This window comes from Diplotaxodon limnothrissa, linkage group LG10, assembly GCF_057381915.1.
Source record: "Diplotaxodon limnothrissa isolate DT_005_m linkage group LG10, D_limnothrissa_male_GT1.1, whole genome shotgun sequence".
Taxonomy (NCBI): domain Eukaryota; kingdom Metazoa; phylum Chordata; class Actinopteri; order Cichliformes; family Cichlidae; genus Diplotaxodon; species Diplotaxodon limnothrissa.
The window spans coordinates 24,436,155-24,580,333 of NC_140605.1; the positions used below are offsets into that span (position 1 = coordinate 24,436,155).

Below are 144,179 nucleotides of genomic sequence, written 5' to 3' on the forward strand. Positions count from 1 at the left end.
TTGACTATTCAAGAATATGAACTGTATTGATAGCTGGCATGAAACAATACAATAAAGTACACTAAGATCTGCACAGACTCAGAATGGAACACTAGAGGGACATTATACATGGAGAATTATGGACGCTAATTACTATTTCCATATAATTTTAAAAGCTATTATGGTGCAGCAGGCTCAGCTGGACTATAAAGAGACTTTCACCTGGGGCACCTGGTGGAAACAGTTCTGGTGCCAAGAAGTGGTTACAACTTCTTGTCAACACAGTATGAACACTGACTCCATGGTGGCAACTATAGGGAAATGAGCAATATGAGGCAATTTCAAAGTGATGGTCTATACAGTAAGAGAAGATCAGCATTGGGTGATTTTTAATAGCTGAGCGGGGGGGGGGGGGGGGGGGGGACTGAATGGGAAATCTGATTTTTCTCAATGTGGAATTTCACTAGAGAAGTATTAATGACTAAGGATTCGTGGAAAAAAACCGAGGGAAACCTCAGCCCCCACTACAGCAGCCCACGAAACGTGCCTCTCTCAAGGCGCACGCGGGTGGCCAGCTCTTGAACAGGAGGTCAGCCGCTCATCAGTGTAAGCAGCCCAGTAGCAGCAACCCCCCCCGCCGCCAAAATATCTGTGTTTCGTCGGCTCTGTCGTCTGTCCTGTTGTCCTCCAGAAGCACAGCGCAGGATTTCGCATTGTCGGCACATCCCGCAAGTCACGTCTTCCCGTGTGGTACCATTTGTTTCCCGTGGCAGATGTCCCGGTGCGTCGTCGTCCGAACACGGGACTACAAGTGATGCTTTGAGCAGCACTGTTGCTCTTCACCTCTCTGCAGCAAAGCGGACTAGAAATGGTCCTATGCTCAACTAAGGTAGGTAGGTGCCCACGGCTGTCCTGCATGGAAGCGTGGGGATACTTTATATTCAGCGCATGCTTTCCTATTTGATCAGATAAGGGCTCCCGGCACAATGTCCTCTGCGGGGTGCTCAGCACTGCGGCTTCCCGCACTACTTTTTTGAATATTTCATATTTACCCAAGAGGGACATTCACCTTCGCGGTGGTGACCTTATCACGCAGTCTCAGGATGACATTCATTAACGGGCTTCCCCAAAGGACTGCATGCAGGCAGTTTACCTACATATCACATTTTAGACCCTCGTTCTTCCTGAAGATACTGACAGGCACTAAAGCGTGACATTAAAGGATTTAATGGAAAACCACTGAAATATGATACGATGTGTTAGGAAATTATCATGCCATTTAATCACTTCAAGTCACTTCTTTGCAACTCATAATTGCATTGTGCATAACTGTTCTGTAAAAACTGAATTTTTCTTTTCTTTTCTTTCTGGAAAAAAAAAATAGAGAAACTTTTGAAATCTCCTGTCCTAAAAAGGCATCTGAATGGCTTCCATTCACAGTACATAACACCACCCTAAATCAAGCCTGCAGCTTTTTTGCTCTTAATGGAAAAAACCTTACCATTCATCACACTTGCACTGTTCTGTGGGATGTGCTTATGATTAAAATATATAAATTCAATTATTGATAAATGATGGGAAAAGTAAAGGAGGAAGGAATGAAGGGGTAGGAAGTGGAAAAGAGATCTGGATATGTAAGAAATGCAAATAGCAGTTATTTTTTTTACCTCTTTCACTAACTAAGTAAATTTCCTAATCAAGCCTCAGTGAGTTGTTTATGTACTGCTGCTATTAAAGTTTGTTTATTGGTATCTTTAAAGTCTGCTGCCTCTTCCCCCTCTTCCTCTCTGTCCCGCCTTCTCTCACTCCGATGGCGGTGTCATGTTTGCCTGCCTTCCTGCACAGGTTAGACTCTCAGTCATCAGAGGGTCAGAGGCAGAGGCACATCACCCACCCGCCTCCTGGCTTGGACGAGCTGCCCGTCTGCCTGCAGTCGCCTGAACAGCAGCGAAGACAGACAGGGAACGTACGCTGTAGTTGTGCTGCCTGTGTGTGTGTGTCTGTGTGTTTATGTGTGCGTGTCAGCACTTCAGTGCCTTTAGTGTTTTCCCCAAGTCCTTCACTCTCTGTGGGCGCGTGTATGGATCCAGTGATGTGTGGTTGTGTCGAGGTGGGCAGTTAAGAGGAAGACGGGACCTATTCAAGTCAGCAAAACGCAATCGAGCACGTGAGGCTGTCTGTGTGTATGTGTGTGTGTTTGGGGCCAGTTGTTGACCAGGCTATGAGTGAGTCTCAGAGGGAGAGCTGTTCGGTGCTGAGTTGAGTTGAGCACAACAGGAAAAATCCACAAGAGAAGCAACCATGGGGCTTGGCCAGTCCAGCAAGGCTCCAGTCACAGAAGACACAGATGAGGGTGAGTATTAAACCTTTAAAATAGTTCTTGTTTCACTTCTTTTCTACTTTTAGTGTCTTTACTTTGAGATTAACATCTAAACGAAACCAAAGACAGCAAAGGATGGGAGCAGGATTCACCACCACTGAGTGATTGGCTTAACCCGTCTTTTCTTCAGCTTTTTTTGATGTGCAAAGATGTTTCCATCCTCTTTCCAAGATTAAGAGCACTTACAGTTAATGCATAGAAGTGTAACATGCTGATTAGGTCTGCAGCCACTCCTCATCAGTAAGGAAAAAGAGGAATACCTCTTGATATACAACTGTTTAGCTTTAATATGACCACAACAGTGTATATATTTTTTGCAAATATTCTTATAGTTAGGCGTACAGGAGAGAAAAACAAAAGCTGTTTACTGAATGCCAAAGACATTCATCAAAACTCATCTGTTTTTTTCTTTAATTCTTTATTTAAGAAATATTTCTAAATTGAGCTCTATTATATCCTATACCGAACTGGAGATTGTTATTCATGCTTTTATCTCTTCACGACTGGACTATTGCAATTCCCTGTTTACTTGTTTAAATAAAGGTTCTTTGGAGCGTCTGCAGATCGTTCAGAATGCTGCAGCAAGACTTTTGACGAAAGCTTCTAAATTTTCACATATAACACCGTTGCTCATGCAGTTACATTGGCTTCCTGTTGAATTTAGAGTCCAGTTTAAGATTTTGGTTTTAACTTTCAAGGCTCTTCAACAACAAGCACCACCATATATTATTGAACTTTTACAGCCCTATGCCCCTAGTAGGTCTCTGAGGTCGAGTAGTCAGGGCCTACTTGTCATTCAGTATACGAGACTGAAAACTAGGGGTGATAGAGCTTTTGCTACTGTGGCCGCCAGACTGTGGAATTCCCTTCCTCAGGACTTACGATCCGCTGATTTATTGATTACTTTTAAAAAACAGCTAAAAACACATCTTTTTAAAACTGCCTTTTGCTAACTTTGTTTGTATTTTGTCTTTTTAATCTGTTATATCTTGTAAAGCACTTTGTGATCTCTATCTAGAAATGTGCTATATAAATAAAATTTTACTTACTTACTTACTTACTTTACATCTATCATTATTGATCACCCAAGTCTTGCATGGTTAGGAATTGTTTTTCTTTTTCAGGCTGATTGCAGTCAAGGGAGCCTTTGATAGGACTAGTACTTTAACTCGGAAGCTCCTGGTTTGAATAAATTTTCTTTTTCTTTGTGTCCTGAGTAGATAATAGTCTGTGATGTTATTGATCTGAGTCAGTCTCGGAAATTAATTCCACTCTGGCGGAACCCCAAGGCCTTCAAAAAAGTCTGTGTTACATGAGTCAGTAATTTAGTCAGAAGTGGAGTGGTTTTTCCAGGTTTTCTTACCTTCTTCTCTATATCCAGTATATCAGGTGATGTGATATATTTGTGTCTTTTTATAAAGTTGCAGACTAAGGCTGCATTTAGCCAAAGGTTTAAGCCAGGGCAGGATGCTACTCTACTCTCCTAATTATCATTAGAATTTTAGAAACATAGCTATTATGCGACCAACCAGAGTCCGATTTTTCACTCTGGCCCACACTCTCTAATGAAATCTGTTGTTTTCTCTTTTTCAATCGAGGCAACCTTTATCAAAGATCAAGTAATTATTCATGGTTAACCCTGATGCTTAGTCATCTCGTGTGCTATTCTGGAAATGTCATTCATATCGGAGCTCCTCTGAACTCTCGAGTTAATGCCATAGTGTACCTTCTTTGACACTTCTCTTTCTCACAAATAAAGCGTGGGTTATGAAGCGCCTTGAGGCGACTTTTGTTGTGATTTGGCGCTATATAAATAAAATTGAATTGAATTGAATTGATTTCACTGAGAGAGGGTGAATATAAAACACATTGTTGAGAAACATTGTTTTGATTTTTTTTAATAGCCCTGCATCCTCGAAAAAAAGTCATCCTGTCACTGATGAAAGTCCCGTGAGCGACAGGAAGAGATAGGTGTCCCTTACTTTACTTTTGTATCCCCTCATTGCTCTATACTGTCTAGATTACCTAAGATACCTGAAACCCAGTGTAATTAGGGGAACAAGGGGGATACTAAAGAAGGCGAGGAAAGATTATTGGAGAGACAGAAAAGTGAGAGACTGCTCCACATACAATGGTACAAGTTGGGTTTTTTTGGGTTTTTTTTTTGCATGGCTTAAAGGTAGGGCAAGCACGACTTCCAAAATTATTCAACCTCCTAACCTGCCAAGAATCTCCACTTCTAATCTTTTCTTTTGACAATTGTTGGTGGTCCGCATGTTAATAATGTGCTCGCTGCTTTGAGTAGCAATAAAGATGCAAATTGAAGTATCGCTTCATGCTTCAGAAGCGTCAAAGGTCACTGTGAGGTGATACCAGTCGCAAACCAGTTTGTTTGTAAAGTCAACATTTATAAATGGTCATATTTCAAAATCTTAGACTATCATTGTGTGTCAGATAAAAAAATAATGTGTTGATTCTCTATACATTACACCTGTATATAAAGAGATAAATGATTTCTCGTTTATTCTGTTGTTAGCCATAAGGGAGCTAACAGTAGTTTGGAGCTTCTAACACTGCCAACAAATATCAGGCCCAAGGCTTCCTGTTGTGTCTGTTGCCACTGTTTGCACATGTAGCTAATTTACATTTAAAAACCTATTAAAAAACTAAATAGTTGCTAGATAACAGCCGATCGTTTCAAAAGTGCACTTAAATAGATGCAATCTGTTGTTTGCTCTCAGTTCATGCAGCTGAAGCCTGGTCAAACATGATTGGTCAGTGCAGCCCAGACTGCAAACGGAAACCAGAAACCTTCTTCTTATCTACAGGTTATTTATACTCACATGCAGAGATTTATGGAGATTAGTAACTGACACAAATGAATGTGAGATTGCGCGCTTAAGCTAAATACGCAGCTATGCAAATATAGATATATTTCAGTTTGTGCCATTTTCATGTGCATCCCCTTTCTTTTTCCACACTCAACCGCAAATGCATTTAAAGCAATAGTAAGAAAACGTAGAAAAAAATAGACATAAACTAAACACAAACATTTTTTAAATGTATTTGTTGCTCATTGATAAATCCGACCCTGTAATCAATTTATCTGTGGAATAATCTGTTTTCTGGGCTGGCGTCAGTGCATATTTTCTAGCTTACACTCAACCCATATTAGGTGATTTACACAGAGGTGTGTGCATGAAGGTGAACTCTGTCAAGACACGTTTATCTCCCCTGGGGAATGATGGGTGTGCTTCATGTGTCCCTTATGACACGTGCACGTGCTACCTTGTGCAATAGTATATTGATGAGTCCTGTTTACACCTTCCCGTACTTTAGTGAGATTAGAGCAGACTGACCAGCTGATTCTGTTTCAGTTGTCAGAGCAACTGTTCTAGAAAAGGATGATATTTGAAATGTTCCCAGCCTGGGCACACTCGGACCGAGTAAGAAAGAGTACGTACCAGTCATGCTGAGAGTGTGAGAGACTGTGCGAGGCTCAAACTGACCAAGCGTGATTATTTCAATCCAAACTGATAAGCACATGTCAGTCAGATTCAAATTGACTAGCAGATGAGTGCCAGAGTCAGTCACATGACTTCCTCAGCTAGTTTAAGTCATGGAAACGCTGTCAATTTGCCAATTCCACTCATATGCAGACTTGAATCATTACATGCTCTGTTACTCATGTGTCCATCACATTAAACCATTCAAAGCACTGCTAGTAAATTATGAGTCTCCACCTTGCTCTCACAGCCTCTCTTTCTGTGTCTGCCTTTGTCTCTATCGCTCAATCTCTTGCTCTCTCTGTAGTCTGTCTGCTTCCAACCACGATCACAGCTGTCTTTATAAAAAAATAAATAAAAAAATAAACAAAAAGCATAAGCTCAGCAGAAAAAAATGACTATGTTTACTAAAAGTGTGGCTCTATATGATGAGTTCATGCAAGTGCATCAGTATATTGGCTGCTACAAGCATGCATGTGCATCACAAAGCAGACCTCATATGGAATAGGTTGTGTAAACACTCCAGTGCCGATAGTGTGAGACGAGGATGTGCCAGATATACGTGACTAACAGAGCATAACATTAACTGTCACATCCAATACATCTAGTGACTGCAGGCTGAGTGAGTGCGTGTACGCACGGTACACTGCTGCAAAAGAGGCAGGTAATGTTTTAGGTCAGCGCTATATGTCAAAAAGCAAGCGTGTTTTTGATAATGATTGTGAATGCAGCCGATAATTCACGTGCGCGTGCCTCTTCCCTCTGTCTGTGTGTGACCACGCTCGCGCACAGACAGATGAGTGGAAAGAGTGGGCAGCAGCTGTTCCATCCTCGGGGAAACAGCGGAGAGGGAAAACCTTCTGTCCTGGTTGTCATGACAGCAAGAAACAAACATCCCCATCCGGTTCCAATTGGCGATAAATGTTGCTGATAAATGGATACTGAGATATGGAGTTAAGCTGCGGTTCAGGTTGCGTCTGTCTTTGTGTGTGGGTGAGACACAGGGAGCGAGGGAAGGACGCAAAAGCTGGCAGCAAAGAAGCAGAGCTACTGAAATGCTTAGGTTGTCTGAAATGGGTGTTTAGGAACAGACATCATATCAGACATCTTTGTGGCTGAAGGTTATTTCATTTCTCTGTCACATTAGAAACCTGCGACTTCTGGTTGCCCGGGAGACCTCCATCTGTTTCAGCATGACTGGTGCATTGTTCTAAAATGAGCTTAAAGCAAACCTCACAGTGAACCTACTGTAACTGGTGTGACACATGCAGGTTTTTGCATTTATAATACATCAGTGACCTAGTTTTAAAGGATGCACACTTGTAATTTCACTTCCTAAAGGTTTGTATCTGCCCCTAAGTTATTTGCAAGTAGTTCACTTTTAGTCCTCCAGGAGCAAATTCATGAAGCTTTCTCAAGCACAGTTCTTATCATGTTTACTAGCCCACCTATCATGAAAACAACAAAACAGAAATGCTTTAGAAATCTGCCAAAAACAAGCTTTGAATTTTTTTTTATAAAACAACAAATTTGGAAAATTCTGGATAACTACAAATATATTTTAGTATTAAAAATAACATTTTAATTTAAGAGTGTTCGCATACTTGTGGCTTAACCTTTACAGAAAAATAAAAAAAGTTATTTTGGTAATTGTCAATACTGTAAATTTAGGGTATAAACCTTACAGGTTGTGATCCAATGACTTTCATGAACACAGCTCTGTAACCGAGGATACAATGTCATGCCACGGACTCACTTTGATAGTGAATGAGTAAAAACAACACAGGTGTCTAACTCAGGTGTCTTAGCTGAAGAATTACTGGGGTGATTTAAAGAAATCCCCTGTCACAAATCTATAACACCATCTTGTTACAGTTACATACATAATATTTTAGGTCTTAATTTCTGTTTTAGTTTTGTGTTGATTCTAAGAAACTGTTTTTTTTCTCCTTGTTTATGCCAACAGTTAATTTCGACCATTTCCAGATCTTAAGGGCAATAGGAAAAGGGAGCTTCGGAAAGGTAAGTTTCTTTTCATAAGAAATTAGATGGAATATAAACCCAGATTAGCTGGAAACAACAGTAAAACACACACACACACACACACACACACACACACACACACACACACACACACACACACACACACACACACACACACACACACACACACACACCTTGTTCTGGAGTTGCACTATCTGTCTTTGTTTTGTTTTCTAGCAATTTTTGCACACTTGCACTTTATGTTGTCCTGTGTTGATTGTCTGTTATATGTACCGCCATGGTCTTGGAGGAGCGTCTCGCTTCACTGTGCACTGTACCACTGCACATGGTTGAAATGACAATAAAGCCACTTGACTTGACTTGACTCAACTTGACAATGCACACTTCCAGAAGACTGGTGTTGCTTAAGATGTCGCCCAGCCAATAATTTGAGAGAAAACTGCAACAACAAATATATAATGGAACTATAAAACTATCAATTTTATGGTTGGATTATTGAAATGTAAAAAATCAGTCACAAAATGAAAAAAAAAAATAGTTATTACATATAAAACTAAGTCTGTGTTTGTTGTGACAGCATGCAGGCAAACCTCTCAGGTTGTTCCTAAGTTCCATGTAATCCTAGAGCTGCAGCCACTGATTAATGTCATGGCTTATTAATTTGCTAATTTTCTACATTATTCACTGTGAAATTAATGGCCATTTTAATTCCCTAAAGCCAAAGTAGATGGATGTTTTTTGACCAATAGTCCATCCAGTTTACCGTCAGATTATCTGATAGAATCTGCACAATGTAGAGGCTGAAATGAGGAAAATTTGATGTTTTGCTTACAAACTGATAATAAAACTAATAATGAATTCTCAGTATGGTCCCCATTTTTCTTTCAGCAAATCAACCACTTGTTTGAGTTCTGCACAGAGCACAGCATGTTGTCGTAAATAAAACCACACCCCGAGACGTGGTAAAAGTTTTAACAGCAGCACCATGTTAAGCCAAGTGCTGCATAGTAATTCACATCAGCACCTACAGTACATGTAAGCACATATAGAGATGCAGGCACTCCCATGCACATGCAATAACCTTCACACACAACAGAGACCCGCACAATATCGACACTGTGTCCAGTGACAGATAAGCAGTCTAATCACAGTAGATGGCAAGCTGTTCAATGGGAGGAGTGATGTGATCAGGGTTTGGCTGATTAACTGTGCCAGCTGGTCCGCAGATCACTCTCTTAGCAGCAATCACTGGCTTATTGACGCTTGTAGCTCAGACAAACATGACAACAAAAAAGTGTAGTGTTATTACAACTCTACATGTTAATAAAAATGCATGTGTTTCCCTGTTTGAGTCGTCATATACCGTCTGTATGCATTTGATACACAACAGCAGCTTTTCACATCGTAATGGGTTGTTATATTCCGCTGTTTCTTTTTGCTGGATCATATAATTAATGCTATTTATTTGAGAAAACTGACTGCATTCCCCACTGACACACACTAGCAATTCTAATGAGTGCTAACCTGATGTTCCCCATCTCTAAAATGCTAAATATGCTGGTGTGAAAAGTTAAACATCTTAAGAGGGGATTAAATTCTTGATCACTGGCTTAAAGACAAATCTTTTCCTCCCCAACTTTCCATCCAACCTTTTTTGGTAGACTGTGTTTCTGGTTATTGCAGAAGTGTTTCAAATGGTCCACCTCTTCCTTTGTTGGTGGAAAAAAAGTTTTTAGATAAGTATGGATGAATGATGGAAACATAAGTCATACTGTAAATTTGTTAGTCTGAGTATTTTTAAAAACAGAATGCTGTTTTTTGATTCATATCACAAATAATGAATTAATAATCAACAGGAATTTACCTTACGCCATGTTGTCACATGTGATCTTGTCACTTAAGGTCTGCATTGTGCAGAAGAAAGATACCAAGAAGATGTATGCCATGAAGTACATGAACAAGTTAAAATGCGTGGAGCGGAACGAAGTGAGGAACGTCCTCAAAGAACTCCAGATCATGCAGAACCTTGAACATCCTTTCCTGGTCAACTTTTGGTAAGTCATCATGCTGTAATAAGTGCAGTTGTGGTCAGAAGTTTGCATGCACTCATTATGGGCAATGTCATTGTAATAAGCATGCATCAGCATACATCCTTAATGACTTTGAACAATAAGAATTGGGCGCACAAGTTTAAATTCATTTTGGATTTTCTCTAAGTCACATCGATACACTTTACTTTTATTACGTGATGCTTAAGGTTCTGCAGTGTCTTTTAACTTGTCAGGGCCGATTACAACTGGTAGTTGCTCTTTGCTAGCATAAAAAGGATTTGTTTGACAGCACTCATTGGATTGACCAATGCACAGAACAATGACAATATCCAAGGAACTCAGTGAAGATTTATCTATATTTTATATTTAATCAAGTTGGGAAGGTATTTTAACTGGAGCTTTTTCCAAATGAGTGCCGATTCCAAGACTGAGCGCAGATGGGTGTTTCAACAGGACAATGATCTCAAATACACAAGTGGATAAAGCATTCTTATATTAAGCTTACAGACTTTTTCCAAAGCTCCGACCTGAACCCTGTTGAAAATTTGGGAATTATACTTAAAGCTGAGTCCATGCCAGGAACCTGAGCAGTTTAAATGCTGAAAGAATAGTGGTCAAATATCCAGGCAGAGTTCTGCCAGACACTTGTTGAAGGCTACCAAAACATCTAGTCAGGATGCAAGATTCTAAAGGTGATCTAACCAAATAAGAGTGGAGGTGCGTGTATATATTTTGAGCCTGTATACATACTTTTGATCCAATGTGGATAAGAAAAATGATTTCAAACTCGTGCATCCAATTCGTCCTGCTTAAAGTCGGTAAAGATGCATGCTGTACAATCATTCCACCCTGGTAGAAGAACATTTCAAAGGCATCATTAAAAACCCCAAATTACCATGACATTCATGCCCATGATTAGTGGATATAAACTTCTGTAAACAACTGTATTTAGATGTTTGGTTGGGTCTTTCTTTCATTCTGTATGTGTGTCTGATAGATTCATGAATGCATGAATGAATCTTCCCAGGGTCATTTCTGTCAGAGATTTTGGGGACAGAAATGTGTTGTTTTTTTTTTTTTAATTCTGGCTCAGAGTGTATTGAATTTAGCACTAAGTGACTTTAGCAGAATACTGCTGAATTCATTAAATATGTACACAAAAGGCTGCTGTGAAATTATGAATGCTTTCCATTTCAGCAGCTGATCTCAAAGGCTTGTGTTTCACACTGGTTATTGCCATCAGCTATAAATGCCCCGTCGTTGGTTTAGTAATGCATTCCTTCTCACTTATTTATTTTATATGGTGACTGGATCCTATCAAATCAGTAAATGCGCAGACCCAATGAAAGAGTGTGATCAATTAAACAAAACAACAAAAACAAACCCTTTTTACACAGTCTTGGAGTGAGCCTGCAGATTCATCCAGAAAGCTGTTGACCACTGAAGAACAGCAAATGTATCTCCTCTCTTGGCAGCTTCCCACTTGCCTCACCGCATCTCGGTTTGAGGAAATCTTTTACTCGACAACTGTACAAGCTCATTCAAACTGGGAATGCTAATCTAGGATGACTCATCAGGTACCTTTAACCAGCCATTCGTCATAATATTGAGCACCAAGAATCGTACTGAAGATGCCTGATAAGTATAGCTTGTTAAGTTTTCTTCTGAAAGGCGTCATTAATTCTTGATAAGCACTCCCACACTGCAACGTTTGAAAGGAAGCCACCCTGGTCTTCTGTCAAGCTGAGAGGCAGAAAGATGTCTTTCCAAAGACGAAGAAAAACAGCAACAACACACACAGTCTGTTTTTTAAAGATTGAAAGATAGTTGTTTGTTCAGTTCTGTTACAATGATAGTGATGATTATTATTATTATCATTTCCTCTTACATATTTTTTTGATTTTAAGGTATGTCCTTCTGAACACTTGTGAGGTATCAGGTATTTTGTTTTCTACTCTTTATCCATTGTGTCACTTTTATATAATTGATTGCTAGTTTGGCAATATTAATGCTTAATTTTTAATTACCTATATGATGGAAATAAAACCTACTTTGGTGAGAATGAATAACAAGTCATTTAAGCACATTTTTTCAAAAAAGGAGAGGAGGAGAGGATAGATGGACACATGAAAACAGAAAAAGAAAAGAAGACACAGGCAGAGTGCAGTGCAGTCTGTGCAGTGTACGGACTCATCAGACAAACAATACCAGTGCTTGCTTTCTTGCTTGATTGCATGCTGTGTTGGATGAAAAAAAAAAAGGAAGTTAATGCTGTTGGCAGTGTAAGCCCCTCAGGGTGGGGGTGATATCCTCTAGAGATGTGCTTGGGTCAGCGCTATGCCCACTCTCTTTCTCTCCCTCTCTCCCTCCCTCTCTCTCTCTCTCTTTCATGTTGAGTTGGCATAAGTTATGATTGTCCTGAGGTAAGTGCTCAAGGTCAGAGAGAGGGAGAGATTACCTGCAAGCGTATGAACTGCACTGAGCCAGTTAGATGCAGAAAGCTGCCTCCTGGCTGTCCTCTCCTCTTCCTCTTTTCAGTCACCTCTTACGTGTCTTCTCTCACCTCTCCTATTTCACTCCCTCACCACCTGCTATACTTCCTTTTTGCTCCTCTTGCTGCCACTGCACTTGCGACTGGGCATTGCCTCAGAATGTCTGGAAACTGGGCAGCCAAACAGCAATGCATTTGAGAGACAGGAGTGAAAACAAAGCTATTTATGCCATGTTATGCATTTAAAATGTAAAAAGTATTGGTTTTGATCGCACCACAAACAGTAAAGCAGCCAGTTGGGCATGAAAGTCATACATTGTGGTGTCAACCACTCGTTGGCATTACAATCCTTTGACTAAAAGGGAAGGGATACTGTACAGTCATGCTGCGAGGAACACAGAGAGGCTGCAAGTTTCAGCTTTTAGGCTTGCTGCCTGTTTAACTGTGGATTTAGCATTCGATTTGTTTGTTGACGAGGGTATAACACAGAGGAAGAACTTTTTTCAAAGAGCTTGTTTGTTGCTTAGTGTATTGGAAATGTTGAGCACTGGTTGCGCACTCGTTTTGTTTGTGAGCAACACTAGCCTCAAGCAGAGAAAGTCAGTCATGCAGTAATTTTGACTGTTGTGGGCTTACTTTAGTACTTCAGAAGTCTCCATAATGACATCTAGGGCTGATCCAATATCCCCGCAATAATACTGGTATCATTTTTTACAAATTTAATAAAAACGTCATATCGCTGTATCATTGCTATAGCAATGCTAATTCGCACAACAATGAGACCAGCCCAGGCATGTCTGAGAGCCAGAGCGGCCTCTGATGGCAGTTTAGTTGCTAAGAAGGGAGCTACTTCAATAACCTCCAGCAAACCACATTATGCTGCAAAATATGCAAGAAAATTGTTCCAGCTACAGGTGCAAACAACAAACTTATTTCACCACTTGAGGCAAGAACACACACTAATGAGTACAGTCAGCCTACGAAGGAGGAGATACTAGCACTAGTTATACTCCATATGACAGAAAGGGCAAACAGTAGGTGGAAAATACTGCTGTGGTTACGTGGTGGAAAAACAAGGCTTCAGGCAGCTGGTTAAAAAGCTCAAACTAAAATGTAACATCCCAGGCATAGATAATATTTTTCAGTTTTATTAAATGACAATATCGTGCAGACTCCTGAAGAGTTACAAGGTTAGGCTACTGTACTTTAGATATTGAAGTGTTTGTCGGTGATGTTACAATTCCTTAAAATTTCCAGGGAAACAGGCTAGGCCTTAGGCTGTGTCACTGGAGATAATGTTGTTGTTTCTCCTGCTGGCACCTCGTTTCAATTACGAACTGTGTCATCAGTGACAGAAGCTCATGGGAAAGAAGAAAGGAAAATGCTCTTCATTTACTTACACTTACACCTGTAAGTTGCCTGCATCAATAAAATGTTATTACAAATTTAATACCTTGATATAAAGTTTGACCTCTAATTGACATTGCTAAATTCTGGAACCAATACCTTCATGATATAACATGCCAATTATAAAAAAAATAGTTGTATAACAGTCAAAGGCAGAAAGAAAGAAGCACATTAGCAAAAGTCTGAGACATTGTGAAGTAAAAGCTTCATTTGCTTTAGGGAGTCCCTCTTTTGCATTATGTAATCTTACTAATGCACTAGATTTCTATGCAGAAAAAGGCATCATTCATCATTTCTCATTCATGTGCATCTTTGTTCTCAGAAGCCACGATGTCCTCCCACACACACACAGAAAAAGGCAAAAAAGAGGACTATTCATCTAAGAATCCTTATATAAAAGGTTCCGCAAACCAGACACATTGTATTCTGCAGAACTACAGTCTGCTTAGAAACAGGATGCATTTTAGAAGATTGGCACAACCAAAGAAAAGCCCAGCTCCAGACTTGAATATCACGATTACTGTAACGAGGCCTTCTTGAACGTCAGGTACAAACAGTATCCTTGTGTATCTGCGAAATTTGTGTGTGAAATCCTCAATTTACTTTTAACACTGCAGCCATCGCTGAATGCTTGAAGGCAACATGTCAGCACGTCAATTATTTGGTCTTCAGTCAAGGTGACCTGAATCAGAAAATATGATAATCAAACACGGTTGCTGATTCCCTGAAGACTCAAGCACACAAGTAGGAAAACCTGCTGATAAAAAAATGCAAAAAAAGTTAGTTGATTAATATTTTTATCATTTGCTAAATTATTGAAGTAGTATTTCTTATTGCTTGTTTAAGTGTAATAGTTTATATATTTGAGGGCAAGAATTTAGCAATGCACTTCTTTTTTTAGACGCAGACTGATGGAAGCTGTCAGTCACAGGGAGGTGTTGGAAGATTGGGTGGGAGGAAGGTCGGAGGGCTGTCGGCATCGATCCGGCATGTCTCAGTCTGAGCGGTTGACTCTCTCTGCCCATTTCAAACAAGGTGTGGTGGTCAGATTAGGCGTGTGTGCATCTGTATAGTATTTATGTCTGATCACTATAATTGCATTACTCTGTGGTGAACAACAAAGTCCTGATTAGGCATTTTATCACTGAGATTCACTGGTGTGGTTGTTATGCTGCGGGCATTCAATAGATAAATGTTAATGAGCAAAAATCACTCAGCAGTTTAGAGGGAGTTTTAGTTCATTAACTTCACAAAAGGTGTATGGAAGATGGATTACTGCAAAGACCAAAAGTCTGTCGTAAGTGCTTCAATATTAAATTTAGTGTTAGAAATACAAGTGAGGCAGTGGCTATATTATTTTCCTTTTATTATTTAAGTATGTACTAGATGAGAGTTTCATTCAATACCGTATAGAAATTCAATTCAGTTTTATTTATATGGCTCTGATTCAACACAAAGTCATCTCAGGGCGCTTTATATTGTGATGAAAATATAAGGCCTTTGGAAACTGCAGCATATTCAGTATTATTTCATTAACTGTGTAGCCTTACATGTCATAACTGTTACCTTTGACAGAGGGAAAAGGGAGTCTTTTTGTAAGGACACGTTACCATTAGGTTGTGAGCCCCTGTGGTTTCTTCCATTACTAAAATGGCCCGGGGTGTCTTTGCTTCTAAAAGCTCCATGGCGGATGCTCTCCCATCGGACCGGCTGCCTGAAAGCCACCAAAGGGTCACATTGAAATGCATGTGTGGCACAGTAGAGCTAGGTACAGAAAGAAAGAATATTATGGAGGTGGGAGCGGTTAAAAGACAAGCTGAGGAAACAGAAAGAGCTAGCGCGCCACAGAGACACCAGGCTCGATGCCAGGAAAGCGAATGAAAAGTTTTTCACAGTTTCAACGTAATGCACAGGTGCTAATCTGCAGCCTGATGACTCTTGGCTTCTGTCAGCCCACAACTGTGGTTGAAGCATCAACAGCGTTATTTGCTTGTGGATGTCTGTTCTTTCTGCAGGTGCAACGGCAAATGGAGACGGGACTCCCATTACTGGCTGATTATTTTCCATTTCATTCTTCATGCCATTATGTTGTTTATGTCATCCATTATTAACAAGTTTTGTGAAACTTTATCTGTCTAGCTGCTATTAATCTAGGATACAACAAAAAATGTGTTCAGAAAAGAAAAAGCAAACAACTACAGCTGTGATTGGACTACCACTTTTAAAAACAAGGTTATTTAGAAAGGGGGGTTCTCTAAGTTGCTAGGGTTGTTTTCGTTTACATACAGTGATCAGCGCAATGCACAGTTTTAATATGAGACAGCGTCAGTGGTAACTCAGGTAGCTTCTGTGACCCAGACTCTACCTGTGGCAAACAACATAATCAGTGCCATTTCTAATTCATTTTGACAGCAGTGGCAGCAGGTCACTAAAGACTTCATTCATATTCAACTGCCTTCCAAGTACCAGCTCCCCATGGTCAGAGAGCGACTGAGAGGGAGAGCACATTCACAAGCACCGTTTCTTTCTTTCTTTTTTGAAGAGAGTGCTGAAATAGCTGAATTATAGAGCTGTATTAATACTAAGTCAGTCGCCTCCAGATCAATGTTGATTATTATCAACTATCATTAAAAAACAAAATACTTAATGCACTCTAATCGCAGCGCAAAAACCACAACCATAAAAACAGATAGGTCTGTGTGAGTGTACGATGGTTTGTCTCTTTTATGTGGAAGTCTTTGGCAAGTCAGTCACTCCTCCATTTCCACCCCACCCCCCCATCCCCACCCCCCATTTATGGCTAAGCCCTTTCAGTTTTTACCACCTTGTCTCTTTGACGGAAATCCTAGTGGGACAGGAAAACATGGAAACCTCAGCCAAGCGTGAGAGTTGGTTTTCTACTCGATTAAACTGGTTTCACGGACGGCTCTAGAGTGATATCGATTAACTTGATGGCCTCGCTGCCCTGAAGCCAACACAAAGTTGTGAACTCATCAAGTAGTTGAACAAGTAATACATTGAACTTTCATATTAACGTATGTGTTATTACAATACATCGTTATACTGACCATTGATAATCTACCAACCAACTGAACCCATCCCTCAAAAAACTCTTGTATTTCTTTTTTCCTTTAACAAATGACAGGAACATTTAAATCCTGTAATGCAGGTAAAGTGAGAGCGCCATCCACAGTTTGATTTTGAAACATTTAAAAAAAAATTGTGCTCACACACTGCTTTATTAGATACACCTTAGTCCTTCTGTTACCTGCTTTAATTCTTCATGGCCTCGATTCTGGAAGGTGCCGGTAACATTGCTGCAGATTTTTAGCTGCACATCCATGATGCAAATCTCCTGCTCTACCACATCCCAAAGGTTCTCTGCTGGGTTGAGATCTGGTGACTGATGCCGTATGAGTACAGTGAACTCATTGTAATGTTCAATATCCAGTTTGAGATGATTTGAGCTTTGAAACATGGTGCATTGTACTGCTAGACGCAACAGAAGATTAGCACACTGTGGTCATAAATGGAGGCACATGTTCACCAACAATATTCAGGTAGGCTGTGGTGTTTAAATGATGCTCAGTTGGTAGTAAGGGGGCTAAGCATTTATCCCCCACACCATAACCCCAATGCCAACATCCTGAATACAAGATACAAGGCAGCATGGATCAATGCTCTCATTTTGTTTTTATGCCAAATTCTGACACTGCTGTTCAAATGTTGAAGCAGAAACTAAGAATGACCAGAATATGCAACAATCTAATTTTCAGTTGTCCAGTTTTCCTTTGACGAGTAGTTATTTGAGTTATTGTTGCCTTCCTATCACCTCACTGCAATCTCATCCAGAGATCTATGCTCATTGGATATTTTCTCTTTTTTGGACCATTCTCTGTAAAACCCACAGATGGTTTTTCATGAAAATTCCAGTAGATCAGCAATTTCTGAAATACTCAGACTGGCCCATCTGGCACCAGCAGCCATGCCACATTCAAAGTTGCTTAAGTCACCTTTCTTCCCCATTCGCATGTTTGCTTTGAACTTTTGCAGGTGATCTTGACCATATCTGCATGCCTAAATGCATATGGTATCTGGCATGTAATTGGTAATTAATGAACTATTTGGATGTATAATGAATTAAATGCAAAGAATAGGAATGTCCAATATTTGTGACCCTTTTTTCTCATATTTGTATTTTAGCCTATTAAAATATACCTAAATCGACACAAACAGAAATCCATAAGATTGGCTCATGATATCTCTAGTATACATGACATAAAATAAATAATTATTAAATAGTTAGTAGTAATGAATAAATTAGCAAGAAGCACATTTAATTCAGATGTAAAGATCAATTCCCCTGTCTTAAAAAAAGTTGCTGAACTCAGCACATTAGAAGAAATCATCTCTTTGTATACATATTAAACAAGTAACTCCTTTTCTTGTTTTGTGGCCAAGAAAAATGAGCAATTAATGTCCCGTTTGTGTCTCCTAAATACTTGTGACAGAGTCCTGTTGTATTCTTTACCTCCTTAAATTGGCTCAGTTAGAGGTATTTACACTCCATGTGTGTGTGACAGAAAGAGAAAAACACTAAGGTAGAATAAGAGAGAAGGGATGAGAGAAACAGGAGACCGCAAGAGAGCAAATGAGAAGCAAAGACAGTCAATCAAACGATTAGTAGATGGAGTAAAAATAGAGTCCATCCGACAATCACTAAAAGTTATCTGGCGCACACTTTAAACAAAAAAAGGCCTATTTTTCCTATCTTGGTTTGGAGTCTTTGGCAAGATTTTCAGATTTTCAGTCATCAGTATTTCACACATTTTCAGCATCGCATTTAAAAATTTGCATACTTGTTCCTGCTATTTAACTCCTTACAGTTTATTTTTCTATAATTCTTCTGTAATTGAAGTACGCAGTAACAGGATAGCACCTAGACTGGCATATCCAAATGTGTGGTTCATTAGTTCTTCACATATCTTTGTAAACAGAACTAGAGCAATATAATTAGCTAGAACATTTTTACTCTCCCTGAACACAGTTGGAGTTGTGTCATCCGAAAAAACTACAAATCCTGCATCAAAGTCAAGCAATGCAGAGAGTGTGGTGTTAATATGATGCGGGTTTGATGTGTGTCTCTTCCTTCTGTGCCAGACTTAAGCGTCATATCGTTTTCCAACTCACTCTTCCTTTCTTTCATCTTTATGCACACACACAAGCATACATGCCAAACCACTCTGTCACTCTAGTTATATCTGCTGAAACTTTTCTTTTCCAGAATAAAATCTTGGTAGACTCCTGTTAAAGGTCCTCTTTTCTGAATACATTTTTATTCTCATTGTCCCAGCACAGCTTTTGTACAATGCGTCATTATTCATTATGACCAGTTTTATTCTTCATCGCAACCTGAACTCTGTTAGACAAGCTTCTCTGTAATTTCTTTAAGACATCGTTCTTTAGAGTTTTTGAAGGACTTTCAAAGTACTTCTTTGACGTTTGGGTGCCTTTTGTTCTATTCTGTGCCGAGATGACCCCCCACATTATTGAAGTCCAGGCTCTAGGGAGACCAATCCATGACTGATTGCGTTCCATTGTGTGTTTTTCCATCCAGCTATGCTTTTACTACATTGGCAATTTGTTTGACATCGTTGTTATGCTGAAAAATGAAGCTGTTAACAAAGAGATACTTTCCAGATGACATTATTGTTGGATTAAAATCTGATGCGTTTCTGCCTTCGTAGTTCCATCAGTCTTAAAACTATGACAGAGCATCCACTGTGTTTTACAGATGGCTTTAAACACTTGCTGTTGTACCTCTTGCCAATTTCAAATATGGGTTTTTCACTCCATAAGAACTGTTGCACTGATTTTCACTAAAATTCTTCTGTAATATGATGTGTGTCAGCCTTTCCTACATCTACACACACTGAGACTTTCTGATGAGGCTTTTATTTTCTTATTCATAAGGACATGACTTCCAGATTCTGTTAATCTGCTGTAGATTTGTTTTGGCTTGACACATTTTTAAGGATATCTTGCACACCATACTGAGATATGACAGGTTTTTGGCATAGATCTCTTTTGGAATCACCTCGTTGGTGCAAAAATAACATATTTTGCCTGATTCAATGTAGTTGACTTTTGGGTAAATAGGATATCCTAAAGAGAGTCAGAAATAGGATTATCTTTAGGATAAATATTTATTGTTGCATATAAATATATGCATCTCCAGGATGTCCATGCCACAGATAGTATTTCCAAACTCGGAGGCTGCGGCAATCAGATGTTGAGTGGTCTCAGCATTATCTGAGCCGTAGTAGACAGTTTGGAGTCAGCTTAATCAATCTCCATCCATCCAGTTTAGAAAAGCTTCACCTTCAGGGTGTTCACCAATACAGCCAAAAAAAGACATCCTTGGTCATTACACTTTGACTTTTAGCCAAGATGATCCTTTTCTGCCGGCAATAACAGAAATACTCTTTTCAAAGATGCAACAATTTCAGCTGTAGGCTGTTTGCATCCGATTAAATCCACATTTCAATCGAGTGTAGCAGCAGATCTGATATTTTATGCAAGATATGAACGTGGAAATGTAGGACACTGTGTTGCCAACTGTATGCAGAACAAAACCCTAGGCGAGCTTTGGAAAAAAAAGCAGGCATCTGCGATTTTTTTATACAATTTTTGCATAAATTAGTCGTGGGTGAGAAACTAATTAAGTCATTGTTTAAATGGAGTGAACAAAAAGTGCATCCCCGGTGAGAAGCTCAGCATGTAAAATCAATTATTTGTGCAACAGCTACTCAAAGTGCAACGCAGCGGACTTCTCGCTGAGACAGGCTGGCTGTGCATGCTGGAGCTTCAGGGATGAGCAGACTGATGACCGCAGTCACACTCAGCGCATACTTCACAGATTAACACCAATACAGGACTATATATAGGCAAATATTAACTACCGTGTACTGTAAAAACTGTAAAAACTATGCAAAATTGAGCCCACGGAAAATTTAAGAGGAAACAAGAATAGTTAGCAAGCTATTCATGATACAATGTCATGTGGAGACAACTAAAAAGGCACATTTTTTATCCTTGCCATACAAGTGTAAGGATGATAGTGGCTCACATTATATTTTTAAATCGAGTGATGATGTACTTAAGTATATCTCAGGTGTATTTATATGTAATTTGAAGGCTTTGTGCAGCACTTTGGTCTTTATAAACGGAAGAAGATGGATGGATGGAATGATAGTTATTAAGACTGACTGACAGGTTATTATGATTAATAATTATGACCCAAACAAATAAGGTTGTAAAAGTAGACATTGTCCAATGTCTATTTTCTGTAAACTGTCATCTTAGAGGAGAATTTTGCATTTCAGCCTGGATTTTCCCATTGTTATTGTCATGGTTGGCTGTGTGGCAGGCAGGCAAGCAGGAGTGGTGGATCCAAAATGCAGGACTCAGACACAGAAGTTCAACTTAAAGCGCAGCTTTATTGCTGGGAAAACCTCTTACTAAACTAAACTCACCAAAGGACAAACAAAAACGCTGGTGGACAAAACACTGAAGCAGAAATACTGAACTGGAGCTAGAGCTGGAAACAAAACACTGGTAACACAGAGGCAAAACACACACAGCTTGTTGAGGGTACGACGCAACACTGACTCAGAGAAACACAGGGACTAAATACACTGGGAAGTAACGAGGAGAATGAGACACAGAAGGAGGGCACAGCTGGGGGAAATTAGAACTGACGAGACAAGCAAAGCAGGACACATTCACATAAGACACGGACCTACAAAGTAAAACAGGAAGGATCACACAGAGACGCGAACTTGACACAGTGGAGACAGCAACTAAGAAACTCAGAGACATAAACCATAAGGCAGAGGACTCTAAGAACCGAGAGACACAGAGGGGAACTCAAACATGCAGACACAGACTTACACAGAACAGAGGGGACATAGAGAAACATGAAGGGCAAGAGATCGAAACTAGAAACCATAGAAACTCACACCAAGTACAATAATACAAAAATCACAATGAACTAAAACGCTGGGTCAGGAGACCCAGGACCCTGACAGTTATGGCTTTTCAGTCAATCCAATAAACCCCATTCATGTAACATTTGTGCAACATAACATTTTCCTAAACATACCTGTACCCATGGAGCCACATGGATGGGGGAAACACCTGGAATTCTTCTTTAAGCTGTACAAAAGTGCTCAACCAAGAGTGTTGTTTTAGCTGTCTCACATGCCTCCTGTGTAGTCACTTCTGTGGGATTTTCTCATTTCTCTGAGCCTTAAAAGTGTCATAACGACCTAGACCAAAGCATTCAGTTTACAGTAAGATTAGGGAACTGATCAGGGAACCATCCCAAACATCACCTGAGAGCAGTGAAAAGGGGAAAAGGCAAGAGAGAGGAAGGGAGAGAACAAAAACCCCCAACCCTGACAGAAGGTTAATGAACTTTGCCACAGGCGTCACGTAGACAGCATTTTCTGCAATGTGAAAGACTGTGATGAGTGTTTTTCTTTAGGCCTGGACTTAGAGGAGCACCTGTCCTCTGAGAGTATGCAAGGCTTCCGAGGTTGTTTTTAATAGAGATCATGTTGTTAAAACCCCGAAAGGTTTTGCTGAACTCTTTGTTCTTGTCAATCTTTTTATACTAAGGTGTTACACACTATCTTAAAAAGGTTGATTTGCCTGAGGTGCACAAACCTGGCATGAGTTCAATTTGCGCTTGTTATCTTATTTTTTTGCTGATGGGTTTATCACCCCTTGATTCCCTAGTTCTTTTCCCTCCTCCTCTTACATGTCTCCTCAGTTTTTATTTCTTTCTCCAGTTTTCTTTGCCATTTCCCTGACTCTTTGTTACCATGTCACTCTTCTTTGTGACTTATCTTTCTTTATAGGTATTCCTTCCAAGATGAGGAGGACATGTTTATGGTGGTGGATCTGCTTCTGGGCGGAGACCTGCGCTACCACCTCCAGCAGAATGTGCACTTCTCAGAGAGCACTGTCAAACTCTACATCTGTGAATTGGCTCTGGCTCTGGGATATCTCCGCACCAAGCGCATCATACACAGGTAAGAGGTGTTTCTATAAACTGACATTTTTATAACTCAATATATAGTTTTTTGTAATTACCTTTAATGATACAGTTAAGGGTTTGTTGCCCTCTGTCTCTTTAAAAATAACAGGACGGAAATAGTCTTCAGCACGCGTCCTCCTTATGCTTCCTGCCTCATTTTTCACCAGAGCTTGGGCATTGCGCACTCCTCTTTTCTCCTTGGCTGTTTTCATCCACATAGTTTTCTAATACTGCTCCACCACAGGGCAAGGTCAAGATGTCTTGACATTAAGGTCATCCCTGACACAACAGTTTACCCTCTGCCAGAGACTACGGCCATTATCAAATGCGCCAGTTCCATCTACAGTGGGGCAAAAAAGTATTTAGTCAGCCACCGATTGTGCAAGTTCCCCCACCTAAAATGATGACAGAGGTCAGTAATTTGCACCAGAGGTACACTTCAACTGTGAGAGACAGAATGTGAAAAAAAAATCCATGAATCCACATGGTAGGATTTGTAAAGAATTTATTCGTAAATCAGGGTGGAAAATAAGTATTTGGTCAATAACAAAAATACAACTCAATACTTACATAACCTTTGTTGGCAATAACAGAGGTCAAACGTTTACTATAGGTCTTTACCAGGTTTGCACACACAGTAGCTGGTATTTTGGCCCATTCCTCCATGCAGATCTTCTCGAGAGCAGTGATGTTTTGGGGCTGTCGCCGAGCAACACGGACTTTCAACTCCCGCCACAGATTTTCTATGGGGTTGAGGTCTGGAGACTTGCTAGGCCACTCCAGGACTTTCAAATGCTTCTTACGGAGCCACTCCTTTGTTGCCCGGGCGGTGTGTTTTGGATCATTGTCACGTTGGAAGACCCAGCCTCGTTTCATCTTCAAAGTTCTCACTGATGGAAGGAGGTTTTGGCTCAAAATCTCACGATACATGGCCCCATTCATTCTGTCCTTAACACGGATCAGTCGTCCTGTCCCCTTGGCAGAAAAACAGCCCCATAGCATGATGTTTCCACCCCCATGCTTCACAGTACGTATGGTGTTCTTGGGATGCAACTCAGTATTCTTCTTCCTCCAAACACGACGAGTTGAGTTTATACCAAAAAGTTCTACTTTGGTTTCATCTGACCACATGACATTCTCCCAATCCTCTGCTGTATCATCCATGTGCTCTCTGGCAAACTTCAGACGGGCCTGGACATGCACTGGCTTCAGCAGCGGAACACGTCTGGCACTGCGGGATTTGATTCCCTGCCGTTGTAGTGTGTTACTGATGGTGACCTTTGTTACTTTGGTCCCAGCTCTCTGCAGGTCATTCACCAGGTCCCCCCGTGTGGTTCTGGGATCTTTGCTCACCGTTCTCATGATCATTTTGACCCCACGGGATGAGATCTTGTGTGGAGCCCCAGATCGAGGGAGATTATCAGTGGTCTTGTATGTCTTCTATTTTCTGATGATTGCTCCCACAGTTGATTTTTTTCACACCAAGCTGCTTGCCTATTGTAGATTCACTCTTCCCAGTCTGGTGCAGGTCTACAATACTTTTCCTGGTGTCCTTCGAAAGCTCTTTGGTCTTGGCCATGGCGGAGTTTGGAGTCTGACTGTTTGAGGCTGTGGACAGGTGTCTTTTGTACAGATGATGAGTTCAAACAGGTGCCATTCATACAGGTAACGAGTGGGGGACAGAAAAGCTTCTTACAGAAGACGTTACAGGTCTGTGAGAGCCAGAGCTTTTCCTTGTTTGAGGTGACCAAATACTTATTTTCCACCCTGATTTACGAATAAATTCTTTACAAATCCTACCATGTGAATTCATGGATTTTTTTTTCACATTCTGTCTCTCACAGTTGAAGTGTACCTCTGGTGCAAATTACTGACCTCTGTCATCATTTTAAGTGGGGGAACTTGCACAATCGGTGGCTGACTAAATACTTTTTTGCCCCACTGTATGTTGCTGTGTTGATGCCTTACTTAATTTTCAAAATGCAAGTCAAGTGCTTTTCAGGCAGAAATATCTGCTGTTATGGCAAAACCACAACTCAGAGAGCCAATAAAAGTGTGCCTACTGCCAAATGTTATTATTTTAAGTTGCTGAATAACTCAAAGTGCATGAGATGTTCCATTATTGGCTAACGTTTGCTGCCAAAATACATTAAGTACATTGAGTGTGCAAAATGTTAAAAAAAAACTGCCTTACTCGTGACATAGTAACAGACAACAATACAGCAACCCTGTATCATACAAAGAACTCTCTTCATTTACCCGGTTTATGCTTTACAGGATAGTTTTTGTACATTTTATGAATTAGCAGTCCATGAAAATTAGCTATTAATAATGATGTTCACTGAAGCAATGTAATGTCTGTATTCAGAACACCACTTACTGGGAATCCACATTACCTGAGTTAATTCCCACTGACTCAGGCCTCTGTTTAGTGTTTCTGTCCTGAGAACAAGCTGTCTTCCAAAGCGGACCTTAAGGAAGGCAGCCAGACCCACTGTCTACACCAGATTGATGGAAAAATTTCCCATATAAAAACGGTTTTGATGATGGCTCAGCAGAATAAATCATCTTTTACCATTTTTCATTCATTGATTTTAGAGGGCACGACAGGTTTTAGATTGCGTGTCGATGGGCACACTTGATGAAATCCAGACACTACTGACTGACAGCAAAAACAGTTGATAAAATGCTTTCTGTGTATATTGGTCTTTAAAATTACTCCTCCACTCTGATGTCTGAGCAAAGACACAAACATAGGAAAAAGACCTTCTCAGATCATGACTAATAGGAAACATCACTGTAACAGAGAACACTAATTTATCAACACCCCCAGATAACAAATTACACCATTTAACGTTAAGCAGGCTACTTGCTCTTGTCCACGCTCTTAAACCTCCACAGGAAAGAGAGGAGGAGAAATAAGTGGGACGGATTAATAATTTGCTTATTCATTCAGCCCATTGAGGGTATGAATATTTAAATTATGTTTTCTATTTCAGTCCTGGAGAGGACAGACTTGCCAGTTGATGCGCAGGTGTTGGGGGCGTTTGTTTAGATGGAATCAACATCTTTTCAATCTGCATTCATTAGCTTCAAATAGGAAGAGGAGCTGAAAGTAACTCTCGGCTCATCTGTATGGAAATTGAATATATAATTTCCTCACTCAGACGTGGACGCGCTGACTTGGGTTCGCCGAGCGAATGCGTTTCAGTGGACGTTTGTGTGTGTATGCACCTGTCTATATGGGTATAAATACGAGACATACAGATTCTCTTTCCGTTGGTCTTTAATGATTTTGATGATAATTAGGGGAGCAGTGATGATAATGACATTAATCACATGCAACACGATCACATGTTAATTATGTCATTTACAAGTTTGATCATGCCAGAGGTAAAATACGCATGGCATTAGCTTCTTCCATATGATGGCTGGATATCAGCATACGGTACTGATGCTTCTACACACACGTGTGTATTTATATCGTTGTGGGGACATCTCATTGACATAATGCTTTCCCTGGCCGCTTACCCTAACCCTAACCATCAAAAATGAATGCCTAACCCTGATCCTTACCCTAAACCTAACCATAACCTAATTGTAACCCTGACACTAAAACCACATTTTGAGTCTCAAAAATGCCTTCAAACTCGTGGGGTCCCCATGAGGGCTGTTTGTCCCCACAAGTATAGTAAACTACCAATTTTTGGTCCCCAGGAAGATGTTAATACCCGTGCACACACACACACACACACATACATACACAAACCCCTTTACTATTACATATATTATTTAAGTTATTAGTTGGTAGAACATTAAAATTTCTCGGATTGTGTCTAGTTTGAGTTTGTGTTGCAGCTCGTATGAGCAAATATATTGTATGTTGTTATAATGTTGCTGGAACGACACAATTCTACTACAACAGCAAAAAGCACTGGACACCAAGCAGAGCTCTTTGTTTGATCTCGTGCACGAGGGAGAGAACTGTGACGAGCGCCGTTCCTTCCGCTCGAACCCCAGTCACTCTCGTCTGTTCCCTCGTAACACTGCTGTAAACAAAGAGTACCTTGTCTGTGTGTATGTATAGATGTGTGTGTGTGTGTGGTCAAGATGTGACCCTGTGAAGACTCCCCAAAGCTGGTGCTAGGAGTCCAGCGGTCCACCTAAACAAAGGGCTCTTATACTTAAATAGATACAGAGTAGGTGTCCTCCTATACCATAAATCAGTAAGAGAAGGTACGACCTCTCTCATGACCTTAAGATATGTCTGTATGCCAGAGTGCTCTGGGAGGCACACAGAGTCTTTGCAGACTGCTAAGGATCAGACCTCTATCTTTATGCAATCAATTATAAAAATCTAAGCATATATGAGAATATATTTCTAAGCATAAATGACAATCCAACAATATAAACCTAACATATTTATGTTTGTTTTTTGAATCCGCAGCCAGTCAGATGCTTTCCAGATTGTAATGCATGGTGGATGAAAATCTGACAGTACTTTTATGTATTCATAATTCCATCCATTTTGAAAAGATCTCCAACACTACATGCTGAAAGACAGAGCCAACACCGTTTTACTGTTCCACTCGCTGTTAGATTTCTCTCCTGACCTCCTCTGTTATTATTACACTAATAATAATCACTAGTGAACGAAAATTTTCTAATTTGGATTCATGACTCCATATGATCTTCAGTCCAGTTCCTGTGCAATTTGGCATACCTCAGTCTTTACTTCCTCTTTCCCTTCCTCAAAAATGGCTTCTTGACAGCCGCCCTTCCACTGACAGCGTTTCTGATGAACCTTTGATGAACCGTACATGGATAAAGAGCCAATGCATCTCTCAGGTCCCGTGTCAGATCTCTGCTGTGATATTTTACTGCTTTTTTCTTAAGATCTACCATAAATAGGCCTGGCAATTTGCCTTCCACTTGTTTTCTTACATTTTTTGAGGACAAACCGCACACACTGTTTATGATGCTAGCTCCTCGGGGATCACTTTGTTACAAAAATACAATGTGATCCCTGTAAAACGATGTTATCTTGGGCATTTTTCAAACTCAACTAAAGAAATGAGAAGAAATTATATGGGTTTTTTTTTTACATCAGGCTACTAGAAATGAAGATACCATTTAAAATGAATTATTTGCTAAGATGTCTGCTATGTGTAAACACAACACTGGTTCATCCATTGAGTTTGGACCTTTTTTTATGCTTGAATGATTCATAGGTCAGTGTTAAGTGGCTTAACAAGCAACAAAAAAAATCCCCTCGCTTTGAAAGACCTTCATAACTAGAGAACTATTGATCAAGAATTACAAGAAATTACAAGAAAGTCTGATTCCTTAGAAGCTGAATAATGACATTATATTGATAACTAGATAATGGGAGGTGGCTCGAGGCTTTTGCATAGTGTATGTAGGTTTTGGTGTGGTTTGAGATCAGGGTAAATGTCTTTTATGCAGTTATGTCCCAGTTATATTCTGGGTACCATAATAACGAGACAACAATGGCAACATCAGCAGACATATCTATGTAATTTTCAATAATGAGTCCTTGCACGGTATAGTTTGCTGCTATATGGAAACATGAACGGTCCCATGGGAACATTCAATCTTAGCAACAGTCTTTCAGCTCATCCTGTAAGGAGGGAAATTAGTTCAGTGTCATCAAGGGACAATAGAGCAACCTCTGAGCATGAAACACAAAGTGGAAATATGTTTAATGGAAAATAATATTACCTTAAAATAGACTTTGTAAGTTTGGTATTGCATATGCTATTACAGTACAGAGGTACAGGTGTTGAACAGGTTTTTAAACATGGAGCCATAAAACAGATTTGTACAATAAAATGAAGATGACACAGCTTATTCAAGTATGAGTGCTTTAAATTTCATTTGTCAGATATACCAATTCTACATTCTAGATGGTCAGATCTTGCACTACTACATCACATCCTTTAGACATTAAACTGAAGCGGGAACTGTACCCAACTACCTGATACCTTTTACTTCTACCTTTTACTCCTTTATTTTGTTTTTAGTTCAGTATCACATAAAGCAGTTAAGGGTATTTTTGCAGTTAAACAACAAAAACTCTCTACACACCTAGGCTTGTTGGAATATGTGTGTATCCATACTATGACTAGTTCAAAAGCACATATATAGTATATACATAGTGCTTAACGTGTTTATTAAGTCACCTGTCATAAAAACAAGCAAGCAAAAATATTTTTGAAATATGTCCAAAAAATTATTTAAAGCAAAACCTTATTCAATTTAAATTTTTATGCCATACTTTTTGCATTTTAATTAAAAAACTAAATAATGGGATTTACTAGTCTATAGGCTTTATGGGCCATTAATATTTCTCATTTTCTGGTTCTCCTATATCTTGTAAACCTAATTCTGCATTGCTTACTGTTTAACATAAATCTCTGTGGGAAGTCTGAATTATTTACATTAGACTGAGTCTCAATTATATGACATCTTCAGAGACTTGACAAATCCTTCCAAACAAGTGGAAAGATAAATGGCAAGAATGCGGTGGGGGACGTGTGTGTATTTGTTTGTCCGTGTGTGTGTGTGTGTGTGTGTTCTGTGGTTGTTTACCTCATCCCATCCTCTTTGACGTCAACAACAATTATCTGTGCATCCTCGGGTGCATTTCAGTGTTTCTTGGAATCCTCATAATGGAAAAACTTACATGTTGTCAACCAGTCTGTGCTCTTAACGAGTCAATATGTTGCAGTCAGGAAACAGACTGCCCATTAAAGTCGTTAAAGGATTAATCGTTTGGCTTTTTTAAAAATGCCTTTTAGGACTCCCCTGAGTTAAGTTTTTAAAGTGCATTTATTGGGGTTTTAGCCTTTATTGTGTTAGGATAGTGGAGAGAAGACAGGAAAGCCCACAAGGGAAAGCATGCAGGCCAGATTCAAACCAGGCCTCTGCTTTAACACTATGGGTCACCTACTCAACTCAGTAAGTTAAACCCGAGCTACATGCAAGTTTAGTAAATAGTTACTTGACATTCAAATGAGGCATTAAGTTCAAAGGTTCTTCAGATGCTCCTTTATTTTGAAAGGGTCCCCACATGAGGCAGAACCACATGTTTGATTTGACAGAGATTTGGGATCGGCACTAGGCTTACACTAGCTTGTGACCCCTTGAAGCTGGGTTTGTGTCTCATCTCAGTCTCAACTGGGGGACTTTTTGTGTGTTAACCACTACAGCGTGGAGCCACAGCTGTGCCAAAGTTGCTGAAAATTACAAGCAGTGCATGAAAACAAGCACTTATATGGTAGAACTTTAATAATATGCTATAGCACTGATTGCTGCTGCAGTGCATGCAATTATGGATTCTTTTATTAAAGTTGTCTTCATTTGCTATCTGCACTGCTTTTTTAATGTACTGAGAGATAGCAATGTGACGAACTCTGACTGAGTGAGACTGGTAGTGCAGTACATTCATCTTAAGCAACTGTAGTTGATGTTCTCTTTTCCATTTCCATCATCTTACAGCGTCCGAATGTTGAAGCTTCACAAGGACACTGTTCACTTTTCTATTAAGCTTACTACAAAACTCTGTCTGTCACACCTAATCACATCTCCTCATTTCAAGGCAAAAGTCTAAATTGCATATACTTGCATCATCAGATAGGCGTGGAGCTTTTGATCAGATTGCCTAATGGCAGCCAGACTGATATAGAATGTGATGATTTATTAGCTAAGCTTGAGCCAGAACCCCACCAGGGTACCAGCTAGCTGCATTTTGAGTTTGCTGCTCACCACAATGGCAACGAGGTGCTGGACAGTGGCTTTGACAATGCGCGGTTTATTAAAGGATGAACAGGAGGGTTTGTATTCAGGCCAGCATGCGTTTGCTGCTATGCCAATTGGCCAGGATGGCAGCAGAGGTTCATGGACTCAGTTAAAGGGGTATATTTGAGTGATTTTTGGGCTGTAGTCAGTTGGTCACCACCACATTTTTTTTCATCAGCCACTTCAGTTGCCCATTGTGTCCTCATGATAGCTACAGTGCACTAGAGTGCTGGGGGGATTCTAATTGTTTTGGAGAAAGATCCAAACTACAATATTGGTACATTTCGTTTGACCAAGTCACTTTTTAACTTGCAATAAGATTAACATTTTATGACATGAAACATTTTTGCTCCTTCTAATCCGGGAGGAGCACCTTTCTTTCAGACAATCTGTGCAAGGGGAAGGAGCATCTCTCACTTGCTGTGCAGCACGCTGGAGGATTGTGCTTAGTGAAAATGGTGGAAACAACTAAATTTTCAAAAGTGTGGCTATACTTAAATATAATCAATGCTGACATTACAACAAGAAATCTGCACGTACATTACATCCTGCAATGCATGTATGGAAAAATTCATACAGGTATGTACCTTGGCTCCATCTGATGCTTTCATGGATATGCCTGGTAAAGCTGTAAGGACCATTAATATACAGATGATTTCTGTCATTCATATAGATAACTTTAAAGTTAACAATACAGTGCTCTAAGACTAATAATACAAAGTAACCAGTAATACAAAGTCTAATTGCTTTAATATAAACAATTTCTTATTAAAAGGCCTTGACAAATATTAAATTGGTCTTACATTGTTATTATGTTGTATTGTTTCCTGTGGGATAGACCTTTGTTCTTGTCCAAAAAGTATTTTAAAAAGCTTCAAACTAAACTAGAGATGCAATGATCAACCAGACAGGAATTGATATTGGCAGATTTTTAAGCATTCTTGGCCCTGACCCGCTGGTTAGCCTCATGTATAACCAGTTGCTAGCTGATCGCTTTCATGCATGCACAACATCCACACAGTACTGCCGTTAAGTAGACACAAACACACACACTTGTAGCCACATGCTATGTTGTTAGCGTGAAAGCTCTTCCCTCTGAGTTAAGATGAACACCACAAACGAGATTGTAAGAACAAACTTAATCAAATACTTAAATTGCTTTCATTCAGCTGAACACAAACATTTGAAAGAAGCCAACAAAGGTTAAGTGGCTAAAACTATCCAGAACTTAGAGTCAGCCACCAGCCAGCAGCCTCAGAAACAGCCTCAGTATGAGCATAAGCATAGGTAACTATCAGACCAAGTGACATGAAACATCTTCTGGACCTAAAAACTAAGTCAAAAGAGTCAAAAGATGCTGAAAAAACTGACAGATCCCATTGTTTGCTGTTGCCTCTGTGTGGAAACTAACCAGTCTATTTATTGACATTACTATTTCTTATTAAATGAACTGAAGCATACTGAGACCCAGCTGTTGCAGCAGCAACCCTATTTCAGCTAAAGAGGCTCTGCCTTTGCAAGCTCTGATCTCTTCCCCTCATCTCCTCTTTGAGCCTCTCTCTCACATGTATACACACATGCAGTACACTCTACCTTTCCCTCATAATCTCTTTCATTATTGCTGCCTTTTTTCACCTCTTGTGCCATTTCCTCTTCCAACTTCCTACTGTATTTCTTATCCATGCTCTACTCTTGTACATCCTCGTTCTTTGTTTCTTCTTGTGGATGGTCTCTTTCTTTCTCAGAGGGAGTGGCACAAACATAGCTGTGCTTCAAATAATTTATTTGCTCTTTCCGCCCTCTTCTCCTCAAGAGACCTTTTGCTAAGCTGCCGAAAGGGAATATGATCTTAATTCACCTATCTGCTTAAGTGAAGGTGAAAGGAAGTGGGTCTTCTTGTGCTCTAAAAAAAGGATAAAACATAGTAAATTGTATGTATGGTTGCAGACAAAGTCATTACTCTTACTCTCCATCAGCTGTTTGAGATGGGGAGCATTTGTCAGGTCTTCAAGTGAAGTATCCTTTATTCATGGAGCGTGTTAATGTTTTATTTCCCAGCAGATGAAGAAAAAGAAAAAAAAAACAGGAGGGAGGGAAGAGAGGGAGAGGAAAATTATATGCTCATATTTCATAAATGGAGATTAAAGTGCCAGCTGGTACTAGCTTTCCTGATTTCCACCAAAAAAAAAAACAACAACCCAAAAACAATAACAACAAAATAAAAAACGGTGAATTGAGCGTTATCTTTTTCGAAAATCTCCTTCAGCTCAGCCTCAGCTCACAGTAACAGATTAAAGGATGGGAGGAGGTTTGTGCTGTGAACACGATAAACTGTTTACAAGCAAGTCTGTTCCAAAAAGATCACTAATTGGCTGTTTGTGTATTTAATTCACAAGTGTTCTGTAGAATTAAAAAAAAAATAGAAGGAGGAAGGAGAAAGCAGCACATTCAGGAAATCTGAGGCAGACTGAGAGACAAGAAGAAGGTGATGAAAGACAAAGAAAAGAGGCAGAGAGAGAGAAAAAGATGACATTATTTTTCTTTTGCAACAATCTCTGAATGTTTCTGACTCTGTGAATTATTCATCACCAGTAATTGTGATGTGAGTTTTTAGCGCTGACTGGCTGCTTCTCGTGTCTGCTCGCCGCTCTCCCAGAGTCCGGGAACTCGTCATGGCCAACTTTGTTAACCGGGTAACAGTCGGCATTTATTGTTGAATAAAGAATGAACGTCTCTCTTCTCAACTGTTGGTGCACGCCAAATATTGTTTACACATGTGGATAAACTAGAGCACAGACACACACACACACGCACAAACAAACAAAACAAACAACCTTTATTTATAGAGCACATTAAAAGCCTAGGCATACCAAAGTGCTTTACAGAAAAACAATAAAATAATACAGTTAAGAGCATTAATATCAAATATAATAAGAACAGCAGACAATGTTCACAGTAGAAAGCCACTAATAAAATGGACTGCAGCACATAGATTATAGCAGACCCAGTGCCGCATGATAGAGAACACCAAGAATGAAGGAATAGTAAAAAGTTAATGCAATAGGTCGCAGTTAACAGTCAGCATTTAACGGGTAGAAAAGGCAAGTTCAAAAAGATAAGTTTTAAGGCGTGCTTTAAAGGAAAAAATAGAATCAGACTCCCGAATGCCAATCGGGAGGCTGTTCCATAACTCAGGTGCAGCAAAGGCAAACGATCGATCGCCTCTAGATCGATCGCCTCTAGACACCTGTCTCTTTCTCGCACTTGTCAGAGCTGCTTGCCGTTAACATGAAGACGAAAGGGTGGATGAGAGATGCAGCAGTTTGTTGGATTGGAGCAGTTAGTCTCTGTGGATCAAGTTGGGCTTTCAATTCACGTTCAAAGGCAGCGGCTGTCTGACTCGCTCTTCAGTTGCTGGTGGGCGTGGGTGCTGAGAACTGAGGGATTCTGACACTGTGTGAATCTGTGGTCGCGTGCATATTTCTGCACACAAACTGTGCATATCTGTGTTCATGTGTGTATTGCTTGTTGGGAGAGTGTGGGATGTAGCTGAGCTGAGGGGTTTCTGGGGCTTCCAGAGCTCCTCCACTCTCCTTTGTGACAGAGGGGGAGCGGCACGAGCTCATACAGCTCCCTGCTTTTATTCCAGAGGGGAGAAGCTACTAAAGCGGCCGAGCCATGAAAGAGCCTGTTATTAAACTGCCAGCAGAAAACTAGTACCGCCAATTTCACTGTAGAAGCTATGAATCGCTTTCTTTTTAACGTGGAAAACAGCAAGATTTAAAGGTTTCATAGCAACAAATTTTGCATTTTGTTCAAAGATTTAACAAAAAACTAAAAGGAAAAGTCATGATGCCAGGGCTGGGTGTGTAGTGATTTTAAGGTTTTGCCCCTTAACCCTTTAAGACCTACCATAGAACCAAGTTCGCCAGAGCTTATATTATATTTTTACATGCTGTGGAGCCATTTTTGGGAGCATTTCAAGTTGCTATACATCAATACAACCATTATAGCCCAAACTTTAATAATATGTCTGCATTAGGTGCATAGTAATTACATAAATTGCAAAAAAGTGCAATAAACTACAAAAAAATTGAAAATCGTTTTTGTTTTTTTAACATATATTTCTAGTTAGAGAAATTTAAGAGGCTTATCCCTCAAAACTGTAAATACAAAAAAGTTACACAAACTAGTTTCCCACCACAGGAAATTTATTTTGAGTGTCTTCATAGTTTTATTTTTGAAATACACCAATTTTTATATACTGCAGGAAAAACGAAAATAAATATTATAGTGCAAATTTGCAAAATAACAGCATATGCATCAAAATAAACTATTTCCAGCAGTGCAATATGAGTCTTAAGCATCCCAGAAACGACACAGAAAGTCATAAAGTCAAACATAACTTTTTAAAACACATAACAAGTAAAACACAAGCTCATAAGGCCCCGATCGTAAAAAACTACATTTCCGCAAAATGACGTCACTTCCGGTTTCGGGCAGGTCATGCGGTCATGTGATAGTTCGCGCTGATGGACGTAGGAAGTGTTACAAACAGCTGATGGATCGGCGAAGCGTGTTTCTGGAATATCATGTTTTTGTTGCTGCAAGTGATTTTTATGCAGTTTTTGCAAAGCTATATGTGGAAGGAAACTGTGACCTAGGACAAGCTGATGGCATAAGATGTAAGTACAACTCCTCCAGTTTCATATGCAAAAAAAATTATTGCGCTAGCTTACTTGGTTGCAGAGCTACCGGGATTTAAAAATAGTTACGCAAAACAGAGCGTGCCCGCTCCGATCGGCTGTAAAGGGTTAAAATAGTGATTTTCATTATTTCACGTTAAATGGACTAACCGACTGTTAAATAATCAAGAAGATAATGGTCAAGTTAAATTGTAATAATGTATTTGCTATGTGGCTTTAAATGTTTGATTTGGCTTCATTCTTTAGATCTTCCTGCAAATTAACAATACAATAAATACAACAATGAAGTCATAGTCACAGGATGTGCGTGTGGGCTAATTTTAGACCGACTGCTTAGTGTTTTTGTCATCGCATGTGGCAGATTGTTTGCCACTTTTACCGCAACATGTCAGAACAAGTCTGGCTTTCTTCCCCTAAAATCCCCCCAGGAGCCCTTACTGCTTCACAGTTCACATGTAAGCAGGTGTGCTTCTGTCTTGTTGGTTTCGGCATGTGTATTATTACATGTGCTTTTTTAATGGTCTGACCTGTGTGTGGGTGTGAGTGTGCGCACAAGCCTCTGTTCTCAGGTGTGTTGGCCTGGTCGAGTATCAGCGTGGTGTCGTATGACCGGGTACAGGGCTCAGTTACTCCTATGCCTCTCATAGCATGCTGTAATGAGGCCATTAGATCCTGCTAATAGCTTGTAGGGTCAGTCAACTGAGAGAAAAGCTAAGGGGATCAGCTTTCCCTGGCCCTTCATCAAATTCCTCACTCAAAGGAGCCCAAAATTTTGGTCACTTTTTCTGTTTCACACTTTATCCCTTTAATCCTACTTGTTTAATTTGCTCTTTGTTCCTTTCTTACTTCATTTTCCCCTAGCTTCCTATATTTCTTCCTATTTCTTATTCATACCACACTCTCTCATTCGTCCTTTGCTTCATTTTCTCTGTTTATCCATACAGAATATCAATGATCTATGCATTCTGTGTTTTCTTAAATCGCCACTGTTCCTGCTGTTTCTCCAGATTTAATACTCTAGCTCTTTAATTGCATGCCTCATTTTTTTTTTTTAGCTTTTATGACTTAAACACTCTTTTAGTGTGGCTATTAGACCTCAAACTATTTCTTCAAATTTAGCACTTTTATCCCCTATATTTAAATTTGTATACAGGACTTTAGATATAAACTTAATATCTCTGTGCAGAGCGTCACAGCTGTCAAACTATATGTAAACTGTCATGATACATGCTTTACTTTTTACTTTGGCTGAGAGAATTTATTTAAAAAACATCTTGTTCATATAAGCAACAATTCTGCAGTACTCCAGCAGTGACAAACAATGGCTGATGATTACAAGTTTTTATCTCACAGTTTAGTGGTTGTCAGTGCAAGAACGAAATATATTAGTTTTTTCCCCCCCTGCAATTTCCATTATAGAAAGGAAAGGAAACAACTATAGCTCTTTCATCCCTTTTGCTGTGGATTAAGGTGTAACTTAACCAAGCAGTCCAGTCGTCACACAGTCCTGGTGTGGCTAAGGCTAAAACAGACACATGTGTTTTTTAGCACTAATAGGTGCTGCATTGCAGTTATCCTGGCTAATGCACACCTGACAAACAGCTAGCTGAAATGACCGGGTGAGATGTCTCATGTCCTCTGCAATGAAATTGGATTTTAGGCCATAGTGACCAGATACCTCACATCCAGATCACTGGAAACAAAATAATGGGAATTATTTTTCAAAATCCCAAGAATACTCAATGGGCTTCCACTACTCCAACTGTGATTATGTGGTCATAAAAACAAGGTAAACGGCAGAGTAAACATTCTCTGATTTAGTGCTGAGTCAAGGAAAAAAAAACCTGTGAATACTAACACTGCTTTTTCCCCTAGACAACATTAGTGCAGAGCCGTCTGACCTCCTTTTGATTATGTGTGATTGAATTTATGTCAGCTGCTGTGAAAGAAAACTAGCATTTAATTCATGGGTCTTTCAACTGAATGCAAATTAGAATTGGTCAATGGGTTTTTTAATCCCTAGGTTTATAAAAATATTGGCACTTCTTTTGCAAAAGCACTTTTATAAAGGGTTCAGCCCAACCAGTGTGTGGGACAATTCATTCTTTTGTTATATTTTAAACAAGAATATGTTATGTTATTAGCTTAGTTCCCTTTAGCTTGTCTAAAACTGTGACTTGAAGGTGAGTTGAAGAGTTTTAAGTAATCAGCAGAAATCCCTGTAATTGCAACTGTAGCTGGATGGATGGGTGGATTCTATGGATCATGTGAGTTTTTGAAAATACAATGGGAATATTTTCAAGTCAAAACTTGCTGTTTGCTTGCTCATTTATGTCGACTGCCAAAAGACAAAGTCATTCGTGGTCATCATGGTCATCACCTCTATCTCAGCAGCTCGGCTTTTACCATGCACCAACTCCTAATGAGACTTGCCGCTTTGCTTTATCTCTTAAGCCAGGTGTGTCGGCCCCTGCTGCTTCCTGTGGCATCACAATGACAGCTTGGACTTTAGCAGTAAAAGATGCTCCCTTGTTCTCACTTGCAGTGTGCTTTTTTAGCGGCGACACATGCCCCTCCTCTCCCCCTCAGTGCCAGCCTTTGAGGCAAATGTCAGCTAATTAAGGGTTACACGGTCGACCTTTCTTACCCCCGCCTGGGCCTGTGCCACTCGATCTGCCAGAGAGCCAAGTCTAATGCTACAGGTTCTCCTTGTCTCCAAGAGTGTTCAACACACACAGACACAAATGCACACAAAGCCACACAGAGAGCCCAGGTCAGTGTGGCCTTTGATATGCTAAGTCCTGCTGTGCTCCTATATGCAAAAGACATAATTAGATGAGACACTAGGGATGGGTATCGAAAACCGGTTCTTGTTGAGAACCGGTTCCCACTGTTTCAATTCCTTGGAATTGTTTGCCATTTTTGCAAACGATTCCCTTATCGATTCCAGTTGCCCCGAATGACGTCACCACGTTGCGGAGCGTCATTTACCTGGCAGGAAACACGGCGCGTAAGCGGCTCAAACGCTCAAAAGTTTACGAGAACGGATGACAACAGGGCAACTTGCAATACTTGCATAGTAGATACTTAATTTAAGGGAGGAAACACTACGAATATGCAAAAGCATTTGTTCACAAAACACGTGATAACCTTAAATGAATGTCATGTTTTTAATTCCGCTCCGGACTCGTGAATCTCAACGCAGCAGCAGCGGTAACGTTTGCACGTCCTCTCCCGTTAATGCGGCAGGTAAATCATCAACTAACAGTGCATATTATGTTAGCGCGATCTGCCTTATTACAAAACCTGCCAGTCTGGCTCAGATGCTGGCAGTTCTCGCTGCAGTCTACCGGTAGCGTCTCCTTTCAGGCCAGGATAGACGAATGTCACCGAGCAGTGACTAAGTTTGTGGTAAAAGGCTTGACCCATTTGCCACAGCAGATGCCCCCAATTTTAGGTAAGTGAATGTGTTTAATTGTAGGCAGGGACATTACTGGATATTCTTGTGTAATTGCTACAGAATAATTTATGTTATGCTTTGTTATTGCTACAGAAGAATATTTATTTTATTATTTTACATTTACAATTTTTTTTCCTGGGGACCCGGTGACACCCCATTGAAGAGCTGTAGGCTGTGGATCTCTTAAGATCTCACTGTTGGGTTTGTAAGGCCATGTTACTCCTAAATTTCTATCTTGTTCAAAGAGAAGATATAAAACAAAGTTCTAAGCTAATCGACCTTAGTGTTCTCCTTTTTTAAAAAGAATCGATAAGAGAATCGATAAAGAATCGAATCGTTAAACAGAATCGAAAATGGAATCGGAATCGTGAAAATCTTATCAATACCCATCCCTATGAGACACCCACTAAAAGTGAGGATGCGCAACCCAATATGTGTAAGGTATTATTCAAACACTGATAAAACTTCATTTAGCATGGACTACTACTATACTGTTTCTGTCTCACATTATGAAATAAACCCATAGCCTGATTACAGATCACATTTTTACATGAAAAACACTCAGGTCAATTGATTGTGTTATCATGATCCGATTTAATGCAAACACAATATGCTCCTCTTAGATGTCTTCATTCAGTAAAGTTGATGTCAGAACGAATGCTGCTAGATCATCAAGCAACAGTGGAACATTTGAGGAGGGCTCTGAATATTGAATATCATTGCTCCAGTTCAAAGCATTTTAGAGCAGTGGTGATATGTTCCAGAGACAAGAGAACAGAGTGAAGTTGAGAACACAATGTACCCTTCCAGTCTTTGAATCCAGTCTGCAGCCACACCGACACATCAGTCTCACACAGGGAGGATGGTAATTAGCAGAATATGACACTGTGCGCCACTTTTAAGTTTGTGCTTTTGTGTGTGCCTGAAGAGTTTTAGGTTTCAGTGTGTTTGCTAGAAGGCACCAAGGTGAAAAGGTGAAATGCAAAGAAGTGTGTAAGCACATAGGATATTAGGAGTAGTCCCAGTGGAGCAGACAGAGTCATGGTATGGAAAAGACAGATGACGGTGTCAAATACAGATAAATGAAAACAAGGAAAACTGGAGAATAACGATGCTTTGAACTTTAAAAATGGCCAGGAGGGAAATCATTGGACACTGAACTGTTCTTTGAAGTTGCTGATTGTCATCAGGGATCTTGGTATTGTTGCAGATGCTTTTGTCACTATAACAGTTTGGGAATCAGCAGTCAGTGTTTCTCTGTTCAAATTAATTTTCACCCTGACAGTTAACTTCCTGTAGTTCTATGGATTCTTTTTTTTTTTAGTACACGTTACCGGTACTGAGTCCTCTTGTTTTCAATGAAGAGGAGAAAAGAACACACTATATTAAAAACATAAAACTAAAAATAGGAACAAAATCTCCTAGCAAAAATAATCTGTGTGATAAATGAATATTTTTTTCCAGTTAAAAAATAAAATAATAAGATAAATAAAATGTAACGAAATTGAAACTTTCACTGGAAGCAGATTCTTTCTTTCTTTTTATGTGCTTTATTTTATTTTTTGCTCATTAAATAATCTTTTAAATGCTTTGAATACCTCATAAGAGTAGAACAGGGCTATTTATATTTAAATTACAATTTAGATCTAATTCCACAAACATACATTGCTTCAGCAGGACAGTGAGGTGTTACTGTGGTGCTTCTTGATGATAAACATCCACCAGCCACTGTTGATTACACTTGTTAAGCTGCTTATTAACACAAATGTCTCATCGCTTGGCAGCAATTAAGTTTATCTGGGCATATAGAAATGTTTAAGACGACCTGCTGAGGTTCAAAGCGGGCTTCAGAATCGGGAAGAAAGGTGATTTAAGTGACTTTGAACACGGCATGTTTGTTTGTATTAGACAGGTTGGTGTTTTCCCACACAACCTTCTATAGTGTGTACAGAGAATATCTGAAAAAGAGAAAATATCCAGCGAGCCACAGTTCTCTGACTGAAAATGCCTTGTTGATTCCAGAAGTCAGAGGAGATTGGCTAGACTGCTTCAAGCTAACAGGCAGGCTCAAATAGCCACTTGTTAAACCAAGGTATGAAGAATCTGTGAGCACACAGGTCAAACCTTGTAGCAGTTGGACAAGAGCACACTGAGCGTCAGCCTGTCAACTAAGAAAATAATTCTGAGGCCACAGTTCACATAGGATCACCAGAATTGGACAATAGGTGATTGGAAAAACGGTGAGGAGTCTCGTGATCAGATCTCAGTTCAGTATGCCATCTTGGATGGGAGGTTTGCCTCATGGATGGCAAATTTGCAGCAACTCCATAGTCCAGTACTAATCAGCTATAAAGTGCCTAGTAAGTGCACGTTGGGTTAAAAAACATATAAAAATGTCGCCCCCCCCCCCCCCCCCCCCCCCCCCCCCCCAAAAAAAAATAAAAATAAAAATAAACGTGGTAGAAAATAGGAGAAAAACAAGGACATGGTGCGGAGAAGCTGTGACTTTTGAAAGGGTCTCGGCCCACACCTGCCACTCTTCTCAGGTTTCAGGTTTCTGCTCCCACAGTTTAACCTGACGCCCCCGTTCTCTCATAAATGGTTAAGATTCATTTGTGTTCATCACACAGCGAATGTAAGAGATCACCATTTTAAAGTTTCCTTATTAAATATTGTTTTTTGCTTAAGTGAAATGATTCAAAAGAACTGCATGCCAGTCAGCTGTACATTCACCTCCTTTTTTAAGCAGATATAAGGCCTTTTTAGGATAAAGAAGAGAAGAATTAAGTAATTAATATGAGTAATCTCAGCTCCTTGGCAGAGATGACAGTGCCACCTACAGAAACTCAAACGTCACCAGCAGCAAATAAGACATCAGAGTACCACCCACGCTGTTTTATTCACAGGTGAACTGTGGGAATTGCTATGCACACCAGAGCCTTGTGCGCTTATCACAGTGGATGACGCAACACACCAACGTTTCAGATTTCACAGATTACTACTTTAAAGAAGACCTTATCACACAATTCCCCTGATTGCACTAAAATGACAACAGCTTCAAAGTTATAGCCTTAGTTGGATAAAATGTTTAATGTGAATGTGAAAGCGTTCTTATAATTGTGATTTTGATGCATTTGAAACTTGTAAGCTTTCATTCTCCTGATTGGATCTCGAGCATCATAGTCATTTTCTAAGGTGTCTGTTCAACAAGTAATCAGTACTTTGATCCACTGTTTATTTAAGAAACACTGTTTTTTTTTAAATCATTTTGTTTATTTTGGGGTTTGCAAATCCCAATCATGCTTCTTCTACAAATTGTGCTGCATATCTGCACAATCACTTTGTGATTTACAAACACAAATCTGATTCCGATTTGTGATATCCGAAGATTAATTTTACTGTATTCTCTGTGTCCCTTTTCAGAGACATCAAACCTGACAACATACTACTAGATGAACATGGTAAGATGCCCTGTTTCTTTATATTTTTTTATTAATTAATTAATTTCAGTGTCAGTGAATGAAATTTCCATCAAAAAGACTCACCGTTAAAAATTCAACACTTCAACTGCATCTAACTAAGAATTTCACCCAACTTCTAACCTCTGGGTTGCACAATTGCACAGATCAAAGTAGCTGCAATGCACAGAGACAGCTTTCACATTTACTGACTAGATAGGTCTTGCAACACAAAGCAGCACAAAGCGGGAAAATGCCTCTTACCAGAGAAGGCCTGCACAAGTGAAATCTTATGTTTTGTCCAAACTGTCAGTTTGAGTTGGCTGAAGCTGTGTGACATTTAAGCAAAGCTTTTTTTCTTTCTCTCTGAACCATGGGATGAAATAAAATGGAGCGATGTAACGGGGAGTGGAAAACAAGGTTATATTCATCATGTCTTCTCCATGTGCGAAAAGAGAAACTTAGAATTCTTGTGTGTGTGTCAGAAGGATGGAATTATCGATAGAGTTTCATAACGGGTTTTAGTGTCAGCTCTCGATTCAGTAAGTAGACGATGTTTTATTATTCTGTATTCTTCACTGTGAAGAAAAGAATGGGAATTGTTCTTATGTAAGCACGGCAAAAATAGGCTTGAATTCCAAATTTTGTTATACGAGGGAAGACTCAGTCATGACACTATGACACACAGTCGCTTAAAGTTCAGGGATTTAATCTAGAAGCATAAGTAGATAGCTGCGAAAGAGTCTGGAGACAACATTTCAAATGCAGCATCGTCCAGGTGGATGTTATTGTGAGGTATATTCTTGACAAATGGGTTGCATAGTTGTGGATTGTGAGAACAGGTCCTACTAAAGGATATCAGGCTCTGGTGCCAACTTAGTGGATTTTTTCATCTGACACTTTGGTCAGATAATTCACCTGCTGGAGGCCAGTTTGTTGGGCTCTGGTAGTGCTCCTCCTGTTCCTCGTACAAAAAAGCAGATTCTGATCCTGCTGCTGGGTTGATGGTAAATGGCCTGTATTTGTATAGCGCTTTACTAGTCCCTAAGGACCCCAAAGCACTTTACACATTCAGTCATCAACCCATTCACACACAGGTGATGGCAAGCTACCACAGCCGCCCTGGGGCACACTGACGGAGGCGAGGCTGCCGGACATTGGCGCCACCGGGCCCTCTGACTACCACCAGCAGGCAACGGGTGAAGTGTCTTGCCCAAGAACACAATGACCGAGACTGTCGGAGCCAAGACTCGAACCGGCAACCTTCCAATTACAAGACAAACTGCCAACTCTCGAGCCACGATCACACGATGGCCTTTTGTGGCCCTGTCCAGCTCTCTATGTTTGAAAGCACCCATCTTTATATCTTCACCACTTTTTAAACTGTCCTTAGAGACACAACAAACCTTCTTGTGAAGAATGTGATGGGTGTGCAATTTTGAAAGATTTGGACTATCTGTGCAACCTGAACGGGCTACAGGTACCACTCGTACACAAGTAAAAACATGGCATTATTAACAAAAAACGATCTTATTTATGCATTGATTATATTTTTATTATTATATCATATTTATTTGCACTTGTCTTTTAAGGTCATGCTAGTTTGTTTGTCATATTCCTGTTTTCTCTGTTTCACCGTGTTACAGGACTGCAAATGCATCAATTGCTCTGCAGTAGGTTTTAAATCTAACTTAACAGGGACACGACTTTAAGGTGTTTTTGTTGGTTATTATAGCAAAGGCTGTCTAGCAGTGCACTGCTGATATTTAAATCAGTGCATAACTAATTCACTAACTAGACTGGAGAATTATTTCCTTTGTTTTAAAAAGCCGCCTCACATCAAAGTGTCCGTTTTGTTCATATACTGCAGTGTAGTGCACACATGCACAGACACACACCCCTAAACTCCTTAGATATCAGAGGGCATGGGGCAGCTGCTCAAGAGAGCCAAGGGGATATGTGGGATGGCAGCCCTGCTGTCACAACAGGCAGACAAAGAAAGACAGACAGAGAAAGAGCGTGAGGCGAGGATACGACACAAAGGAGGAAAGTGATGAACACACATTTCTGAAAAGATTTATCAAAGGAGAAAAAATGCAACAGACAGACAGAGATGCATAAGGAAAGAACAGAGATAAAAGCGAAAAGCAGAGAGAAAGAGCATTTGAGGGAGGGGGGGGAGGCAGCATTGACAGCTCCTGCCTAATTTCCACAGGACAACAGACGTTCACTTGTGGTTCCTGCCTGTAAGTGTGTGTGTCCTTTAAAACTCACTAAGCACTTCTCTCCTCGTCATGCATTCTGCCCACACTCTTGTTTTTTTTCCCTGCATAGACCTTTAGTTTACCTCTTCACTGAAGTCTAAAACAGCATGAGGTGTCAGAGGGGGGTAGCAAGCTGTTTGCTTCTGCATTTTGAAAGCTGGAATTGACCTGTGCTCCTGTATCCCTCTGGGAGCTGCTTCATATAGAGAAAAACAATTTACTCGTGCACATGTGACGTTGCTTTGTTAAACAGCATAGCGCTTAGGATGCTGAGTGAAGCTCCAGGAGGGCCAGGTCTATTTTATCCTCTGTGAGATTATATGCACCTTTCCTACGAAAACGAACACACAGCACATTAAAAGAATATTGTGATTGAAACCACGGGTCTCTTCTCCACGACTTAACAAACACTGATAATTGCATCTGCATACGTATGGCACGTCAGCTCACATCTGACTCATAAAAGGTAGCATGCGATCGTTCTGTTTTAGAGAAAGCAGGGAGCTTTCAAGCTAACACACACCTGCAAGCTAAAATAGTAATGACTTCCATGTGTGTGTCAACTAGCAATTTTCACAGCATGAAAAACTATCACTTGAAATTGAAATTGGTGTTCTGGAATACTGGCTTTTACCTTAATGAGGAACATTAATGATTAGTATGCTTGAGGTTACTTTAACAGTCTCTACATGTGTTGAGTGAAGGCAAAGCATGTCTTCATTAAAACAATTAGATATGCTTTATTTTTTCATTATTTCACCATTATGATTTGACAGCTCAAGTGCTTCTTGTTCATTGTGGTATTATGTGGCATAAATCAGATTGCACAACAGCGTTTCGGCACACGGGGATTTGAAAGGTGGAAAAGGTGGCACCTGATTGCAGAGTTTACACACACTGCGGTGAGACAACCCGACACCAATGTCACAAACAAAGATTATTACACTAGCGAGATACTGACTGAGAAAAGCTTATTTCAGCAGACTTCAATCCATGGTCTTTGTTTTGGCATTACCTCAACAACAGCTCACAGATCAAAAAGATTATGAATATTAACACATTAATTCCAAATATTTCTGATGCAGAACAAAATCCTTTTTGGCTCAAATGCTTTCAGTGTAATAATATTAATATAAAAAAGACTGAAACGAGGCACCAGTGCTGATTTAGTTGAGGCTCTAGACAGTTTTATTAGGAAAAAAGAGAGATGCACTGTGTTATGCTGTTTAAATAACACTTAAGAATAAACTGTAGGGGTAGTTTTCTTTCAGTCCTCAGATGGGCATTGCAACTGAAAAGAGTCATTGGTTAAAAGTGTATTAATGAAGAAATCTCTGGTTGCTTACATCTCACATGTAGTGCACAATTTGCTGGATGATGTCACTTTTTGGGAAAAATTCAGACTTTATGCTGTATGGCCCTGCAGTAAGTGTTAATACATATAACTGTGGCTACAAAAATGGATCCAAGAAATTGATTTGGGTGCATGTTGTGAGGTATTGGTAATGAAAGCCATACTAAAAATAGAAGAGCTATGCAGCAGCAGGATATGGCCTAAGCAAAGCTTGACAGTTGTCGTGGTAATCCCATAAAACACATTAGATAACTAAGCCACCAGGCCTCCTGCTGAACCATTGTTCAGTGGCCACTTAAACACTCACAAGCAGGGACAGTGGGAATGGTACTTTAAAATAAAAAGAATCACCCAGGGATCCACTTAAGCTTAACTCATAATGCACCCCACGAGTCAAGAGCCGCTACTTTATTAAATCCATCCACTGTAACTGGCAAGTATTCCATGGATGCCCAACTGTTGTGACGCACCTCTTATGAGGTATTCAAAGCAATTCATTAAAATCCTGCCGCTTAACAAGATCAACAATAGGGAGTTGATTGGTGATTTGAGAAAAAAAAGGTACTCATACAAATACAAATACACACTCCACTGTTAAATCAATGTATACTACATTGCCAAGTGTATTCACTTATTCATCCCAATCATTAAATTCAGCAGTTCCAACCACTTTCATGGCCACGGGTGTATAAGATCAACTACTGAGGCATGCAGACGGCTTCTACAAATATTTGTGAAAGAATGGGTCGCTCTCAGGAGCTCAGTGAATTGTAGCATGGTACCGTGACATGATGCCACCTGTGCAACAAGTCCAGTCGTGAAATTTCCTTGCTGCTAAATATTCCACAGTCAGCGGTTAGCGGTATTATAGCAAAGGGAGTGAGAGCAACAGCAACTCAGCCACGAAGTGTTAGGCCACATAAAATCATGGAGAAAGTCAGCGGATGCTGAGGGACACACAGGTCACCAGCTTTCTGCAGAGTCAATCACTAAAGACCTCCGAACTTCGTACAGCTTTCAAATTAACTCACTCACTCATCATGGAATTGGTTTCCATGTCTGAGCAGCTGCATCCAAGCCTTACAACATCAAGCGCAATGCAAAAAAGTCTAACGCAGCAGTGTAAGTGTAAGCAGTGGAGACGTGTTTTCTGGAGTGACAAATCATGCTTTTCCTTCTGGAAGCCTAATGGACGAGTCTGGGTTTGGCAACTGCCAGGGGAATGGTAATTGTTTAACTGCAGGGTGCCAAGTGTAAAGTTTGGTGGAGGGGTGATTATGGTGTAGGGTTGTTTTTTAGGAGTTGGGCTCACCCCAGTTTGGGGATGGTCCCTTCCTGTTCCAACATGGCTGTGCACCAGTGCACAAAGCAAGGTTCATAAAAACATGGATAAGCAAGTTTGGTGTGGGAGAACATGACTAGACTGCACAGAGTCCTCATCTCAGTCTGATAGAACGCCTTTGGGATGAATCAGAGTGGAGACTGCAGGCCAGGCCTTCTCACCATCATCAGTTTATGACTGATATTAAACCCTATGGATTGAGAACAAGATGTCAATCAAGTTCAAATGCATGTGATGGCAGACGAGTGAATACTTGGCAATGTAGTGTATGTGAAGTGGGGTAAGCTGAGCTCTTTGAGGTTCCTGGGTTTTTCTATATCACAGAGAACTTGTCATTGTCATCGCACTTCTCCATTGTTGTAAACAAAGCTCAGAAAAGACTGTAGTTAAGACAGGAAACGTAGAAAGCGAAAGTCCTTCGCCAAGTTATTGTAAACTTCTGCAGGAGAAGGATCTAAATCCCCAAACTCGTGCATAGCTCAAAGCTAGAAGACTCTGCATCTTTTGATTAATGCTATTAACACAGTAATATCAGTGAGGTGTCTGCATAGTGCCAAAACAATGTCATCCACAGCCTGTTCACCCTGCTGCCACCATCGTCCCTGTTGATCGAGAAGTTTCTGCTAATTCTTTCCTCAGGCTATGAGACTGAGCTGAATTCATTCTCCACATTTCATCACTTATAATATGCAGCATTTTGAGGACAGCTGTCTTTTTCTTCTCACTCCTGCGGTCTAAATTTCCTGTCTAAATCTGTCTCCTGTAAAGCAAAAACAGATGAAAACATAGAGAGATAATTTCTAACTGCTGATCTATTTTAGGTATACAGGGGTCTTGGACTTTTCCAAGCTGTGCTAGGGTGAGAGGTGTGGTATACCATGGACAGTTTGCCTGTCCACCACAGGTTTAACAGAGAGACACATACAACCACAAATACTCACATTCATACCCACAGCCAAATTAGGGACACCACTTGCCCTAACATGCAGACTTACAAACATGCAGACATACAGAACGGCCACATCCGTCCTCAAGCTTCAAATCAGGAACCTTCTTTCTGGGAGGTGACGGTGCTAACCACCATGATACTCACAGGAAAATAGGCGGAAACACAAAGAAAAACAATAAAGCCTTACTCGTACTCAAGTATCATTTGAGTGTCAACTGCTGTTTAAGCTCTGCTACACAGCTGTCACAGTGATCCAACTTCATTAACAGAGCTCCTTTGATAATAACAGAAAACCAAATATTCGTCCATGTGCTTTAGAAAAGTCACACACCAGTACCTGAAAATACTTCAGACTGCAAAAAAGCAGCAAAAGAAATGGGAATTAATAGAAAAATACATGTTAAACTTCTTGGTTTTATAACACACTATATCAGTATCTGTGTGCATGGCAAACCCTGCAGTATGTGTTATATTGCAATGCAATATGACACAGGTCAGTTGTCAAGAATGAGACATTTGAGGTAACAAAATCTCTCTGTTCTTTAGGGCACGTCCATCTAACAGACTTCAACATCGCAGCCATTGTAAAAGACGACCTCAAAGCAACATCCATTGCTGGAACCAAACCATACATGGGTAAGAAAATGACATTTTGACAAGAAAAGGCTACTGGAATTGAAACGGTTTGAAACTCTGCCCTTTAATCTTAAGAAATCAACACAATAAATCTTCCTCAGCTTTCGGTGAAGTGGACTTCCACCGCTGGATGTTCCAAAGGCTGCTTCAATTTTCAGTTAGAAAAAGAATTGTGCAAATGCTGTTGCAGGGTCGGCTCTGAGATTGAGGCGGTAGTTTTAAAAAGAACAAAAACTCTTTAGTTTCAAAAATATTTAAATTATACTTTCATAAAATATTTAAATACACATGAAAAAGAGATGAAAGATGGATAGTTCACAGAGCTTGACTGAGTGAATTTACATCTGTCACTTTAATAAATTATTAATAAAAACTACATCCAATAAATAAAACTTTATTTTAAGGTGAACTTTGGATGTTAAAGCTACATTTGTATTTTTTGATGGGACCAAAAAAAACCCCAAAAATATTTGTAGTTAATATATATGTAAATATATATGTAGTGCATTATTGAGTCTTTATTGCATACTGTAAGAATCATATAATAAAATTAAATAAAGGACTTGCTTTCACTTGTTTCCAGCACATCTTCAGTTTTGTCCTTATCGTGAGTCTTAAATAAGACTTATGTGGATTCAGCTCCAAAGAGATCAGATAGGTTGAATAGGATTTGAGGCCAGTATGAATGATGACCATGCATTTGGATGTGTTTGCGTGCATGCTTAAAGGGGACATGTGAATTGTGAGCTTTTTTGTTTTCTTTTTCCCTTAAAAATTGTGCATTCAGGTTAGAAAATGACCTTGGAACAATGTGCGACCAGACTCCAGGTGAATTCTCTACAGTATAATAGATAATTCATGGCTGCTCTGGGGAAAAAAAGAACCCTTCCTCCCCTTCTCTAAGAACCTTTAGTAGATAAGCTACACTTTTTCCATTTCAGCAAGAAGGCAGAGCAAACCTAAAGGAGAGGTGGGGGATTTGTGTGAGAGCCTGCATGTTTCTGAGTATAGTTCCTCACAGTCCTGCGTGTAATATAGATAAAGATCCGCAGACGAAACGGTAAGAGATTAGCCACAGAAGGCTTTTCTACTGACTATTTAAAATCACAGATGACTAGATGATTCGCTTCCACAGAAGAATAAAAAAAGCAGTTTTATTTGTTTAATTGGATGTTTTTCTTAATCTGTTATTCATTACAGAGATAATCTGATATAATATAGTTCAAAGAGCATGTCAAAATATTTATTTTACCCCTGGGAAAAAGAATGAAATTGATGCTTTCCATCACTGAACCCTAAAAAAAAATACTCAACAGAAAATGACTTAATCTCTTTTGTGCACAAGCAACCAAGGCACCGTGTACTAGACAACTTAAATGACATGTACAGATGTTACGCCTGTGGGTATGTTGATACAGATGCTACGCCTGTTTTAAATTAGTCTTTAATTAAGTTACCTAACCTGAACCCTCTGAGAAAAAAGACCAGGAATCATTATTTTATCTGCAAGAGAATATTGACCTAAAGATTGGTAATTGTGTAAAAAAAAAAAAAGTAACAAATAAATACATCCAAGTATATAATTTACTGAACTCATTATTATTATTAAAGAAAAAGTAAAGAAAGAAAGAAAGAAAAAAGGAAGTGTTGAAAAAGATACAGGTACAACAAAATGATAACAGTTAAGATGATGACACTTACGTTACCTCACTTGACCACTGTTTGAGATCGAGTACAAAAGTGCTACCATGCAAAGAATTGTTAGCCTAGCAAGAGTGAAATACCTTTCCCAGTATATATGTTCTTAAGTATATAGGCTAAAAAAGATTTACATTACATTTTCTTAATTATTAGATGCTACTACAATAAACTGATTACTTTCAAAGTCACTTCTGTTTGAGTAGGTTAAAATGACTTGTTTTTTATTGTTACCATTTTACCCACCAAGTAGGCTGTTGTAGCACTCTGACTTCTTGCATTAAAATGAATAGTCTTGGAACAAAAGGTGCTCTGTGTCTTCCAAACACATTGACCCTACGATCCAACGTCAGAGTCTCGACTCATCACGTGAATCAGGCACTGATCCGACACCTCAAACAGCTGGGGAACGAGAAGCTCAAAACAAGAGCCCATAGCAGAATAGGCTGTTTGACATTGGCAGAAACGATTTGGGACAAAAGGTTTTCATGGTGGTAACTCTGCTGGTCAACCCACAAAATGCATTATTTAAGGCAGGTGTGGGCAATTCCAGGCCTCAAGGGCCAGTGTCCTGCAGGTTTTAGACATTTCCTTGATCTAACGCAGCTGATTTAAATGGCTAAATGACCTCCTCAACATGTCTTGAAGTTCTCCAGAGGCCTGGTAATGAGCTAATCATTTGATTCAGCTGTATTGACCCAGGGTAATATCTAAAACCTGCAGGACACCGGCCCTTGAGGCTTGGAGTTCCCCACCCCTAAAAAAGGGGAAATAAACAGGCTTTCCAATGGTAGAAGATTTATTGCCAATAAGCATTGTCACAGCAATGAAAATGATCAACCAAATCTTTTTTGTGCTAAGTTTATTTATCAAACAATTCAAGTACAGATGAAAAAAAATGCTACAATATCCCTGGCCTCCCCCTATTTCATGTCTGGAGGAATCCTACAGTTAAAATAAACCCATCCAAACAGCCCGAGAGAAGGGAATGAAAAAACATTAATAACACAAGATGTCATAAAGTGTTATAATGCATTATTTATGTTGTACAATATTTTTTTGTCCATCAGCGCCTGAGCTCTTTCAGTCCTTTGAGGGGTCCCACCCCGGCTACTCCTTCTCTGTTGACTGGTGGTCACTGGGGATTACGGCCTATGAGCTACTAAGAGGACAGGTAATTTAGACACATACGGAGTACACCACAATGTCTACATCACAGATTACTTCTGTGCGGTCTGACACACTTAGCTGCATTCAATAATGCATAGGACGCTGAGTGCTAGAAAAATCCTGTTAGTAGGAGTTTAGACAGCCTCTACAAAACAAAAGGAAGATGAAGTTATAATTGAATCTTATGTTTAAGCTGACCTTACTGGGATAGATGTTTAATCGTTTAGTCGTGGTGCGAGACCAATCGCTGCAGAAGAGTGAGAAAATCGAATCGGAGTTATTCAGAGAGCCATATAATTGGAATTGATTTTCAAAATGATATTTATTTATCTTGTGCACTTCCCACCTGGAGAGTTTAGTTCTGATGTCATGGAAGCAAACACAGGACATGATCTTTTTCCTCGGTCCTCCTACTCCATTAGGCTGAGTATTATTAGAGCAGTGTGTTTGTTGCGGACTCAAATCCAACTGCAGCTGCATAATTTCTTCTCATATTTTAGGAGAATTACATAAACTACAGTAACCTCCCTCTGCAATGACAAGGATTCTAAGTCTTTGAAACTTATGGGAAACTGTCATGAACTTTTACTGAAATTTTCTCTTCTCACACATCTATGTATCTTTAACTGTTCAAAGTTATTAGATCTCGTCAATGTTATGGATTTTTTGGGACTTGACACCTCTTTTTAGTAAGGTCTCACTATTCCCAGGAGGCCTGAAAGGGTCAGGTATGATGGAGTCTTTTTTAGAACACTATGACCTGACCGTCTTCTGTTTGGTGTCATCTCTGTTTGTCTCTGTAGAGGCTTCAAGGACAGTCCAGGTGCTTCTTGACAGTGTAGAAACTCACTCTGTTCTCTTATCTGGAGCACTGGAACAGGAGGGGGTATAGGAAAACACCCTTTGGAAGGATAAACTGCCTTCCTTCCTTCATACCAGCTGCAACATATAATAATAATAATAATAATAATGGATTGGATTTATATAGCGCTTTTCAAGGCACCCAAAGCGCTTTACAATACCACTATTCATTCACTCTCACATTCATACACTGGTGGAGGCAAGCTACAGTTGCCTCCACCAGGCAACTGTAGCTTGTGTGCTTCTATCGCTTCTTCTCGATATGAAGTGTGTCCGTGATAAGTGCATCTATATTTTATACTTTATATTTGAGTCTTCTGTAAGATTATTTCTGCATGAGGAAAATCTGTTCTCACAATATTTCCAGAACAATCACTTTCCACTCCCCTTTATATAAAAAAAAGCATTCTGTCCTCTTTCTGACCTTAGAGCTGCGTCTTCACTCGGCTGTAATATCTTCTTTCTAACCCTTCCATTACCTTCTCTGAATTTTTTGTCCTTTATCTGACCTCAAAAAGTGACATATTCTTGCTGCCTTCATCATCCCACAAAGCTGTGTCCTCTGCTTTTACAACCATCACTTATTCAGCAGATTATTAATACCTAGAAATGACATAGCTTCACTTCTCTAGTCTTTGGGTAGTTCCTTTAGTTATCTCCCCTACTTTCTTTTATTCCTCTCTCTGCACATCACCTTTACCAAGACAATATATTTTCACCTCTTCCCTCTGTCTCCTCTGGGTTTTAACACGTTTTTCATTTGACTGACGCGCTCGAACATCATCCATAAAGCAAAAGTCAGTTTCTGGGTGTTGAAAACTGGTCTGTTGGATGTGACAAAATTATTTGCCTGTTATGTACTTTCAGGTATCTTTTCAACTTCCATTCTCTCTCTTAAACTCCTGCCACTTCTTAATTATAATATATTACTCATAATATTGTAATAATTGAATTCAATCTTAACTTTCCCCCTGGGTTTGACCATTGGTTGAATGCTGAGAGTGCTAAATAGGTCACAGTTACTTAGCCTGTATTTCTCCAGCCTCAATTTTTTGCTAACTAGTAGCTGAGCAGTAGTAAATTTTGAAGACTGACACACAAACCTTAGCACTGCAGCCAGTGCATTTAATAAAAAAAATGCAGATTTTTCTTTGAAAGCACATGGCCTCTGGTTCCAGTTTGTAAAAGTACAGGTGATCACAGCAATCAGCTAGGGACCAAAGTAATCACAAGGAGGTTTTTGCCAATCAGTTTGGCAATACACATTTTTCCCCCGTGACGGTGGTTGCTGGTCTCGAGGCCTCTGTGACTGGAGCTTTAGCAATTGATTTCCCAGTGACAGTCTCAGGTTGTCATGTCAGTAACACCATATCCCCTCACCTGTCTTTTTCTCTACTTTCCTTATTTCAGAGGCCATATGTGATGAAATCTAGTACACCAGCCAATGAGATCCTGCAAACATTTCACAAGGTCCATCCTAGTTACCCAGCAGCCTGGTCTTTGGAGATGAAGTCTCTTCTCAGAAAGGTAAATAAGCAGCAAGTGCATAATAAACAGCAACATAAACAAATTATATTGTTCATGCCTTTGTTTTTCCTGGTACTCTTATTGTCAGTGGGTGTCTTTGCTATTTTGTATGACATACGCTATTTTGAATTTTTCTCCAGTGTGGGAAATCTTTGTCTCCTCTGGGAAGACCATTATCCATATCTGACACCAGCACACTGAGGCTACAGAATCTTAATTAGGAGGTCACTTTCATTGCTACAGCCTCACTTGAATGCAGCACAACTTTAGAATTATAATGGAGTAGAATCAGTATTCAAACATTTAAATTAGTGATGTAGGTGAATGACAGTGTTAACTGTTAGCGGTTACTTGCATACATAAATCAATAAGGTACTATTCCAGAACAAATGCTAAAGCTGAAAATGTAGAGAGACACAGAAAAACAGACACAGGGAAGCTTATACTTCAGTATGTGTGAATAAACACTAAATACCAGCCTAAAATTAGAATAGTCTACGTGTTATTCAGTATGTCATTCAGCTGTCAAACGTGTCTTCGTCTTGTTGTAATGCTTAAAAGATGCACGGCTGTTGTAGGATTTGGCTTTTATCTTGGCAGCGATCCACTGCAGTCAAACTGTTGCATTGCTTCGTGCTCAGACTCCTCGAAGCTCATTGGCATTCCAGTTGCATGTGTATATGTGTATGAGGGAGTGAGCAGGAGAGTATAGAGAGAGATGAAAGAGATGTAAAGAATGTGAAAATGCCAGGGAAGAATTTCAGGCCCACAAATTTGTCCTTCATCTTTTATCCTTCACAAACCACTGCGTTATCCCATCACCATTAGCTTTCTATATGAGTTTCATTTTTTTCCTCCTCCTTTTGTTTCCGCCCTCTTCCTCAAGCTCCCTCCGCATGTCCCTTCTCCAGTACTTCCAACCCCCTTTGTCCCTGTATCCTCATTCTCAGACACATCCTTAAAGGCAAACATGTGCTCATGTCTCAGTGAGACTCTCCTCCTAACTTTTCAGCCATGCCTCCCCGTGGACAGTTGTTCTTACTTTAATCCTTTTGTCGCTTTCAGTTGCTGTGCATAGATGTCCAGAAACGCATTTCCTGTCTAGCAGAGCTACAGGATCTGGACTACATGTCAGACGTCAACTGGGATGCTGTGCTCAGCAAGCAGGTCCCTCCAGGTTTTATTCCAAATGTGAGTATCAGACATAAACTCAGCACTGTGGCAGTGTAGTGCGCAGCAAAATGCTCACATCTGAATGTTTATTTTTCTGCTGTATTACATTTAAATGACACAAATACAACATTGCTGTAAATCAAGGTAAGGAGCACCTAAACAAACATATACCACACTTTAAATAATCCATCCACAGAAGTCTTAAATGACCTTAAAGCTTATTTAGAGTATCATGACACAAGTTTGTTTTTTAACGTATTAGATTATAAATACCAAAGGTTTTTCTGCCATATTTTTCCCATACTTATTTCCATACCAGTATTTCAGATATTTACCCTAAAGCGGGTAGTGAAAAATAAAGATGAAGCCACTGTTCAGTTAATCTTTTGTACCCTGTCTGTAAACACTGCCCCCTGCTGTTTAAGTTGGCCCAACTACTTATTGTAGATATCCAGGCAGAGTGTGCAGATGCAGAACAACAGAAAGAGTCTTAGACACAACTGAAAGCAGCTAAAGAAGCTAAAATGTGTATCTACCAGCAGCTATATAGTCAATGAGTCATTGTGGCAAAGTGGATAAAGCTAATAATGTCATTAGACAGGGAGTCAAGCTGCTTGGCTGACAAGCTCATGTAGTATCTTCTGTAATGTCAGGTTCTTCCAAGCGTTACAAAAGTTACAGCTGGTGATTGAAGGGTGTAAATGAGAATCTGCAAGTCCAAAGTAAATTTGACAGGCTCACAGAAGAGCTTTTAGAAAGAAAAGAAAACCTGTACAATAATGTGATGATCAAATAACTTTAAAAGTCTCCTAAAAGGTGACAGTAACTGTTAATGCTTTGCTCCAGAATGGAATAAATAGAGATTAATGACTGTTTGAAGTAAACAGTTAACTAAATGACTTTATCTAGTTTCAGTCTATAGCAGAGCAGAGCAGCTGGTATCCCCAGCGGTCAGGCTACCACAGCAGAGGAAAGGCACAGAGGATCGATGGGGAATTGACAGTGTCTTTCTGTTTAATTATAGGCACATGCACAGTCTTTAATGCCTTCCACACTATTAATGTTTGAACACTGAGGGAAAACTCAGCCCTTATGTTTTGTTTCCTAACTTTATAGCACTCAGCGTCTTACCTTGCTTCAGTTTGTTTTTTATCACATATTACTGTGTTCTGAAGCGCTGTTGAACATTTCATTGTCAGATATTTAGTGGTACAAAACATTTATTGATGCAAAATTCTAAATTTTCCTCATCACGTTTCTAATACAACACGGAAACCTGCATTGCCATTTGTTTTTTGTCTTGTTTTTTGACACCAAAATAGCCACGTCTATGCCTTTGATTATATGTCTTTCTTTATATGAATATGTCACTGTAGAGGCGAAGGCTAAACTGTGACCCCACATTTGAGCTAGAGGAAATGATCCTGGAGTCCAAACCACTTCACAAGAAGAAGAAAAGACTTGCTAGAAAAACCAAGGAGCATGGCTCTGATGGCTCTCCGCAGGTAAGGCCATAAATTTATACATTTAGATCATATTTACATTCTGTTATGTTAGGGTAGTTAACATATGTTTGATATTGATGATCGATAATGCATTTTTTACAACTGTGTTTATCTTAGGAAACTAACATTTCACTTAATGTTTTTGGTTTAGAATATTTTTCTCTCATTATTTTCATTAATGAGGAATGAAGAAAAAGACTGGAAGGTAAAAGGTCAAGTGAGATATGGGAGAACATACCCACACAATTTTTTCATGACGACAGTATGAACTCAGAAAGATCAAACTAGAATAAGATGCATATAAATTGTACAGGAATGTGTGTTGGATATGTTTATACTTTACCACACAACAGAAAAATATCAGATACGTCACACCTACAGTTGGCACACACACTTCAAAAAAAGGCCCACGATCTAACCTGTTGCATGCACGCATACAGCCAATGCCAAAGTTGCAAAGTTTGCCTCGACTCTGACCCTTTGGCACAGAGGAACAATTTATGGAATTCTTTTTTTTAATAGAAGTGAAGCAATCTGTGTGGTCTAGACTCTAGAGCACACTCTTTGCCAGTTTGCAATAAGAAGTCTGAGATGGCTCAAAGTGCACCATGTTTTATGAAAGCTGACAGCTGCTTGTGGAGGCTTGTCTAAGTGTATATATCAGTAATATCTCACTGTGTGGCCAAACAACATTTCTAAACACTTGATCCATTTTGTCAGAGAGTATGTCACCTGTTCTAAAGAAATAATAATAGCAGACTTTCAAAGAAATGTTTCTTCTGTCTAAGCGAAGGCTAAACGGAAGCAACTTTTGAGTCATTCTAGTAGTATTTAGGCAAAATGAAATGTAAGATGGCTACGTTAGAGCGCTAGTGACTCCCAACAAAGGTATCTTTGGGTTACACGGAACAATTAGCCGTAAAAACAGAAACTGCATTTTAGTTTTAAAGGACTGATATTGGAGCCAATTTTAAGGAAGTAAAGAAGCTAACTAAATGGTGTGGATTAGTAGCAGATGTGGACGTATATGTAGAAAAAATAAGATGATAGGGTGATTAAATAAATAAATTAAACATAATAGATAAGTACTTGAAATTAGTAGCCAAATGTGGGGATTAAAAATCTGGGATGTGTTTACCAAAATGAATGGCTAGCAGTTGAGGTGTTAGCCAACAGTATGGATTATGTATTAGCTGTTACAACAACCAGGTAAAATTAAAATTGTTAGCTAAAAACAATAGATAAACTGTTGTTTGGTAACTGAGTGCAATGGAATAAATAACTCTTTCATAGAAATGGATATTTCTATGTGTAGTTAGTTGTTAACTCTGCACGATTCTGCTCAGATCAGCTGATTGATCCGAGCAGAATCAACCACATCTTTCTCACATCTTTCCTTTCCTTTATTTATTTTAAGTTATTGGCTGCTAAAAATGCTGATACAGAAAGATCGGCAAATAGCTAATATCCCACTCTGCCTACTTTATTAGATAGTAAGTAAGGAATGAATGATTGAAGTGATCATTTATGTGAGCACATTACACGAGAAAGATTGGAAAGCATTACTTTAGCCCACTGTGACGTTTGTGCCATAATGTCACTGAACAGTGGGGTATTTGTCTTCCCTTTTAAATTGCTTTTCAAATACCAAACAGATTTTTTCTTTTATAAATGTTGTGTACAGAAAGCACAGGTCTTCCTGCTATTTCCCATGTAGACCCATTTCAAGTTTTCCCATCTTATATCTATTCAGGGATTCTATTTGCATGCAGTTTTTGATGTTTGGAGCCTATTCAATATGATGTGGCCAAACATCCTTTTCTGGAATCATATTTTGCAGTGTGTGCTAGCTGTCAGGCTGAATACTCACTTTACTGGCTATAAATATCAGTTTGTGTTTGTGCAGTGCTTTACCATATCCATTTACGCAGGGGTACTGGGGCCACTTGTGATGGATGCTTATAAGAGACAGACAAAAAAAGATTGTGAGTGTTTGATATATGTGTGTATGTGTGTGTAAGAGAGAGGGTCTGAAGCACAGCAGATCAATATTGCATGAAGAAAACTACCCTAATGCCTGTTCCAGCCTCTTACTCATTACCTTAAAGCCATCTGTATTCTTTTTTTTTTATGTTCCTCCTCTCCTCTTCTCCTTTCCAACCTTTGCTTTTCTCTCCTTTCCGCTGTATCCCAGCACAAAGATATCTATATGTCACTATAACATTTTCTTGTACAGAAAGTGTCCCGTTCCTCATCAATTTTTCTGGTTGAACTTTTATCTTTTTGCCTCCCTCTTCCTTTCATTGCTCTCATAATGTAGCATGGAATTAGCTCCGTTAAACCACTGATAATATACAGCAGAAAATTGGACTGCTGTGAGAACAAAATTAATTGTCACACTGAAACTTGCAGACACACACACACACACACCTCGCCTAATCATAGGTGCCATTCAAGTTTATTGCATGCGTGAGATAAAGTGGAAACTTGACATATAGAATTAATTTGTATAATGTGTTCAGGGCTGGAGCTGTTTTTGCTACTCAGTATGTTCTCATTGTTTCTCCAGGCTCCTGTTACTATGTGTGCATCAAGTTGTAATTTTATGTTTGCTAGGCTAGGTTTTATTATAGGTGACATTGGTGACGTTATTTTCACAATGCCATGAAAGTTTTAAAATATGAAATGGGTGAAATCATCTTCTATCTGATTCTCAGCATATTGCAATCACAGGAGGTTTCTAGTATGTTTGAATTGCCTGATCTGGTGACAATAAGTTGACGTTTACCATAATAGTCTAGTGATTGTATTGGGTGCAACATTTTTGCTTGTTGTAGAGTTTTTACTGCAGTGGTTATGATGATTAACTTTATATTGAGAAATGACTATATGAAGATTACTGGGTTAATGTTGAATAAGTCGTTAAAATGAACATGCAGAGAATTATCACCTACAGTATTGTGCAAAAGTTCTAAGCCATCCCTCATTTCCTTATATGTCTGTGTGTCAGTTTACATATTACAACAAAGAGCAATAAGAAGCATTAATAAGACAAGCAGACAAACACAAGCTATATGTTTAATAACTGGCTGTAAGAACTTGTAGTAAATACTACAGTATCATAGTCAATGGAGTAAAGCTGTGTGATAACTGCACAGAGGAAATTAAAACCTGTTTGTTGCTGTATACTGTACATTCATACAACTCTATAAAAACAAAACTATTATAGCCCCTTTTCCATCAGTTTCTACTCGGATCGACTCACCATGACGCACCTCGGATCGACTGATTTTCCATTACGATCGAGTACCACCTAATGTGTGTGGTTGTTCGTCCTGCTGCTCGGTCGACCTGATGCTTGGTCTGTGGCTTTTCGTCAGACTCAGGGACCATGGCTTTGATTTTTGGTATCAATTTCCCTTGTTGCTGGGTTTCAAAATTGGCAGTTTTTATTTTCGTGAACGACATGCTCTCGTGACTCACCGAGTGACACCACTGACCAGCCAATAGGTGGCATGAAGTCTGATGACGTCACATTTTAGTACCTGCTCGGATCGCTTGGAACCCCAGCGGAGCAGGTACCATTTTAGTACCTGGTACCAGATACTATCAACTAATGGAAACTCTGAAAACCGTGGCTAACCATACTGAGTCCTAATTAGTACTAATTAGGTACTAATGGAAAATGGGCTTCTCATTCTGCTCATCTGGATACTACTATTGTTCTTTATTATTGTTCTGTGCATGTATCTGTAGCTAATGAGAATGTAGGCATTTAGTTTGTAGATTTTTGTTTAAGATCTCTACCTACTCCCTTTCAGACTTAAAACATTCATTTACACCATTATGAGTTTGTGTATGTCTGATTCCAATCTCACTCTGTATCTTGTTTTACTTTATTTTATGATTTTGTTCAAATCTATTCTTCCAAGGAACCAAACCTTGGAAGAATAGACCAATTTTTTTTAAATTGGTCTTGAGAAGCAGTGCTCCAGGCTTTCTGAAGCTCTTTCAAAGTTCTTTTCTTTGGACATTGATGCTTTTTCACTCATTTTCAGTCCGGTCCTTGTATCCGACCATTTTCAGAGGAATTTTCGACTTAAGTCATTTGCGCCATGTTTTTGGTTTTGGTTCAGTCTCACCACTCGTTGATAATTTTTGTTTACATCCATTTTCAAAAAGTGGCTAAAACCTACCACACACAGCAAAACAGCAGTTAATGAAAATGAGATATAGCTTGATGAAAATGCCATCAAATATGTAAATAGCAGGTAGTTGGTAGTGACCAATAATAAGGCTAAAAAGAGAGTGAATGCTTGATTAAAAAGTTACTGCTAAAACTGTAAATATAGTAAAAGTACATCCATTATTTTCAATGCAAATTTCAAAATAAACAGCAGTTTTTGGGTGGGGCATTGGCAGTGAGTTGGAAATAAGGCACTAAAAGGTGCAATCAGCGCCATGTTTCAGTATCACGGAGTCCCATGGAGAGAAACAGAGAGATGGGAAAGGCTGTCTTCAGGCTGACATTAAGGTTTTCACAGGATAGAAAAAATTTTTGTTCTTTGGGTACAGAAACAAAGTATAGTACAGTGACAAAATCTATATGTGGTTGAATGAAGTTTTTTTTCTTTAAGTAAGAAAAAGTGAAGAACAGATTTTTTTTCAATGATCTCTTTCAAATATTTCCTCTCTCTTTTAATTATAGCTTAAAAAATAGAATGTCTGGTTGTTCTGAGTAAACAAAAGCTTCATAGAAGTAGTGTAAAACCAGTTAATTAGCACTGATGTCAGATAAATTGATGGATCATTGGAATAGAGAGAGAGCTGCATGTGCATCTGAGGAAGCAACTCTGTGTGTGCCACTGATTAAAAATGCAGAGTCAGAACTTGGCTTTGGTTTAGGTCTGAGGGAATATCATCAGGAGAAGTCAAACACATGCAATTTAAGAAGTACTACTTGTACAGCAGATATTTCTACACTCAGCAGTTGAATCTGAGCTGAAGATTTTTACTGTTTAAATTATGGTTAAAGCATTCCTTCGATCCATATTTCATTATTCACCACTAACTTCACTATTATGTCACATACAGTTCCCAAATTACAGCATATCAATCTTCTCAAATGGCTGTGATTCGATATGCCATTTATGTGTCAGGCAATCTACATATTTTAATACTATTGCTCATTACCAGTCACAACAAACATCAGCCTCAGCCTTAGCCATGGACCTTGAGAAATGTTCCTGTTAGGCTTTCATCCAACAGAGCACTCCCTGTTGGTTTGTCTCATTAAATGGAAAGTTTAATCTACCATTTGGAGCAATTAGCTTCTGAACTGTCTTTTTAAAAGCATTAAATAAAGAAAGAAAGGAAGAGACAAAGAGGAGAGAAGAAGTAGTGAAATGTCAACGGTTAAAGCAAGGCCAGAGCCTTCTTCTGGCAGATTCCTTTCTGACCTTCTCATTCCTTGTCTCCATCAATTTATACATCTGCCCATATTGTACAGTTACAGAGGAATGAATCAATTTACATCTAACCCCTCGATTTTTGAATCGAGGGTTAGATGTTCTAACCCTCGTGATTGAATAAATGCATGAATAACAATTTCCAGTGCAGAGCCTGACACACTGGAACTCAATTTGTCAATATTTTTTAAGTGATGAAAGCAAGATCTAGGACAGGATTCAAGCTGTGAGCATCCAAAATAGAAGCTGAAACAAAAGTTACCGAAACATTTCTGATAGAAGATGTAGCTAATGCTGCAAAGGCAAACGAGAGCTTAGGTACAAATCTGTAAGGGGCACAAGCAAGGACTGTTCCTACAAATTTTAGTAGAGTCTGAGTACCTCTGCAAAGTCTGTAGCTTAGAAACGTCTTGGGGCTTAAAAGAGATATATAGCTGAATGTTGTCTGCATAGAAATGATAAGAACTATGCTTAAAAGTGCTCAGAGTGTGTTCAGTTCAGTTCAGTTCATTTTTATTTCAAACATTTCAAACATGTGCCTTCACAATCATTACAAAATATCATTCCATTATTTGTTTGAAAAGGAGTAGGCTGAAGTATTTACTTATTTGTCCCTACCCCCTCAAGTTTTACCTCTCATTCATTTAATTTTTTTTATCTTAAATTAAACAAACAACATATGAAACATATGAAGTAAAACAAAAGGTATCTAATATATCAAAAAAAGTAAAGGCCCCAAAACAGAAAACATGTGGCACAGAGACAAGGCTAGACAAGAGGAGGATGTCCTATACTTAGAAGCTGCTAAAGAAAAAAGCGAAACATGACGATCAACAGTGTGTAAATGTCAAATTGTCCAATCATAACAGTTCCTTCTGGGTTCATCATAGATGTCTATAGTTGTTTAACTTCTTATTGCTGTCACTGTTCTTGAACAGGTCAATACTGATTATCAGCACCCTGTGGATTGGCGTGACGTGGATGTATTAAGTCAAATTTGGATTTTATAAATAAATTAATAATAAATGTTCTTCACAGCTTTACAACAGGAGATCACATGGAAAAGACCAGGAGGTACCACAAAAGTCAAAAGTGTGAATCAGGCCCTGGAAATATATTTTGACATAAAAAAAAATAAGCTCACAAAAAATGTATTCAGTCAAGTCTGACCGGCGGTACCCTAAGGAGGAGCTCCATGACTTTACAGCAGTGCGTTTTTTGTTCAAGCTCCCTCTGCAACTTGAACGGAAACTATATGTCCTATCATGGGTTATATCAGTACAGACAATGTTGGACAAAGGTTTTTCTTTCTTTTTTTCATGGGTCCTGTCATGCCTTTAGATCTTAGATGTGAAGCATCATTATGACACTGTTAGAAAGAAAACAATATCTTTCTTCATGCCTCATCATGTCTGTTATGTATCAGATCTATAACTCATGCCTGACAAATAATGTGTAACACTGCGTCCCCCCACTCTGAGTGTCTGCCTGTTTGTTTCTTTGTCCTTTTTTTGTCTGTATCGCTCACACAAAAGCACACCCTGTTCTGACAGTCTCTGTCTGGGTGGTTGTGTCAGTATCTTTTGGGTTCATGCAAATCTGCCGTTTTTCTTTTCTGATACTGCACTGAAAGTGTCCCTTCACTAAAACTCAGAGGCTCGCTTGCAGTCAAGATGTATACTAATCATAGGGCTGTTTTATCCTTCTCTCTCTCAGGCATGCTTGCAAAATCACAAAATCCACTCCCAACTTTTTCTGCTCCTCCTTTCCTCCAGCTTTGCCTCTCCTCTCTCTACTCTCCAGTCTGTCTTCCTGCCCTAAATTAGTTGATGGCTTTCGGATGCCAGTTGCTCCCCCCCTACTGTGACAGCACCTGTACAGAACCTCTCTGCTAGGCTGTGTGAGTGACAGCTTTGGCAGGAAGTAAGCCATTTCGAAGTGTAGAGGGCCAATCTAACTGAGCTTGAGGGGGAAGCACCACATGCCCATACATGCATGTGCAACTTTGAGTATGATTCTTTTTACTAAGGATGAGGCCTTAAGACACCCTAAAAATTAAACAGTTTAGGAAATTCAATAAAGGTTTGAAGCAGGGGCAGCTTTATTACACTTAATTTAGGGTTATTACATATTCAGTTTTTCTCTATTTTTCTCTCTTGTGTTGTATCTCCTAGTCTCTCTTTAGTGCCCACACACAATGAATACAGTGTGATAATGATGATGTATTTCTGTGATCTCTCCTCATTGCCTCCTAGGGAAAGTGAGAAAGCACCTGTCTCCTTGTCTTGGCATTAGAGTAGTCTAACATCATTAAGTGGGCCAAATATGTCCCGAGTAGGCCTGCATTAAGCAGGTTCAGACATGCAGTCTTATAAGTTGGGTGAATTTTTTCAACTGGCACTTTTTGGACAATTCAAACAATTTGCGCTGTACTGTGCACCAGCACATATTACAAATCCAAGTCACCAAGACAAGAAGAATAACCATGATTAATGGCTGGATGTGATTTTATTGTTGCTTCTTCACAACTGCCAGTAGTGAGTCACAGCTGATTTTTTTTTACATTTGTCTCTCCCCCAGAATGGGCAGCTGCAGCAGCGTTTGGATAATGTCCAGAGAGACTTCATTGTCTTCAACAGAGAAAAGTAAGAGCCTATTCTTTCTTCACCAGCTAATACTGCCTTCTCAAATTCAAATTCAAATTCAAATTTTATTTGTCACGTACACAGTCATACACAGTACGATATGTAGTGAAATGCTTGGACAACTGCTCGTGACCTAAAGAGAACAAAAAAGGAAAGGCTATGAATAAGATAGGAAATAAATATGAAAAATTAAAAAGGGTAAATTTAACTAGGAAGGAATAAAATATAAATTAAGGTTAAAAATGAAATAACTGTACAACACAAATTAGAATGAAGGGTAAATTTAACTGGGAAGAATAAGATAAAGATAAATATATAAATTAAAGTTGAAAATAAAATAACTGTACAACAAAATACACAATACACAATATAGAACTATATAAGAATGTATGAAGAAATCTAAATATAAATAAATATATACACAATAACAGCAGCTGTACAAGTATTAACCGGAAATGAAGAATATAGTGACCAGTGTTGTGCAAAACCAAAGTCCAGAAAGTCCAGTGTGTGTGTAAGAACTGTATGTGTGGGTCAGTACTGTGTGGTGGTGTGATTGAGAGACCGTATCGCCTGCGGGAAGAAGCTCCTCCTCAGTCTCTCTGTGTTGGTCTTCAGGGAGCGGAATCGCTTTCCTGACCTCAACAGAGAGAACAGTCTGTTGTTGGGATGGCTGAGGTCCTTCACGATCTTCCTGGCCTTGGTCCAGCACCGCCTGCTGTAGATTGAGTGCAGGTCCGGGAGCTTGGAGCGGATGGTGCGCTCAGCTGACCGCACAACCCTCTGTAGAGCTCGTCTGTCCTGCATGGTGCTGTTCCCGAACCAGGTTAAGATGTTTCCCGCCAGGATGCTCTCTATGGTGCACGAGTAAAAGTTCCTGAGCACCTTGGAGGGCAGTTGGAAATCTCTCAAGCGTCTGAGGTGGTAGAGACGCTGTCGGGCCTTTTTCACCACGGTGTTGATGTGACAGGACCATGACAGGTCCTGCGTGATGTGAACTCCGAGGTATTTGAAGCTGTCCACTCTCTCCACTGGGCACTCGTTGATGACGGGGGTCTGGTAGTTCCTCTCCTGCTTAGTGCTGAAGTCCACTATCAGCTCCTTTGTCTTACTGACGTTTAGAAGGAGGTTGTTCCTCTGGCACCAGTTCTCCAGATTCCTAATCTCCTTCACGTAGGCCATCTCGTTGTTATCAGAGATCAGGCCCACCACGACGGTGTCGTCAGCAAACTTGATGATGGTGGTGGAGCTGGTAGTGGCCACACAGTCATATGTGTACAAAGAGTACAGCAGGGGGCTCAGAACACACCCCTGGGGGGCTCCAGTGCTGAGAGTGGTGGAGGCTGAGACATGTCCGCCCATCCTTACTGCCTGTGGTCTGCCAGTTAGGAAGTTGGAGATCCACTGACACATAGATGAGCTGAGTCCCAGATGCTCCAGCTTGGTGGTGAGTGTGGAGGGAATTATGGTGTTAAATGCAGAGCTGTAGTCTATGAAGAGCATTTTAACATAATTCCCCCTTCTAGTGTCCAAGTGAGTGAGTGATGTGTGGAGGAGATGAGAGATGGCATCGTCTGTGGAACGATTTGGACGGTAAGCGAACTGTAGTGGGTCCAGTGTGTCTGGTAGTGAAGAAATGATGAAGTCTCTGACCAGGCGTTCAAAGCACTTCATCACTACTGAGGTGAGGGCTACAGGGCGATAGTCATTGAGAGAAGCAGGGTGGGGTTTCTTCGGGACAGGAACAATGATGGACTCTTTGAAGCATGTGGGGATCACCGACTGAGATAAAGAGATGTTGAATATCTCAGTGAACACAGGAGCTAGCTGGTATGCGCAGTCTCTTAGGATACGACCTGGGATGCCGTCTGGTCCTGCTGCATTCCTGGTGTTCACTCTCTTGAAGGCTCTCCTTACTTCATGCTCGGAGATGACGAGCACGTTTCCGGTGCTGGCAGTATCTTCCTGTCTGCAGCCGTTAGCGCCGCTAACACTAGCATTGTTGGAGACCTTAGCTGCAGCCTCGAAGCCTTCTCATGGAATAAATAGCACTGTAGCTTTCAGTAAATGAAAAATGAGAAACAATGACTCAAAATGAAGGTAACACTGTAAATACTATGCCTTTTCACCATCATTAATAATAATAATAACAACAATAATAATAATGATTGTTTGGTTTGCTGGATATGCGGTTTAATAAATATTCTAGCTGTAACCAGGAATAATAGAATAATCCTTGCTGCTTGGTGGAAGCATAAAGGAAGGTATTAAAAAAATTAACAACTGGTAAAGGCTGCCCAGTACTGAATATATCCTGTATATCAGAAGTTTCTGGAAGTAATAAGAGATATGATTCACCACCATAATTTGCATAAGGAAATGTTCAGGCAGGTGCAATGTTGACTCACGCAGTGGCATATTCTACAAGAACATAAAATAATTTCATGATTATTTCAGTCTATCTAAATCATTTATCAAACCTTATTATCCCAAGCCAAGCCAATAGTACACAGAAAAGGCATAAAAACAGATATTAGAGGCTATGAAATTGTTGCTTTGAGGAAATTAGTTTGACTCAATTTGCTGTAAAATAAAATGGTAATTTAGTCTTCAGCTAGCTTAACCTGAAAGTGTAAATATTTATACTTTATTTCATGAACTTCTATATTCATTATATGAAATTAAATGATATGTAGTATTATCAACATACAAATAACAAATTAAACAGTTGGAAAGCTGGAAAAAGACAACAATAGAAAAAAACCTAAAAGCTTAATTTAGAAAATATATTTTAGTATTATTTCAAAGTGCCATTGTTATTTTACAGGATTTAAGGTATGACTTAGATTACTTATGGACTTTTTGGCAGTATAATGTATGCTTAATGATGTATACAGTCCTGTGAACGGGTTCTATTAGGGTGTAGATCATCCCTCCAGTAAAGCTTTCTGTGCTCCTAAAACAAGTTGAAGTTGTCTATAAAAGTCAACTCATAGATGCCACAGAGTGAGGAGAGTCAGGTGTGCAAGCTCAGCAGGCAGCTGGAATAACCGACTCCACGGCTCAGAGTAGAAACTAGAGATGAAAAGCTCACTCTTCTTTACAATGTTGCTTCAGGTCATTAAAGTTTGCAGGCATTCTTTTATGCACAGTTCTCTTGATTTCTTGACACAACTTATCAAGTGGCTCGAGGTCTTGACTTTGGCCCATTGTGCCACCTTACTTTTTTTCTTTTCAGCCATTCTTTTGTAGATTTGCTGCTGTTCTTGTGATCATTGTCCTATCACATGACCCAGTTTGGAGTTTTAATCAGACATATGTCCTCATATTATATTCTAAAATGTCTACATATAGACTCTACTGTTTATGTATAGAGTGGCATTCATGGTGGATTCAATGAATGGCTGAAAAACAGATCCAAATCATCATCCCTCCAACACCATGCTTGACTTTTGGCATAATATGTTTGCCATTTGGTCTGGGTGGGCGACCGTTGTTCAGCGGGTTGGAAAGCTCATCTTGTAACTGGAAAGTTGCTGGTTCGATCCCCAGCTGTTTTGGTCGTTGTGTCCTTGGGCAAGACACTTCACCTACCGCCTACTGATGATGGCCATTGGGGCTGATGGTGCGATATGGCATCCTCGCTTCTGTCAGTCGGTCCCAGGGCAGCTGTGGCTATAACTGTAGCTTGCCTCCACCAGTGTGTGAATGAATAGTGGAATTGTAAAGCGCTATATAAATGCAATCCATTATTATTGTTTGTTCGATGCAGCTTTGCAAACCTAAATCGAATTGCTGTGTTGTTTTTAGAGAGAATAAGATTCCTACTGGGAACACTTCTGAACAAACCTTGTTCTTGTTCTTTTCATGCTAACCAAGGCTTGTAGAGTCTCTCATGTAGCTATTGGCTTTTTGGGAATTTTTCTGAGTATTGTGGTCTGATCTTATAGTGAAATTGCTGGGACGTCCATGCCTGAGATTGGCGAGAATCTTCAATGTTCTTTACTTGTGAATAACCTTTCTCACTTGACTTCAAATTGGGTGGAAATGGCTTATAACGGTTCCTAGGTTGGTGGGTAGCAACAGCTCCTTCTTTAAGGTCATTGTGTTACATTTTGTGACTACCAAACTGCTAAAAGCTCTGCTTTTACAGAGGTGTTCACACTTGTTGGTGATTAGCTAATCAAGTGCATTTGATTAGCAGCGTCTGCTTGCTACCTACCCTCTTAATTCCTATGGACGCTAATCTAAAAATTGATGCTCCTGTAAAAACATCAATTTTTAGACTAGTGTACAAGGAGACCAAATTTTAAGGTAACAAATAGCTAAAATTTTGGTTGATAAGGTAGGAGAAAAGGTCAGTAGGTTTAGCTTTAAAAGAACAATTACTGTAAAATAGGACCAGCTACATGTTTTTGTCATCACAGGGAATAATATCTGTACCACCAGCTGATACATGTTTCCCTCTTAAGTATCCATTTAAAAAAAAATCATAAAATGCCAGGCTAGCAATTACAGGTTGAATGTCAAGCTAAAATGATCCAATTTCAGTGCAATTAGTTACTAAGTCATTGCATGGAAGATGAAAAGATGTGTTATTGTTAACTTTTACAGTATTCTTGCAGAATATAGCAACAGACACCGGCTGACTTTATATCTACTCAAATAAATCTTTCATCAACAGGTCAAGAAAAGCAGTGGCGGACACCGAGTCCTCTGAATTGTCCACAAGTGAGAAGAACAAGGCAATAGAAGATGGACAGAACAACAATATCGAGCCAGCTGCCTACTTATCAGGATAGATCTCATGATGCGAGATCCCTGCTTACTCCCTCATCACTTGCACCTGCCCACGGCTTATATCTATCTGCAATTTGCACCCAGACACATATTATTCTATGAGCACAGGCACTCGAAACTGGCCTTCAGTGTTCCTGCACCACTTTGTTATCCACAACACAAATGCGCCACAGTATGCACTTGTGCATCTCTGTTCACTCACAAAAAATTAATTACGAAGAACTCCAGGACTGCAGGAGTGAAATGGACTCCTGGAGCAGCAGCCATGCCCGAGCGAGGCATTTTTCCTGTCACCAAGAAGAATGGCTCTCAGCAGAGTGTCACTCATATAATGTTCCCTTACATCCATCTGGTGCTCTAATATCTGCTCAGCCTCTACTCCGAGCAGTTGCTGAGGTGAAATGGTAGTCACTTCCCTGCCTGACAAAGCCACATCTGATCAGCTGGTCAACCATGGCCAAAAACTATATGTGCTGCTGCTGCTTGGATGGGAGACTTTTTAGTCCGTGGTGGTTATGTAAGTGTAACATGGTTCACCAGTGCTGCATAAAAAATGACAACAAGACGGAATTAGACCGACAACATAGCAGATGGGCAGCAGGTGTTGAAGAACACTGAGGATGACGCCATTGTACAGTGTGCTCTATTTAATATCGGGACATGAGCATGACAATAGGAGTGCAAAACATTAAAACTGAACAACTTTGAAACATAAAACAAGATATTTGATTTAACACAGCAAACACTAGTTCCTCTAAGAAAAAATTCTATGTAGCTAAATTGTAGAACTGAGCACGAATGGCTCATTTTATCAGAGCAGCAGGTACATGTTGGTAGTGGTCATGTTGCATAGCTTTGCCAGTTAACAAAGATGATAGGATTTTAGCATTTGGTTTGAAGTCCCAGTTCCAATCAACAGCAGATATAAGCAAAGCATCCCATATGTTTCCTTGACTTGCTTATGAGTCATGATGTGTATTTAAAATGCAGCTACCAAACTAGCTTTTTCTCTCAACCTTGGATGTTTATATGGAGCTTTTACGTTTCATGCTGACTTTAATCAGTGTGTCCTGATGGAAATCTTCATCAAAACGCTGACATTTTGGACTAACCTTTGCTTCAATCTGCAAATGACAAACTGGGTCTCCACAAAAAGGTTCACTGCGATGAAAACATAGAAAAAAGCTAGAGGGTAGATGTTATATGTTCTGCACTGAACCTCGCTTTGCACATGCTTCTTCATAAAGTGTAGCATTTATGCACAGAGAAACAAAAAAAAATAAAGATCTTATGCTGTGAGTGAATATTTATCTGCTTAGGGTGGTTTTCTAGATGATAATTAAGCTGACTCCTAGACTGCATTCATTTTTCAGTTATTGTCTGCACTCATGTCTGTTTTTGTATTTTTTACTTATGTTCTTCCTGTTTTGTGTTGGATACAACCAAATGCATATGTGCCACCAGATAAGTCTGCAAATTTGTAATCGCTCTTAATTGCTCCCATAAAAAACTGAATCCATTTGCAATCTGTCGCTGCATCAACACATTTGTGCAGCTGCTACAACACTGATATAAAATTTGGCAGCATCCAAATGAATACAAGGCGTGAAAACACCCTTCTTTCGTTCAGTAAGATTTGCCATAGACTTGTTCAATATTATATCCGAAAACCACACCTGCCTCTGAGGTTTGCAGAGGGGTGCCTTAGACCATAGATATGGCACACAGCTGGTTCCCATAGCTATATGTGCATGTTTTAAAAACCTGAGCTCTTTTCACAATCTGTAAGTCAATGTGATTTATACTAATCCCACTGTGCCACTCTATTGACCTTGAGCTTGTCTAGCTGCAGTATCACTCAATCCTTTCAAGTCTATGATCTCTTGTAATTACATTTAAAATGTAGTTTAATCTCTAATTGAATGACTCTTGGCACTTTTCTACTGAAGACAGGTGCAATGTTTTTCAAATTACTTTTGTGGTGTCGTTGTTGTTGTCATAGATGTGATTTTAGAAATTCAAAGGTGGGTTTCTGTAAAAGGTGTCTGTATATTATAAGGTGGGATAGTTCAGTAGATGGAATAATCCTGGATACACGTCAAGCAAACAGTATTTCAATTTGATCTTATACGGGTATCAAAATGTTGGAATTATTGCCTCAATGTGGCACATTTGCCACCTTCAGAAACCAAAAGAAAAACAACAACCCCAAAACAAAACTCAATGGCAAATGGTACTTGACCCAGGTAATATAATTTCTCAACAAAACATATGTGTTAGAAGAAAAAGAAGAAGAATTTATTCTGAAAATACACTTGTTCCACACATGTGAATCTCACCCCTCTTACGGTTTTGTTGTCCTTCAGTTGTCACTGTGTGTTTATTGTAATTAAATGTGTTGGAGTTGCAAACTGTTAAGGTGTGCCTTAAATAATAACTTTCTTTTTCTGAACCAACCTGACTGTCCTTGTGCTTTATTCCATTAAAAAAAAGAAAAGAAGTTTGATTCGGAGATTACTCTGCTCCAGTCTAAAGATAATGCTGCCCCCTAGTGGTAACTGACTACAGGTACAGTGAGTCTTGGATTGGAAACCTATGGTTAATGTGCAAAAAGGAGAAAGTTGAAAACATTTTTGGTATCACATGTGGAGAAATCAAAACCAAGCTAATGTATATTGAAAAACCTGCTTCAGTGGCCATTGTTTACTGTCAGTGCGACACTAGGCTAAATTGGCAGTGGATAAGTGTCTCAGGGAATTCCTTTAATGCAGTCAGTATCAAACAAACTCAAAGCATTTCCTGTCCCTTCTCTCACCCACATGCATCTACAAATACAGACCTGAGACCTGAGACCAGCCCTTCCCTAGGTTATCTCGAAGGCACAGTCCAATCTCTCCTCCATAGAAACCAGAGCTGAGGCAGCACTTTCCACATAAATGGCTGATCTGAGTTGGTGGGGATGGGACTCTCAGCTGATAAATACTTCCCCAATCTGCTGGGCATCAAACAGATATAATCAGCAAACCTCAGCTTGATGATCTCTCTGCTTATCAAGAAGGTAAGGGAATCGCTGCCAGTTTGTTAGTGCGTGTGCAAAAATGAGAAAATGTCCACTGTGTTTGATAATAAAGGTGATTTATTACTTATAATCTATAATTTTCCAAGGCAAATAAGAGCGCATTAACGCTCTCAACTATTAATACATTTCCAATAACACTTAAAGTACAGGAAATAATAATACTACACAGTCAAACCCCTTATTTTATTACTACTGCATGACTGGCATCAGCACTACTTCACCAAGTGGGAAATGAAAGGACTGGATGAGTCTCACAGGCTCATCTGAAACAATCTGAACTCCGTAAGTTAAATGTAAATGTTAAGGGAAGGAGAGATATTCATAACTCGTCCTGTTACAGCGTTGTTTGTTTACATCAAGTGTTTTTGCAGTTTTTGTGCATGTCTGAAGATGCTTGACAAATTTCTGGAGAGTATTCTGATAATGATGTGAAATCAAATCACAGTGTGCACTTACAGCCACCACGCACACTTCTGTTTAGATTGCGGTTGCAGACTCATTGCTCCGTCTGCTTTCCCCCATCATCACAGTGATGTCATGAGACATTTACTCACTACCTAACAATCCAAGAGGGACCTCGCAGAAGTTTTACTGCTGGACCATAAAACTGAGGGCATGTGTATGTAGCCCCCGCTATGAAAGACCTATGAGAGACTATGGACACTTTGTCCAGCCAAAGTAGTCAGATTTCATTCTTTTTTCTCTGTCGTGGAAGCACATGTAATTTTATTATGTTATTTTCTTAACCTTTGTTTAAACAAAATGCCAACATTGCCTGGCATCCTGAGACTTAACTATGATTAAATTTCACTCGAGGTGTGAGTGGTACACCTTTCTGTACTGCTGGACCTGCACACTGTCATTCTTACAGTCCCTTCCTCGCTGCAGCGCTGACAGTATGTTTGCTGAAGTTTTACTGCAATGATTATGCTAATTCTATTGTTGACAGTAATAAGGTGTTTAATGCATAATAAGCTGCTTCACATTTCCAAGGCAGTGGAAAACCTTTTAGGATTTCAGGATAGAGAAATACTGAAATCCTGCACAAACTGTGCCACAGCTATGTTTCCATACCAGTAGCTGCAGGAGGCTGAGTTTTCCATAATGAGCAAATACATGACACATGCAAATAGTTAAGACAAAAGCAGACACAGTTCTGACACTTTGACTGAGAAACCTGGATAACAGGCATCTGGCACTAATAAACTTTGCTCTTAGAATAAATGTTTTAAACCATGAACCTTCCTGGAAGTGCTTCTGTATTATTAGAGTGCTGACCATTCTTGCTAAATCATGAACACTGAGCCTAACAGAGGCAGATGAGGCTCTTTTTGCTTAATAAACAAAATCAGATTTCAAAATAAGTTTTGTATTTACTCAGGTTATCTTAATCTACTACTAACTTACTTCAGCACAGCACTGTAGATCTTGCACATGTGTAGAGATGTCAGAAGTTCTTCGATCATCCCCGGAGATATGCAGGCCAATAAAGCAGAAACTGTGGCCACATAAAGATGTTTATGCAGAGGTATAGTGCTGCAGGGCTCTAATCACTATTTATTGGGAAGTGAGTCATGGCAACTTTTCACAAAATACATAAGAATGACCTAACACGCGAAGTGCATATACCATGATGGTGCCAGAACATTTGTCCAAACAACATCCAGAATTAAAAAGTAATTATGGATGCAAAACAGATGTGAAGTGAAAGAAGCAAAGTTAATCAAAGTAGATCATTTTTATAGTGTAGCGTACAACTTTCATTTGCTGCTAGAGCATTTGTTGTAATATTTTCAATTATATATTTGCTTCAAACGATTGTTTGTTTGTTTTTAAATTTACATTTTATGCAAAATGCCAACTTTTTTGGAAACAGGGTTGTAAAAAAACTGCCTTGAAGCCTTCCCTGCTTTACACACTCAAACTAGTCTATTAAATATTTCCATACATCTTGATGTTAAATAATTAATATTATAAAATAAAACAAGTCAGCCAATAAGTTGCAACTCATGTTTATTCTGGAAACAAATCATACGTCCAAAGCACACTGTATTTTTGACCTGCCATCTCTGGGTTTCGATACAACAGTAAAAAAGAAACAACATAAAAACAGTAACAAAGGTTGTCAAAGTAACATAAATACAACAAACCACCTGCCAGATTAAAAAAAACACAATCGTCTTCCCCTCTCCCCCCACAATGGGCCAACAACAGAATACAAAGCTTACCTTACTGCACTGCAATCCTCTGCCTTATCAAGAAACAGCAAAGACATGAAAAAAACACAAACGCCCCCCAACACAATCACATCCAGAATATTTAGGTAAACTGAACTGGGCTCAGTTATATTCGTGCTGATGTTAAATGTGCTGCATTAGAGGGCTATGCTGTGATGACAGAGGGAATGACGGGCTTCCCCTTGTCCTAGTCTTGAATGAAAAAAATAAAGCCAGAGCTAAAGTGTTATCATAAAGCAGGTTTGTTATACTTCATCAATTCATTGCATCAGTCTTTTTTGTTGCCCTCAGTTGCAAAGCTCTTCAGTTAAAGTCGTAGTTACAAGGGACAGTTACATTTATTTTTAATTCGTGTGATCATCCTTTCATAATCTTTTTTCCCCTCCCTTTATCCTTTTCCAGATGATTCAGGATTGCAGAAACAGCCAGTAAGTTAGAAGCAAATGCAAAGGACGGTTTCTCGCAAAGCTCTTTTTTTCTAGTGACGATGGAATGCAGGAAACAAAAAACTCATATAAACATTTTTTTGGGATTAAGAAAAAAATCTGGAAAAAAAAATGTTTCTAATAATTCTTCTTTCTATTCTTTTGTTTTCACATAATCTTTCCCAAACAGATTTGTCCATATTCCTTTTTTTTTTTAAACATCAATAATCAGTACAGTACATCATGGGGATGGTAGTCACCAAAAAGCAAAGAGGAGGAGTGCAGCAGTATCATGGATCACGTCACCCATATTAATGTGGCCCATGCAGCTCCATGCCCGACAGCACTCCTGCCCTCAGATTCGATAACTACCTTTAACTTGGTCCAGGAAACCCAAACAAGCTGCAACAACATCATCCACAAAGCTACATCACATCTACCATATGTACAATGCCACCTAGAGCTAACCAAACATACTGCAAGATAATACATGGCTACCGTGGAATCTAGTGTTATGTTTTGCTGACTACGGAGCAAGCAGGCTACTGAAAAGGGGTGACATTGAAAGCCGAACAGGATGAACGAACGATAGCGTCATTCTGAGACATGTGGTATCCGTTTTCCTTTGCGAACAGGGTTTGTTTTTTTGTTTTGTTTTTGTGTGATTATACTGAGTTTTCCTGATGTTTTCACATTGCCAAAGTACCAGATAACTATTCCACATAGATGAGTAATGAGACTTAGATCAGTCATGTGAATTTGGTGGAAATTTCACACTTTCAGTAAAAAAAAAAAAAAAAAAATCCCAAAACACAACCATCTATATACTTGACGCTGGTTCACATTCCAGAGGAAAAGGGATACTTTTCTCATATGAGCATAGTAGCATTGTGACAGGTAAGGCATGAGGATTCAGTGTTTTGCTTTTTTCTTTTGTTTGTTTTTGTAACTTTGAAATAATCGTGGTCCTCTGCATCTCCTCCCCCCTCCCCTCTTCAATCCTGCACTCTGGCTGTTGTCATTTTCTTTCTGCGTGTCCTGCTGTTTAACTGAGAGATGTGATGTTGGAACGACCACCAGGGGGCACTACGATGCGCCTTCCAGCAGGCCTGATGGGGATGTCATCAGGGGTGGGAGGACCTGCAAAGAGAGAGATGGACAAGATAAAGAGACCAAAGATATCGGCTGGGGGGTGGGGTCAGAAAGCAGAGTCAAAGAGTACAAAAAGAAGACATCTGCAGGGTTTCTCTGAGAAATGAACACAGATTTCTAATTAAATCCAATCAAATTCCTATAAATTACTTGTGCTTGCATGGAAAACACTGGCAAGCAATTTAGATATGGGAGGAACATACATTTACACATTTAGTTATGCACTGATAATCTCAAGTGCATGTTCATGAAATTAATGGTAAAGTGTCAATTACATATGTCTTTGTGTAGTCTACTGTTTACTTTAAAACCCCAATTTTTCTTAAAGCTGTGAAAATAGGTAATAGGGTAAATATTTATCATACAGTCATGAGTAAAATGTTCTTTTACCATGTAAGATCTAGAGCATTTGGCCTATTATATGTTTGTTTAATCTCAACGTCATAATCCTATGAAATACTACGCTATTGGTGATGTCTCAGGAATGTATAAAAGTTATATGATTACTGTATTAAAATAAAAAATAAAATATCCCACAACAGGATTAAAATCTCACCAGACCCCTCATTTGAACCCCAAATCAGTTCTCCGGTGTAAAAAAAGTAAGCCCCTAGCATAAAGTGTTACAAAGATATATAATCATCTAATATTTTGCCCCTTCATATCTGATTGGTTAGGCTTTATGGAACTAAATTAATTTCTTAGGGTGACTGGGTTGAATTTAAGCTCTAACAATGTTAAACCATATCAAATGAGTGTAACTCGATCAGATATACAAAGCAGTCGGAGCGCCTCTGCCCTTGTACAAATTAGGTTATGCTGTGTCGTTTTGTTGAGATGAAAGTAACATAACAAAACCACCGAGATAGTCTTGTATGTTGGGACTACAGTAATGTGAAAACATGTGACAGATTAAATAAATCAGAGAACTGATGGTGGGATTTACTCCCTTTTGCCCTCCACTGGAAACCAGTAGCAGCATTTGTCAATCCTGTCAGACAGGACAGCTTTCATGTCATCACGGCACACAAATAATTGCCATGATGCACTCACGTTATTACTTTCCCAACACTAGAGGGCTTCTTGAAACACATCATTATCTATGACATATGGTATGTATCACTGAAGTGACAGGGGGATGCAAATGTGAGTAGACCTACTGCTGTACGAGGACTGTGAAACATTAACAAAAGATGCTTAAGTCTGACATAAAGAATGGTGTTTCCAAATGATAAGTCAGGTTGCCTGGTCTAACTAATGATCAGTGCGTGTATAAATGGAAAGTGGAATGATGTCAGACTATGATACACTGTGTCTAAGCAAACAATCCTTCCCAACTTCTTCCAGACAAGCAAATGTACTCTGCAGGCAACTAACAAGGAAAACTATAACAGATCAGACTCAGTGAGAGAGCATGCACACGAAGGCACATACAATTATACAGCAAACTTACTTAATGTTAATATTTCAAAGCCTGGGAAAGTAGGAGCAGTCTTACTCCCCTCTTAAATCATGTACTCAAATTTAGAAATTCTTTCCAGTGGAGGTCATTGTCTTTTTTCATCTCTGAGTTCAAACACTTGCAAAGACAGGTTGCTTAATACAGTAAATGCCAAACTTCATTAAGTACAGTTGTTTATCCAAATGAGTTATCAGCTTTTAAAAATGATCCATATATTTGTAACGACTTCCAAAGACTACAGTGAACCCAGCTGTGGTCTCTCCAGGTTAACCAGAGTTGCTCTCACTGATGTAATGCTACACATGGACACGTTTAGTCAGTCAGGGAGGACAGAATCAGCTACGGTCGCTCTGTTTGATTGTAAAACAGCGCAAACACTGAGTGGCTTGGGATTTTAACACGCGTATGAAGCGTCACTGCTTGGTAGCTTGACAAAGTGCATTTCTCACATTTGTTTACTTGAAGCTAATCTAGTGCTGCCCTGACAAATGGGCACAATCATACTGTCACTCAGCAGCCCAGCAAAATTTAACAGATGTCAAACGTGAATGTTATTGTGAGCTCTCACATTATAGTATCTTAACAAATCAGGTCCAGATGACTGCAAATGCTGTACTTTTTAAAGCTTGAAACGTAGGTTCAAATGTGGTGAAAACTTCATTTCCTGCAGCTTTCTAAAAATCTTTTCAAAGTATTTTCTTTTATGCTACCTTGTTAAATGTATTTGTTGGCTTTTTGCCTTTATTTAACGGACACATTTTAAGAGAGACAGAAAAGAGGATGAGAGAGAGAACGACAGAGAGGAATTACAGGAGGTAAAGGACCCGGAGCAAAACTAAAAAACTAAATTAAGAATATAAAAAACAGACACAAATCTTAACACATATCCTGGCTTTGCAAAGCCTACAACAGTTCATGTTGCTAAAATATTAAGAGGGCTTGAATTCTATTAGAGAGGCTGTATTACTGTAGTTGATGTTAATGTCAACATGTGTTATCTTTGCCAATATCCATAGATTCGTATAAAGAAATTGCTGACAGATACAATTTAAAAATGTCTGTTTGTTAAGTTATCTGCTATGTGCAAACACAACACAGGTTCATCCCTCGAGTTAGGTGACTTATTTATGCTTGAATGAGTCATAGGTCAGCGTTAAGTGGTTTAATATAAACATTCCTCTGAAAATAGTCAGGTACGAGAACTAGACTGGAAATGAGTGAAAACTATGAAAGACCTTTGAAATAAAAATGACGAAACTGTCTTGCTTCTTGGGAGCAAAATATAAAGTTATATAAAGTGGATCAAGACTTTTGCACATATTTTAAACGCTTTTAACATTAAAGGCGTGCTTAATCCAGGGTCATGTTTACTTTACATCAAACAACATTAAAGTGAAAACTTTTACTGACTGTGTTAGAAATTTAATTTAATAGAGTCTTCAATCAGACTCAAAAGAATTCAAGCAACTGCCTTAATGAAATGCACAAACAAACAGCTCTTTTTGGAGCATTATGTACTGCAAGCAAATGCATGCCATACTGTGCAAATTGCAATGCATGAAACGAGATAATAAGACATTATTGGGTTACTCTCCAGTCAGCCAAGGACTTTTAATAAATCATTGACAAAACGCAAAGACATGATGAGAATCACACGACTGTTATCTGACTTCATATAATGAATTAGTAACTGAGTTAAAATAGAAGAGGATGAGGGTGGTTTAGCTGATGACCATGGATGCTCCTCTAATGTTTGTACGTACAGTATGTGGACAGATACGTGGAAGAAATGACTGGGTAACACAGGGATTGTTCTATTAAAAAAGTGGTCTCACCGCATGGTGCAGGGTTACCTGCTAGACTAAATCCAGACTGGTGCAGGTTTCTGACAGGCTGTTTGGTTGGGGAAGTACGGGCCGAGGCCGAGGGGGTACCGCCACGGGACATGGAGAATTCAGAAACTGGCCCATCGTACATTCCCCTGGGCACTGCCCTCAGAACAGCCAACTACAGGACAAACAGAAAGAGCAGAGATGGTGAAAAGAAACAAAGTATGGCAGCATGTAGAAACAGAACCAACATGCAGGTACTAGGAGAAACATTATGGCATTTTGCTGTGCAACAAAAGGTTAAACGCAACTAGCTTCACACATGTTTAGCATTACATGGCTGTCTGTATAACTGTTTGTGTGTCTAAATTATATATGCATCTTTTCCTGCCAAGAGTCAGCTCCAGATTTACAAATCCACACAAACATACACAGAAACACGCAAACTGAAACACGAACACACACAATCAAGCCCTTCTCGAGGTTATAGAACAGAAGAGTCACCAAAATACAGTTATGTATTCATAAGCTTTCAAATCAAGTTGAAACTATTAGCTGACTGTGAAAAGCCATTGTCTGTATGTCTGTCAGTGGCGTAACTCAGTGGAATCTTGGAAGCTCGGTCAAGACTTAAAAAGAGACATCTGTGAATGAAGAAAAGCATAACAGTAACTGCTACCAAGACAAACAGCACACTGTTACTACAGCTCCATTTTTTCATCAGCAGCCAGCTGTGAATTAAGAAACTGTTGGGCTATGAGATTTCTCGGGCCGTAAGAAAGATGGCAAGAGAGCAGTAAGCAGGGGCTGCTTTAAGTATAAGCTGCTATACATCACATGGTTAAATGGGCCCATTTCTCACACTTTGAACAGATGAGTAATACTTTAGGGTGGGTGTCTAATGAAATAGTGCTACTTGACTACAGTAGCTTTCTGGGTTTGGCCCTGACTGCACATTAACATTTAATTTACCTTTAGTTTGGGTCCTCTAAGTTTCTACATGTATATATTTTTCTATTCGGATATTTTCACAAGTTCTCCTTGATTTCCCACCTATTCAGGAAATAAATATGGACAATATGTTTTACACCTTACTGCCAACTGATACCACTCCCATGTCTGTATGCTGAGTATGAAGCATCAAGCATGTATAGCTTAGCATAAAAACAAACTCCCTATGTATCAAGAAAGCATCAAGTTCTCTCCAACCTCAGCTACTCAGTGGCTCTTGCTGTAATCAAAGCCACCTTCCTAAATGTCTTTTAAAATCGAGAGTCTAAAGTTAAAATTCAAGTTTAATAGTATGAGTAATCCTCTTAGCGTGTGCGGTAGGTCTCTCTAAAAGTGTTATCCAAATCCAAAGTCAATGTATCTTTACTAATCCGAGATGACAAAGCCATGACCACCCTCAGTGTATGGACCTTACAGCGTGTAAGCACAGTCAGTGCCCTGTGGCTGAACCTTGGAGGGTGATGTCAGAGTTATTATATCTCCCCCACATCCCACTTCATTGCCTCCTCCATGGCTGCCCTCTTTTCTCCCCGCCATCCTTACTTCCATTTCACCCTAGACTCTCCTTTCCTTTAGGTACATCCTAGAAGGCCTTAAAGTCCTTCACTGAGTTGTTTTCCCCATTTCCTTTGTATTCTATGGTTTTCTAGTTATGTTATTGTTATTCTGGCAATCTAACAGTGCTGTAACGGAGTTCATGTTGTTCAGTTCAAGTTTTATACACTAACTATATTACCACATGTAAAATGTAGGCTTTAAAAGAAGAATAACTGCACTTACCTGCTTCCTGGCTTTAATACGCTTATAGGCAAAGTCAGGGAAGGGAGAGCAGGGAATGAAGCGGCCCACTCCGGAGGTGGCGTGAAGGTTTCCATCTTCCAAAACGATCTTACCCTGGCAAATCACCACTAGTGGGGCGCCACGCAGCTCCATGCCCTCAAAGATATTGTATTCAGCAGCCTAAAAGCACACATATGATATTGTCAAAGATTGTTGCAGCGGCAAAGAAACTAGTGTTTATTAGATAAAGTTTCCTATTAGTTATATGCTAAATGTACTCTTCAATGACTGAGGAGAAGAGGTTAAAACTTAACTCTCTTTCTCGAATTCGTTATCATTCATCACCTAGTTCTTTACACTTGTCTGTTTGGCATGTACAAACAGCTGCCCTCATCCAGCTGGGCTCAGATGCCTTCATAGTACTTTGTAGTATCACCGCCCTTCCCTTCTTCTGGCTCCGTATGCTCTTTCACTTTTCTTTCTAATGCTCTTTCCAGTTGTCCACTTCTTAATGTTTTCACTCCCTTGCCTTCTCTTGCTTGATTTCTGTAATCCTTTGCATTTTTTAACCATGTTGTGCTGTTCATCCTCCTCCATTTTTCCTTGTGCCAACTTCCTTTTTTTTTGTATGTATGTGTAATCTCTGATGGTCCCCTCCCCTCATTCCATTGTTGCTTATTTCCTCTGCACACGGCCCTGTTTTCTACTGCCATCCAAATTCAGGCCAGAACAGGACATAACTAAGACTCGCTGCATGCCAAACATGATGTCATGACTAATCTGAGCGGGCTCTCAGTGTCCAACAGTAATGCTGCCTGTTCTTCTCTATGTATCCAAATACCCTTATGCACATCTATGTATTTTATGTTGACAACAACAATCAATCAAAACCAGATGTGGGTTTACTGATAACACACTGAGATATAACACAGTTCAGGGAAAGCATTCCCCAACACAGTACGCTGGTAAGCAGGTCCGCTCCCGTTTGATTTTGCTGCCCATTAAGGCAAGACACTTGAAGACAATAGGATACAATGTAGACTACTTAGCTTACATTTAGACAATCTAATGAAATGTGTGCTTATGTATATTAATGTCCAGTAGACTAGTTGTCTTTGAATAAGCACTTGAACGTGTGTTTTGGAAACTTTTTTTCTCTGTAGTCTGAAAGAAAGCATGTCGCTGAAGAAAAACAGGCCCCACATTTAAAAATTGATCAGGGCACGAAAAAACAATTGTTTTGCCTGCAATGGTTCTCCTTAAGAGAGATTTATTTGAAGTGGGAGCTGCTGTGATTCTGGTCATCTGCTTCTCTCTGTGGTTTTACAGCTGGAAGGACGACTAGGAGGAAAGGAAAGGGGTGACATCATTATGCAAGAACCCATGGATCCTCGGTGGATGTACTCCACATTTAGAGAAGGCATATTATTAGTCCACTTCTCTCTGTTTCACGTCTTGTTCCTCCATCTGGAGACAGCGCCATAGTCTCGTCTTCCAACAAAAACAAATGTCATCGAGCCTTTAAACAAGACAAACTGAAATCTACACGTTTCAATTCATCATTCCTGCGATCAATTTAGATATTACTAGCTTTTCAGCTAATGCATACTCTCCCTGCTCGTGGACAGTGTTTATGCAAAAGCAGGATTTGTCCTAGGCTGCTGAAGCCGTAATTTCCTGTGCGGACACTTCCTCTGCTGCTGAGCGGCCCGAGAGGAATCTTTAACATCTGTGTAATGGCAGAAACCTCATTACTCATATATACCGTGCGTACTGTACACATAGTGTGTATGTGCGGAGCACAATGTGTGCGAGGCCCTCGGCTTAAACTGTAAGAGTGTACAACAGGATGCAGTTTCACATTTCTAATGTAATTTCACTTTCAGTATCGAACTCTGAACTCATAACTACACACAAAGACGCTCAGATTTCGAATGGCCTTAAGTGCAGTTTAAAAGGGTTATTCATTTACATTCTGCTGACCTTTTTACACTCGTTTCCACCCGCTCTCTTAGGAAAATGTGACAAAACATTTCTTTAATGTGAAAAAAAAAAACCCAAGTGCTAACCTATAATATTATACATAAGTCAGTGCATTGGGAAGCAGGAGGAAATGGTGTGCACTATCACCTCTGGTCCAGGCTGCATATTGTGTGAGATGTTTCCCATGAAATCAAAAATACATTTCAACCAAAGTTGCTTTCTACTTATGAGACGTGCAGCTCGCCAACAAGCAGTGTATACAGATGTCCAAAATCTCCAAGGTTTTATGAAACCAGCTGAAATATTAGTGTTTACAGTAACAGAATCTCATACAATGAGAGCCATTCTTTAAACCCACTTTTCCAATTATTCATGTATTTTGGAGGATCTGTGCAAGTGAAAGTGATATAGAGGAAGGAAATACCTCTTGATTATACAGCACATACATTCTCTGTGGATTAACTTCAGTTCTGCTGAACTAGACATTTTGGCAGCATTTGCATCATTGTTTGTTTGCTGTTTGTCTGATTTTGTTGAATAAGCACGGCATAAATCTTTTTTTTTTTTAAATAAATAACTGCTTCATCATTATTAAGGAGTTTTGAATGTATTGAGTCTCAGCATTGAGACCTGGTCTTGTGGTGAGCCCAGTGTGGAGTGGAATTAGTGAAGATCCACTGAGAATTCATTTCCGTTCCGAGGTACTCAGACCTCTCTGGAAGCTGCTCAAAAATGTGCTTTTTTTCCCCCTCCCTAACTTACTCCCAGTCTCCCTTTCTCCCTCTCTCTTCCTCAGTCTCTCTTTTTCTTTGCCTCTTGCACACAGATGCAGACACTTACCTCCGATCGTACATTCTACTTGTCTGTCCCCCCGCCCAAAAATACATCTCACCCTTTAAAGCACAATTTTTCTTTTTTTCTTATTTTAAAAAATACCAGATGTTTTGGGGGGTTTTTTTGTAACACAGCTGTTATATTTAACCAACTAAATCAAATAAGGTTTTTGTGAGAACTTGTGAAGCATTACAGTGCCTATGGTTTTACAGCATAAATGTAAAACAAGTAGAAAGGGAAGCAAAAAAAGTTTAAAAAAAAAAAAAAAAAAGAGCCAGGACCTGCGAATTGAATTTAACTGATACTTTGGTCTGAGTACATACTGAGTTGTGTGTCTTGGCAGTGATGGTGCGAATGGCGTCTGTGTCCCAGATGACCAGATCGGCATCAGAGCCCACAGCAATCCGACCCTTACGAGGGTACAGGTTCAGGATCTTGGCTGCGTTAGTGCTGGTGACGCCCACAAACATGTTCTCATCCATCTTACCTGTAGTCTGAGAGCAAAACAAGCACAATGCACGAGCAAATATTACTGGAAATGTTGAGACTGTATCCATTATCCATATATTAGCATTATGGAGCACACCCTACAGCATGTAGTCCTACTACTGAAGACACATTATTCAATTAGCTGAATGGTGTATTTGTAGTATTAATGTAAATGCATGGAGGACGTTTTTAAACTTTGAGAAAATATCCATAAAAACAGTTTCAGATGATGCATTTTTCTTACATTTAAATCTCTCAACATAAGATACTAAGTGTAAGTGAAGGTTCAATATTTTAGCATTAAACTATGAAGCTGTCATTAATGGGGGATTTCTTAGAAGATGAGTGGAAGCAGGGAAAACAGCTAACCTTTGTCAACCTTTTAAAAATAGGCCTACTGACAGTCGGTCCAAGTTTGGTGTGAGCCAGGATTCTAAGTACTTGTGCTGAGGAAATGTATTGAGTTTTATGTTTAAAAGCCTACCCAAATTTCAGAGCCAGCAATGCACTTTACGGCAAAGCTAAACAAGGCTGCATGTTAATTATACGGACACAGTGATATAGAGAAAAAAATAAGGCTAGAGTGCTGTTTAAAGGGGAAAAACAGACATGGATGGACATGTAAAAGAGGCACAGAGAGTGACATAGTGGAGCTGCTGAGTGAAACACAACAGGTGACTGCTAAAACAAAGCTAAGGGACATAAAGTTGCTGATGTTCCTCTGGGAAAATCGTAAAAATAAAATGAATCAAGATAAAAATAAAAAATAAACGTCACCATGCGCCTCTATCAGTATGTGATTGTCCTCACCACAGCTTTGTCCCAAATGAGAGCCATCCTCTCCTCCACTCCATTGACACCTTCTGGGATCTGGGTGAAGTCATCCTTGCCAATGGCCTTCTGGGCCACGCTGAAGGTGCAGTGAGCGCTGCCAGTCACACTCAGGTCTCCACTGGGAGGAGAAGAGGCATACTGAAGGTATTACACCAGGACAGTAAAGTCTGTGTACAGCATTAAAGTTCTGTAAACATAAGTAAATATGCTTCTACTTCAGCAGGAGAAGCAAAACAAAACAGAAGGGGGACTGAAAGTAAAGAAGTATGCAGCGTGCCAGAGTTTGTCCTTCCAGTGTAAACCATTACTAATGTTTCCTGTTTCCACATGAAGCAGTAACTCACTTACCAGATGAAGTCCATTTCTTGCACAACAATTGCTGATTCTTCATAAGAAACACAAACTTTGGATGTATCTAAATCTAAAATCTAAACTTTAATAGCTATAATTTTACAACACAGTGGTGTTCATGGCACTTACAAACAACAACGTTTCTGCACATGCAAAATGAAGTTGCAAAGGGGATGTGTACCTGGACAGGAGTGTGTTCAGATAGTCTGGAGTGGTAGGATCGGGGCTAAGAGGAGGTGATGTTACAAAAGAAGCTGCTTTGGCCCAATTCTTGCTCCAGTAATGTGTCCCATCAGTGCCCAGACTGGCTGTGATTGGCTCCCCAAACACAACATTTCCTGGGAAAAGAAAATCAGTCAAAACTTTGTTAGACGTCAACAAAGTGCCAAGTGTGAGGGTATCCATTTGCATAATCATCAATTGCGTTAGTGCACCTTTATTTTTATTTTGTCAGCAGTTTAGTCTCGCTAAAAGCTTTGGCAATTCATGTGAAAGTTTCCAGCAGGGGAACCATGCCAGCATTGGCAATGCACAAATTCCACTTGCTCAGTTGCAGCTGAGGTTGTTCTCTTTCATGCACGGTTTGAGTCCTGTCACTAACACGTGTGCTCTTATGCTTCTTCATAGTCCCTTGCACTAACATACATTATTATTTCCTGGTTTTCATATAACAGCTCGGGAATGGAGCCAAACAAATGTGTCAAGCTCATAAATGCTCCTAATGGATTCACCTGAGTGCAGAGAAGGCTATCTGAGGTCAGCAATCTGGTGTGTTAAAACCTCATTTGGCTTTCCACCAAAGACATTCAAACACATATTGTTCTTCTCTTCTTGTTTTCATTACATTCTCAAAAATTGTTAATTTCACAATCCATCTACGCCAGGCAGGCTCTTGGTTCACATCTGTTCTATCCTCTAAGGAAAAGTGTGTGTGACAGCTCAACCACAGAAAAGACCTGAACAACAAAGCTGAATGTTACTCTAAGAGTGGGATATTTTTTTCATTATACCAAACAGAGACAACTCAGCGTGCACATTTCTAGTCTTGGAAAACACAGAAAAAGAAAAAAAAACATATAAAGGCCCAGGACAAATTCTGCTTTTTACCTTTTTTCCGGGCCTGTGAGATGATGTCAGCAGCACTCTTGCTCATGACCCGTGTCACGTAGAGCGGACAGTTGGTTTGGCTGGCGATGGTGATGGCACGAAATACCGCCTCTGCCTCCAGCTACAGACGAAAGAGCACAATGCGGTTGACTCGGGAATGTTTTTCCCATTAAGATTTTGTCAAACAAACTTCAAATATCACGACCACAGCAAATTATACATTTTTGGAGCTGTATCATTTGAATAATTTGTTTTGAACCCGAACGACAAGGAGAAGCTTATAATTTTAAAACTGGGAAAGTCAAGGATTGTTTCAGTTATATTGTGTTTGAGTAGTTAAATTTAATGCGATCAGCAAACAAATGTTTAAAAGAAACTTAAGTGAGGTCAGACTAACACCCAGTACTTGCAGATTTTCTAAGGTGGGAGGCTTTAAAAGCAAACATATTGGACACATTTTAGACACATGTCCACAACGAAAAGCACCTGGTGTTTTATTGTGATTATTGCATTTCTGAAATCTTCATCTCCATATTTGTAAATGCTGGCTAACGAGAACTAAAAATGACTTTAAATACAAAATTCTACAAAGGTTTCAAGTAGAAACGTCACTGCCTCCATATGATGGAAACACTGTTTTCTTTGAGTCCAGAGGTTCAGTCTGGCTTCAATGACCACTGGATTAGTACTGAATAAGATAGTGTACACTAATAGAGAAATACTTGTCTGACTTTGCCTGCTTAAGAAAATCATGTTACCAATTTCTAGATTCTTAAGACTCCACTCAGCTACTTGACATTATGATACTGGTGGGACAGGAACCCTCTGCAGCAGCACAGAATGGAAAATCCCAGACAAGTCGTTGAGCTGAAAGTGTGGCTTTGATTTTTGTTGTTTGCTGAAGAAACATTCACAGCAAAAACTGGATGGAACAAGAGACTTTTTTTTCACCCAGTGTCTCAAATGTATCTGAAACCACATGTGTGTAACAGGAACAACGTGTGTGTCTGAGGACCAGTCCAAAAATGTCACTGTGCAGAATGTGATTCTTTACATGTACAACCATGTTTGTACTGTTTGCACAAAAAAATGATAAATTATAACATGGCTAATTTATTTGAATACTTTTTTAGGACAGTCCCTTTCAAAATGCTTGCACATGCAAATGATGCATAGTAGCTAATATTTAATATAGTGTATGATGTGTGAATGTTAGACCTCTTCTGGCCTGCTCAGCACATGCCCCTCTGGTCCAGTGATACCCATCTGCAGCATCCGGGCCTGCTCCTGTTCAACACACATGCAAAAAGTCAACTGTTAGCTGCTCAGTTTATAGACATAATGTACAGTATGTAGAACTTTCTGGGAGGTCTTCATCAGTCTACAAACTTCAGAATGATAAACCGTTTCTGATTAGTTCTGCGTGTGTTAAGTACACGAACAGCAGTTTTAACATGTGGGTCTGTGCACGGCTCAGAGCAAGGAAAATTTCACTTTCAGAACATCACCTAAAAGCAAAAACTCTGCTTTCAGGTTAGTTTTCTTAGGCATTAGTTTGTACCTTTCCTTGCATAGTGTCATTTAGAGCGACTGTCTGTGAGTTGAAAATGTATTACGGTGACATGCTTCTGCAAATAAGGCTTTAAGCGAGCATCTCATACCAGTGGAAAATCAGTAATACTCTGTCTTAGAAGCCTACGATTGGTCAGGCAGCTAAAATTAAAGACTGAGACTATATCAGCCAAAGGCAAGACAACTTGTACTGTAACTGAAGAAACTAGTGGCATTCCTGTGGTCAGTGCTCTCCTCAGCTATCTGAGGAGAAAAACTTTGTTGCAAGGAGCAGGACCTGTTGATGACAGACACGGAAAATCTAGACATGTCTACAAATGAGAGGAATCCCAGCTGTGTTACTACACGAAACAAATTTGTGGCTCTGATCAACATTGCTGCGCTGAGACTGTTCCCCTTCCCCAAACTCACACAGAAGAGGCTGCCTGGCTGCCTACATTGGGCAAGCAAAAGCAGTTACAACCTAAGTTTTTCAAGGTGCATTTCTAATACTTATGCTGCCTTCAGGAGATGCTCATGAAGTTGTTACAATAAATGGCCCTATGGCTAAATATGTTTGGAAAAGTTTAGAAATCTAGCATTGCTGATCTCGCTCCAAGGAAACATAGAGTCAGGAAAAAGTTATAGGATATGGGAATTATGGAAGTTGCAAACCCTTTCAGGAAAAAAGTAACTGAACTTTCAGTACATGAGCTTTGAGAGGGGAGTTTATCTCAAACCGGCATTTATTGGCCATTTGAAGATGAGAAGCTGTCCTTTGGCATTTGTTTCTATGCTTTTCCATGGCTGTTGTTATAACAGAGAGCTTCCCAAGCTAGCTGAGAAGTGGGGTGGGGTCCAGCCAAAAGACCAAAACACTCACCTAGGAGGGACACTAGTCAGATACCTAATCCACCTTAACAGAGATTTTTTAATGCAGAGTAAGAAGAAAGACTGAACTCTTCTAAGGATGTGTCCAGACACCCATGGGAGAAAGCTAATTTCTGCCACTTGTAACAGCAATATTATATTAATATTCTTTTGGCCATTGTTCACAACTCATTGCCAAATATGAAGAAGACCCTGCCCCAACCTGGACTAGTGAATCAGGTTGTAAAGCATATCCTCAGGTTCAGAGTTGCTACTTCTCCCCCTGCAGCTTTGCACTTGGCCACAAACATCTCCAGTGTATGCTTAAGGTTGAAGCCAGTAGAACCACATCATCTGCAAAAGCAAAGATGTGACCCACCCCTTGGGTGCATCTAGAACTTTGAGTAATAAAAGCTTGAACATAATCAGGGGCGGCTCTGGCAGCAAATCTAAACAAGACACCTCTATCTTAGGTGGTCTAAAGTACAGTACATGACATAATCAAGTGTTCAGACATGTTGGTCTTACAGATGGAAATCAGACTTCCAAGTTAAAGTTGCAAACTGGATAGGAGAGCTGGGAATTGCGATGAATCAGATCCAACACGCACCCGCATACACACACAGTGACAGAATCCAGGCATGGTCTGGAGCTCTGACTAATACCAGCCCTCTCGATCCATCACCTATTACGGTTGATTCACTTTCATTTGTCCACAAAACGGCACAGCCCTGTATAAACTACACCCACACATTACAGTCCTACAGGAAACAGTCTCCCTCTCATCAGTGACAGTGCGTTTAGTCTCTAAGTAGTGGAGATGCACTGTGATAAGACTAGAAAAGTGAACTGAAGTGAACTAAACTGAAATAAATCATACTAAACAAAAACATATCACAGAGTTGGACCGGGCACAAAAGTTCAGAAAAAAAGAAAAATGAGGCAGTGAGGAAGCAATGGAGAAGAAAGGTGTCTGTTAGTGCACTCGTTTCCATTGTTACCTCAGCGATGATCTCGCCATTTTCAGCGTGGACCTGAGCGATGCCTCCCCGCTCTGCCAAGAAGGTAAAGACCTCATAGAGCTGGATGAGAAAGATAGAAAGATTGAAATTACAGTGGCACTTCTTTTATATTTCAAATCCTGCCTCGCTGTTTACTCAAAGAAAGGGCACTCCTTTTTAACTCAGAGGTCACCCATAAGCCACAATTTAAAAGAAGCCCACAATTTACATGATGTCTACTCCGACACGCTGCAATTATTGTGTGTGGTCTCCAGAAATGGTGAGAGTCATGTGGATGAACTGCAGTTGTTGTTATGTTGCTGTGCCACAGTTCCTTAGCGAGCTGCATGACATCAGTTTTTCAGGCTGGACTATTTCAGTTGAAACATGTGCTCCTTTGACCAACCAAATTAGGTACGGCTGTATGAGAAACAGAGTCCTGCCTCACACCCTCTGGCTTTCCACTGTTTTTTGAGTCCTTATAAAATCGCAGTACGCATAAATCAAAGGCTGTGAACAATAATTACGTAGTCCTTTTTTAGACACTTTGTCACCATTGGAGCCAAGTCACGGCCATTTCTTTTTTGCATGTTGATTGTGAAGTTACAGGAAGTTGGCAATGACTCATTTTACATTGACTGCAACTGGGAGTTTGTGACACGGTGAAATAATAATAAAGGCCATGAAGTGAGCCCTTTTCTAATGTATGATGAATTGAGGACAAAAGCAACAGTCCTCAACAATTCAGTGCAAAACTAATATTAGGCCTTCGGTAACTTAAAATAGCTTTCAGAATTAAAAAGTTGCAGCTGTGTCTCTTCAAAGGCACCATCTCGTCGCTGAGCCGAGTTGGAAAGATAGCAACACCAAAGCAAATTTTGCACTGAGCCTGGCATTTTTCAAAACTGTTGATTTTTCTCCCATCCCTGCACATCAAACATGCGGGGAAAGATGACTGCTGAGAACAAAAAGAGTTTTAACACAGATATTAAAACAGCAAAACCTGGTCTTTAAAGTGTGTGCTACATTTAAGGCGCTCTACCTCACTGTTGCTCATCTGGTAGTAGTCCTTGTACGCCATGTACACCTGGAATGAGTTCACTCCTGCAAAAACAGTAAGTCAACATGAGAGAAAGATAAAATGTGAAACGTTTTATGTAAAGTTTAATTTCTTTAACTACTTTTAAACAAAATCTCCCAAAGCACTCCACCCCCCCTCACCCACGAAGCTCTTATAGCACGCCATCAAGACCCACCCTTTTCCTTGATGAGATTATCCACCTCCTGCTTTACGCTGTCATTCCAGTGGGTGATGTCCACATGGAGAGAGTAGTCGCAGCAGGCTTTCTCATCAGCCCACTGCCTCCACTGGTCATGGGCCTCTATCAGACTGGTACCAGGTTCTGACATCACATGGTCCACTGAAGAATAAAGGAAGACAAGTATTATCAGACAGAAAGAAGATGAATGCAAAAAGCGAAATGACAGATGAAGTGGCAAAGAGTTGACACAAGTGGGGTGGGCATAGTCACACGTAAGGAGACAAAGAGAGGGCAGCGTCAGGATCTGTCTGCTGGTGCTTTTACTTTCTCCCTGCATTGTTTATCTTGCATAATCAGCTGTCTGTCTGAATTCCTGCAGTGCTCAGCCAGTGGGAAATAACCTTGTCAGATGTCACATTGCATTTTGTACATCTCTATCTGGGTACAGGTGTCCTTGCACAAAAATTGAGCGACTTTACCTACTTTTATATTTTCTGTGTAGCCACGATCACATTTTTTATTAATAGGAATGGTGCACATTTCGATGCAAGTTCTTAAATGCATCATGAATGCTTTGCATGGATGCTGCTTGCATAAGCACAAGCACATATAATTACATACATAATGTGTATATTTGCATGGTTTTCTGTGCAGATTGAAAAGCACACAGTACGAGTTTGTGTTTCTGTTTGTGGACACAACAGGATCACAGTGCACAAAATATCCTGCTACATCTAACTCAGCTCTAGTAAAATAAGGCCTCCTGCTGCCTTGCCACCTGACTGCCTTCTTTATCTTATTAAAGAAAACCCAATCTGCTTATGTTAATAGGATATAGCTGAAAACAGCAGTCGCATACATACACACAGACACACACACACACAAAACAATGGCAAACGCTCAGTGTCCACACTTTTTTTGTTCACCATCTCTCAACACAACCTCATTTGCTAGTTAAGACAGACATGTACGATATAAAAAAATAAAAAACTCACAAGCAGACAGCAGAGTACACATTTCCACTTGGAATATAATCCCTCTATGAATGGAGCTCATGAATAGAGCTTACTACAGTAGCACGCCTGTTAGTGGCTTTGTCTGTTTGAAAACAGGGCCAACAGGCAGCAGAGGAGCAGTCAGCCCAAAAGAAGTTTTAATGAAACTGCAGCATCTACCAACTGTGACAGCATCTCATCCCTAACCTACATGAAGTTCACAAATCCACAAAAGAAAAGGCTGTAGTCAAACCAGACATGGGAGTACGACACTGATGCCCTATTTCTTTGGGAGTAGTGTTTCACTCTATAACCCCCACCAGTCATCGCCCCCTACGCTCAGTCTTTTGTATGGTCCTCTTTCGTAGTGGGACCAAAACCTTTTCCCATGCCTCCCTTTCTCTTTTCCTCTGTCTGGCGTTCAGCCATCCCTCCCCTCACTGCATTTTCTTTTTAGCTTTTTTTCTGAAAAAGCTTTACTATTATCAGCTTCACTGCGTGGGTGACCTTTCCTGCAGCTCTTACCGATCATGGTTGTCCCACCAGCAAGAGCGGCCTTTGATCCCTGGGCAAAGTCATCCACAGTTGTGGTTCCACGGTACGGCATCTGGAAGTGGGTGTGGATGTCGATACCACCAGGGATCACCATCTTCCCGTTGGCCTCAATGGTTTTCACACCACCAGGCACAATCAGATTGTCACCAATCTGCCTGTCAAGTGAAGATGATGTTATCGTAACTATATTAAAACCTGTCCATAAATGTACACAAACATAATATAAGTATTACTTCCCCTTTTTGATTATTTATCAAAGCTGAGATGCCAATTATTCAAATTCAGGGAACCAAATTATTCCAGAAAGGAAGACAACATAGTAAAAGGCAAAAAAACGTTTAATGCGTATAAATCTAAAGCAGAAAAAAAACTAACTGAAACAAAGTCAACCTAGCCTGAAGCGGGACAATGTCACCATCCCAACACATTAACATTTCGCTTCTGCTAAAAAGTATTTTTATAGAAGACACAAGTTAGACAGGCAGGCAGAAGCCAGAGTCTCTGTGAGTTTGCCAACAGTCCAATAGTGCCGCCGGCATGTGGGTGTTTATCATGCAACACCAGTCTTTCTGTGGGCTCCTCTCTCTGAGCTGCCTCACTTAGGGGCAACAGGGACAACTGGGAATTCAAGTGGCAACAGAACAACGGGGAAAGCGAGTGAGACAGTTCCACTGTCCTACCCCAGCCCGGTCAAGAACAGCTGTTATCAGTTTAACTGTTACCGCAACAAGTTCAGATTGTTAGCTTCATTCATTCAGTCTGCATTCATGTCGTAATTCTTAAATTGTTTCAGATTTCCTCATCAGTGTTTTGGAGGAAGTGTTTATAAGACTGCTATTCATTATGTAGCTGGTGTTCACTTAGACTGTAATATCTGCTCTTCACTTAAACTTTAAAACTATCATTGCAAGTGGAGCAACCAGTTTTTAACCACTACTGTCTTAGGATCAAATAGCATTCAAAAACTAACAATCTAATCATGATTAAACTCTTGAAGATAATCTTTAAGGCCCAAGGTGCTCTTTTCACATTTTTTAATACTGTTTTACCCTGGTATAGATAATTATTTCAAAAGAAGCCCTTTGATTTTGAATTTCTTCAAGAACTTTAGAATTATCTGTGTTTCAGAGTTTTAGAAAAGTAAAATATTTGAATTTCTACAGCAGCACTATGCACCTTCAGGGGAGCGAAGGATTTAAATATAAAGGGGACAAGTAAGATACCACATAGCCCAGATAGAAAATAGTTGATGAGGTGAACTATAAGTGGAGGGACGAAACCAAATGGGAAGAGGTGTGAGCAGAGCAGAAAAGAGGACAGTGGAATACTTACTTAATGAGGCCATCCTCCATGTAGATATCGGCATGGAAGGACTGATCATCATTAACAATCCTTCCGCCTTTGATCAGAAGCCTGTCGCTCTGTAGAGAAAGAGATGGGCAGAGTGGAGGGAAAAGGAGGGAGGGTGGGGTTGGAGGGGATGAAATACGATAACAATTATGATTCTATGCAACGTTGTGCCAAGAAAATTTGTTTAGACATAGTAAATCATCCTCTACTGGAAATTTACTTGCCTAAGTCACAATATTACTGTACAAGAATTAGAACTGTACTCTGTTTGTCTGTAGTGAGATTATCTCCTTATTTCTTTCCACCCACAGGATATGAACAATGTTTCATTCATGGCTGCTAGAGAGGGGTACATGTGGTGGCCGTGTCACAAGCAAACACATCTCACATAGCATAACTATATGGACCACCCAGTAAGTCTGCGTGCCCAGAAAAACAAGCAAGATTTGGGAGGAAATGTCTTCATTTATTTGATGAACATCAACTAGTGTCAACTCATTACCCACTTTTCAGATGGCAGATGATTACATGACATTCAATATCTGGATCATGTCAGATCTGTGACAAAATACTGGTTGCACTGATACATAAACTGACTATGGACCCATATATATGTGAAGAGCTCTGGGTACAGAGTATTATAACCTCCTGCATCCACACATGGGGACATTACATCCTGGCTTTGTTTGCATCACACACTTCATTCTACTTGTGTTGTGCTGTAAAATAAACCTAATGTCCCCTTGTGAGCATGTTCTCACAAGGGGACATGCATGTAACAAAGTATGTAAAAAGAATTCACACATAGCTAGAAAAAAGTAAAAAGGCTCCCCAAACAACAGCTCTGGTGTCAGGAGGTTAAACAGCATCCTTCAGTCTTTTGCTCCTTTACTTGAAAGGGGGTCCAGTAAATCACCTTAATTTGCAGACCTTTCCCTTCTTTTAAAATGAAAATTTCTCCAGACAGGGATGTCATCTGGGAGGCTGATGTCGTTGAAGCTCAAGCCGCTTTTAAGGTCATGGATTAACATCGTAACCACATTTATCCAGATTCTGTTACGCAATACCGGTAATTTTAACCGTCAATGTTTTTTTTCTCAGCGTAATCATTTTATCCAATAGACCGAATGCGATCACCAACTGATCACTCAATCATTTCATAAAGCAGACAATTTCTGATCTGTGTTACAAAATAATGCAAATATTATATAATCCCTACAGTGTTAACGAACATGTTCCAAAGTAAAACTAAAAAAGCAACACTAAGTCTGAGGAGCCTTTTGCCAACACCTTTTGATGTTTTGTGGCCTGATTTGGGTGTTGTCATGACGCCACACAGTCAGACAAGAACAATTTGCTGCTGCACCATGGGCCGACTCTAGCAGGCCATTGCCATGGCAACAGGTTGACGAGAGGGAGAGAAGCAAGAGAGGAGAGACAGGGTGCGCCTGGTTTCGCTGATATGCTGGCTTTGCTGACTGGTTGAATGTACAATTGACTGTACAACAGGGTTAAGGGTTTACAGACGTGCCCTTGCTCACGAAATGAGCAAGGGCAAGATATCTTCTTCATACAGGACTTGCTCAATAAAACAAATATGATGTAAGTAATTGAACATATTAATGCCTTAGGAAATTTAGCCTTGGATAACCTTATCACAATGACTTCATGACAAAGCTTTTTTCCCTTCACTTCATTCCACCACCCCAATCTTCTCCTTATATGTGGAGCTCTACACTTATGATTTAACAATAGGGTTCAAAGGTATATTTATTTGGGAGAATCCATTCTCCTGTCCGCTTCCTCATTGCTGCTATAAATGGTCAGTTTCTTAAAGTATGTCTGAGTTAAATTACCCAGTGAATTTCAGGCACAATCAACAAATATTTGCACTTATCTGCTTCACAAATTTTAAAAAACTGCTTTAATTATCAGGATATAGGTTTAATTCTTTTCTGTTTAGAACTGTTTTTAGGACAAAACAAGGCTTCTGCACATGTCATCCTCAGGTGTTGGAGCTTGTGATGTGAGACTTGTGACATTTTTTCAAATAGATGACAAATAAAATAATCAATACTGAAAAATTTGTTGCGACCTGCAGTATTTAACTTCCGTGTAACCTTCACGAGATAATTAGTTATTTTATTTTTTATATTTATTAATTTTTTACTAAAATGGATTAGTAATCGAATTAGTTCTTTTAAAAAAGCATCGACATTACACTGAAAACCAAAAAATATAGCCTTATTTATATACCCAGTCTCTAAAACGGCAAGACTTGGTCTTTCCTTGGTCTGCTAAGAGGAACACACCATATTTTCCCATCAGCAGATGTGTGCAACAATTTACAGCCCCTGGCCGTGGACCCAGAGTTTCATCATTATAATAAACTGCAGCAATTCCTTTGAACATAACAACAGGAAAAATAAAAGTATTATCGTGTACATAGCTCGAATATCTGCTGAGCTAAAAGACACACAATGTGGCTATTCATGAGTTGTGTGGTAGTGATTGCACATATTAGGTGGTGGTGGTGGTAGTGATGGACTAGTGCGAACCAGAACCCAGAGTCTTCCCAAGCAACCACACCCTGAAGCAACACATTACAACACACAGTCATCAACTCCTGGAACACCACACTAGCATAGATCATGCTGCAAAGCTCAATGCCTTCATTAGCTTAGAGAGAACGCCTTCCAAAGAGTGCTCTGTCATAATAATTTAACATGACAACATTACTGAATGTGAATAGGGAGTGCACACAGACAACTTTCATAGCATTCCAGTAAAGGAAAGGTACAAAAGATGCCCAATGTTGTAAAACTATTGTAACAAAATCAGCCTTTGCATGTGACTAAATGGTATTTTCCTCATCGTTTTTTGACATTCTTTGACAGATCAACAACCTAAGATGACCATAACCCAGAAAAGATTTTTCAGTTATTGTTATAATGACAGCTCCTGATGAATTTGATGTTAACCAAGTTAATGATCAATTGTTGCGGCTCTACAGCTGTCAGTTTAAATGGTGGTGAAAAGCAGCTTGTAATGAGTCAAAGGAAAAATACATTAGTTGCAGCTGCCCACAAAAAATTAATGCCACCAAATCTGATTCTGCAAAATCTGAAATCTGATCTTGTCTCCTGGTCATGACTTATGGTGTTAAATATGAGACATTAGTTTTTGTAAAATGTTGTGATGTATCAATGAAGTTGTCCTCTGATTTTTGTAGATTAAAAAAATTATTTTGTGGTCTCAGTAGCTTTGACATTCGCCCACTCAGTTCTAATCAGTTCATCCTTGAGTCCCATGCCAGACTCAAAGAAAATCCCTCAAGGATTCAAAAGCTACTGGACTACCTCGGATCTCTAAAATTGGAAGTTTTTTTGTTTTTCTTTTTTAATCACTCGGAACATATGGTTAAGAGTCACTGCTGTTTCATTAACATGAATAAGAATCACTAATATAAATATTATTGAATTAATAGTCAGATAGAGACCTGCTTACATCAGCAGCATCAGACAAGAAGAGGTTTTACCTGATTTATAATACTGCAGCGATGGGTGTGCCATCATGCATGGGTGACTTACTGAAGTGCTTACACCCCCTCCCCCGTCCTCTCTCTCTGGCACGCACACAAACACACACACTCATTTTACCCTTTTCAATTTCTGGCCACTGGCTGATGACAACATGCAGGAGACCGCAATCACTTAACAATCAATAGCTTTCCATTTCCGTTACAACCCAGTAACTGGCCATTGCTGAATTGCTCAGGACTGCATTTCACATTAGATTCTTTTTACACTCAGCGGAAACTAAGATGCTGAAACGCTTCATGCCAGCAGCTCATGTCATCGGTGCAATATCTAACAAGACAGATATTTTTAAAAAGCAAAAAGCATGCCCAAAAAATTGTTTCAATAATAATACAAACCATGAACTAGACGCAGAATGCGTGGCCAAACTGTCAAGCCTTTTTAAAGACACATAATAAAAACAACGCGTTTTCCACTGACATTTCTTCATCACACTTCATTAACAGAAACTCAGACTCAACATTTACTGTGGCTTTTACATCAATTCTGTGACAAACAGCCACAAACTGTGACAGTAACCATTTCATCTGACCACAAACAGCAATGATGCTCATATTATTATAACAAATATATGTCATGTGACATCATGGCGGGTGAGATTGTTAAAGAATAGATATGGAATATTTCAAAATGTGTTTTCTACATCACATTCATGATTATCAAAACAACATACAAGAAAGAAAATTGTAAGTAGTGAGTGAAGGGAGATAGCTCATCACCTCATTTCTGAAATTCTTAGTCCAACTTTTGTCTGTTAGTCTGTCTATACCACAAGACAAATGTGGTTTTGTAATAGTGACACTGGTGGATTCCAACCCTCTGTGCTATCCTGTGGTTACGGGAATAAACCAAAACATTTGTTACATCTTTAACGAGACAGTACTGTCCACATAATGAACTCATGCCACAGCTGTTACTTTTTGCTGCAGCTTCGACAAGAACTATTAAATATCATTCAGTGGCTAATGTGGTATTCACGAGTCCTGAGTCTAAGATTGGACTGCATAACCACAGCGGGCTTAAGATGGTGGATTCAGTGCACGGCTAATAACATGCTTTGACAGTCTTGATGCAAAAAGGAGAGTAAAGACAGCTTAATGAGGTCCTAAGACAAAGAAGACCTCATAATTTTACTTTTTTCTCTAACTTTGTTGAGCAAAGTTGCCTGTGCTCACACATAGCTGAAGAAAGGTGCTGTAGACTAGTCATTGTGGATTTTCTATAATAGCCATTGATTTAAGTTTCGAAAATACAATGTCTGGCTACTGTTTTGAATTAACTTCTTCTCTTACGGGATCATTCGACTGGTGAGGGACCAGAATTTCCAGGTTGACAACATTCTTGACCCAGACTGGTTACTGGTGGGTTAGCCTCCCATGTGTCCAATTATGAGCTGGTCCCTTTCATACATGCGCAACGCACGCACAGGGTTGGAAGCAAACAGTCATCTACACATCATTTACAGCCACATGCCAACGTAGGCTATCATTAGGAAGCTATTCAGTACAAGTAAATGTTTCTGAGAACAAGCATAATAAGACACTTAAAATGCCTACACGGATATTTTTAAAGAAGCTAACAAAGGCAAAATGGCTAACACTGAAGCTAGCTAAAGCTCAGAGCCAGGTAGAAGCAAACAGCTTCGGAAAGAGCTTCAGTATGAGCAGACAAAGGTTGAGAGCAATTACGAGGAAAACTAAGGTGTGTGAAAAAGAGAAAAGGGCCCTGTTGTCTGCTGAAGTTATAAACATAATGGAAAATGTAAGTAATTGGTATTTGTTTTGTTATATAAATCTGTTAAACCTTCTTTTATCTGGTAAGGCAAAATATGCCAGCTATAGAAACTATTTTTTAGTTAATTATTTGTACTTCATTCCTCTTTTGTAAAGTTTCATTGTCATTTCTTTTATTATGAAAATAAAAATGTCATAATAAAAATATATTTTTTGTTTGCATAAACTTAATTTCTCAATATGTACCATACTGGAGTTTACAGAAAACTGGGAAACAGAGCATTTTATCCATATCAGTGCTAAAATAAATAATTTAGTCACTAAGCTGTTTCCTGACTGAGTCAATGGTCATACTGAGACAAAACCACGTCTTCAAGCCACTTAAAGAAGTCCAGACGCTTTTCTTTCCAAGCTCCTTAGACTTCTAAAAATCTAATGACATAAGAAGAAAATGTTTATTTTACCTTAGAAGGGTGATAAATGCTATTCTGGTTTTTTTGGGGGATTTTTTTTGGGGGGGGGGGGGGGGGGGGGTTGTGGGATTTGGCTCTTCAGAATATGCACAAGAGACATGAACGATGTTGATCTTGATCTTGACTTGCTCTTCCCAGGGTCACTAACTATGTCCTCATTTGTCAATCGCATAACTATTGCAGCACCGACTCTTTGAAATGGAAAGGTCTCCCTGGGTTGGCAGTAAATAGTAGCCACTATTAGAAATTACACATTTGCAAGGACTACTCCATGCAGCCGATTCAGTACTCAAAGTGTACCAGTTGTTTTCCTTCCAGTTTTTTTTTACAGTTACTATTTATGAAAGTCAGTACACCAGTATAAGTATATACTGCACTGTACTTGCATTGTTATATATAAATGTAAAAAAAACACCCAGCACGCCCCTACGGGCGGTTTATCCTTCAAGCTCGGGTCCTCTACCAGAGGCCTGGGAGCTTGAGGGTCCTGCGCAGTATCTTAGCTGTTCCCAGGACTGCGCTCTTCTGGACAGAGATCTCCGATGTTATTCCCGGGATCTGCTGGAGCCACTCGCCTAGCTTGGGAGTCACCGCACCTAGTGCTCCGATTACCACGGGGACCACCGTTACCTTCACCCTCCACATCCTCTCGAGCTCTTCTCTGAGCCCTTGGTATTTCTCCAGCTTCTCGTGTTCCTTCTTCCTGATATTGCTGTCATTCGGAACCGCTACATCGATCACTACGGCCGTCTTCTTCTGTTTGTCTACCACCACTATGTCCGGTTGGTTAGCCACCACCATTTTGTCCGTCTGTATCTGGAAGTCCCACAGGATCTTAGCTCGGTCATTCTCCACCACCCTTGGGGGCATCTCCCATTTTGACCTCGGGACTTCCAGGTTATACTCGGCACAGATGTTCCTGTACACTATGCCGGCCACTTGGTTATGGCGTTCCATGTATGCCTTGCCTGCTAGCATCTTGCACCCTGCTGTTATGTGCTGGATTGTCTCTGGGGCATCTTTACACAGCCTGCAACTGGGGTCTTCCCTGGTGTGATAGACCCCAGCCTCTATGGATCTTGTACTCAGAGCTTGTTCTTGTGCTGCCATGATTAGTGCCTCTGTGCTGTCTTTCAGTCCAGCTTTGTCCAGCCACTGGTAGGATTTCTGGATATCAGCCACCTCCTCTATCTGCCGGTGGTACATACCGTGCAGGGGCCTGTCCTTCCATGATGGTTCCTCGTCTCCCTCCTCTTTCTTGGGTTTCTGCTGCCTGAGGTATTCACTGAGCACTCGGTCAGTTGGGGCCATCTTCCCAATGTATTCTTGGATGTTCGTTGTCTCATCCTGGACTGTGGTGCTGACACTCACCAGTCCCCGGCCCCCTTCCTTCCGCTTAGCGTACAGCCTCAGGGTGCTGGACTTGGGGTGAAACCCTCCATGCATGGTAAGGAGCTTTCTTGTCTTTATGTCAGTGGCTTCTATCTCCTCCTTTGGCCAGCCTATTACCCCAGCAGGGTACCTGATCACGGGCAGGGCGTAGGTGTTGATGGCCCGGATCTTGTTCTTACCATTCAGCTGACTCCTCAGGACTTGCCTGACCCTCTGCAGGTACTTGGTGGTTGCAGCCTTTCTAGCGGCCTCTTCATGGTTCCCATTTGCCTGCGGGATCCCCAGGTACTTGTAACTGTCCTCTATGTCTGCAATGTTGCCTTCTGGTAGTTCAATCCCCTCAGTTCTGACTACCTTCCCTCTCTTTGTTACCATCCGACTACACTTCTCCAGTCCGAACGACATTCCAATGTCATTGCTGTATAGCCTGGTAGTGTGGATCAGTGAATCGATGTCTCGTTCACTCTTGGCATACAGCTTGATGTCATCCATGTACAGGAGGTGGCTGACAACTGCTCCATTCCGTAGTCGGTATCCGTAGCCAGTCTTGTTAATGATCTCACTGAGGGGGTTCAGGCCTATGCAGAACAGCAGTGGGGACAGAGCATCTCCTTGGTAGATCCCGCACTTGATGGTGACTTGTGCTATGGGCTTGGAGTTGGCCTCTAGTGTTGTACGCCACATCCCCATTGAGTTCCTGATGAAGGCTCTTAGGGTCCCATTGATCTTGTACAATTCTAGGCATTCCAGTATCCAGCTGTGGGGCATTGAGTCATAGGCCTTCTTGTAATCAATCCAGGCAGTGCACAGGTTGGTCAGTCTGGTCTTGCAGTCTCGGCTGACTGTTCTGTCTACCAGTAGCTGGTGTTTTGCGCCTCTGGTATTCTTGCCAATTCCTTTCTGTGTCCCACTCATGTATTGACCCATGTGCCTGTTCATCTTAGCCGATATGATGCCTGACAGGAGCTTCCATGTAGTACTGAGGCAGGTTATTGGTCGGTAGTTGGAGGGGACCGGTCCCTTCTTGGGGTCCTTGGGGATCAGGACCGTCCGACCTTCGGTTAGCCATTCCGGGTGTCTCTCGTTAACTAGCAGCTGGTTCATTTGTGCTGCCAGACGCTCGTGGAGTGCAGTCAGCTTCTTTAGCCAGTAGGCGTGAACCATGTCGGGCCCTGGTGCTGTCCAACTCTTCATACTGGAGACCCTTTCTTGGATATCTGCCACTGTGATGGTTACTGGACCCTGTTCAGGGAGGTCGCTGTGGTCTGCCCTCAGATCCACTAGCCACTGAGCATTGCCGTTATGGGTTGCGTCCTTCTCCCATATGCTCTTCCAGTATTGCTCCGTCTCCAGCCTTGGTGGTGCTGTTCTCTTATTGTTCCCTTGCCACTGAGAGTACACCTTTGCTGGTTCTGTGGAGAACAGCTGGTTTATTCTCCTGCCTTCTATCTCTCTGGTGTACCTCCTCAAGCGGCTGGCCAAGGCTGTGAGTCTTTGCTTGGCAGTTTCCAAGGCCTCAGGTATGGACAGCTTGCTGTATTTCTTATGCACCTTCTTTGTCGCACCTTTCTGCAACTCCGTTAGTTGGCTAACCTCCCTCCGTGCTACTTTGATCTTGCCCTCTAGCCTCCTTCTCCATGGAGGGTACTGCCCCTTGTGGCTGTTCAACTTGTAGCCAAGCATCTCACTGATCACTGCTGCCGTATTGTAGATCAGCTTGTTAGTGTCGGTAATCGTGGTTGTAGGTATTGTCCGTAGTGCTGCATTAACATCATCTAGCAGACCTTCTGAGGGTACTTCACGTAATCTTGGTAACCGGCTACGGGGGATCCAGGTTTCAAGCTTGGCCTTGCAGGTGCCAAAAAACATAAATCATTAAAAAAATTCAGCATCAAATCAGCAGAGCTTAAATTACATTTGTCTTAAAAAATAATACATTACAAAAGCTTTCAGATGATTCAGTTTATTTCCTGAATGTGGCATTGAAACAGCTTGAAATGAAGAAATAATATTTTATACATATAGTTTTATTGGAAGATTTTCTGGATATGATAAAATTTATAATTAATACACTGTGTTTCCCTGCGGGTGACAATCTAAGCACAATTTTTACCAGAAACTTATGCCCACTCTATGAAGTGCGCATGACCTATTCTCAAAGCTTTGGCACTGATTAAACTGCTGTCTTAATCACTAATTTAGGCCAGCTGGTGGATTAGCGTTAACACAAGAATCATGCAAACATTACAACTATCTAAAGTCGCTCTCACAAGTAGTATTCTCAGCTCAAACAAATGTAGAGGCTGTTAATGCCTTTCTTTAAACTAAGCTGATGAAATTATGCTAGAAATCTGAATTATAAGGAAATGTGTTCCTTCCACCTGCTTTTTTTCTTTTGATACACTTCAGTCAGTAGTGAGATCTTTTGTCTGCTACAGATACAACTTCTTACAAGTGCTGATCTGTTATATTTCTGGAAGCAAAACACTGTGAAGTTCAGATGGAAAGAAATCCAAACAAACTTGTCATTCAGCTCTTAACAAAGAACAAAGTGCCAAAAATAAAACGCCTATTACTGCACGGGAAGCTGTCATTTTCTGTTACACAAGCCGGCAGTAATAAAAAATAGACGGCAGGATGTTGTTCTTACTACTATGCTGACATCGACACACACGTTTTTTCCACTTTCACCGGACTGGAGGGAGAAGCGCTCATAAAGTGGGATGCAAAGTACTAATATCTCCTTCATGGTGCTTAATGAAAGGGAACGGTCCTGGAAAACTCGAGTGCGACAAAATAGGTCAAAGGGGGTGAGGAGGAGGAGGACATTAGAGGAGACCTCCATTAGCTGTGGCAGAGATCCTCGTGTCTGTAAGGAGGGGGGCATGGGGAGGCAGGCGGGGACCAGTGGAAGAGGGAAGTCATCTTGAATCTGCACCAGTGCCTCTGCTGCAGCCCTGTTGCCTAGCAGTCAAAAATATTTACTGTTCAGCAAAAAGTGTGCAGGATTTTTTTTCACATTCTGGAAAAGTGAAAACAATGAGACTTATCCATCTAAATTAATCGCAGGGGCCCCTGCCAGTTAAGGTCTGGAATGTTGATCTTGTGATAGGCTGGAGTAGTGTAACCGTGCAACAATCTGGATCTGATTGGGTCAGACAGGTTGAATTTTTAACTCTCTCAGTCAAGAAGTTTGAGAAATGCCTGTTTGTGCGCATGTGTGTCAAAACACATCCCCGCAATGACAAACCGAAGAAGGGCTGTATTTTCCTGCCATCACAACTGTATGTTTGTTTCCATGGTGAGTTGCGCGGCAATGTCTGGGTGGCCGTGGGGTATTTTGTTTGCACTGAAGCCCACTTTGCTGCAGTCTGCATGGTGACGGTACAGTCTGGTGTGGCAGGGAGCTGATTTGTGGAGCGTCGACAGGGTGAACGGGTTTCACCCACAGATGCTCACTCCAGCTGGAGGGGATTACGGATGACATGTAACCGCCTGGAACAACACTGTGGCTGCTGTGAGTGGGTATAAGGAATAAAAGGGACCACACCTAGAAAAGTGACAGGGCAGATCTAAAACCCAAACGAAATGAAAATGCTGTAATAGAATGGACAGGCTTGGAAATAAGGAGTCGGTGTCAGGAAGGAGGCTTAGAAATAGGTAGAGCGTTTAAGGTCCTCCTGTGTAAGAATTAATAGCGGCTTTCACACACGAACTTCAGACAGTTTCTAGGGAATCAGGTTAAGAGGCAGCACACACTACATCCACTCACCACTAAAGAATGTACCAGACAATACAATATTCACACACCAGCATACTCCAGCATCGACAACATCAAATGGACCTCTGTTGAAGTACAGATGTGAAAACAGCTTACAAACGCAATGATTCCATGGCATCAAAACTCTATGAAGAGTTGTTTGTCCAGTTACAGAGTTAAAGGCCTGTAACTGGACAAACAACCTAATCATCTGATTCAGGTGTGTTGACCCAGGGTGATATCTAAAACCTGCAGGACACCGGCCCTTGAGGCCTGGAGTTGGACACTCCTGGCTTACAGTGAAAAAAAAGGTTATTTTAATGCAACAGATGCCAACCTCTGGGGCAGCAATGGGGCAGAATCACCTTTTAAATCTAAACATAGTGATATGATATGCACAAAAGTAGTTCTCTGGTGTCTGTGTAGCCCCCATTACTAATTAACCAACCAACTAACCAAAAGCTAACTACGCCAAGCATAATAAATTGCTATTCATTATATTTCCATTTTTTATTGCTTGTGTATATAGTAGATCTTCCATGTAATTAGCAAAGCCTGTTGTTTCCTGTTGTTTGGGGCCATAACTGCATTTCGATCGTACACTCTGTATAAAACGTGGATGTACTCCACGGTCATGGCTCCTTTTGTTGGGGAAGTTCTGTGTTGAAGCCGCAGCCTGAACATTTCGGCTGTGGCCATCTTGTTTTTTTGAAACCAGATGGAAACTGACTGGTCATACAGTAGCAATTTGTCAATTACAAGGTAGCCATGCCTTGATGCATAACCTGCTTTATCATCAAAGAAATTTAGTTTCAGCTGCTCTCTTACTCACAAGGAGTCACAAAGCAGATAGGTCTGCATGGTTGATTTGGTAGATTTTTAAACCAGATGCAACCCCAAAAGGATTTGAAGTGGACTCAAGAGTTCGCCCCTTGCTGGCTATAACAAAGAATTCAAGTTCCTCTATACTGGCTTTAGCTCTCAGACAAGAAGGCTATGGCCATCTTTTATATACATGTTTATGGTTTAGATACAGAAAAGACAAAGACAACAGTGCTTCTGTTATTTATTTGAAAAACATCCATTACTTGTAACAAGAGGTTCTTGCTTTAGTCTGCTTTACTGAAACAACGTGACACTTTCAATTCTCCTGGCTTGTCTGCGTCTGAATAAACCAATAATGCAAGTATTGTGTGTTTGCATTTCTAAGAAGCTGATCAAATGGTTGGAGGGGAACTACTACTACCATAAACTCCAAATCAAACAACAACATGTGTTGTTAGTCCATACATTGTTGAACATAAAATACATTTCTCATAAAGTTATTGGAGGTGGGACTCACCAGACCCCCGACGATATGATACTATCACAATATTTCACTCACGATACAATATTATTGCAGTTTTTGACATTTGGTGATAAGCTCAGTATTGCAATAGTATTGCAATAACATCTACTGCAATTTATCACCTTTTTTCAACTGCAAATGATGTCCTCAAAATAAAAATTTGTCAATATCGGTTTTATCCAATAACATAAAGTTATCGACGTCGTTTTTGGGGGGAGGGTTTTTTTTGCTCCAAAATGACACTGTCAAGCAACACTGTCACTAAAAGCTTCAATAAATGTTGCCATAAGATGGAATCAGTCTGCCATGAATCTGATATCAGTCTGCAATTGAATAAGATCAAGTGGAAATTTTATACTCTGTCAAGCTAAGTGTGTCCAGGGTCGTTTCAGCCAATTTATGGTAAGTTTGCTCGACTAACCTTGTCTCGGGATGACGGTGCAGAAGACGAGCCCTCTTGGCCCAGGGTCATCGCTTGTTGTTAGTCTAATATATTTTCAAGTATTTGTTATTTATTAATTTATTAATATCAATATTATCAATATTTTTATACAATATCGCCACACAAAATATTCCAATATGCCAAACTGTTTTTCCCCTACATCCTTAGAGGCTATGGTTATAACTTGGATGTAGGAAAGAACGTAGTACACCCTACCTTGTCAACTGGACGCAAACAGATTTGGGAGCAATCCACTCAGTGGTTGACCCAGACATTGTTTCAAATCACTTTTCAAAAGCACTTAAATATTGTTGGAATAGTCACCCATATGTTGAGATCAAACTATAATTAAATTCATAAAACAGTGAAAAGTGTGGTTGCTTACATCATAAATTACTCCCCTTCAACTGAAACTGCATGAAGCAGCTTTAGGACGTCCATGAAAAACTTGTATTGTGGTACTTTCTGTCAGTCTGTGTTAATGTGCCGCTTACAGCTGGAGCTCTTCTAAATCCACAAAAAAGCAAGCTCAGTAACCAAATATGATATATCTTGAGGCAATCAACCAGCATAGCTTACTCATGTTACTTTGGCTGGTGATCTGCTAAATGCTTTCTGTTACTTTATTGCTGCATGTGTGTGTATTTTTTGACACAATTAGCATTCCCTTTGTATTTTTAAAACCCCCAAACCTACAAAACATCCTTTACCTTAGCGGTTATCGTCATTCAAATTGGCAGCACTTCTAGTGACTGTTAAACATGCCTTCACTATTTTCATAGATTTTCATATATTATCGACATCTCCTAATTTTACAGTAATAATGTAATTGTGTACAATTAGCTGAGGAGATAAGAAAAAAGCTAAGTCTCCCACATCTGAGCAACACACCCCGAACTGCAGCCTGAGCTTCAACAATGAGTGCTGGAAAACAGGCGTTTCAGATGCTCACACACAGAAAGAAAAAAAAGGAGAGGGAGAGGTTCCTCTGCAGTTGTAACACACACCAACACCCAGCTGGCTGGCTGTGTAACACCAGTCTGCCCTGAATTCAACCCCCCACCCCGCTCCACCCAGAATGCTCTGAGCCGACCCTGAATCTTTCTCCTTGTGGTGATGCAGAAATACAAGCACCCCTTTACAAGGCCAGCTTATCACAGATGGGTGTGTATTTACCCCACCTCTCTTCTCCCCCTGTCCCTCTCACTCTCTGCTGCTGCACCAGCCTGAAAGACAAACCCTGTCTATGATTTCCGAGGCCCCCCTATGAAATCACAGAGAGGGCTTTTTTTCCTGCAATAAAACAATTAAGGGCTTCAGGCGAAACAATGAGTTCATGTATAATAAGTGACCATTATTTTTAGGACCCCCTCCCCCCTCCTTTTTCAGTCATTTGCAAGCGTCCAGGGCATTGTGACCAGAATGTGCATTGATACTTTTATGTATGTCATGAAATCACTGTGCACCAAAATGGCAAGAAGGGTATTCGAAAAATGAGATCAACATTACTGTTCAAAATCCTCCCATGAACAAGACCGGCTGGGCCTTAAAAAGCCCCACAAGGGTTGGACACGTTCTTCTAATATCTTTACGCTGTAAATCTAGGTGGAGTGTAGGGGAATAAATCTAATTAACTGCATTATTCTAAATATATAAGAATGAGTTACATATTTTAAATCACCATAAAGTCTCCGTTATGCACGGTGATTTTTTTTAATGGGCGAGCCGGTATCCGTTCTGCACAACGGCATGGATCGCTTCAACAAAGAGGATGCAGGACACCTTTAAGAAAACGCCTTATCTCCCTGCCTGACTGTCACTATGGTAGCCAGACATGCCATATCATTGCGCGCATTGTTCCAGCGGCTTCCTGCAGTCGGCTCTGACAATAGAAAGAGCATTTTCATGTTGCTCTGAGCTTGCATCGGTGTATGTGACAAAGATCCATCGCAGCGGCGCAAAAAAACGCTGAAACCTTCTGCAGTGATTTGAAGCAGCAGCCATCAAAGTTCCTGCAGCCAGTGAAGGAGAAATAACTCTTTACTCACTGTGATCTTTGGGATGTTCTTTTTTCCTTGATAAGACATCTTCTGTTCGATTCCACCTTTTCTTTTCTTTTTTTAAAAATACCGAGCTTTTAAAAGCGATATTCCTCCGTTTATGGATGCTGCAGCGGCCCTCGCCTGGATGGGAGCTTCAAGGAATAGTCGCCCCTCTTGTCAGTGCGATGTGGAGTGGCTCGCAGAGTGCTATAGGAGCGTCTGTGGTCCAGGCACACGGCCCCTCCCTCAGTATGTTCAGTTTGGAAAGCGTGATGTCACAATCTTTCCACCGGAGGGCGCAGTGGAGAAGCTGGTGAACAGCCTCCAGCAGGCATCCTCTTCTTTGCGTTACACTGCTGTCACACGTTGTTTTTTTGTTTTTGTTTTTTGTTTTTTACATAAAGTGTGCTGCGTATCCAATATCTGTCATCACTGACCTATCCGAGAGAAATAGCAAAGTCCTTGAAGCAGCTGGTTTTGAGGCGCACTAGTTTGTGGTGTAGTCTGCGCCTGTGTGTTTACGGCTGAAGTCACTGAGGTCTGATTGATTAGGGGAAAATTGGCAGAACTAAGAGGAAACAAAGGAACATGGGATAGAAATCACCATCGTTATTATAAACAATATGTAATGGAAAGATTTACTCATTTTAAACATGTCCACTGACTTCACTGCCGTGTGTTAATCATACATATTGGATGTTTAAAATTTTGCCAGTCTGCTAAATAGATTTATTGGCAAGAAAAAAAAATATTCCCTTTGAAATTGTAGATTTATATCAGTCATAACCAGGAGGTTGTGTGTTTTGTTTTGCGGGACACAGAAGAGCAAAATGGTGTGGCAGCTGTCACAGAGCTTGCCCGTAACATTGCACACACACACACACACTCTTTCTCTCTCTCTCTGCATGTTCCCACCCAGCCATGTGTCTCCATTGTTTGAACCTAAAGTGGGTCCCTCTTCGCTCTGCCACTCCCCTCCTCAGCTCTAATGCAGCCATAATGAGATCCTGAGAGTGACATGCATGTAGAAGCAGGTGCGTGACAAAGGGTGTGCCTATTTGTGTGTCTATATTACACTAGCAACTTAAAATATGTATATATATATATCATACTTTCATTTGCTTCATTTTGTCTTTTTTTTTTAAATATTGCTTTACAGAGTAATGTAGGAAGGTTTTACAGCACAGTTCTACCCAATTGTTGTACAAAAATAAGGGTTTAAATCTTTCTTTTTTCTTTTTTTTTTTGCTACAAGCAGACACAGGGCCTTCATCCTGGCATGTCCTTTCATGGCAGTGAGGCAGAAAGGCATTACCTCAGCATTTCCAGGACTTGGAGAATGCATCAGCGCTACACACTCAAGTTTGCAGGATTGCTACCTCTGCAGACCACATTAACCGGCTGACACTGACAGACAGACAGGGTGCAGACAGATCAGGGATGCAGAAAAGTCTCTGTCAGGTCATCAAGCCTGTTGGAGCACATTTCACACCACAGTGAATGGAGTGAGAAGCTTCCAGTTCACTACCCAACAATCATATAAAATTATATTATCAGTTTACACACAAGCACAATCATGCTGACCACCTCAGCCACTATGTGATCTCTTCATATAGACGACATTGGCGAATTGAAGAAGACTAAATGATCTGGAGTTGTTTTGTGGTAGTGGGACAATTCTGAAAATGCGGGGGGAGGATAAAGCAAATAGGCTACGCAGAACGCAGAATTAAACCTCCTAAAATTTTGCTTAACTCTAAACATTTAAGGCTCTATCAATGCTCAGTCTTGACCGATATGAAGACATATGAAGCAGCATTCTTCTTAGTGTTTATTTTTGGTCCCTTTTATGATTCATTCTCCCAAAACACTGAATATATTTATGATACAAAAGCATCTCTTTACTGCACCCAATATAATTAGAGTTATTTTTCAGACTTAACCAGAGGGAGGCACAGACATCCTCTGTTTCTATCTGCTGATTATAAAGACTAAACTGAGTGTTATATGCAACATTAGTAGAGTGCTTATTTCATTTGCTCCTAGAGTATCTCTGTGACAGCTTAAAGAAGCATGTGTGTGCATGTTTTAATTTAGACAAGTCTACATGTCAGTGTATATGTATAGTTTTATGCTTTCTGAATACATGTGTCAATGTGACTTCCACCCTGCAGGACATCACAAAAAAAAAAAAGAAGATGGGGTTGGAGCCATTTCCTCTCTCTCTGGACATCTGGTTAGCCAGTCTCCATTATTCACTCCACTGCAGCAGCTCACAGGACTAATTAGCCCACCAGACAGGAGGAAAACCAGTAAAATCTATAATTATGATTGTTATTGTTCAGTATTACTACAGCGAACAGGGAACAACACAGGAACACATAGTGAGCAGTTCAGTTCACCATAGCCACAAAACAACGAATGATATTGAGAGTTTGCATGACAATGTCAATAATATCATGACTTACTGTAGTTCAAATCAAAGTGAACCAGGTGTAATCAGATAGGAAGGAGGGGTAACAACATTTGTCATAAAAATACAAACGGGCAGCTTTTCCACTCGTCATTTGTTTGCCAGACAAAGATGCTGTTAAGTTTTACTGGCACGCTAAATGTACCAGTTAATAACAAAGGGATAAACACATCCTGCCTTCCCTGTGTCCTCTAACAATTTCCAAACCGGGGGGGGGGGGGGGGGGGAAACACAACCTTACTCTATTGTCTGCTGGTTTCTGCTGAATCATCTGGTCCCCTGAAAGCAGCAATATTGCAGTTCAGTATCAGGCCACATGAGGGAAAAAGGCCACCTGCCACGCTGAAGAAATCTATGTTTATTTTTTTACAGTATTTTAAGACAATTAAAGGCGGGAATGATTCAGAAGGCGGGAATCAAATATATCATAAGGATAATGTGAAGATTTAAATGCAGATAAATGTAGAGTGCAGCAGCTTAGTCTCAAACTGTCTGAGACTGAATGAATAACAGCACTAGAACCACAGAGGTGTAAACAAAAAAGGGAACACCATTTAACTGCAACGGTGGGGGGAAAAAGCATGTAGAAAACCTGTACTCAAAGAGATACAGCTCCACAGCTTCAGTCAGTTTACTTGCATTACTCACACAAAGGTCTGTCAGTCTACTGCTTTGTTGCTGAGTCTCTGTTAAATGAAAGTTGGATAAGAGTGCAGATCTGCCTGTGCAGCAGAAACAACAGCAGGCAGTCATATTTTAATTAGTGACCAATCTGAAGATGAAGGACTTGCATCATCAAGAAAGGCAATCTGTGTCAGAGAGTTTTGTAGTTTTAAAGTTTTTAAAGTGTAAACTGACAATCCCATTGTTTTCCAATCTTTGTAGGAAATATTAGCAGCCAGAACTTCCCCACATTCTCTTAAATGCTGTGTAGCACATAACAGCAAACCTTAAAGCTGAAATTCAGCTCAAACATACTATGCGGGGATCATTTTAAAATGTTTACCAAGGTCTGCTACTAATTTCATTCTAGAGTTGACATCACCATAATGACTTTTATTAGATTCCATTTGTCTGTAATCTATGACATCTTGCTCTATATTAACTTATTGTGTAATCTGCTTAACTCTTTCCTGGTCTTTTTAAAATCTGTTTTCTCCGTCCGTGCTTCAAAGAAGTACTCTTGTGTGCCAATAAATGACCACATTCTGGTGATGAAATGGCAAAATGGTAATCACACCACTTTGTCTAGTCCAGTGATTCTACTGCTCTCAGCCAAAATTGTGTGTGTGTGTATTGAACAAGAGCCAGAGAGCGAGACATGAATCATCATCTTTTGGTGCCTAGAGTGTACTGCTCTAAGCCAGTGTCAATTAAGAGTGGATGAAGTGAATTTTTAGAATAGCTGCTAGGTCACACATACAAATATTATCATCAGTTCTTGTCCCACACTTATGTTATGGCAAAAAGCAGTACTCATACATTTAGAGCCCCGATGGATTGACTTTATCCAATGTATTTTTTTTACAAAAAAGTAGCATTACAAGTATCATTTTCTTTCCTTGAACGTAGAATATGGAAACACTTCAGAAACAACCTTTTTAAAAAAAATAAATAAATTGTACTCTCTAATAGCACAGTTAGAGAGTAACTCTAATTAAATTCCAATTAGGGGTACAAGGAGTTCATGAAGTATGTGAAAAGCTTATCTCAAGTAATCTGCCAAAGACAAAATTCAAATTTATTAATTGAGTGCGACCAAAGCAGAAATGTTAAACAAAAAAGGAATAATTACAAATATAAAAAAAGCAATAAAAGAGCCAGCTTAAATTACAACAGCTGATTTTTTTTATTTAGTAGCACAGATAAAGAGTTCAAATAGACAATAAATAGCTTACGTGAAGAAAACTAATAAGTAGGAAGTAATAGCTAAGAGTCAATGGTAAGCTGAAAGTAGTACAGAAATTAGTAAAATAACTTGAATTAATTTGTTAAGAGGTTAAGTAATAAAAAAAAATAAACTAATTGCTGAAAAATTTATTTCCACTTTTGGGTAGTTAAGCGTAAAGTATAACTATATAAAATGAGTTTAGAAAATTCCATCTGTGCTGTTGTGTTGTCTGGTCTACTGGGTTGATTCAGATAAATGGGTTGTGAACCACTAATATAAAGTAATTATTACCTTTACTTAGCACTGGATTCTTTCCGTGGTGCTTTTGTTTGTGTCTCTCTCTCCATGGTGCTGAAAGACTTGTGTCATTTTTAATCACACATAACAGACACAAACGTACCTTTTCTCAATATCAAAAATTAAAATGCAAATATTTAAACGGTATAGAGTTTCCCAAATAATTTGTAAGGACTTTAAGCATAATGGAAAAGGTATCAAAGATGTTCAAGTGTAACATAAGTATAAGTATTATTAAGTATAAATATAAGAAGCGTTAAGTATTAAAGGAGTATTTCACCAGACTAAGACACAGAAAACATTATTCATTTAGATACTGGTTCTTTTGTGGCGATCCAATAGAATATGGATGCTTATTGCTTGCACACACTACCTTTATAATATATATATATATATATATATATATATATATATATATATATATATATATATATATATATATATATATATAATTTTGGGAATATAAAGCATATTTAATCTAAACAAGGCTCTTAATTGCTTTCTCTGCAGTTACACCTGTTAGTAAACCATACAGTTGTTCCCAGTAACACTCCTACATTTGGTAAAATATCAATATCATCATCACTATCATAAATGGCCTGTATTTATATAGCGCTTTTCTAGTCCCTAAGGACCCCAAAGCGCTTTACACATCCAGTCATCCACCCATTCACACACTGGTGATGGCAAGCTACTTTGTAGCCACAGCCACCCTGGGGCGCACTGACAGAGGCGAGGCTGCCGGACACTGCCGCCACCGGGCCCTCTGACCACCACCAGTAGGCAACGGGTGAAGTGTCTTGCCCAAGGACACAACGACCGAGACTGTCCAAGCCGGGGCTCGAACCAGAAACCTCCCGATTACAAGGCGAACTCCCAACTCTTGAGCCATGATCGCCCCATCATCATCATAGTAAGCAGTTCTGTGGGGTTTTTTTTTTTTTAAAACAGGACTTATGTCTTTAGTGGCACAAGCCTGTAGTGATATGATATGATAAAAATTGTAATTTCTCCAGCTTTGAGGCTTTCCAGTCATTCTCCTTTTTTTCTCTCTCTGTCTTCTACTTTATCATACAAACCTAGTTCTGAATATGATGCGTAAAATGTAAGTAAAAACAGAATGCAATGATCTGCTAATGTCGTACACTCACGATTTATTCAGAATAGTACACAAAAAACATATCTTACGGTTACTTTGTAACCTTGGTGAGTGGAGTGGAGTGAGAGACTATCTCTTCCAGCATGGGGTCCTGGTGACCTCAGGCCTCAGCTGAAGCCACAGACATAGCGCACACATGCAGGGGAAAGCTGAAGGATGTACAGCCAAGGCAAGTGGTGCAAGATGCTGATGGTCCCCAAGGTGAGGTAGGCCATCAATGTCAGGGACTGGTTTGCAACCACTGACCTGAAGGACACCTACTTCCAGATTCCTATCTGGCAGAAGCACGGTCGGTTCCTGAAGTTCAGATTCGAGGACAAGGTGTTCGAATTCTGAATCCTCCCCTTCAGCATCTCTCTTGCATCCCAAACCTTCATGCAGTGCATGGACGCTGTCCTGGCTCCTATTAGGCTCAGGGGCCGCAGGGTCCTGAACTATTCAGACAACTGGCTGGTCTGTGCCACATCAGTAGAACAATACCGCAGCCATGTAGCTCTGTGTAGCATGTTCTGGCTATGGGGTTGTGCCTGAATCTGAAAAGGAGCAGGCAGCAGCCTTTAATAGTCACAACATTTCTGGGCATATCCCTGGACTCCATCAGGGACTCCATGTCCCTCACTGTGGAGCGAGAGCAGGCCTTCAGGGTGTTCCTAAACCAATTCAGGTTACACTCACAGGTTAGCTGGGGGCTATCTCCACCTGATGGGCCACATGGCTCCCATGGTGTAGGTGGTTCTGTTAGTGCTCCTAAACATGAGACCTCTCCAACGGCACCTGCTGAGCCTGGGTCTGCTCGCAGCAGTCCCACAAGACAACACTGGTAGTCTCTTGAGGGCTCCACCAAGCTCTCTGTTTGTGGAGAGACTTGTCCAACATGGAGTAGGGCCAAGCGGTAGATCTACTTCACAGTTAGTCTAGTTAGTCTTCACAGATGCCTTGTGCAGTCGACGAGGACTGTGGGGTCAACAGCCACTGGACTGGCTTTTGGGTGTCCCAGCACATAAATGTACTGGAGTTGCAGGTTGTTGTCCTTGGCATTACAGTAGTTTCGGCCTCAACTGGGTATCACGGTATCCTCTGCAGCTACCAGGCTATAGCGGTAGGCTCACCCCACTCACTGACTCCCTGATTGCTGGCATGGTGGCAGCGATCAGGCCCGTTTGCGTTGGTCACTCAGAACTTAGCGATGCCGACTCCTCTTTAGTTTCCCAGTTCTTGAGGGGAGCCCAGCGGCTTACAGTTTGCAGGCCTGGGTACCCAGTTCCACCCAGTTCCTTGGCACCTTTTAGCGTCCTCATTTTGAACCACCATGTAGGTCTAGAAGGGTCAGTGAGCTCCATGCTCTGTTGGGCCATAGGGATTGCTGTGGGTGGTTGCCGGACTGGAAAGGGGTGGTCCTCTTGCCCATCCCTGCATTCTTGCCAAAGGCATTGACCCAATCCTACCCATCACAGTCGGTTGAGCTATGAACAGCTCTCAGTGACGGCTTGGAGCAGTTGACGGCTCAGTGCCAGGCTCAATTTGCCCTGTCCGTACTTTGGTGGTGTATGCTAGGTGTACCAAGCTGATTAGGAGAACAGACCAACTGTTTGTTGGTTTCCACTAGGTTTCAAAGTAAACATGGGCAGAAGTAAACAGGGGAGGTTCACAGAGGTTCACGAATCTTCTAAAAATATTGCCTCTACGAGTTGTGAAATGATTTCAGAATAATGCTCCTCAACACACAAACAGACTTTGATTTTCACATCATCTAATATCATAATCACAGTAAAAGGATCCAGAGAAATCTCTGTATGCAAGAGACAAGGTAAAAAAAATTATATTGGATCACTGTGATCTTCGGCCTTGGCAGGTGTGATTCTGACATGGAAATCACTGCACGGGCTGAGGAATATCCCTATCTGTGAAAAAAGTTCACTGTGCCATCCACAAATGCAGGTTAAAGCTCTGTCATGCAAAGAAGAAGCCATATGTGAAGATGCTCTAGAAACACCATCATCATCTCTGGATGATGATACAATGGGCTGATGCAAAGTGGAAAACTGTTCTGTGGCCAGCCAAATGGATATTATTTTTGTGAAACATGGATGCTACATACTACAGAAGAGGCTTGTTATCAGCACTGAATTAAAAACCCTGCTGTTCTGATGGTATGATGGATGTGTCAGTGCATGTGGAACTGGTAGGTGGTACATCTGAAAAGGCACCATCAGTGCTGAAAGGTATATACAGATGGTTTCTTTTCCAGGGAAGGTCCTGTATATTACAGCTAAACAATGCTGAACTGCATCCTACAGCTATGGAAATGGCATAACTTTAATACTCGAGGAGTCTAGGTAATGAATTGGCCTGCATGCAGTCCAGACCAATTTAAACATTTGGAGCAAATATAAGACAGAGATAAGACTGTTGAGCAGCTAAAATGGGATAACACTCCTCTCATGAAAGTCCAGCAGCTGGTCTCCTCAGTACCCATACATTTATGGACTTTTGTTAAAAGTAGAGGGGATGCTACACAGTGGTAAGTAGTTTGTATTGCACAATTTCTCAGTTAAAACAAAAGTTAATGAATGTTGGATGGATAGTGGGCTGTTTCCCAGACACAGCTGATTGTTTCTTGGTAAAATCTTACAAATGAATATTTTTTACTAAGAAATAATGCTAAGTCATAAAATCCTAATGCCATTTATTTCATGATTGTTTTACGTTCTGTGGCTTGTTCTATGCACTTCAACACCAAGGTTATTTCTCCAAACAAAATAGTGTCTTTAATTACATAGTGATGTGGCATAATGGCACATTCAGTCAACAGAATTATGGATAACTCAGCTTCTTATACTCTTTGTAGATTGTAAGGACTGGACAGTTTTTGACTTCCTATTTCAGTTTTTGCTCTCATGGCATGTCATTGTGATTATTCAGTGACAAACTTGAAAACTCAACTAAAGGACACAGCGAGTTCTATAATATGGACTCTTATAATGGAAACAATTTTATCATTTTCATTTAAGCATAATTTAAAAAAAAAAAATTCAGGGTAGCTGCAGAGAACTTGTAGGAAAAACAGTGACACACAGTGGAAGCCACCTCTGTCATTTATGCTGAAACAGTTTGTTGCAAAAAAAAAAAAAAAAAGTTAGTCTCTTTACCTTCTCATCTTCCAGGTTCTGCAATATTTCTTTTCCGCCGCTGGTTCCGATCTTCATCTGAGGGGAGCCTTTGCGTTCTTGCTTGTCTGCTGTGGGACTTTCCACAGCAGGGGAGCTCTTACTGTCACTCGCCGGGCTCTTCGCTTCCAGACCGGTTAGCCGTTTGGTGCTCCGCGGGGTGCGGGATCCCCTTTGCCCGACGCTAAGGGCATCAAAGTCTATCGTTTTACTCTCGAACGCGTCCTCAATGCTGCAAAACAAGCCTCCGTGTTTCTGCCTGGGCACCTGGTCGGCCGTGCCGGGCCGGGCGAGATAAACCGGCAGGTCGTCCCCTGATTTCTCCCAGTTTCTCCTGCGCTCTGCCATAGTGGAGCCCTGCACAAGTGGCCGAGAAAGACGGGGAAACTAGTACTGAAGTGCTGTGTATCTCTTTGTGTGTGTGTGTGTGTGTGTGTGTGTGTGTGTGTGTGTGTGTGTGTGTGTGTGTGTGTGTGTGTGTGTGTTGAGCAGACAGTCAGGCAGGAAGGAGTTGAATTAAAGCCAAAGGTGGTACTGCAGTGGCTCCTGATGCATAGGTAATATATGTGTATTTGATTCATCTTAAATTTTACAATGAAATCAAGCACACTCATGGTTGTGGCTTAAGACTAATGGAAGGCTTTGTTTCTCTGAGTTTATAGTATAACACTGAAAAGAGAACGAAAGAGATCGGGACACATTTGGTTAAAGAGAACACTCGCCATATTTATGCACACATACGTATTATGTCTGTAAAGGTAAGAATTAACCTAATAATCAAAATATAATTCCTTCTAGCTGATGCACTGATACTTAGATTAACTTGAGCGGACACAGGTGTGCGCCTAGCAGGTATTACAGGTGTCCTGAAAGACGTCCACTTTGGCGCTGTCCGTTCAGCACTTGCGCGCTTAAACAACTCCCAGCGAGATCATGCTGATGTTTCTTCAAGTGCTTGTCTGGCCCCCTCACCGGCGACACCTCAGGGTGCTTAGAATACTTAGGCCAGCACAAACGAGACAAGATCGTGTCAGCAGCGCGGCAGACGCGCAGCTTTCAGGCGGCAGGTCTGCTGAGTCGAGAGGGCGAACGAGGGAAGCAGGAGTCAACGAAGTCAGTAAACAGGAACGTAATTATGTAACGGCCAAATATCTACATGTTCCACAAATCTCCATGGGGTCAAATTTAGGACACTGGTTCCGTTAGGACTTTGTAGTATATTGATAACTGTGCCTCGTGTAAGTCTCATGAATAACATATGTCAGAGTAAAACAGCCTTCTAATAAAAAGTGGACAGAATAATGACAGTTTGGTATTTCATTTTATCCTGGTACAGCATGGGGGTGACTTTGGCTTCACACAGAGGTGAAAGGACTGGTGAAAACTTTCATCAAGTGGATTAGAAATAACACCGACCTGCCTAACCTGTGTGTGTGTGTGTGTGTGTGTGTGTGTGTGTGTGTGTGTGTGTGTGTGTGTGTGTGTGTGTGTGTGTGTGTGTGTAAAAGAGAGAGGTGAAGAAAAGAGCTCTTAGACTCCACAAATCTGAAAAAGACTTTCAAGGTCAGTCACACTGTGGGCTACAGTGAAGTCCAACAAGCCACGTCCTCAGGTCTCATCTAACAGGTTGTCATCAGTGAATTAAAGCCGTGGCTGTTTTCAGCCAAAGGGCCACTTCACTGGGGCAGCATCTGAAATTTCCAGGAGCTCCTGATAAAGAAACCGACTAAGGGCACAACAGACAAAATCAAACTCAAATGACTCAAGTGACCAAGCCTGAAAAATGAAAATGAGAAAATGTAATTGTGTGTTTATTTGTTTGAGTTGTTACCAAGGCAGCCTCTATTTTTGTGTGTGGATTAAAACCACAGGAGAAGATTTTATCTGTATAAACAGATAACAGACTAGTCAAAAGGTTTCACATTGGATAATTTACAACAGGGAAAAGTCTGCCTGCAGGGATGTGCAGACATGACCATCTTTTCTTTTTTTGCATGGAAACATGAAGAAACACAATCCTACAAATACAAAAGCATATCTAACACACTGCATGATCATAGAATGCACAGGAGAAAGAGGAAAATAATGATCAAGCACGATGCTTTTAAAAGATAGCAGAGTGTATTTTTTTTTTCAGTGTACTGAAGCAAAATTAAACACAAGTAGCACTATTCTCTGCTGAGTTCCACTGTGGCAGTTTCCGTGGCTCTTTTGGCATCTAATGCAGTAACTTGACAAGGCAGAAGAAATTTCCCCTCACATGAATGTGATTAAAGCGTCAAGGTTTGCAGAGATGCCAAGAGCCTGCTAAAATTCCCTGTCTCTGTAACTCTATGACAGTGTGTTCCAAGTCTTGTGTTTCCTCCAGTATCTTACTCGGTTTAGACGGTGAATAATGCTGATGGAAGAGAGACAAATGACTAACAGCGTTCCTTGGAGTTTCAACCTTGTAACAAATTTGTGTTTTGGCCGGCCACACATTCATAAGCTGACACCGACCGCTTTGAGAATTAAACATAATGTGAGAGAACAAGGACAACGCTCTGAGGCCAGCGCAGAGTGTGTTTGTCTTTAAGTGTTCCCTGTGGTGTGGGGCATCAGCAGACTGACTGGGAAGCAACAGAGCCGTCAGCACGCAGTGTCTGGCTTTCAGTGTGTCACTGATGTTGTCATAGCTGCAAACCATAAAAACAAAACATTCAGTCGGTTGTTTACTTTACTGTCACTGTCAAAGAAAATTCCCCGTGATCACGATCCCAATGAAAGACATTGTGTTACTTCCACACATTCTGAATTTCCTGCACAAACCCATATTTGGCACTAAGTCAATAAGTTCACAAACTAACATCATTCTGAATTAATGTGGCTTTTAAAGTAATGACTGCATCACTGGAGCAGAGCAGGAGACTCACTCAGTCATGATAGTAAACGTGGATGTAAGGTAAGCCAGCACCATACAACAATGGCCTTTATTCTGCTAGTGGGTTAAGTGCATGCTCATTCGGGCATGATTGAAGCATGGCAGGTAGGACAGAGTTTGGCAAATTCACGCCCAGTGGTCTTCATGGATTTGGCACAAGAGGCCTTACGGCGACTTAGACCTTTGAAGAAGTAGGTAAGTGGGCCACAGTTCCACAGATAAGTCGACAGGGCTCAATTCAAATGGTACACAAAAACACATAAAATCTCACATTCCACCACAGGTAGGTTTCTGGTTTGAGTTTGATTTAAAAAAGATCAAATATTCACTGTCAAGTTGTCTTGGTTATGTAGCAGCCATGCACGTCTGTTAAATCATGGGATTTTTTTTTCCTGCCACAAAATGTCATTCCTACGGCATTATTAGAACAGCAGCCTAAAATCAGAAGCAGCAGTAAACCATCAGCATTATACATCAACTTATATAAATGCCTACTGGCCTGATGTAGCCAAATAAAAAGGAATGGCAGCCCAGGGTACTGCAGAAGCTCACATCTCGGCTGTTTTTCTTGTTTTCACTTTGCTTGTGAATTTACCCAAAAATTGCTGAATTGTGCAAATCTAAATCTATAGTTTCAAAAAGTGAAAGCAAAAGCTTGAGGTGGCAATCTCACAGAAGTATGAACTATAATAATAATAACAGATTGCATTTTTATATAGCGCTTTTCTTGACCCCTCAAAGTGCTTAACAATACCACTATTCATTCACTCTCACATTCATACACTGGTGATGGCAAGCTACAGTTGTAGCCACAGCTGCCCTGGGGCAAACTGACAGAGGCGAGGCTGCCATATTGTGCCATCGGCCCCTCTGGTCAACACCAGTAGGTGGTAGGTGAAGTGTCTTGCCCAAGGACACAACGGCCGAGACTGCCCGAACCGGGGCTCGAACCGGCAACCTTCCGATTACAAGACGAACTGCCAACTCTTTGAGCCACGATCGCCCCGATTGCCCCTTAGCAGTCCTGACTATGAAGTCAGGACTGCTAAGCAGCTGGGGACACCAGGCCAGGCAGCTGCATCCGCCTGGAATGGTTTGGCTGCTGACCAGCTGCGGCTGAAATGAGGTTAAAGAGCCTCCCAGGATGGATGTGTCAGACTTTTCAATCTTGTATCCCTAACAGTCAGGCCGGCTTCTTAGCACATGAACAACACTGAAGTGTTCGTGCTATCTGTAGTTTGACTTTTAAACAACCCACTCTTCCGACTTGTGTCAAATGTGCTAAAAAGGTTTGTGCTGGTAAAGCATTTATTGTGCAGAAGAAGCAGTTTTCATCTGCACCCAGCAAACGTGTCATCAAGGATTACGCTAGAAGGATAATTATCCGTCCATCCATCCAAACTTCCTCAACACAGTATCTCTTTGATGGCAAAAGTGACATTGTGACAAAACATACTTTTGGCAATAACTATTAATGGCAATATTTCACTTTTAAAAGTTTAGTCACATGAACTGATGCAGTGATGATAGGTTATACTATGTCACTATTTGACTATGATATCTTATAGCTTTTTTAAAGTAGCCACAGACTGTGACCATACAGTTGGTAGGATTCATAGTTAGTAACACTAACATCTGGGGACACCTATAACAGGTTCATATGATTTACCACATAAATCACATGAACCTGAACAGATCTGATTTCAACTGCAATTTGAGTGATTAGCAGAGGCATACAAGCACAAAGGGGAGTTTCATTTAACTTATTTAGTAGTGTTTTCCCCCTCTTTTATTCAGTTATAGGAGACAGTTGTTCAGTCAGACGATACACTAAATATAAAAGTGACCTCTGTGTAAGCGGTGAAAGGAGGACAGATAAAAGTGCTTTCATGACAGATGTACTTTGGCAGAACAAAGCCTGGCTCAACCTCTGTTCTCATCAGGATTGTCAAGAACAGCCATGACTCCAATTTTTCTTTTTTAAAGCAGACTCCTAACCTGGACTGACTCTTCTCTTTGTACCATACAGCTTAGAATAAGCTTAGAGTATGAAAAGCCTACTATTTAGTAAACTAATGAGGAAACTGGAAAGCTGAAGCCTTCAGTGTCATCTTCTTTAAAGTAAGCAAATGACTCAGCAATGCTCAACCAGACTTTTTACCCTTTAATATTAAGCAACTTAGAGAAGCGCCAGTAAACACGATATTTCTGTCAAGGATTTCTGTCCGTTTTTGAGCGGTACATGCTCGGAGAACAAAGATGTGAGTAAGCCACCCACCAGCTACAGCTCAAAGCCTATGCTCTCTTTTTATGAAGGGGAAGGAAATCTTGTTACAAACAAAACCAGTGTGAGAAAAAGATGTTTGACACGATGATACGGGGAGATATAGAAATTACTGACTTTGGAAATAGTATGTAAAAAAACATCTTTTGCTAAACACTTAAATATTTGAAATACATAATAAAACAACAACTAATTGAGCGTGACAAAAGCAGATTACGTGTCATTAAAAAAGGAGTTTAAAAAAAAGCAACTGTTTTGCAGAAAGAAGACAAATTAGTCTTCAAGGTCATAGGCCATATTTTTTTATTTAATCTTTTTTTGTTTTTTACAGCATTACGTTTTTCTGTTTATCAAATAATCTAAATGAAATTAGGAGGGATTATATATTCTCCTTGGAAGACAGACAGAAGAAGGAGAAAAGAAAATCTCTGTAAAATAAAAATAAAAATGAATACACATTACATGTAATGTCACACATTACATTCTCGTAATGTATATTTGTGAGATACATAAATGACCCGAAAAAGAAAAAATAGATTAAACATGGAAATACAGGCAGAAAAAGGGGGGAAAGTGCATTTAAGGCAACTGCTGTTGAGTTTGCACAATATTTTCAGTCGCCCCCCTCGATAAGTTAAAGTGAATGTACTGGGCTGTAGTTACTGTCCGATGTGTAATGAGATCCAATGAGAAGGTACCCTCGGCCTTACAATAGGTGATTCAGTGGCAGATACAGTAGCTCGGGTAAAAAGGGGAGCAGGCAGAGTATTAGTAGTAAATATTTTAGGGACTGGGCAGAGTCAGCTTAGCGGGAGAGAAGTGAAGCAGGTGTTGTGTTGCATCCACTTTCTTCTGTTTCCTTTTGGGGGAAGTGGACACCTAAGTGGCCAGCAGAGTTTAGCAAAACAGGGCCATTAGTATCAAAGATGTTTTGGTTAGTAGAAAAAGAAGAGACCTGCAGTTTTCTTGGGATAAAGGAAGGTCTGATGTTGTAGTGTTGTTTTATAATTTTTTCCTTTCATCCTTACAAAATTCAGAGTATGGAGTGAAGTTTTGCCCAACAAATACGGACAACATGACTGTTACATGTTGTTTTGTGACCAGAGCTCATCGGAAACCAGTCTGAAATATTTACAAGTTTGGTAAAAGGTCATGTTTCTTTAAAGGGCAAATTGGGAAAGTTGCACAGGTCGACAGCAGCACCCCCTGCTGGCCAGCTGGAGCAACACGATATAGACAGTAGAACAACAAATCCAATACACGGTATGTGATAAAGGATGGGGGGAAGGAAAGGGGTGGCAAATATTTATATTATTCCACATTCATATTAAAATTATTTTTTTCATTTATAATTTTCAAGGAAACAATGTTCATCTTTGCAGCCATCACCACAATAAAACAGAGCAATTTACACCCTTGTCAAGTCATTTCTAAACTGCCAAGTACATCAACTGTTCAAGCTGCATCAGAGAATAAACAAAAGTTTCCACTATTCACAGAAAAAAGGGGAGACTACATGAAATTATTCAGACACATGTACATATTAACAATGTATATATTACAATACAGAATGGGGATGTTTTCTCTTGGGCTGTCAGTGGTAGGAGCTGTAAAAGAAAAACAGAAAGGAGGGGAAAAAAAGACAACCAGGGGGTAAAGCTTTTACAGTCTGCTGGCTTTTGAGAAAAAATGAAGATGCAGTTTGACAATCCGTATGTTCTCCTGTACAGATCCAGGCTGAGTGGAGCTGAGTGGATCCAAGTGTGGCATTTCTCCCAAAATCTATTTTCACCTTCCTTCACTCGAGTCTGTTATGTGTGTCCAGTGAAGACATGTCAACCTGAGTGTCCCGTATCTCCCATTAGTGTCTGTACACACCAGCTTTTGCAGTGTAGCTGTGTCCTTTTGCAGACGTGACCTCTGGAGAGTGCAAGCAGTGTGTAAGCACCATTCTCTGAACAGCAATGTCAGGGCAGTTGGTTGAAGAAACCAGGTCCCGAAAGTTCCTTGTTATAATCTGACCTGAGACCAGCACTGTTTAAATGGCCTCTGCGTGCATAAGGCCCTGAGTTGGCTCGCTTCAGTTCACCGGGTGGTTGCATTCAAGAACTTCTTTTCAGGTTTGAACGCCAAAAAAACAGAGGGGGGAAAAGAAGAGCGGCCTGTGGTTTGTTTTCCTTGTTGTTTATGAGCTCTCTGTCTGTTTATATTCCCACTGGGGCTAAATGTTGGTCAGTGATATATTATTACCCTGCATGGCAGAGAGAACATATCCCAGGCTTTGGTTTTTAAATTGTCAAAGCATGTGTTTGCAACTGCATATGTCTGTAAATGCATGTGTGTCTGAAAACTATTTATGTGTGTGTGTGTGTGTGTGTGTGTGTGTGTGTGTGTGCGTGTGCGTGTGCGTGTGTGTGTGTGTGTGTACATGTCTGAATGCACTATATCTGTTTTCCCAATTGCCTGCCATTCCTTGCAGTCTGTATTCTCAGCTGCTTGGAGAGATATTTAATGTCCTAAAAATATCATCCTGGGCAGCAGGATGAGAACCAACCTCACCCGGTTAAAAAACAATATTAATAATAATAATAATAATAATAATAATAAATCTGAAGTGTGATCCGACCAGCACACAATACATCCAGCTATACCGACAGCAGTCACTGATGTTATGACACGAGCAGCCACTGCTACACACACCGTTTCACACTTGTCCAGAAAATAAATAACACTGCAGTCACAAACAAGATCCCCAAGCTGACATACCACCTGAGAGAAAGAGAGAGAGAAGTCATGAAAGATTAGATTAGAACACACAAAACGAGCAGCATGTGGCACATTTTTATCATCTTTAGATATCGGTATGCTCAGTCAGTAGCAGTAGAGTAGCCCCTATGTCAAAAGATTATAATCTCTGTACTCAGCTGTCACTCATGAGAATATTAGAATTTTACTACTATTTGTTTTTGCTTTACAGTCTACGACTAAACTCACTGGCCACTTTATTAGGTATGCGTTTCTAGAGCTGCACTGTGGTCATAAAAGGATGGATATGGTAAGCAGCGATATTTAGGGAGACTGTTGTGTTGAAACAATCCTCAGTTCGTACTACAAATCAGAAAGAGTGTCAAGAAAATATCCCCCTCATCATTACATCAAACAGCAGCAGCCTGTACTGTTGATATAACGCAGCATGGTATGGTTTCAAGTTGTTTACGCCAAATTTTGACCCGGACATCCAAATGTTGCAGCAGAAATCGAGTCTCATCAGATCAGGCAATCTTCTACTGTCTACGTTTGCTGAGAACGTGCAAGATGTAGCCTCAGTTTCCTGTTCTTAGCTGACAATAGTGGCATCTAGTGTGGTCTTCTGTTGCTTCGAAGTCCCTTAAATCACCTTTTTTCAGCATGCTGATGCTTGATTTGATCGTCAGCGTGCCGTCTTGAACATGTCTACAAACCTAAATGCAATAAGTTGCTGCCATGGGATTGGAACTAGTAACATATAAGGAGTTGTTTGTATCTAAACTATGTGTGACGTGTAAAGTACCAAAATAACACCTATATGAGACACATTTTTAGCTTCTAATGTTAGAGATTCTGCAGCTGGTTTTGGGCTGTGCAGGGCTCTCTCTTCCAGAAGATGATTGAATAAAGAATTATAAATGTTTTGACCACTCCTGAGTCGGGTTTTCTCTGTTCTATCATGGGGATCAAAGAATCGGGTTTAAGATAAGTCACTTGTGTTAATGAGTGATTGAAGAGGTGTGCCTAATAAAGCGGCCATTGAGTGTTCTTCCCAGTATTCTTTCCAGTCAAAGTGCTTTTGCTTGCTTTTACACCTCTTGTAAACCACCTGTAAAATTTCTAACCTTCCACGCACAAACAGCTGAGCAGCAGAGAACAAACCAGAGCAAAAAGGTTAGTGAACACTGGACTTGTTATCTTCAGCTAGATGGGAACATGAATTTTTTTCTCCATATATTGTTTTTACATCAGCCATAATAAATTATTTGGTAACTTTAGTTTTAGTCTATAAAAACACAAATTGCTGGGTGAAAAACAATCATCTAGAACAATTTCACAAACCTCAAAGGGTTTCTGCAATGCAGGTATAAACAATGGTAATAACCAAAGAGTTGACAATGAAGAAATATATAATGGATAGAAAGGTGCTCATGGTATCTGCTACCAAGACGGTAAAAATAGAATGTAAACATGGAGCGAAACACAGAAAACATGGAAAAAAATATCACGAAACTGTAACAAAACTGCATAGGTGGAAAGATGATGAGAGTACAAAGAAAAAGTAATGACAGATGAAGGAAGGTGGGAGAGTGTGCAGACCAGGGTCAAATCTTTTCTTGATTCTGAAAGACACAGAGCCACCCAGTGGTCAATTTGTAAAACTGTTTGAGGTTTATGGCTTTCCTCAGTAAAATATTTAACCAAGGTCAAAAAGAGGGATGGCAGTGATTTGAATTTTCTACCGAAAGCCCAACAGGACTCACCTCTGCTACAGGACACGCCAAAGACTTCAAGGCCAAAGGATAAAGGCAAGAGAAAAGAACAAGAACAGAAACAGAAACTATAGGAAGAAAGAAAGATGAAGGAGGGACAAAGGAAGAGAAGAAGAGAATTAGAGGAACACTTGAGACATGTTAGTCACAGAAGGGACAGGAACAGAGGTTCACTGTGCAGCGGGCGTGGCTCATTGTGAATTATGAAATCATATTTATGAATATCACATGATTTGAGACTGATTCCCTTTTTATCTTTTCTTCTAAACTATCAAAATTCAATTAGCGTTCCTTTATGAGTGTAAAGCCAAGCTGCTGATCATGAGAAATGAGATATTTCTGCATCCAATTGTTTTCACATTAGGCCATCAAACACATCCTACCTTTTCCTCCAGGTCTTTAATCTGCCTCCTCTGGATTTCTGTCTTATCTTCAAGATCACGAATTCTCTGCAATTATTTAGAGAGGGGAAAAAAATAATAACAATACCAGTATAAAGCATGTGACCTACAAACCTACTTCCACGCAAAGCTCTACTGTATCATCAGCAGCCACATTTACAGACAGCAACAGACCTGATGGGCCTGGTGCAGAAGTTCCATCCTCTCCTGGAGGATCTGGCAGTCGTACTCTCGACTCTTCCTCAGCATCTGCCTCCTCAGCTTCTCCACCGCCGTCCGCAGCTCGTCCCTCTGAAGCTCATCCAGAGGCTCGCCGTACTTTATCACCTGGTGAAAAGAAGACAGGCGTGAAGCACAAATACTGGATTGTGATTGATCTGAAAGACTCCTTACACCTCCAGTGTTACTGCTCTTTATCAGCTGAGGCTTTATCAAATCATAAGAATCCTTGAGGGCTGGTAGAAGCCTTTTCTGTTTCTTTATCTCTGTTAATAATCTCACACCAGTCATTCGTTTACCAAGAACTAGCTGTGCCAACAGCTTCGATGATCCAAATTATTTGGGAGGAATTTGGCATTTCTTATCTTAATTAGATAAACCTCACCCACTGTATCAGATGACTGTGGTGACATTTCAAAAGATGGGTGAGACTCAACAAAGCTACAACTGTTTTTGTTTTCTTTAGCCTTTTTTTGGTAAAAATGTATGGCTGTACGGCAATGCATAAATGCATGATGGCAAATCAAAGACCTTGTCTTGCTGCAGGGCGTTGTATAAGGTTGCTTCCAACTCCTGGATTTGCTGTGAAGAGAAGCAATGTAGAAAAGTGTTGTTAGTTAAGTTTGTAAGAACTTATTCACTTTTCTTCAAACGGCTACACGCCTAACAATACTGTCATGATTCTAATCATAAGATTATGTGTCACCTTGGGAACTGAAATTTAGACCCCAAATAAAACGAGGCACTGTTTTCTCAGCCCCAGATGTACAAGAGACAAAAAACACACCCACCATGTATGCCTGATCCAGGGCCTGTTTTCTGTAGTCCAGCTCCTCTTCCAGATATCCTTTCTGTTTGCAAAACATCTCCTGTACACATGGAGCATATTAGGACCAGTGTTTAGCAGAGAAAGAAGTGATAACATAAACTTAAACCACTTCCTAACATGTGGTTTAACTGTTTGAAACTATAGGATATGGATCTGTGAAGAAAACCCAACATCAATGACAGATTTTTTGTTTGTTCGGTTTACTAGTCATAACTTCCAGGAAGGATCTGGGTACAACGTGGAATATTCAATAAACCATCGTCATTATTTCTCTTTTTTCCTTTCCTATCTATTCTTTTTTTTTTTTTTTTTAACTGAGCCCAGTGCCACTAAGTAACATTTAACGCCTCCCTGTTAAAGTGTCACGGTGCAAGTCTAGAACTTAATGTGCAGCAGGCACATGGTGCTTCAAATACTGGTTATGGAGACTCTTTGGGTATGATGTGACTTTATCCAAGGAATGTTAATTAAATGTCTTAAAGGCAGAAGGTTAAGCAGAAGAATCAGTCATATCACAAATGATAATCATGAAACAAAGTCTGCCCCTTGTTGTGTCCCACCATCTCTATCTCCAGGTCCATCATCTTCTGGTGCAGTGCTGCCTCTGTCCCCTCAATCTGTTGAATCCACTGGAAAATAACAAGCAACAAAATATGATTTATTAAACAACAGAACAATCTGATGTTAATTTAAACACAATGTAGCTTCCAGCCTTACCTTTTCCGCAAGTGACAAAACAGTGCTAGCCTGAATAATAGCCACTTGCTCCTCATTCCTTAAGTTCTGCACAAAAAAGACATTTAAACCTTAATAATGTAAATGTTTTAGCGACGGAAAATGAAATGTTAAGTTCCGTATGAATTTACCCCGTTGTCTCCGAGGATATCCAGCAGTTTGATGAGATCTGGTATGCATACATCCTGTGGAAAGAAGACAATAAAACTGATTAGGGTGTAAATACATATAAATTCCTTTAATATTTAATCTTTGCTGTTTTTAGCTACTTAACGATAAACTATGATAAAGCATCAGCCCGTCTCACTGCGCACCTTAACTCCTTCCTTCATACAGTAGATCTGCAGTGCACTGACTCCCTCAGAGAAAGGATGCATTCTCAAATGGTTGAATGGAGGAGACCTCCTCTCGCGCTCCTAAAACAGCAAAAAGAAACCCACTTTTTATTATGCAAAAAGTCTTCTGCAAGCCTCCTATGAATTATAACAGCATTATAACATAATCTCTATCATAGGAGCCTAAAATTAATATTTAAATCAGGAGAGAAAAAAACAGGACGAGTGACAGTCTTACCCGGAGTTCTAATGATGGATTATATCAGTCCCTATCAGTTTCTCTTTGCATGCTTGAGTTTTAGTACGCAGCACTGTCTTTGTTCAGCTACAAAGTTTCTAACTTGGTTCACAAGTTCATTGCAAACGCTGTCATCTGACTAGTGACATGCCAAACCTGACAGCAGCGCTGGAGGTTTTTAGTTTAAACCGAGGCTGAATCACTTTGATGTTGCCAGAGGTGAAATCAGGTGAATGTGCACGGCACGTCCGAGCAAGAACTTTTCCTCTGTGTTCACTAGGTGGCAGTTAAAGCCTTGGTAAGGTGCTGTCAGTCACTGCACCAGAGCGAAGCCAGAACACAGAAACTGCTGTCAGCTGGTTATCGAGCTTGGAAATCAGAGACTCTTGGAGCCATTCCAAGACACGAGGCATGCACCCTGTTAAACAACGATTCTGCTCTTCTCCACAGTCCTCGAGTTAAAGCAGGGATTGTGTTGTGTTGTTCTTTTAAAACCTCACTGTGTTCAACTCAAAGTTTACCTTGTACTTTTACGAAACGATATAATCCCCAGCCTTCAGAAAAAATTCGATAATTTCGGACACCACTTCTTTTCCCCTGTAAAGTGGCTACAGTCTCTCCTGATTTGCCATGAAATATTTCACTGTGGTTTAATTCACTTTAATAAAATCTATGAAATGTAAAACCAATGTGGCTGCTTTAATCACCAGAGTGTTGTTTGTGTAATAATTACACTAAAATCACTTTTTCTCAGCTCTTGGGAAAGCAAAACGTTTTTAACTCAGTAAAAAACACACAAGTTATTTAGGCTCACCTGATTATTAGGCGCACAGACAACCCTTATCTTACTTGGTAGAAAACCCTTTGTGACGTACCTCTAGCTCCAGTATCCTAAACTCTAACAGTTCATTTTGATCTTTGGAGTCTTGAAGCTCCTGCTGCAGCCGATTACAGTCTGACTCCAACTTTTCCACCTGGGTGCCACAAAGGATCAGAATGAATGTGTCTGTTTTCATTTCCACTATTTCATTGTTCACTGATTATCGAAAAAAATGTGAGTCCAACCTTTTCTAACAACTCCTGATTCCTTCTTAGGAACAGCTGCTTCTCTTCAACCCATTTGGAGTCCTGATTAGTGGAAAGGTACACATCATTTCATATATTTATTAAACAAATATGGTTATTTTTTCCAATCCCTTCATGCACACATGCAAACACCTTCATTCATATGTGTGTTTACGCATCCTACCTGTCCCTTCAGGGTTAGTTCCTTCTCCAAGTCCTCTATCTTGGCTTTATACCTGAGAACCTCTGCTTGGAGCTGTTCGTGAGCCTGAACCAGGAGCAAAACAGATATTCATTAGAATTTTTTACAAATCTTGCAAGATTTTAATTTTTGTCTGACATTCACTTCTGACTGCACTCAGGCTCTATAATGGGATCTGTTTAAGCCACACCTAAAACTCTCACAAATGTTGTTTTGGTTTTTTGAGGGTTTTTTGCAGCATTTCAACCCAACATACGACGTACATAATGTCGCTATATGCAGACATTAAAAGAGAACGACTGAAAAGTCTAAAAGAATGTTTTGTGTCCTGGTCAAGCATGGGACATTACCCAATCAATGACGGCAGCTGAACTAATTAAAAAGTACGTCTGACATCCACATGATGTGGCCACGCTCAAAATGACTCTTTTACAGCCTCATACGATAGAATAAATGTCAAAAAATGATTTTATAAATCGTGTGTTTAGATGAATACTTCAGACTAGTGGTAATTGTTAGGTTTGTAGCTTGAACCTATTCGCTGGAACGTTAAGACAATATAATTACACTGCAAGCAAGACGCAAGTAGGCAAACTTCTTCATGGTACTCGTGCACGGGAGAGACTGGACAGAGCGCCGTCCCTTCGCTTGACCCCAGTAGCTCTCGTCCGTTCTCCCGTACACTATCCTTTTATTGAGGTTACATGAATATGCATAGGGTCATTAACATATGACGTCTACATACACACAAAGAGTACCGTGTGTGTGTGTGTGTGTGTGTGTGTGTGTGTGTGTGTGTGTGTGTGTGTGTGGACTGCTGATCAAAGGGTCAAACATCCTTGGTCAGGAAGAGGGTAGCCTCCCCCTCCCCCTAGGTGGTTCATCCTAGATAACACGGTGAGGAAGTCCTGCAGTTCATCTAAACAAAGAGCACTTAGACTAGAACAGACGCAACTACGTTAATCCTACCATAAAACAATAAGACACGGTATGACCTCTCATGCTCCCAAAGTGCTGTCTAATACACACAAAGTTTGCAGACTATCAAGGATCAAAACCTCTACCAATCTACAACTAATTACAAAACTCTAAGCATATATAAGTAAATATTTCTAAGCATAAATGACAATCAACAATACAAATCTAACAGTAATAAAATTCTCAATAACTGAATTTCTCACTGCTAAGGCAGACAGACGTAACCTTGAATGAACCGTGTTGTACCTCCAACTTAAATAATCCTCGGGGGGACATTAGAATTTTTGGGGGATTGTAACTTTACAGTTTCAGACCAGATCAGAGGTTTCCAGACTGAGCAGTAACTAGTTAATTAATCTTTATACATGTACCTTAGCTTCGATTTCAGCATCCAGTAGGCCTCCTTTCTGTTCCTGCAGCAGGGCGTAAGCTCGCTGTAAGGCCTGGTATTCCCTGGTGAGCTGACGGAAACGTAGCTCTGACTCCTCGTTGGCTAGACTCTTGATTGATACACACAGGAAAAAGATCAAAGGTTATGATTCTAGGAGACAGCATCATTATACTGATACATCTGATGAGCTAACATTACCCAGCTGGTATGACTGAACAAATTTGATGTTGATAGCAGAAGTTTAAAAAGTAAAAACACAATTGAAGGCCCTGATGTGAATATAAATGAGATTACTGAGATTAATGCTAGACTATCTTTTGGATATGATAAATATAAGCTCATACATCATCCAGGTCTTCCTCAGGAGTAGCAGGAGTTCTGTCCATTCGAAATGAAGCCACTGAGGATGTCTCTGAGTCCATAGACTCTTCATCATACCCAAAGAAAGTATCAACCACGATATGCCTCTGCAGAAAATAAATACCAAAATCTTTCACGATAGAGCAATCAATACACTTTTTTTTCCTTTTGGTGCTTCACATTTAACAAAAAGCCATGTTTTGTGTTAAATACTGTCAATTTTTAGTTTTGTTTCTTGCATTATTAACAGGTCGAGTTTCTCCTTGCACTCATTTGTTTAACTACAGTTTACACTCTTATTGAAACAATCCGCTCAAACAGGACTGACTTCCATACTGTTTTTTAATGCACACTTTCTACACACACTTTAAATTAAGCAGCCATTAACAAATTGAATTTATCCTACCTTTATTGGCCTTGAACTTCTTTTATGCCGTTTCTTTCTTAGGAGTTTTTCTCGGTCCTGGAAAATCAGACAGATGAACAACACACTTTAACAATACGACTAAAGACACAGTTACTTTCTTTGATTTTCTTTCTTTAGGTTACATGATCAAATTTATAGAAGCAGCAAAATTACAAGAGCTACCCCATAGCAAAAATGCTATAGGTGTGCAAAAGTCATGAGCCACCCCTCAATTCTTTATATTTGTTTCCAAGGAAACAAAAAGTGGTCTAGAGCAATAGTTCTCCAGGCTTTCTGAATATCTGTGAATGTTTACACACTGGTTTTTAACTTAATTTCAGTCCAGTACTAATTATTTTCAGAGAAACATTTTGTTTGTTTGTTTAAACACGTAACACTGACCTAAGAATCATCCAAGCATAAAAAAGGCACCTAACTCAATAGACAAACCAGTGGTGCATTTCTTTAGTTGGATATAATAAAAAATGATGACGATAACACAGTTTGATATGTTTCAAGGTGATTCTCAAAGAGCTATTAGCAAAAAACCTAACATATCTCGCATGGTGTACCGACCGTGTATCCTTGAAAGAAATTAGGCAGCTGAACAAGTGAAGGACAAAAGAAGAAGTGGCAGGGCTAAAAAGGTTCCTGCAACAATATGTGAAAGTCATGACCTTTGAGAAACAGATCCATCAAAGACCTGACACCGGATCTGAGATCCAGCTAGTCGTTCAGTTGATCCATCAAGCCTCATCAGAGACGGTCTCAGTGGAGTAGCAGCTGTTTCCTTCTTAAGGAAGGGAAAGAGAAATTCCATCAATTTTGATTAAAAATTGGTGGAATTATATAACTTGAAAAGTATCATCCATATTTTTATTTACCACACAATACCACCTGGAAAGGCTCAGACTGGCAAGAGCTTCATTTTATTTTCAGCATGATGACGATCCCAAACACACTACCAGTGCAGTAAAAGCACATTTAGATAGAAATGTTGGCTTCCCCAGAGTCCGGACCTCAACATTACTCCAGCAGTGTGGCATCATTTTAACAGGTGAAGCAACAAAAGGCAGCCAAATCCATAAGAGATTTGGGGTGTCCTTCAAAAAGCCTGGAGAACTATTCCTGAAGACAAAATGATGGGTGGCTCGAGACTTTTGCAAAGTAGTGTACTACAGATGTAAACAACACATATGTGGTTTTAGAATATGTGTGATTGAAATACCATCAAAATGGATGATTGTAGACAAAAAACTCATCTGAAATTCCTGCTATGGGTCATATTTATCAAACCCAAACATATAAACTGGGATATGCTCTATACTGTGCTTGATTTTCTAGTTTTCTAGTAAGGATAGTCATGGCAATACATTTTCACAAGATTAACAAGCATTACACCAATTTTCAGCAAACTATGTCCTGTTTGGAGCAGGTCCCTACTGTGGGTCATCTTGACCATGATGTCATAATAGCTCATTATCCTCTGAAATTACTTCCTTTTCATCTGAATCTATCTGACCTAAGCAGAAAGATTCAGTGTTGTATCAGGACTGTGTCAAAATGTCAGAGCATCACGGCAACAACATGGCTTACTTGATAAATTACTGAAACACTATAAGAAACATACTCTTGTCAGTTCATCAATCATGCTTTGCTGCTCCAAGACTTGAAGCTTGAGAAAGGCTATTTCCTGGTCATCATGGGCTTGGTCCAGGTCATTGAGAGACTTTAGCTTCTTCAGTGGAGGATGAGAGTTTATCCTCTCCTTCTGCAGATCCACAAAAAACACAGAGAAGTGTCCACTGAGATCACACTATTCAAGTGTAAGTCAGCGTGCGTATATACAGAATGAGGCTACTGATACTTTGTGCAGACCATCTCAAGGTTTTCTTTCATCAGGCTCTTCAGCTTCTCCTCCAGCTTCTGGATCGTCTGGGTCAAATCGTCATTCCTCTTACTCAGCAGCTTGTTCTTGTCCAGCAGGGGCTTACACTGCTTCTCTGACTCTCGAACACGTTTCAGCTAGTGAGGGGAAAAAAATCATAAATTTAATTTAAATGGTGATTAAGGAAGACCCGTAAGAAAAGAGATGACAACGAAACAGCAGCTGGGAACTTTCAAGGAAAAGCAGAAACATTAAAAATGAATTAAGTTTCTTGAATTTCATCGTACCAGTTCATTCCTCTCATCCCCCAGCAGCGAGTTGCGGTCCTCCAGCTTGCGTATAGTCGCATTGAGTTCAGCCATACGCCTCTGGTTTCTCCTCATGTCCTGAAACAAACAAAATGCAATCCTTTATCATTTGACCAATCAAGTCACAAGGGAAGTGTGAAGAATACGTGATGTAATGGACTGCAAAACAGAACAGTCCATCCTGTCTTGTAGTGGTTTTGTTTTGCACTGATTAAAATTAAATTATAGCTTGGAGCTGATTCATGTGCGGACCGCCCCTCTCTTATAGTCTTTTATAGTTTGGCACTTACAGAAATGCCTGAGTGTGTACATGACATGGTTTCCATTTTGACTATTAGACTTTTAAAACAATCTAAACCAAGTGCACTCAAGTGCTTCAGCAAAAGTATTGAAGTGAATTCAAGAAGTAAGACAGTTTCTTTTAAATTAGCAGTTTAATATTATTTGTTTTAATTCCCTGAGCTGCTTCTCGATGGTTTCTCTACTTACTGGGCTGCCACAGTGCTCCGCACCATCTCCAGCTCTGCCTGGGATTTCTCTTTTCGGGCTTCCCAGGCCACACTCAGCCTCCTTAACAAGGAATAACTGTTCATCCAGGGCATCCTTCTGAAGCTGCAGCTTCTGTAAGTAACCCGATGTCGATTCCAGTTCTTTTTCCAGAGCGAAAATGGTGCGGTCCTTACCTTTGATTTCGTCCACCTGTGGTGTGGGAGAAGGAAATGGAAAAATCATTAAGTAATGGCTGAAAGGAAGGCGTTTTATTTCCGATGCTATCCGAATTGTTCCCATCACTCTTTATGACATTATGATCAGAATTAGGGTTTTAAATGTTAGAACAGAAAGTTTAATATGATTTTTGTTTGTATTTTCTTTTAATGTATTTCTAAAAAACTAACAAACAACTGTAAAGAAACCAGACCGACTTACACAAGTAGAGAGGAACAACAGACCCATAAATAGTTGACCCTAACCATGTTATGCTTGAACCATGAAGCAATTATGAGAAATTTTTTTGAAAGTGCAGTGTTTATTGAGCCTTCTGATTAAATTTTAAAATGACATAAATGTAATATAAAATTGAATATATGACGTTTAATTTGTATTATGTTTGCTACATCTGGCATTGTCGTGCAACCTATCACTTAAAGGATGTATTCCACAAATTATTTTGCAATTATTTTGTTATTTTCAGGGCTTGATCAGTATTTTTAAAGCTTGTTTTAAAGGTGTGAAAAGATTTTATGCAGATATTTTAATATCATGTTGTTGTTGTTTTTTTTATTGGCTAAATAAAAGCTAATTTTAGGCATTTCGACTGACCGATAAATTACAAAGACTGCCTTGATAGCAATTTGGAAGGAAATTTGCAGCATTAGATGTGTCCATAATTAAACTCTCTCAGCACCAGGTTTCTACGTTATGCAGGTTACAAATGAAAATGTTTTCCCTGCTGCTCTTTTGTTCTTACATAGGTTGCATTAAACACAAATGTAGCTCATTTAAATAGATAGAAATCTACCCCATTCTTCTCTATGCAACTCGCACTAAAGTGCGGACTACTGTATACTCTGTTGTAGACACAGGCTAGCTAGAGAAACTATTCAAGTAATGATTCCTGTTAAAATTCTTTGAATACTTCTCGAAGTCTCGTGAGAGAGTGAATCCATTATAGAGTTGTGTCTACTAAAGCTCAAACAATAAAAGATTTTAAAGAGTATACCAACACTTATTTTTGGTGATTTAAAAATCAGTTTTTTTTCTTTCAAACACATAAAACATAAATAGATTTCCCTAACATTTTTTATGTGTAGTTATTTATGAGTCCTAAGGTCACAGATTCATGGACGCAGAAATTTTGACATGCTCATTATTCATATGTTGAAGATACATGTGAAACCTGTTTCTAGTTTTATGGTGTTTATTTGCAGTGACTGTTCATACCAGTCTGCGGATGTCTTTCTCACAGTCCCATTTGATCTTAGAGATCTGCTCCTGGTGCTGCTGGTGCTCCACCCGCAGGTCCCCAGCCTTCATCTTGTCAGCCTGGATCATGTTGCTGAGAGCCTCGTCAGTCTGCTTTTTAGTAGACTTCAGCTCTGCTATCTCTTGCAGGAGTTTAACTCTCTCCTGGTCAAAGAAACGACGTGCGTCCTCCTTGGCTTCAAGAGTCAGTGCTGTGCGTACCTGAAAAAGTGAAGGCAGAAAGAAAAAGGTTGACTAGGTTGATAAGAGTTTTATTTATTTATTCTTTTTACATTTTTCTGAAACACAAGTAAGTGTAGGGTGGAATGAAAATCTTAAAATCTGTTTAACGGACATCTTTAAACTCACCTTCTCTCCACTGCCATCACGCATGGCATTCAGTGCTGCTTTCAGCCTCTGGTTTTCCTGGTCTTTGATTTTAGCATGGCGGGCCAGTTCTTGCTCGTGCTGCCGTGTCAGGTTTTCCCTGAGAGCCTGGAGCTCCTTTTGCTTTTCCTCATGCCACTTTGCCCGCTGCTCTGTTAGCATGGCAGTATGACGGTGCTGCTCCTGCTCTCGCACCCGCTTCACCTCTTGCACCTTGTCTCGCTCCAGTTTGCTCACCTTTAGAGGAACACGGAAGGAAGGGTTTGGTTATTTTTCATAAATACATACTATAAAAATTTCTCAAGCTGTCAGTGATGGTTCTGAACATTTTAACATTTAAACTTTATTAAGGTTTTAAAAATACTGTATTTACACAGAAAGTGGTCCAAGAGATAATAGTCCAGATATATATATACACTCAACAAAAATATAAATGCAACACCTTTGTTACTGCTCCCATTCCCCATGGGATGGACGTAGAGACCTAAAATTCATTCCAGATACACAATATAACCATCCCTCCCAAACAGTGGTCACAAATCAGTCCAAATGTGTGGTAGTGGGCACATCTGCTATATTGAGATAATCCATCCCACCTCACAGGTGTGCCACATCAGGATGCTGATCTGACAGCATGAGTAGTGCACAGGTGTACCTCAGACTGCCCACAACAAAAGGCCACCCTGGAATGTGCAGTTTTGTCTCACAGCAAAATGCCACAGATGCCACAAGCAATGAGGGAGCGTGCAATTGGCATGCTGACAGCAGGAATGTCAACCAGATCTGTCGCCCGTGCATTGAATGTTCATTTCTCAACCATAAGCCGTCTCCACAGGCGTTTCAGAGAATATGGCAGCACATCCAACCGGCCTCACAACCGCAGACCTCGTGTAACCACACCAGCCCAGGACCTCCACATCCAGCAGGTTCACCTCCAAGATCGTCTGAGACCAGCCACCCAGACAGCTGCTGGAACAATTGGTTTGCACAACCAAACAATTTCTGCACAAACTGTCAGAAACCGTCTCTGGGACGCTCAACTGCATGCCCGTCGTCCTCATCGGGGTCTTGACCTGACTCCAGCTCGTCGCCGTAACAGACTTGTGTGGGCAAATGCTCACATTCGATGGCGTCTGGCACGTTGGAGAGGTGTGCGCTTCACGGATGAATCATGGTTCACATTGTTCAGGGCAGACGGCAGCTGAGAATGTCCCAGTTCTTGCATGGCCAGCATACTCACCGGACATGTCACCCATTGAGCATGTTCGGGATGTGCTTGACCGGCGTATACGACAGCGTGTACCAGTTCCCACGAATATCCAACAACCTCGCACAGCCATTGAAGTGGAGTGGACCAACATTCCACAGGCCACAATTGACAATCTGATAGACTCCATGCGACGATGTGTTGCACTGCATGAGGCAAATGGTGGTCACACCAGATACTGACCGGTTCTGGGTCCCCAGACCCCCAATAGCGCAAAAAACTGCACATTCCAGGGTGGCCTTTTGTTGTGGGCAGTCTGAGGTACACCTGTGCACTACTCATGATGTCAGATCAGCATCCTGATGTGGCACACCTGTGAGGTGGGATGGATTATCTCAATATGGCAGATGTGCCCACTACCACACATTTGGACTGATTTGTGACCACTGTTTGGGAGGGATGGTTATATTGTGTATCTGGAATGAATTTTAGGTCTCTACGTCCATCCCATGGGGAATGGGAGCAAAAACAAAAGTGTTGCGTTTATATTTTTGTTCAGTGTACATACTATAAAAATTTCTCAAGCTGTCAGTGATGGTTCTGAACATTTTAACATTTAAACTTTATTAAGGTTTTAAAAATACTGTATTTACACAGAAAGTGGTCCAAGAGATAATAGTCCAGATATATATATATGTATATGAGATGTAGTACAGTACCTTGCATTTTTCTTGGTGCAGCTCTATCTGAATGTCAGTCAACTTGGACCTGAGATCTTCATTAGCTGCCTGTAAGGCAGAAATAAGGGCTTCGGGCTTCTCGCCCTTCGTACGCCCTTTCTTAGCCATTGATTCAAGAACTAGAGAGGCTGTTCTAATGCTTTCATTGAGACTTCATATAAGCGTTCCGAGGTGCTCCCAAGGTTTCCAGTTCCTCCTCTTCCTCATTCTCCTATTAGACACAAGGGCTTGGGGTAGGAGGAGAGACAAAAGAGTGACAGAGTTAGACAAAGCAAGTCCAGATTTACTTTAAACAGAGTATGATTAAGATTCTTGTACTTTGAAATAATAAATTCCTGGAAACATAGCAACAAAACTGATGTTTTGCCCCGTCAGACTTCAGACAAGCAAACCAAAAGGTATGAAACCACTGTAGGAATCACCGATTAGGGGAAATACAGTGTTTTAGCAAGCTTGTCCTGCTACACTGTATAAGCCCAGATAAAAAACACTGGTCTCACCCAGGATTAGGACAACCATGCATTGTTAACATCGCAAGAGCACATGGAAGAGAGACAAGGGTGGAGGTGTTAATGCTAGGCTATAACCTAGCTAAAACCTAGCCCTAATGCTAAGCTCCTCAAACCAATTTCCACCACCAGCTTGTTGGCTAACGAAGGCTATTTCATTTTTAGGTAATTATATAAAAATGATGAATGAAGTCTAATCTTATCTAATGTAATCTGAAATATGTAACTGAAAAATACAGTAACAAACTTGGGAATAGTGCATATTTGGGCTAAATGTTCATGCCAGTTAACAGACTCAAAATGAAAACATGCACTACCTTAGTTTGGTAGAAAAGACAACATGCTCCAATTATTAAACGTCAGTATAAATGGTAAAAATATAAATACACTACAGTTTTGTTGGGCTTTTCAAGTATGATTGACCACTTGGGACTTTTTACCGTATCTATCTATCTGTATATATATGTTATCTGTTCAACATGCAGACACCACTGATACAGTTTTAAAACTACCAGCGTAGTAATTAGTGGTCAACCTCTACTTTCTGAGTAACAGTTACCCAAAAAGTCATGGACCTACTAAATTCATTAGGACTCCCCTTGGGGAGACCAGCTTTCTTGCAGTTTGGCCACATGCAGTTGAGAAGTTGTGGAATTAAAATGGTAATCCTTCAAAGCCACACTGCTAGCATGGCATAAAAAATGGAGATAAGGGTTTTTTGAAGAATTTAGTTCTAATTTGTTAATATTCAGATCTCCCAGCAACCCATTTAAGGTTAGGGATTAGGCTAATATTAGCCTCATGTTTATGGAATTTTGCACTTGGCTTACCTAAATGGAAAAGCTCATAATTATGACAATATTAACTTGAACGGCAACATCGGTTACTTTCTGATTTATTTGTTTGAAACCTCCTGTGAGCAGTTTCCTCTGCACTTATACAGATTTATCTCAGGAGCCCCTGCCTTTTTGCTTTCAAAACCATGTGAGACACCTTGTCCCGTCCATTAACTGGGACCTGTGAAAGGAAAGCCAGAGTTGGTCCCTGTTTTTTTTCCTCACTTTGTGGCATAAAGCAGTTTGATGCCACTTCCTAAAAGTATTTTGTTCTCAGCCTTATAGAATCTGTTATATTCAATATTTTTTTATGCCTGTAAATTCCGCATGTCCATAAAAAAGTTACATAAAACCTTTTAGAACTGTAGTTCTTTGTGACTGTTGCTCGGTCAGCTTCTTTCATGTGCATTCGATTTCTTGTCTGACTACAACTGTTACATGCCTAATTATAGTCACGCAAGAAATTATAGTCACTCATTAACATAACAAAAAAGCAGTAAACACAATGCACACAATAGAAACATCCTCATAATTTTTTACTATCAGTATGATGACCTACACATGCATGATGTTATGGTAAATCCCTAAGGTCATACAGATCCAGTGTGTCACAAGAAGCTTTGCCTAGACAGAAAGAAGCCAATAATGACAATTTCTGTGGCAAGAGATTTTCATTTGAGAAATTTTGCGGTGTAAATAAAACCTGACCAAGCAAGTAGGAAGTGAAATTGTCCTGATCATATTGGCTTATTATCAAACCAAAGTGGTTTTGGAACAGATGGTTGTCTGGATATGCCGAGTCAGTGGTAATCCTTCCTGCCCCACAATCTGACTTCTGTTTGTGCACAGCCTGAGGTCATCTGAAAGCCAACGACCTGCTAAAAGCCACAGATAGACTTGTGCAGCAAATATAGGACATTTGGGCTAAAATAAGACTATGAGAGACTTGTCCTATCAGTTTACTGAACCCAGTTTATTTTCACACATTCACACACTAGTCCGGGGTAAAATAATGCTCAGTTCATTTCAATATTATTTATATAGGACCAAATCACAACAACAGTCACCTCAAGAAGCTAAGGTCACCTAAAGATGGTAATGCAGGCCTACCGCACTTACTGCATCTGCGTGTAAGATGTACAGTAAGGCTTCAATGTCTTGCTCAGTGGTAGAGAAAAATAAATGGCAAACTCATGAGCCAAAAGGACAGCTTTTAGCTCATATATATGTTGCTTTACTGATTAAAACAGACATTGTTCTTATGGCAATCAAATTAATTACACAAGAAGGTAAATATAGGCTTTACCTTGACCAATCTGTCTAAAAAAAATAATAGATAAATAATAAATACTCAAATTACCATCTGGAGTTGCAGTCTAAAGATTACAGGTTTGGTGCCTTTTTTAATGTATTATGCATATGCTAACATGAAATATGTTAATTATGAAAAACAGAGTATGATGTATTGCGTGTGACTGTGTGTACAACACACATGTTGTATTTAATATTAGTCATAAAAATGTATTCTGCTGAAATTTTTAACTTTACTTTTAATACCTTATGAAGAACACAGAAATAGATAGTCCCTTGATGATTTGGATGATGAAGGTTAGCCATTACTAGGCTCTTGTAATGGCTGTGCTGCTAAAATTCTTCTTAAATGGCATATATATATACATATAAATATGACTATCAGCTATTCGTGACTTTGCCTGTTCTATGCAGATTCAACCAAAGGTTTATAGATTAAACTGTTTCTAAACTCTTT

At 40.1% G+C, this 144,179-nt stretch overlaps 3 protein-coding genes across 6 annotated transcripts; 1 reads left to right on the forward strand and 2 right to left on the reverse strand.

The window, feature by feature from the left end:
- Nucleotides 1-2,280: 2,280 nt before the first annotated feature.
- stk32a (serine/threonine kinase 32A) lies at nt 2,281-69,760 on the forward strand. The gene is made up of 12 exons (XM_085363987.1): nt 2,281-2,332; nt 7,832-7,887; nt 9,772-9,923; nt 22,743-22,916; nt 42,332-42,369; nt 48,822-48,911; nt 51,680-51,783; nt 54,051-54,167; nt 55,233-55,358; nt 56,717-56,845; nt 64,894-64,958; nt 69,643-69,760. Exons 1-12 carry the CDS (start codon nt 2,281-2,283, stop codon nt 69,758-69,760), a joined length of 1,221 nt encoding a protein of 406 aa, XP_085220113.1.
- Nucleotides 69,761-76,322: 6,562 nt separating this feature from the next.
- Nucleotides 76,323-109,883, reverse strand: dpysl3 (dihydropyrimidinase like 3). Of its 2 annotated transcripts, none has more exons than XM_085364636.1 (14): nt 109,711-109,883; nt 94,898-94,986; nt 93,536-93,720; nt 92,010-92,174; nt 91,796-91,857; nt 90,754-90,834; nt 88,550-88,618; nt 87,332-87,452; nt 86,406-86,562; nt 85,850-85,991; nt 84,874-85,044; nt 81,734-81,913; nt 79,967-80,120; nt 76,323-76,639 (listed from the first exon to the last, which is right to left on the reverse strand). In XM_085364636.1, exons 1-14 carry the CDS (start codon nt 109,747-109,749, stop codon nt 76,545-76,547), a joined length of 1,710 nt encoding a protein of 569 aa, XP_085220762.1. In that variant the 5' UTR covers nt 109,750-109,883; the 3' UTR covers nt 76,323-76,544. The 2 variants fall into 2 exon arrangements, with proteins under 2 accessions (XP_085220762.1, XP_085220761.1); XM_085364635.1 differs by having other exon boundaries at nt 79,949-80,120.
- A 16,520-nt stretch (nt 109,884-126,403) lies between these two features.
- Nucleotides 126,404-141,174, reverse strand: jakmip2 (janus kinase and microtubule interacting protein 2). Of its 3 annotated transcripts, none has more exons than XM_085363988.1 (22): nt 141,046-141,174; nt 139,102-139,356; nt 138,712-138,954; nt 137,260-137,469; nt 136,750-136,848; nt 136,453-136,599; nt 136,205-136,345; nt 134,575-134,631; nt 134,153-134,275; nt 133,789-133,917; nt 132,422-132,505; nt 132,238-132,300; nt 132,048-132,146; nt 130,914-131,015; nt 130,731-130,784; nt 130,582-130,647; nt 130,425-130,493; nt 129,827-129,904; nt 129,567-129,617; nt 128,991-129,143; nt 128,799-128,864; nt 126,404-126,664 (listed from the first exon to the last, which is right to left on the reverse strand). In XM_085363988.1, exons 1-22 carry the CDS (start codon nt 141,172-141,174, stop codon nt 126,404-126,406), a joined length of 2,679 nt encoding a protein of 892 aa, XP_085220114.1. The 3 variants fall into 3 exon arrangements, with proteins under 3 accessions (XP_085220114.1, XP_085220116.1, XP_085220115.1); XM_085363990.1 differs by lacking the exon at nt 126,404-126,664 and adding an exon at nt 128,433-128,483; XM_085363989.1 differs by lacking the exon at nt 126,404-126,664 and adding an exon at nt 128,433-128,483 and having other exon boundaries at nt 128,991-129,134; nt 129,540-129,617.
- Between the last annotated feature and the right edge of the window lie 3,005 nt (nt 141,175-144,179).

What these genes read in the sequence shown, in the direction of transcription:
- dpysl3 (XM_085364635.1), bottom strand. Translation starts at nt 109,749, where the DNA reads ATGTCTTATCAAGGAAAAAAGAACATCCCAAAGATCACA. An exon ending in CTGCCAAGACACACAACTCA is followed by an intron (nt 81,914 to 84,873) that starts GTATGTACTCAG and finishes GTGTGCTTTTAG; the next exon opens with GCTGCTGAATACAATATCTT. An exon ending in GTATTAAAGCCAGGAAGCAG is followed by an intron (nt 80,121 to 81,733) that starts GTAAGTGCAGTT and finishes TTTGTCCTGTAG; the next exon opens with TTGGCTGTTCTGAGGGCAGT.
- stk32a (XM_085363987.1), top strand. Translation starts at nt 2,281, where the DNA reads ATGGGGCTTGGCCAGTCCAGCAAGGCTCCAGTCACAGAAGACACAGAT. An exon ending in CACAGAAGACACAGATGAGG is followed by an intron (nt 2,333 to 7,831) that starts GTGAGTATTAAA and finishes TTATGCCAACAG; the next exon opens with TTAATTTCGACCATTTCCAG. An exon ending in CCTTTCCTGGTCAACTTTTG is followed by an intron (nt 9,924 to 22,742) that starts GTAAGTCATCAT and finishes CTTTCTTTATAG; the next exon opens with GTATTCCTTCCAAGATGAGG.
- jakmip2 (XM_085363988.1), bottom strand. Translation starts at nt 141,174, where the DNA reads ATGGCTAAGAAAGGGCGTACGAAGGGCGAGAAGCCCGAAGCCCTTATT. An exon ending in TGCACCAAGAAAAATGCAAG is followed by an intron (nt 139,357 to 141,045) that starts GTACTGTACTAC and finishes GTTCCTCTAAAG; the next exon opens with GTGAGCAAACTGGAGCGAGA. An exon ending in TTAAAGACCTGGAGGAAAAG is followed by an intron (nt 126,665 to 128,798) that starts GTAGGATGTGTT and finishes TCTTTCTCTCAG; the next exon opens with GTGGTATGTCAGCTTGGGGA.